Source organism: Salmo salar, chromosome 17 (assembly GCF_965601325.2).
Source record: "Salmo salar chromosome 17, fSalSal1, whole genome shotgun sequence".
Taxonomy (NCBI): Eukaryota; Metazoa; Chordata; class Actinopteri; order Salmoniformes; family Salmonidae; genus Salmo; species Salmo salar.
This window is the reverse complement of record NC_138307.1, coordinates 63,084,165-63,228,343: the sequence shown is the minus strand read 5'-3', so window position 1 is coordinate 63,228,343 and position 144,179 is coordinate 63,084,165. Positions and strand designations below refer to the sequence as shown.

Below are 144,179 nucleotides of genomic sequence, written 5' to 3'. Positions count from 1 at the left end.
GCAGGCAGAGATATATTCTGTTTTAATCATTTCTCTAACTTTCTTTCAGTTTAAATAAAAGCACAAACCCTGAACCCTGGGAGAGACTGGACCCATCTAAACCACAGAAGGTGATTGATAACATTATAAATGCTTTTTAATGTCTGTCTATTTCTTACCTATCTATGTTAGTATTGCCCTTATCTTGCTTTTTTTTGCTTAATTAGTGTGCTGTGTATGCTTTACATTATAAACACTCTTCATATGCCTAGTTATTTCCGATAGAGGACCACTCTAAGTTGATATTGATATTGGTATGGGAATTGAGACCACTCTGTGGGTAATGTTATGATTTGATGCCATGTGGGATTGATTGACTGTGGATGTAGTATGAAGCTAGCAGGGTGGGTGTCAATTCCATTTAAATTTTGTCAATTCAGGAAGTTGACTGAAACTGTAATTCTAATCAAGCAATGAGGAAAACTGGAACTTAAACTTGACTTTACTTTGTCAATTGATTAAATCTAAATGGAATTGACCCCAACGCAGGTGAGTATTTGTAGTAACATATGACCAGTAGTGTTATTGTTGTTGTTGTGTAAGTGGGTATGGTTTTCTCCCAACTGCAGCTGGTCACCATCAACCAGAAATGGAAGCCCATTGAAGAGCTGGAGCTGGTGAAGAGTATGACCAAGTGATCTCTCTATCTTTCTATTTCTCTCCATTCTCTCCACTTCCTCCCCCCTCCATCCTGAATGAGATCTGCCTCACTGCCCTTCCCTGCACCCCTTCCCAGTCTAGCAGAATCCTTTCTGCCCAGACTAGATTCTCTGATACTTAGTGTGCGGAAACGCTTCTGTTATACTGGTGGGTTATCACTGTGCTCAATACTGTCCCCAGGACTGAGGATGTCCACAGCTGTAGTGTTACTTACATCACCAGGCTGTAAAGAGTAAAAGCTTTTGTCTTCACTGTAAACCAGCTGTCTGTCTGTCCCAGTGATGTAACTGCACTGTACTGCACTATAGCTGACTCTAAATGTGACCAAAGCTGTTTGTTTGTGAAACAAACTGTATGTGTGTGTGAAATAATAATTATTGCAATAAAAATGGACCATTGCTCGTGTTATTAATGAGGAGTGTCTACATGGAGTTAAGTACGTCCATTCTGGTGGTTGTTTTCAAAAGCTTGTGTCCCCAACTATCATCAAGGTAACTTTATCACAGCTCTGTCGGGCTTCTCTCTGTCCCCAGAAGTGTGTCTGTTGGAGACATTAACCTGTGTAACGAAAGCCCTTGTGCCAAACTGTCCATAAGGTGACATCATAGTTCTGTCTGGCTTCTGTCTGTGTCCCAAAGTGTCAGTCTAGAATTAGTATTCAGAAAACATTATCGGCAATGCATTGTCTTGACTGATGGAACCGTCCTAATGCACCAGACTGGGCTGCTTGGAGCCAATCCCTCTCTTAACATGATTACTGATTACAGTAATCAGGCAGAGGGAGAGCAGGATGGGGACAGAGTTACCCTCAGGACACTGTGTGTGTCTGTTGTGTCTGTGTGCAGAGACAGTCCTCTTACTGATTGGTGGAGCAATAACACCTACATGTCCCTCTCATAAAGCGTTATTATTATATCACCACTTATTACAAGTATACACTGAGTGTACAAAACATTAGGAACACCTGCTCTTTCCATTACATAGACTGACCAGGGGAATCCAGGTAAATGATCCCTTATTGATTAACTGTTAAATCCACTTCAATCAGTGTAGATGGAGGAGACAGGTTAAAGAAGGATTTTTTTATGCCTTGAGACAATTGAGACATGGATTGTGTATGTATGCCATTTAGAGGGTGAATTGGCAAGATAAAATATTTAAGTGCCTTTGAACAGGTTATGGTAGTAGGTGCCAAGCGCACCGGTTTAGGTGTGTCAAGAGCTGCAACGCTCTTGGGTTTTTCATGCTCAACAGTTGCCCGTGTGTATCAAGAATGGTCCACCACCTAAAGGACTTCCAGCCAACGGCAGGCCAGTGGTCATTGATGAAAGAGGCTGTGAAACAAATTGTGCAGAGCAACAGACGGGCTACAGTTAGTCAACTGACCGTCCAGTACAACATTTGTGCCCAAGGACCTATAAAAGAATGCACAACTAGTCATACATGAGTGGGAAGCATTGGCATCAACATTGGGGTGCAACTCAATGTTAGGAATGTGTTCCTAATGTTTTGTACACTCAGTGTATGTGTGGGGTACAGAGATGAGGTAGTCATTCAAAAATCATGTTAAACACTATTATTGCACACAGAATGAGTCCATGCAATTTATTATGTGACTTGTTAAGCACATTTTTACTCCTGAACTTATTTAGGCTTACCATAACAAAGAGGTCGAATACTTATTGACTCAAGAAATTTCAGTTTTACATTTTGATTTAAAATGTAAACATTTCAAAAAACAATTCCACTTTGACATTATGGGGTATTGTGTGTAGGCCAGTGACACAAAATCTCAATTTAATCAATTTAAGTTCAGGCTGTAACACAACAAAATGTGGAAAAACTTAAGGGTGGGAATGCTTTCTGAAGGCACTGTAGCTGCCATGACCACAGATGAGCATGTGTCATGTAACCACTGGGTGAGCCTGGACAGGTAGACTCCCTGTGAGGCAAAGTCTGAACTCTTGTTACCTTGCTACCCATATATCAACAGACATTGCTCTATAACCATATCAATTTCAGATCTCAAGTTAAAAAGACTGTCCATATTATCACAGAAGCTAAATACTCCATCCTCCTCTCCTTGAAGTAATCAATGATCTGATATGACTGGATGGGTGAAAGCTATACAACAGAACCCTTGCTTACAGCCATTCGATTGTGTGAGATCTGCACTTACCTAGAGGAAAGAGGAAAGAAATGAAAGGTGCACATGTAAAGGGTTTGAATAGGGTCTGTGTGTGTACGTGACAACAGTCTCACATACACACATCCTGCCACTCACACCCCTGTTTTGTGATCAGGAAGTCTAGCGCATTGTGACTTAGGCGTCCACTCCACTCCATAACCAGGGCGGAACTCTCAGAACACTGACTGTGTTCCCTCTTGGTTATTGGGATAGGCAGGGTTTGTAGCCATTCTAAACTGATCACCCAGGCCAAGAGCAGAGTGCAGTACTAAAGGTTTATGGTGCTCCAGAACAAAATGTCAGGTGGAGGTTGTAAATCTCTCGTCTGAGGGAAATGTAAACAAGAAGATTGCCTAACTAACCACTAACAGACTTGCTCTGTTGCCTAGAAACCAGGCTAGCCACAGTGTGGTGGTTACTAGTATAGAAGGAAAACAGGCTAGTCAAGTGTAGTGGTTATCAGCATGAGTGTTTGCTTCACTTCTTCCTGTGACACCTAGGCTCAAGTCTGGCCAGAACACATCATACTGCTGACAACTACGCCATCTAGTGGTGTTAGTGTAATACAACAGTACAAACAGGATCTCGCCATCTAGTCTTCCATAGAAGCAGAAGAGACCACAGACAGCACTCTTGTCCTATAATATATCAGTCACTGTCAAAACCCGGATGTATGACCTCTGTTATTGCCATATTATAACTAAACATGTTAATCTGACTCACATCTCTCTGCCTCTTCCCACTGGGCACACACTGGTTGAATCAACGTTGTTTTCACATCATTTCAATAAAATCACGTTGAATAAACATGGAATTGATGTCGATTTGAAATCTGTGCCCAGTGGGGTCCTTGTATCTAATAACGTATCAACTTTTTAGGTGTTTTCAAAATACTATATTTATTATTTCAGAATGTACTAACAGGTTCTTCATTCACATGTTTCCAGTCAACATACACTGCTCAAAAAAATAAAGGGAACACTAAAATAACACATCCTAGATCTAAATGAATGAAATAATCTTATTAAATACTTTTTTCTTTATATAGTTGAATGTGCTGACAACAAAATCACACAAAAATAATCAATGGAAATCCAATTTATCAACCCATGGAGGTCTGGTTTTGGAGTCACACTCAAAATTAAAGTGGAAAACCACACTACAGGCTGATCCAACTTTGATGTAATGTCCTTAAAACAAGTCAAAATGAGGCTCAGTAGTGTGTGTGTGTGGCCTCCACGTGCCTGTATGACCTCCCTACAACGCCTAGGCATGCTCCTGATGAGGTGGCGGATGGTCTCCTGAGGGATCTCCTCCCAGACCTGGACTAAAGCATCCGCCAACTCCTGGACAGTCTGTGGTGCAACGTGGCGTTGGTGGATGGAGCGAGACATGATGTCCCAGATGTGCTCAATTGGATTCAGGTCTGGGGAACGGGCGGGCCAGTCCATAGCATCAATACCTTCCTCTTGCAGGAACTGCTAACACACTCCAGCCACCTGAGGTCTAGCATTGTCTTGCATTAGGAAGAACCCAGGGCCAACCACACGAGCATATGGTCTCACAAGGGGTCTGAGGATCTCATCTCGGTGCCTAATGGCAGTCAGGCTACCTCTGGCGAGCACATGGAGGGCTGTGCGGCCCCCCAACGAAATGCCACCCCACACCATGACTGACCCACCGCCAAACCGGTCATGCTGGAGGATGTTGCAGGCAGCAGAACGTTCTCCACGGCGTCTCCAGACTCTGTCACATCTGTCACATGTGCTCAGTGTGAACCTGCTTTCATCTGTGAAGAGCACAGGGCGCCAGTGGCGAATTTGCCACTCTTGGTGTTCTCTGGCAAATGCCAAACGTCCTGCACGGTGTTGGGCTGTAAGCACAACCCCCACCTGTGGACGTCGGGCCCTCATACCACCCTCATGGAGTCTGTTTCTGACCGTTTGAGCAGACACATGCACATTTGTGGCCTGCTGGAGGTCATTTTGCAGGGCTCTGGCAGTGCTCCTCCTGCTCCTCCTTGCACAAAGGTGGAGGTAGCGGTCCTGCTGCTGGGTTGTTGCCCTCCTACGGCCTCCTCCACGTCTCCTGATGTACTGGCCTGTCTCCTGGTAGCGCCTCCATGCTCTGGACACTACGCTGACAGACACAGCAAACCTTCTTGCCACAGCTCGCATTAATGTGCCATCCTGGATGAGCTGCACTACCTGAGCCACTTGTGTGGGTTGTAGACTCCGTCTCATGCTACCACTAGAGTGAAAGCACCGCCAGCATTCAAAAGTGACCAAAACATCAGCCAGGAAGCATAGGAACTGAGAAGTGGTCTGTGGTCACCACCTGCACAACCACGCCTTTATTGGGGGTGTCTTGCTAATTGCCTATAATTTCCACCTGTTGTCTATTCCATTTGCACAACAGCATGTGAAATTTATTGTCAATCAGTGTTGCTTCTTAAGTGGACAGTTTGATTTCACAGAAGTGTGATTGACTTGGAGTTACATTGTGTTGTTTAAGTGTTCCCTTTATTTTTTTGAGCAGTGTATATTCCAGGTGAGACTGACAGTTATGTGACTGACAGTTATGCTGCATTGTTTCGTAAAAGAATGCGTGAGTGACAGACACAAAGACAGATCTCACTCTCTCTGTCTCAGTCTAGTGATAATTTAACTCAAGACTGATAACCAAGGCTCATTCACACACAAACTAACAGCTGATCAATGACTGGCCAGTACTGCATCCTGAGGTTGTGAAGGGAATGGGGGAGCCTGGTGGGAGGAGCTATAGGAGGACAGACTCATTTTAATGGCTGGAATGGAATAAATGGAACTGAGTCAAACACGTGGCTTCCATATACTGTACAGTTCCATTTATTCCATCCCAGCCATTATAATGAGCCTGTCCTCCTCTAGTTCCTCCCGCCAACCTACTCTGGAAGGGAATATAGCAGTCTCTCTTCTAATGTCCTTACCAGTGTACCACTTAGAATGCATGCCCAATACATAGGCTGCATCCACATTTTTTAGGCTAGGCGGTGGACTCTCTGCAGTGTGTGTAGCCCTGTTCCTGTGAGTCAGGACCTGCTCGATGCAGCTGGTCAGGCTATAGGTATGGAGCAACAGGTGTCGGGCCTTGGCCTGCACTGGCACTAGAGGGCATTAGAATCACAATACACACATAGAGAGCATTAGGACATTGTCTGTCTCCTCGATTCCTCACGTCCACTCCCTCCTTCCTCCCCTTGCCTCCTTTTGAAGAAGTTCAAAGGTAATCAATGAGGCGAGGAGAGGAAACATGGAAACAAATTTGCTTGCATAAAATTAGACTCCTTCTCCACTAGCGCAAATTATGTTTACATAATTGCATGCATGCTTTTCTCCTCTGAGAAAACAAGATACAATAAACATTTATTTGATATCAACACATACACTGAGTGTACAAAACATTATGAACATGTTCTGCTCGTTTCCATGAAAGACTGACCAGGTGAATCCAGGTGAAAGCTATGATCCCTTATTAATGTCACCTGTTCAATCCACTTCAGTCAGAGTAGATGAAGGGGAGAAGACAGGTTAAAGAAGGATTTTTAAGCCTTGAGAAAATTAAGACAGGGATTGTGTGTGCCATTCAGAGGGTGAAGAGGCAAGACAAAATATTTAAGTGCCTTTGAATGGGTATGGTTGTAGGTGCCATGCGCACTGGTTTGAGTGTAAAGAACTGTAAGGCTGCTGGGTTTTTCACGCTCAACTTTTTCCTGTGGGTATCAAAAATGGTCCACCACCCAAAGGACGTCCAGCCAACTTGACACAACCTTGGGAAGCGTTGGAGTCAACATGGGCCAGCATCCCTGTGGAACGCTTTCGACACCTTGTGGAGTACATGCCTCGAAGATTTAATGTTTTGTACACTCAGTGTATAATGGTCATGGAATTAGCATAATGCATTTTAATTGACACAAAGCGTAGCCCAAAAAATGTCTGCTCACTACACAGGTAAAGTAGTGCATGAGAGCGCTTTCGGGAACACCGAACGTGAGACTTTCAAGATGGTGACACGGTAGAAATGTTACAAACTAAAAAGTGGTTTATAGACAAAACTGAGCAAGGTAATGATTGCGTCTTTAGCATGAATGTAAAAAAGCACTATTGCTAACACATACAAATGCGACCTCTCATCTGAACATGAATTAATAGAGATTTAGAAATACAAATAGACCTATTCCACTCTAAGATCACTCTGCTGAATGACAATACAAGAGGCACGAGTGTCATACTGTAGTACCTGGTGGTAGGCTATGTGCAAAAGCGTGTTCATAACCTATGGCACATAGCATTTACTTGCTACAGATAGCCTTGGAGATCTGTTTAGTGGGAATCTGTCATGCTACAGATAGCCTTGGAGATCTGTTTAGTGGGAATCTGTCATGCTACAGATGGCCTTGGAGATCTGTTTAGTGGGAATTTGTCATGCTACAGATGGCCTTGGAGATCTGTTTAGTGGGAATCATGCACCATGGCCTATTTATGCATCTACTCACTGGCATACCCCCACCCCTGCTGCCAGAGAGAGAGGGTGAGGAAGGAAGCCTCTGAGTCAGCACTCTGCACAGCCTTAGTGGAACATGCCCTCAGATTGCAGACACAGCAACCCAAATAGAAAGGCAACGATGAGTCCAACTCTCTGTCTCTCCTTAGGTAACACACAAGTTCTTGCTTGATGTGTGTGGGCTACTCCATCCTGACAGATGGCTTTCACAAGTGTTGTGTTGATGTGGCTAATACGATTCAGATTCAATTTAAACACAGTAACTACAACAAAGTTTCTTGTCAAAGTTTCCAACACAACAACTTGTACTACACATGTTCTGCAACTTGACACATTCACATGTCTTTTGTGCTGTTTGGCTGAGCTAGCCAAAGAAGCTGTGACTGCTTCGTTTTTCAGCTTCAAGGATGACGGCTTCTGGGCCTCTTTCTGTATCTAGACTATACTCTTTGGCTGCAAGGAGGCACTGTAGGCTACTTGGTGAGTGAAATGAAGACGTGCAGCTGTGTAGTGAGGCCTAACACAACTCAAGCAAACAAAAGACACTGCTGTTTATCGTGCAACTGCTTGGTGTGAAGCGACTGACATTGATTGTTTCTCACCTTGACACAAACACACATACACACACATTTAGTGTCAGGTTGCCTTTTACTGAAGTTGTACCCTGGGAAGAGGCAGGTTGCCAGATAAAAGTGACTGACTGATGTCCCTTTTTGACATAAGATGAGCCCATAGTCTTGTTTCATTCATATCAAATGACTATGATAACGTTGTAACTCATCAGAAAATATGTATTGTGTTTCACAGAAATTAGAGGTAAACTTATCCCACTCTTCATGAGTCCGATGGTGCGACAGTGCAGCTGCTAGTGACCCCAAACAGTCTCTTCAAAATGTACTTTGAAGAGGGATAACTGTTTCGTGGTGAATAATAACATTGAATGTAATTGTGTGAAATACACTCTTAGAAAAAAGGGTTCCAAAAGCGTTCTTTGACTGTCCCCATAGGGGAATCCTTTTCGGTTCCAGGTAGAACCATTTTTGGTTCCAGGCAGAACTCTTTTGGGTTCCATGTAGAACCTTCTGTGAAAAAGGGTTCTAAATGGAACTCAAAAGGGTTCTACCTGGAACCAAAAAGGGTTCTTCAAAGGCTTCTCCTATGGGGACAGCAGAAGAACCCTTTTAGGTTCTAGATAGCACCTTTTTTTTCTAAGAGCGTAGACACTGATATGTGAAGTTCTGATTGAATTCAGCATAAGAGAAGCAAAGCATATGGCAGCATAATCTGGCAAACATAAAAGGATGGTTTTCCAGCCAAAGATTTAGACTACTAGTCCTGAATTTAAAAAGTACTTTACTTGGAGATTCTCCATTGAGCACTCTTTAACTCCAGGACTAGGCTTAATCTGGGTCAGGGGAGACCATCCCTCAACCCTTAAAGGCCCAATACAGCAAGATATGTTACCTGAAAACTAGCTGTTATTGGCAGAGAGGTTTGGAACTTTGTTTGTTATTTGTCTATTAACTTATACCACCTGGAGTAAAGCCAAAACTCCACCCATGCAAAACCTGCTGAAATTTCAGGCGGCCTATTCAAACAGCTCTTACACTAAAAGGGCATTAAAATAATTTTCACAATCTCACAGTATTATTTCAACCTCATGGTGTAGAAATAACATATAAACACAAGAAAATCTGATTTTTGACTGCACTGGCCCTTTAAAACAACACAGCTCTAACTTTTCTATCTTTTTCCCCCTTTTACATTGAAAGATGTGAAGGTAAAGAGAGAGATACTTGCAGAAGTTCCCTGCAAAGGCGAAACCCTAATTTCAAGTACCCAGGTCCTTCATCTTATGTTTGTGAATGTAGAACACGGCATTGAGCATATCGGTCTTTGAGTAATGACCTGACGGATCTGGGCTATTTCCCCTGGGCCAGAGGGCCTTCCTCCACAGTGCTGTGCTTTGCTGAGGAGCTTTTCCACCCAAAGTTGATAAACACGCACACAAAAAATTATGAAACATGCTCCACATTTTACAGTATTTTCCTGTTTTAAGAAGTTGCAATGCAAACTGTGTCCTATAAATTCGTTTTTTATGCCCATCCTGAAAATCTATTTTAGATACCTCCATGTTCGTTTTATACATCGATTTAGCTGAGATTCCACTTCACAGCATCTGAGCAAGCATATAATGTATAGTGCACATACTTTTCAACCGCTGCACCGAAAAGTTTTAGCCTAGTTTTTAAAGGACTCTTTAAGTGCAAGTGGCCAACCATTTTTTTTAACAAACTTGGAGGAGTCAACATCGTGTTTTTAAGCTGTACCGGGTGGCAGAAGCTGCTATACCACATCAAACTGTCATTCTGTACTACATGAAACTGAATGGTGGAGCAGAAACATGGAAACAACATTTGTCTTCTTGACCCAAAAGACCTTGACCTTAGCCTAGATAGCCATAAGTAGATTTGCTCATTAACCTCTTATTACAAATGAAATTCACATGGACATTTTAGGATATGGCACCATGATCTTAATGGTTTGTATCATATCAAACTTACAAGCATTTCGCTACACCCGCAATAACATCTGCTAAACACGTGTATGTAACCAATACAATTTGATTTGATTTGATCACGACAGGTCTGTTGTAGACATCCTGTTGAACACCAAAGATCAGTTCCTGGTGATCCAGGATATACCATTTTGATGACATCACTCCATAGGTCGATAAACACTGGTGTTCCTCATTGGTAGAATCATCTGAGAATTTGATTGCATAAGTGTTTTGGAACAGTTGCATAATAAACAGCTCCCTCCAATGTGAAATCCTGACTAAAATATTGAGACTCAAGGTTATAGCACAATCTGACAGTGCTGAAAGATGCTGTGGACCAGCTCTGCACCTAGGTGTTTATCTGTGTTAATGATAAAAGCCATCTGTACTCACTGTACCATGCAAACCATCCACAGTTTAGAGTTTATGTGTAATGCATTAATCTACTTATATTTGACTGCTGATTCATTCATACATTTTTATGTAGACATTTTGTGCAGGATAATCCACTCTTTGAGAGAGTCCGTAATTGCATGTCACCTCAGATCTACAACAATAATAATTTGGTGGGTGCTTATAATTATTTGTCCTATTTTTTGTGCATATGCCAACTCCCCCTGAGACACCCTCGGAGTGGTATCACGGGTTACGCTATCCCTGTCCCAACCATATCATTTCGGTTGAAAACTCAAACACTGGCTTTAGAACTAGTGAAATTAAAATAGGCTACTTAATGCCGCCATATTGTTTTATAATAGCATTATACACACAATGTGCTATATGCTACATAATTTGTTATTTGATGTCAGTCAAATGTAGACTACTTTTCAATAAAAGGTTGTGTGCTTAATCAGAAAATGCCTCCATGGTTCAAATATATTTAATGGGCTTAGGCTACAGTAATATGCTACACTCATGGTTAACTTATAAAGATGCGTCTTTTGTAAGTCTCTAGCTGTAGGAACACGTCCATCTATTGATCTGCAGCCTATGAACGGTCAGGAGACTGTGGCAGGGTGCCACTTGGACGACGTGCATGAAAACCACGCCTGTCCCAAACTCTTCGCCCACTGCTAAATCCATCGACCTTATTCTCCAAGCTTTCTGGAAGGACGAAGTCAGGGTGGACGATACCAGAATGCCAAACTAAATGATCCATAATAAACCGTTATACATCCTGAGTAGTTGTAGGCTAGGTTCTGTATTTATTTATAGTCATTAAAATATTAGCTACACGTGTGCTCGAGACATGTAGGCTGGCTAACATATCCCAGGCTTTGAATTGAACTTGCTGGTGATGATGCTCGTGGATCATGACTGTTCTGGGACTGATGTTCGGTTGGTTCGTCAGCTCAACAAGGGTATGAGGATTCAACCAGGGATATGCAGCGGGGGAACCGAGCAGCAACGGGGATGTAAAACTGGAGACGTCAATGAACATATTGTTTGTCTGCAATCTCAGGATGAAACGGGACGGGTGTGTCCTGGAAGCCCAGCACTGGCGACAGACACGCGGCTATCCTCCTGTTCCACAGCAGGTAATGTCCAAAGAAAGTATTGTATATTTTTTTTCTGTAAGGTTTTCAAAGTAGTCGACAAGAGATTAATGAAAACAAACGAATAACCCCTTTACACAGGAGCGCTTATATCTGATTCTGTAGATAAGTGTTGGTGCATGGGTGGTGATACAATGTAGCAAAATGTACAGTGCGCTACAATTTACACTAACATTCCACACTAACTTTAAATTAACAATTTAAGAGCAGCCATACGCAAGCACACAGAGGCTGAATATAAATCATGTATAGTCCTGATGAAGCCTAGATGTGATTGTTTTTCTATAGGCCAACTCTGAGAGTTAATAAAACATTTACATTTTCATTTCCCTTGATGACCCAGATTTAATTGGTTATTTCTCAGCTCATCAGCCATAGGTTTCAGGGTTAATTTTTTATTTGACTGGGTGACCCTCATAATCGTAGCCAGCAAAACTGCTCCCTATTCACATTCATCCATTATGGAGAGTCATTGACATGCATGCACACCAGTATTCCAATATCACACCAAGTGTGGAAATACAAGATGTGAGTCATTTTAAACCTTTTGCATCATGTTATCTGAAGTAGGCCTAAGTCGTCATTTGTAAATGTTGGCACCCTTTCCCCGCAATATAACTAATAACGTTTCCAAAATGTTAATGCCTTTTTGGCTAATGAATGACCATTGCATCTTTTGAGCAGTCTGACTCGACATAGGTCTTGTAGTGGACGTGGAGACAGTATTGCAATTTAGGACCTATTTAGTGTGCCTTTACTTTAAATACACATTGGATAGTTAGGCAAAAATGTTTCAGTCCATTTTCAGAGTGGCGACAACTAACATCCCCCTGAATTAAATAAATCATGTATCTCTGAGTACAGTATTGATTATATTGCAGCACTTGCCCCATCCCAGACACAAAAGTCCATCCAAAAACAGACGTTATTTATTCAGTAAGTTTCAGCAGCCTCTGGCAAGATTTAGCTCCTCCATAAAAGCTAATCGAACCAGTGGGGGCGTTTTTGTCTTCTGTTCTAAAACACAAAAATGTCCTCCAAGAAACTCCAAAGCAGTAAATCGACTACTGTGTGTGACCTTGCATGGGATAAATCCAGGTTATCTGGGGTGAATAAACATGTTCTTGAAGGTTGAGTGTGATGTGAGAGTGGCTCTGATCAAGGGCAACCAATGATGATGTTGTCTTTCCAGACCGTGAACCAAGCAGTGGCAGTTACAACGTCTCCACTGGAACGGGAACCTTTTACAGCTGCGTCAGTCAGATCACCATCGGTAATTGTACTTTACAGAATGTCTTACTCTATATCCAAAAGACACGGCAAGGGAAGGCCATATTTGGTTTGGCGGGAAAAAGTCACGCTGAAACTTTCAGAAATGTTTAGAAAATAGACCCTGTGTGAAAAAGCTGACCACACCAAGAAATCAGATTTTAAAAAAAATATGTCTGTCCTTTATCAGGTAGAAGTAGACAAGATCCAATATCATGCATCTTTCACACCTGCACATTATCAATTCCTCAGGTGCTGTATGTGGAGTTCTTGACAATGAAATTGATATCGAGTAGCCTAGATAAAAAGCTAATGTTTAATGGATGCATGGATGAGTTTTTGACCAGGCACAAGTCATTCACAGATTGATCATTCTAAATGTAGCCCACATGCTTTACCTTGAGCCACCTCTAGTCTTCAGAAAATGACAAATCAATAGCCTTTCTCAATAAGCTGCCTTCAGAGGAGTCAATATACCGCCTGGATGAGCGTGATTTAAAATCTTTCCCCATTGTTTGGCCAGGATAGGGTACTCTGCATCACTATGGGTCCCCTAAAGTGCTAATGGCTGATCAGTCTCCCCTAATTCAACCCTATTGGTTTGTTTGTAGTCTTTACACTAGTAAGTGCTGTTGAATATTGGAAATGAATAAGCGTATTATAACCATGGACAATTCCTGGATTACAAGCAAAGGGTGTTCTAAAGTGATGAGCTACATCTAATCAAATTTATTGAATTGATTTATTGATGCAGAATATTCGCCTGGTCAAACATACTGACTGCTGCACTCACTATTGTTTGAATTCACTTATTGACCAGGCCAGCTGATCACAGCCCATGATGAACCCAGATACAATTCTATTTTACTGTAAACAAATTGACAAGACTTTCAGCCCGCTTATAGGGAAGGACGTTCAACAAGCACTTGCACAAATGACTGACGATTGGCTGAGAGAAATTGATAATAAAAAGATTGTGGGAGCTGTTTTGTTAGACTTCAGTGCTGCATTTGACATTATTGATCATAGTCTGCTGCTGGAAAAACGTATGTGTTATGGCTTTACACCCCCAGTATATTGTGGATAAAGAGTTACCTGTCTAACAGAACACAGAGGCTTCCTCTCCAACATCATCCCCAGGGCAGCTGTCTAGGCCCCTTCTTTTTCAATCTTTGCTAATGATATGCCACTGGCTTTGAGTAAAGCCAGTGTGTATGTATGCGGATGACTCAGCACTATACACGTCAGCTTCTACAGCGAGTGAAATCACTGCAACACTGCAATTAGTTTCAGAATGGGTGACAAGGAATAAGTTAGTCCTAAATATTTCAAAAACTTAAAGCATTGTATTTGGGACAAATCATTCACTAAACCATAAACCTTAACTAAATCTTGTAATAAATAATGTGGAAATTGATCAAGTTGAGGTGACTAAACTGCTTGGAGTAACCCTGGATTGTAAACTGTCATGGTTAAAACATATTGATACAACAGTAGCTAAGATGGGGAGAAGTCTGTCCATAATAAAGCACTACTCTGCCTTCTTAACAACACTATCAACAAGGCAGGTCCTACAGGCCCTAGTTTTGTCGCACTTGTACTACTGTTCAGTCGTGTGGTCAGTTGCCACAAAGAGGAACCTCCGAAAATTACAATTGGCTCAGAACAGGGCCCTTAAATGTACACAGAGAGCTAACATTAATAATATCCATGACATGCTGAATGCACCGAGGTGTCTGTTTAAACTACTAGCACACAGCTCAGACACCCATGCATACCCCAAAAGACATGCCACCAGAGGTCTCTTCACAGTCCCCAAGTCAAGAACAGACTATGGGAGGTGCACAGTACTATGTAGAGCCATGGCTACATGGAACTCTATTCAGACCCCTTGACTTTTTCCACATTTTGTTAAGTTACAGCCTTATTCTGAAATGGATTAAACAGTTTCCCCCCCTATCAATTTACACAAATTACACTATAATGACAAAGGAAAAACAGTTTTTTTGGGGGGGGACATTTATAAAATAAAAAACTTGTCACGTCCTGGCCAGTATATAAGGTTAATTGTTTTGTAGTTTGGTCAGGGCGTGGCAGGGGGTATTTGTTTTCTGTGGTTCGGGGTGGTGTGTTTGTGTAAAGGGTGTTTAATTTAGTAATTCCGGGTTTTGGTTTATGTTTAGTAATTCTATGGTTAGTCTAGGTTGTGTGTTTCTATGTTTGGTTGATTGGGGTTGGGACTCTCAGTTGAAGGCAGGTGTTGTCTATCTGCCTTTGATTGAGAGTTCCATATATTAGGGTGTGTTTGTATGTGTGATTTGTGGGTGATTGTTCTGTGTTTCGCCTTGTGCCTTACCAGACTGTTTTTGTTGATCGTTCGTGTTTTTGTTATTTTGTATGTTCGTTTTGAAAGATAATTAAAAAGCAAGATGAGCATTCACGTACCTGCTGCGTTTTGGTCCTCATTCACCGACAACAGCCGTGACAGAATCACCCACCACCAAAGGACCAAGCAGCAGAGGAAGGAGCAGACGGAGTTCGAGTTGGACTGGCGGGAGAAGTGGACTTGGGAGGAAGTTCTGGACGGGGCCGGACCCTGGCATCAGGCTGGGGATTATCGACGCCCGCAGTGGGAAATTGAGGCAGCCAAGGCAGAGAGGCGGTGGTACGAGGCCAAGTACGCGCAGAAGGAGAAGCACGAGAGGCACCCCCAAGAAAATTTTGGGGGGGGGCACACGGGTAGTTTGGCTAGGCGTAAGAAGAGCCGGAAGCCAGCTACTCGTGGTTATATGGAGGAGCGTATGGGGTGGAGAGCGCTATGTTTCGCTGAGGAGCGCACTATCTCACCCATACGCACGCACAGTCCGGTGCGCGTTATTCCAGCCCCTCGCAGGTGCCGTGCTAGAGCGGGCATCCAGCCTGGTAGGAGGATGCCTGCGCAGCGCATCTGGTCGCCGGTACGCCTCCGAGGACCAGGCTACCCAACTCCCGCTCTACGCACGGCTACCATCAGGCCCCTGCACAGCCCAGTCTGCCCTGTACGAGCACCCCGCTCGTACAGGGCTACTAGTTCCATCCAGCCAAGGCGGGTTGTGCAGGAGGTAAGATCTAGACCGGCTGTGCGCCTCCATAGCCCTGGGTTTCCAGCTCCTGTCTCTCGTGCGGACCCGGAAGTGCGTCAACCCAGTCCGACTCGTCCTGTTCCCGCTCCCCGCACTAGCCTGGAGGTGCGTGTACATAATCTGGTAATCCCAGTACCAGCACCACGCACCAGGCTACAAGTGCGTCAACCCTGCCTCGCCAGTCAACAGTCTTCATCAGAGCTGCCCGCCAGTCAACAGTCATCATCAGAGCTGCCCGCCAGTCAACAGTCATCATCAGAGCTGCCCGCCAGTCAACAGTCATCATCAGAGCTGCCCGCCAGTCAACAGTCATCGTCAGAGCTGCCCGCCAGTCAACAGTCATCATCAGAGCTGCCCGCCAGTCAACAGTCATCGTCAGAGCTGCCCGCCAGTCAACAGTCATCGTCAGAGCTGCCCGCCAGTCAACAGTCATCGTCAGAGCTGCCCGCCAGTCAACAGTCATCGTCAGAGCTGCCCGCCAGTCAACAGTCATCGTCAGAGCTGCCCGCCAGTCAACAGTCGTCAGAGCTGCCCGCCAGTCAACAGTCGTCAGAGCTGCCCGCCAGTCAACAGTCGTCAGAGCTGCCCGCCAGTCAACAGTCGCCAGAGAGGTCAGACTGCGCTGAACTGCCGGAGTGGCCAGACTGCGCTGAACTGCCGGAGTGGCCAGACTGCGCTGAACTGCCGGAGTGGCCAGACTGCGCTGAACTGCCGGAGTGGCCAGACTGCGCTGAACTGCCGGAGTGGCCAGACTGCGCTGAACTGCCGGAGTGGCCAGACTGCGCTGAACTGCCGGAGTGGCCAGACTGCGCTGAACTGCCGGAGTGGCCAGACTGCCCTGAACTGCCGGAGTGGCCAGACTGCCCTGAACTGCCGGAGTGGCCAGACTGCCCTGAACTGCCGGAGTGGCCAGACTGCCCTGAACTGCCGGAGTGGCCAGACTGCCCTGAACTGCCGGAGTGGCCAGACTGCCCTGAACTGCCGGAGTGGCCAGACTGCCCTGAACTGCCGGAGTGGCCAGACTGCCCTGAACTGCCGGAGTGGCCAGACTGCCCTGAACTGCCGGAGTGGCCAGACTGCCCTGAACTGCCGGAGTGGCCAGACTGCCCTGAACTGCCGGAGTGGCCAGACTGCCCTGAACTGCCGGAGTGGCCAGACTGCCCAGACTGTCCCGAATTGCCAGACTGTCCCGAATTGCCAGACTGTCCCGAATTGCCAGACTGCCCAGACTGTCCCGAATTGCCAGACTGCCCAGACTGTCCCGAATTGCCAGACTGCCCAGACTGTCCCGAATTGCCAGACTGCCCAGACTGTCCCGAATTGCCAGACTGCCCAGACTGTCCCGAATTGCCAGACTGCCCAGACTGTCCCGAATTGCCAGACTGCCCAGACTCTCCCGAATTGCCAGACTGCCCCGACTGCCCCCCGGCGAAGCCAGAGTGGCCCGACAGCCTGGAACGGCCGGAGCCAGAGCCACCTCCAGAAATAGGTGGGTTGGGGAGGGGGGGTGTAGCACAGTGCCGTCGTTGACGGCAGCCACCCTCCCTTCCCTCCCTTTAGAAAAGGGGACTTTTTGTTGGTGTTGCTTGGGGTTATTTTTTGTTAAGGTGCTTCTGGGGTAGCACCTTTAAGGGGGGGGTACTGTCACGTCCTGGCCAGTATATAAGGTTAATTGTTTTGTAGTTTGGTCAGGGCGTGGCAGGGGGTATTTGTTTTCTGTGGTTCGGGGTGGTGTGTTTGTGTAAAGGGTGTTTAATTTAGTAATTCCGGGTTTTGGTTTATGTTTAGTAATTCTATGGTTAGTCTAGGTTGTGTGTTTCTATGTTTGGTTGATTGGGGTTGGGACTCTCAGTTGAAGGCAGGTGTTGTCTATCTGCCTTTGATTGAGAGTTCCATATATTAGGGTGTGTTTGTATGTGTGATTTGTGGGTGATTGTTCTGTGTTTCGCCTTGTGCCTTACCAGACTGTTTTTGTTGATCGTTCGTGTTTTTGTTATTTTGTATGTTCGTTTTGAAAGATAATTAAAAAGCAAGATGAGCATTCACGTACCTGCTGCGTTTTGGTCCTCATTCACCGACAACAACCGTGACAAAACTGATATCACATTTACATAAGTATTCAGATCCTTTTCTCAGTACTTTGTTGAAGCACCTTTGTCAGCGATAACAGCCTTGAATCTTCTTGCGTATGACGTTACAAGCTTGGCCCACCTGTATTTGGGGAGTTTCTCCCATTCTTCTCTGCAGATCCTCTCATGCTCTGTCAGGTTGGATGGGGAGCGTCGCTGCACAGCTATTTTCAGGTTTCTCCAGAGATCGGGTTCAAATTCTGGCTGTGGTTGTGCCACTCAGGGACATTCAGAGACGTGTCCCGAAGCCACTCCTGCGTTGTCTTGGCTGTGTGCTTAGGGTCATTGTCCTGTTGGAAGGTGAACCTTCACCCCAGAGGTCCTGAGCTCTCTGGAGCAGGTTTCCATCAAGGATCTCTCTGTACTTTGCTCCGTTCATCTTTCCCTCGATCCTGACTAGTCTCCTAGTCCATGCCGCTGAAACACGTCCCCACAACATGATGCTGCTACCACCATGCTTCACCATAGGGAAGGTGCCAGGTTTCCTCCAGACGTGTTGCTTGGCAGTCAGGGCAAAGAGTTCAATCTTGGTTTCATCAGACCAGAGAATCTTGTGTCTCATGTGGTCTGAGAGTCCTTTAGGTGTCTTTTGGCAAACTCCAAGCAAGCTGTCCCGTGCCTTTTACTGAGGAGTGGCTTCCGTCTGGCAACTCTACCATAAAGGCCTGATTGGTGGAGTGCTGCAGAGATGGTTGTCCTTCTGGAAGGTTCTCCCATCTCCACAGAGGAACTCTGAAGCTCTGTCAGAGTGACCATTGGGTTCTTGGTCACCTCCCTGAATAAGGCCCTTCTCCCCCGATTGCTCAGTTTGGCTGGGCTGCCAACTCTAGGAAGAGTCTTGGTGGTAACAAACTTCTTCCATTTAAGAATTATGGAAGCCACTGTGTTCTGTTTTGCGAACATAGACTGGAATATGATTCCAGGATTCTTCCGATGGCATTGAGGAGTACACCACATCAGTCACTGGCATTATCCATAAGTGCATCGAGGACGTCGTCCCCACAGTGACTGTACATACATACCCCAACCAGAAGCCATGGATTACAGGCAACATTCACACTGAGCTAAAGGGTAGAGCTGCCGCTTTCAAGGAGCTGGACTCTAACCCGGAAGCTCATAATAAATCCCGCTATGCCCTTCGAAAAACCATCAAATAGGCAAAGCATCAATACAGGACTAAGATCGAATTGTACTACACCGTCTCGGACGCTCGTCGGATGTAGCAGGGCCTCAAACTATTACAGACTACAAAGGGAAGCACAGCCGAGAGCTGCCCAGTGACACAAGCCTACCAGACAAGCTAAATAACTTCTATGCTCGCTTCGAGGCAAGTAACACTGAAACATGCATGAGAGCATCAGCTGTTCCGGATGACTGTGTGATCACACTCTCCGCAGCCGATGTGAGTAAGACCTTTAAACAGGTCAACATTCACAAGGCCGCAGGGCCAGACGGATTACCAGGACGTATACTCCGAGCATGCGCTGACCAACTGGCAAGTGTCTTCACTGACATTTTCATCCTCTCCCTGTCTGAGTCTGTAATACCAACATGTTTCAAGCAGAACACCATAGTCCCTGTGCCCAAAAACACTAAGGTAACCTGCCTAAATGACTACCAACCCGTAGCAATCACGTCTGTAGCCATGAAATGCTTTGAAAGGCTGGTCTTTGCTCACATCAACACCATTATCCCAGAAACCCTAGACCTGGGACTAAACACCTCCCTCTGCAACTGGATCCTGGACTTCCTGACGGGCCGCCCCCACGTGGTAAGGGTAGGTAACAACAAATCCGCCACGCTGATCTTCAACACATGGGCCCCTCAGGGGTGCATGCTCAGTCCCCTCCTGTACTCCCTGTTCACTTATGACTGCACAGCCAGGAAAGAATCCAACACCATCATTAAGTTTGCTGATGACACGACAGTGGTAGGCCTGATCACCGACAACGATGAGACAGCCTATAGGGAGGAGGTCAGAGACCTGGCCATGTGGTGCAAGGACAACAACCTCTCCCTCAATGTGATCAAGACAAAGGAGATGATTGTGGACTACAGGAAAAGGAGGACCGAGCACGTCCCCATTCTCATCAACGGGGCTGTAGTGGAGCAGGTTGAGAGCTTCAAGTTCCTTGGCGTCCACATCACCAACAAACTAACATGGTCAAAGCACACCAAGACAGTCGTGAAGAGGGCATGACAAAACCTATTCCCCCTCAGGAGACTGAAAATATTTGGCATGGGTCCTCAGATCCTCAAAAGGTTATATAGCTGCACCATCGAGAGCATCCTGACAGGTTGCATCACTGCCTGGTATGGCAACTGCTCGGCCTCCGATCGCAATGCACTACAGAGGGTAGTGCGTACGGCCCAGTACATCACCGAGACCAAGCTTCCTGCCATCCAGGACCTCTATACAGGTGGTGTCAGAGGAAGGCCCTACAAATTGTCAAAGACTCCAGTCACCCTAGTCATAGACTGTCTTCTCTGCTACCTCACGGCAAGTGGTACCGGAGCGCCAAGTCTAGGTCCAAGAGGCTCCTAAATAGCTTCTACCCCCAAGCCATAAGACTCCTGAACAGCTAATCAAATAGCTTCCCAGACTATTTACACCCCCCCCCCCCCCCCCCCCCGGAGCGATGCTGCTACTCTCTGTTATTATCTATGCAAAGTCATTTTAATAACTCTACGTACATGCATATTACCTCAATTAACTCGACACCGGTGCCCCCGCACATTGACTCTGTACGGGTGCCCCCTGTATACAGCCCCGCTATTGTTATTTACTGCTGCTCTTTAATCATTTGTTATTCTTATCTCTTACTTTTTGGGGGATTTTCTTAAAACTGCATGGTTGGTTAAGGGCTTGTAAATAAGCATTTCATTGTAAGGTCTACACCTGTTGTATTCGGTGCATGTGACAAATACAATTGGATTTATTTGATTTGATTTTCTTGGGGACCTTCAATGTTTTGTTACCCTTCCCCAGATCTGTGCCTCAACAGAATCCTGTCTGGGAGCTCTACGGACAATTCCTTCAACCTCATAACTTGCTTTTTGCTCTGACACGCACTGTCAACTGTGGGACCTTATATAGACAGGTGTGTGCCTTTCCAAATGATGTCCAATCAATTCAATTGACCACAGGTGTCCACCAATTAAGTTGTAGAAACATCTCAAGGATGATCAATGGAAACATGATGCACCTGAGCTCAATTTTGAGTCATAGCAAAGGGTCTGAGTATTTCGTTTTTTGGGGGGGATATATATATATATTTTTTTTTTTAAGTTGTTAGTACTTTTTACCCCTTTTTCTCCCCAATTGGTAGTTACAGTCTTGTCCCATCGTTACTACTCCAGTACGGACTCAGGAGAGGCGAAGGTCAAGAGCCATGCGTACTCCGAAACATGACCCCGCCAAGCCGCACTGCTTCTTGACACACTGCTCACTTAACCCAGAAGCCAGCCGCACCAATGTGTCGGAGGAAACACCGTACAGCTGGTGACCAAAGTCAGCGCGCAAGCACCTGGCCGCCACAAGGAGTTGCTAGAGTGCGATGGGACAAGGACATCCCAGCCGGCCAAACGCTCCCCTAACCCGGACGACGCTGAACCAATTGTGCACCGCCTCATGGGACTCCCGGTCGCAGCCGGCTGCGACACAGCCCGGAATCGAACCTGGATCCAGCGCTGCGATGCCACGCGAGAGCCCCCTGTTTTTTTTATTTTTAATACATTTGCTAAAATGTCAACCAGTTTTCACTTTGTCATTATGGGCTACAATATTTAGATTGATGAGGAAAACATGTAATTTAATCAATTTTAGAATGTAGAAAAAGGGAAGGGGTCGGAATACTTTCCGAATGCACTGTAACTGATGATTTAAAAAACAGATAATAATACACCTTATGGAACAGTTGGGACTGTGAAGAGACACACACAGGCACAGCCACACGCCTACACATGATAATACACCCACTCTACACACAAGTACACATGGATTTTGTATTGTAGATTTGTGGTAGTAGAGTAGAGTAGAGCCTGAGCTAACATACTTAATGTGTTGTGAAAAGTGTTATGAAATGTAATGCCATGTAATATGTTGTCTTAATGCAACTTATTTTTTTACTTTTAGATGTGTATATTGTTGTGAATTGTTAGATACTACTGCACTGTTGGAGCTAGGAACACTTGCATTTCGCTACACCCGCAATAACATCTGCTAAATATGTGTATGAGACCAATAAAATTTGATTTATTTTATTGTTGCTGGACTCCAGAAAGAGTAGCTGCTGCCTAGTGGGGATCCTTAATAAATACAAAATAATACAAATCTAGCCCAATTCTAGGCACCAGCATTGTAGTGTATCTTGGTCCCTGTAAGAGGCAGGAAGTGCTGGCAGTGGTGATCTGGGCCTCACGTTCCTCAGAGAGCTAGGCAGGGCATTTATTTTTATGATGACTGCGACAGTGATGTTGCTTAGAACACACTGTATCATTCAAACAGCTCATTGCATGGATGGTTTTAGAGGGCACCCTGAAGCACACGCAGGTGTGGATTACCTTGTATACTATAGCATTTCAAGTAGCATACAGTTGCAATGGAGGTTGAGATTTCCCAGGGACCCACTACATTTGCAATGATAAGAATAAAGATTTATGTTAATGAATAAATAGTAGTAATATAGTTGCCACCCGAAGATGCGATACATTTTTTTCCTACATTCTTAATTCCATTTTAGTGCTTGCTTCAGTGTAATGTATAGCCTAATAAAAAATGCAATGCATTATGCATTACTGTCTACTGATGCTTTACACAGCATTAATAAGAAGGCTACTAGCTCTTCAGTATGGGCCATTCTACTGTCAATGTTTGTCTATGGGGATTGTCAGCAATGGTTGTGGCTGAAATAGCCAAATCCACTCATTTGAAGTGTATCTTATAATGCACTGGGGTTGTGTTTCCAGAAAAGCTGGAAAGGCCTTCCTCTCATTGCTCTTTGGTATGATGCCCGTTGAGCGTGGACAGAGACATTTGCGTTCATACAATGTCTTTAGGATTGTTGGATTTGTTGGCAACCTTTATGTGGTATGCTTCAAATGGAAAGTCAAATGCATAAAGTAAACTCTGTTAAATCAATTCAAGTTAAATGTACACTTATTTTTCCTTATTTTTCTTATTTAATTCTACAGATTTTCCATAATTTACAGACTTCCACAAAGGTGCTTGCAGGTGGAAATGTTTCACAACATACCTTTTGATATAGATTTAGTTGTCAACCGTCAAAACATACTTTTTGTCATAAGTAGCCTCTTCATACTTAGTTATGATACTTCCCAAGATGTATGTGTAAGTAGACCACTGACAAACGAGAAACGAAGATGGACTCATCAAACAAGGGAAAGGACAGTCATGGAGTTGGCAACATCAACCACTAGAGTGCACCCCCCCCCCATTTTTATTTTGAACTGGGAGAGCGAAATATGTCAGCATTTTGCTGAATTGGTTCAACTAGGGAAGCGGAACCCTGAATTTCTGACATATGGGAAATGTAATCGTAAGTGGAAACTCAATCCTCCAGAGAGCAACAACATTAGTTTCATTATGAAACAGGAAATTATTTGAATAATATCACTAGTTTCCCTTTTCAAGGAATGGGATTTTTCTGCAATGTCTGCCCTTCTGGGATCTGTTCAATATCAAGGATTTTCAAAGAACCCTGACATTGCTGTAAGAGAAATAGACTAAGTATGCAAGTTGCAAGGACAAGTGTTCACATTCACATGCTTTCCAGGGTTATGTGTTATAGGAAGGGAGTCTGTGTTTTGAGAAACTCTTTCAGTCTGAGATATTAATATTCCCTACAGGCTTTGATCTCGGGGGCCAAGTGGCCATTGGTATCTCTCATTGGAACAGTCCATTCCCTCCCAGAGGTCACCCCCTGTGTGATAGTCCTGATGGGGTTCGGTCCGAGGCCTCCGCTGCCGCAGCCCCGCAACTCCCTGATTACCAAGAGCCAGTGTCCTGTCCTGCCTCCCTGTCAATCAACCCTATATCATCCCTCTGCAGCGCCAGCCAGGAGACCATCAGCGACAGCAGCACAAGTAAGGTTTCATCTTTCAACTTTGAACCCTGACTTCATTCTAATCTCAGCTCTGTGGTTTGGTCACAAAAAAATACGGTCTAGAAATGGTTTATCCTGCCCAAGCTCAGAACCTTTGGCGGTGACCGTAATCGGGGTAGATGGCAGTAGTGCGAGCCATCAGGAGATGTATACTGAACAAAAATATAAACGCAACAATTTCAACGATTTTACTGAGTTATTCATTTGAAATAAATTCATTAGGCCCTAATCTATGGATTTCACATGACTGGGCAGGGGCGCAGCCATGGTTGGGCCTGGGAGGGCATAGGCCCACTCTCTTGGGAGCCAGGCCCACCCACTGGAGAGCGAGGCCCAGCCAGTCAGAATGAGTTTTTGACCCACAAAAGGGCTATATTACAGACAGAAATACTCCTCAGTTTCATCAGCTGTCCAGGTGGCTGGTCTGACGATCCCGCAGGTGAAGAAGCCGGATGTGGAGTTCCTGGGCTGGTGTGGTTGTGAGGCCAGTTGGACGTACTGCCATATTCTCAGCAACGTTGGAGGTGGCTTATGGTAGAGAACTGAACAGCTCTGGTGCACATTCCTGCTGTCAGCATGCAAATTGCATGCTCCCTCAAACCATCTGTGGCATTCTGTTGTGTGACAAAACTACACATTTTAGAGTGACCTTTTATTGTCCCAGCACAAGGTGTACCTGTGTAATGATCATGCTGTTTAATCAGCTTCTTGATATGCCAAACCTGTCACGTGGATGAATTATCTTGGCAAAGGAGAAATGCTCACTAATAGGGATGTGAACGAATTTGTGCACAACATTTGAGAGAAATAATATTTTTGTGTGTATGGAAAATTCCCGGGGATCTTTTATTTCAGCTCATGAAACATCAGATCAACACTTTACATGTTGTGTTTATATTTTTGTTCAGGATAGATGTGCTGATTCAAGTGATAATGAGAGTAGTGTCTGTGCTTTTTGGAGTTAGGCCAGTACAGTGTTTATCAGTGCCAATGGTGATGAGTTATATCGAGTCATTCTGTTGGTTCTGAGATTCACAGAAGAGAGTATCCTGGGATCACATTATAGTATGAACACACCTGGATCATTCCATGTCATTTCAGCAAGCCATGACACCCACTATCTCAGATTGTTCTGAAATGATTTCTGTCGTTAGAAACAGATAAAATGTCCTGCAACATTATTTTGTTGAAATATACTTTGTTGAAATATAATTTGATCTCTGAGAAATTAAGCTAATTGATTGCACCCATATAATACTGAATAAATAAATAGCTGTGGGGTGTTGGTGGTCCGTGAGTGGCTTTTGACAATTTCTCTGGATTCCTCATGTCTAACTCAATGTTAGAAAAAGGTTTGGTCCAAATTGGATGTTTGGCACTATATTTATTGAATATTATATGAATCCTATACATTTAAAATGGCCAATTTGGGTGCAATCAATTAGTTTAATATCTCAACAAAATAATGTTGCAGGAATGCTAATCTTATGTTTCTAACAACATTAATGTTTTCAGAACAATCTGAGATGGTAGGTGTAAATCCTCTTTTTTGTGCTTTTTGAGGTGGAACAACCCACCTCTGACCTTTTTAAATAATATGTGGATGCTTTCCACCTTATTGGTTGACTGTGAATCTAATATTTGAAATACCATACTGGACATCACAAAACCTAACCAAGCACACACACACACACATACACACACAGTGTATTTCTGGTTAGCACCAGTAGTGGAAAAAGTACCCAATTGTGATACTTAAGTAAAAGTATAGATACCTTAATAGGAAGTTACTCAAGTAAAAGTTAGTCACCCAGTAAAATACTACTTGAGTAAAAGTCAAAGTATTTGGTTCTAAATATACTTAAGTATCACAAGTAAATGTAATTGCTAAAATATGCTTAAGTATCAAAAGTAAAAGTATAAATCTCTTCAAATTCCTTATATTAAGCAAACCAGACAGCACCATTTTATTGTTTTAAAAATGTACGGATAGCCAAGGGCACACTAACACTCAGACATTATTTACAAATTATGCATTTTGTGTTTATTGAGTCTGCCAGATCAGAGGCAGTAAGGATGACCACGTGTTCTCTTGATAAATGCGTGAATTTGACCATTTTCCTGTCCTGCTAAGCATTCAAAATGTAACAAGTACATTTGGGGATCAGGGAAAATGTATGGAGTAAAAAGTACATTATTTTCTTTAGGAATGTAGTGAAGTAAAAGTAAAAGTTGATGAAAAAATAAATAGTAAATTGCAGATACCCCCAAAAAAGTCTTAAGTAGAACTTTAAAGTATTTTTAATTAAGTACTTTACACCACTGGTTAGCAAACTGTGTTCCAGTTGGATTCTGCCTGAAAACACATTGTTAAAATAGTGTTACTAACATGGTAAAGCATACAACAGACTTTTGAAAACACACTTTTGGAAAGCAGCCAGCTATTATATATATATATGAAGGGTTTGTTTAATTTGCAGTAGCGTGACACTCACTCACAGTGTTTCATGCAAGTAGGGTAACTAATGGTAGAATTTTTCATAGGGATTCCTCCTTTAAAATATACACACTGTACACAACAATGATGTATTTGTGTGTGCACCAATGTGTTTGTGTGCATGTGTGTGAGGTGCTGGCTTTAAAAAACACATTGACAGCCAGAGCAGCAGCAACTGTCATTCCTTTGGTCAACAACCACACTAATAGAGCCAGCCCTGCTCTGATTGGCTACCCTCAAAGCTCCTCTCCCACGGATTGGCTGACGGGGATAACTGATTAAGAATACTGATTGTCTTGCAGCTCTCTTGCTCTCCCCCTCGCTCTGCATAAACATTCTGCTTGTATTTTTCCCTGAGAGAGGATCTAAGCTGGTCTGCATCTGTTTCTTCCTGAGCTGTGCCTCGTGCCGGCTGGACAGAGGTTTATATAATCTGAGGGATGTTTTGGGGATGAGCAGAGTGTGTGTGTTTGTGTCTGTGTGTGTGGGAGCTCAGAAGCTAGAGCAGAGCACTGCGGTGCTCGGGAGTAGAGGTAAACATGGGGAATGCAGCTGATTGCCTCTGCAGAAGGTCCTTTTCCTTTTCCCCCTGCGGGCTTTAGTACGGGAGCCAAGTTTAGCTAGTTGTAGCTACTGTAGCGTTTGCGGAGCCTCCACTGGGTCGGCCCCCGGGCTGTGTCGTCCTCTCCTCCTGTTGCCCTCTGAGGGGTTGAAGTTCTCTCCCTCTCCACCTCGCATGGTGAGTGCTGCAGGCAACTTGTTTTAGACCCACAGCAGTGTTTTTTCCCCCCCTCTGTAGTGGTTTTGCTGCAGTAATCTCTCTCTCTCTCTCTGTCGCTCTCGCTCGTCCCCCCCCCCCCCCTCTGTTTCGATCTCTCTCTTTCTCTGTCCTTCACTCATATGCTATGACCCACATGTACTCTTCTTTTACTGTCTATCATCTCTGTTCTCTTTTCACACTGTTGTGTTCCTGAACTGTACAGGCATTTGACCTTCACACGCGCATACACACACACACTCTCTCCCTCGTTCTCCCATCTCTCCTTAGCTCCTGTTCACCCCTTCTCTCTCTCTTTCTCCCTCTCTCTCTCCCGTATTGCCCTCCCTCCCACACAGTTTCACTCCGGGGGTTGTAAATGAGCTGTGTGTCCTAAGTGTAACACTCCTCCATTATGCATGGTTCAGGGAAGGAGAAGTGGGTCAGGGCTCAGTGGAGACGTCGTATGTCCGAGCTCTGTTGCCCATCTGGCAGGCGTGAAACAGCCATTGTGTTGCCCCGGGGCCTGACGGAGCTGGAGGTGTGTTGTCCCCTGACTGTGCTGGTGTAGTGGTCCAGAACCCTTCTGTCTTCCTGATACCTGGTCCCCATGGCAACCCCTCCCCCCTTTTTATTTTCTGCTCACTTACCCAACCAGCTAGCCTACTGTGAGCTGTCATGCTAAGGCAAGGTTATGTCATATGAACTGAGGAGGCGCTAGCGATCTCATTGGGAAATAATTTTTTTCAAAAAAATATTTCTCTACTGACAATCATCTGTGGTTATGATTCAGGGTTACAAATCAACTAGCAATACTGTTATACTGTAGCATTTTTCATTCAATTCAAAAGTAATTTTCGCAGCATAACTAGCAGTTCATACACTTTGTTGCAAAACATCTTAATATTCGACAAAAGTTTTATTGTACCCAATAATTATTTCCGCTAACTAGCTATTTGAAAGCCAACTGAAACTAGAGGGCTTCTAACTTTGACTATTTATTTGAACCCTACTTCTGATTTTAAATATTCTCATGTAGCCTAGATTGTTGGTTAATCGGTGTGTCTGACTGGGTATCATGCAACATTTGCTGTTGTCTGTCCTGTTCAACAGTTTTAGATTGTTTGTAGATTCCATGATAAATATATTGTGTAGGTTGTCTAGTTTTTGACGAGTTCACCATTTCCAGACATTCAGATCCAAAAATGGGCATCCATCCCAAAATATCTCGGTGCTCTGTCTGTTTTCCTCTGCTGCCAAGGCTGAGGTGACCTCACCAGTAGCTTATGTTACAAACGATTGGAGATTCCATATGAAACCAGGACAAAGAAATACCATGATTTTGGGGGGATTTTCACAATTTTATTCATATCATTTGGGGGAAGCATTGTTGACATATTTGACATTTGTATCTAAAAGTGTAATTGAGAAATAATTAATAAAAGTTTGCATATTTATGACATTTTGTCCTGGTTTCGTATGGAATCACTCGATTTCGTATGGAATCAAATGCAGGTATGACAGAGAGTCTTATAATGATACAGATCTAATGCTGGTAGTTTCAGCCATAGAATTACATACAGAATCAATGTGAAATAAATATTCTGAATCAATACTAACCAATCTCTTTTTCATCATGTAAGAGGTGACATTTATGGGAACGAGGGAAAAATTATTTGACTCTTGACAGAATTATTCTTTTGTAGGAAACACTATTGTTGTGAATTGTTAGATATTACTGCACAGTTGGAGCTAGGAACACCAGCATTTCGCTACACCCACAATAACATCTGCTAAATATGTGTATGTGACCAATAAAATTTGCTGTGAATTGTGAGCCAGGCTAAATCATGTTAGCTAAACAGTGGCGATTTTAGCATGTAAATCTCGGTGGGGCAAACAAAACAAAACACTAAACAATACATTAATTGCACTGTAACAAACGGTGCCCACAAACTGTTAGGGCCTATATAAAGCTGTCCCAACAGCAGAGTCCCAACAGAGTCCCAACACCTTACCACTGCTACACCTGGCTTTTAGTGGAGCCTTGTCTGGCAGCGAAGAAAGTTAACTCAGCCTCATTTACTGCCATTTAAAAAAACATAGCTGATATGGATGACTTGTTTAAACAAATGTGGTTTCTACTGACAATTGAGATGTACAAACTATGGCATAAGAGGACAACAAGCGGATAAGAGGCAATCCGTAATTTCTATTAAGACATTAATGAGCGAGCGACGACGGACGTAGTCAATATAACTATTTGTTCAGCACTTTTGAAATGTACAGCGACAAAATTCAGAACATGGGACATTCTTACAGTGTACTCCTTGTACAACAAGTCAGAACCGTAGGATAAATAAAGGGGGCACATAAACAGACAATGAAAACTCTTACAACATTCAATTATTACATTTCTCTAAAATAGGTTATAGGCTACCTGTGCACCACCAAGTTAGAACAGTAGGCAAAATTAAGATGTGAAAATAGACCAAATTATTAGGGTGAGGCACATTGAACGGCGTTTGGGTCTTTGCGTGTCAAAAAATATACATGTCATATAACACTATTTGACGCGCTAAATAAGCTTTTAATTTGACACGTCAAATAACACAATTCTATTATAGAATGTTGTGTGTGCTGAATTTGCATGTGCAAGCCAAGCGCCACCACTACTATCAGTAGCACTGTCAAAACTGTACAAAAAGAGTTTGCAAATAACCACACACCTGCCACAAACGATGCAGTTTATAAGGTGCTTGTTTAAAAAAATACAAGTAATATGATTATTGTGGCAGATGTTAGTGTCTATAGCACATTTTATGTTTAGGTTTTCAATATATCACAAACTGTTTCTGCATATTGCCGCGTTGGTGAAAATTAACCAAATGATTAGGGTGAGGCACATGGGCTACTAACAGCTTTCTACACAACATACACTTAGTATTACGTTCTTAGCTACAGTATACATATCTCCATGGCATATTACATAATTTATTGCAGCAGCATACAAAACATTTTTGGACTCACCTTGTGAAGGTGGCACGACGGTCCTTTGTGGGCAAATTTTGTCATCAAACTTTGTCATCAAAGTCTGGCATTCGCTGGATTTATGGTGGGAACTCTGGGAAAAAACACAGCCACTCCATTGAATATCAGGCTAGGGGTTGCTTTGCAATGTTGCAGTCAGCCACTGATTTCTTACAAACCACTCATTGTTGAATTTACGATTTCCAACTTGTTGTGTAATATTTATGTCCAATGGCTGATGAGCACTGATACGTTTTATCTATAATTTCTCTTCATTATTTCTCTTCATATGACAAGGATTATAAATTATTTGCCAGTAGATTGTTGACATGATTCATGATGATGACTGCTAGCTAAGACTTTGAAAGTAAGATGTTGACATGATCAGTCCAATCAAAGCTACTCTACATATAACGTGATTTGACGTCATTTTATCTGTGGCCAATGATCTTGAGACTTGTAATATAACTCTATGGCAGGACCCTAAGGGCTGAAATTTTGGATGTCGACTCTTACTAAGGACTTAAACTTGGCGATGACATAGTGTCCCCATGAGTGATTGAACACTGAGCCAATCACGGCGAAATGCTCCTATTTTCTGCTGGCTCACCCCACCACCACAGAAAGCACTGAGCTAGGCTGAAACACCTGCATTTTGGAGCTGCCTCACTCAAGAAAACAAAAAAGAGACCATGCTTGTCGCCACTGTAGCTAAATCATGTTAGCTAAATGGTGCAGCTTTACTCACAGATTAGCAAATAATGTCACCTAAGAATCACTTTAGTCCCATGTTACATTTTCTGAGTGTAATTTCATTACATCCACTGAATGTAACTTAATACTTTGCTTTGCTGTCTGCTAACTCCATTGCATCTTGGTAATGTTCCCCATTCCTGGAGGAATAGAACCTATTTTCCCCTCCATGTGGGAGACTCGATCATTAACTTAATAACACCCATAATAACGTGCCAATAACTTTATAACTTGTCAAGTAAGACTGCTTCCTGTTCATGTGCAGAGGCCATGAGCCACTGTTGGTGCGATCTGGGATCATTGGAACTTCCCTGCCCTTACTCTAACCATTAACCGTTTAAAATTTCAACTTCAATGGGGTATCGTCAGAGTTGGGAAATCCCAAGGATCAAATTTAGACTTTTCCCATGAGCTGCTGATGTGATGCAGCACACCTGAATGTAATGTACTTCTTATTATCAATCAGAAGTTTCTGATACTACTATTCAGTGGAAAGGAGAATTATGTGTTTTGTGACTGTACCTTGGTTCTGTGTGGAAAACTACTTAAACCAACTAGCTTTGCCTGAACATCCTCCTGAGATAGCTAGCATAGCAACATGCTAGCACCAACTTGGCCTCCACTCTTATGGCATGGATTACCACATGACAATTGGCATTTTGTGTGTGTACCTTGGGTCAGGATTTTGGCTGATATGCTCATTGACTCTGCTCTGTGTGGTGTGTGTGTGTGTGTGTGTGTGTGTGTGTGTGTGTGTGGCTGGCTCACTTGGTAGAGCTTGGTGCTTGCAACGCCAGGGTTGTGGGTTGTGGGAAAGTATGAAAATGTATGCTCTAACTACTGTAAGTTTTTCTGGGTAAGAGCATCTACTAAATGACTAAAATGTGTGTGTGCTGCTGCCCAGTGGTTAAATACACTGTTGTTAATTATTGATTGGCTTTATGTTTCTCTATGGACACCTAGGCTTATATCTTATCATCCAACATAGATCAACCTAATGGTCTATTAGTAGGCCAATCATCTTGTCATGTTCAATATTTATAATTTTCCAGGGTCTAATCTACTGAGTAGTTAATATAAATCATGTAAAGTATATCTTAAATATAAAGTGGTTTTCTCAATGTTGTGACTTATGCTTAATCTTGAATTTAGAGGGTACTGTGGTAGTCGTGGTAACAACACGATATAGACCTCGTGTTTGGAAGTAGCAGGTCATTTGGATTTTGATGGGCACAGATGGAATTTTAAAGTGTGCAAATGATATGCTTTGATGTGTCAATTCAGACCGGCAGAGCTGCGTTAGACAACTCTTTCAAATGTGATGGAATCATTCGATTTCTATATTGCCCTAGCTTTTATCACTCACATCTCCATTGGGGCTGCAGTAACCTCTACTCACGCTATAAAATACCTAGCAGCTGATGGCTGAGTGAAACGTTTATTACAACTGAAGTCATTGAGGGAACCCGCCCATCGATTTCATCCAGGAAGGAGGAGTTCATGGTGGTTTTATTACCTGCTGTTATTTCAATACCTCAGCCACTGCGGGAAGGGCGCGAGCGTTGAGTGTTCTCCCTCGCACTCCTTCTCTGTATGTCTGGGGCTCAGCAGGAATATTCTGCTGAGTCGCGGAGCTGTCACAAAGGGAAATTCAGCGTTCAGACCAGCGACGACCTTCCCCAGAGCCTCGTCAGATGGAAGAGTGGGTCACAGACCTCTTCAGAGGGGTTGTTGTTAGCCTACTCACTAGGCCATGTTAGATAATGGCACCTCACAGCGGGCGCACAGAATCACTGAAGGGCACGCAATGTATTTGTCTGATCAATTGCATTAGTATCAACAACAAAAATTCGAAAACAATATAGCTCAGTGTTTGTATTATTTATTTTATAGAGGTTTTTTTGCTCATCTTTATTAGAGGTGTCAATCATTTCAGACCTGACTGTATAGAGATATATCTCTACATTTTCTTTGGGGCCTCTGTAAACCTTACTCATGATTTGCATGTCTGTATAATAGTGATGGGGGAGATGTATTATTTTGGGACAATATTATATCAATATTTGACACAAAGTATTTTTTTTTACAATTGCTTCTATAGGTAGTGTTAGCTAGCGCTATCGGCTGTGGGCCTACCTCCTATATCTTGTTCTCCATCTTCTTTTTAAATAGTAAGCCAACATGGTTTCAGCACTTTTATTTCCCTGACTGATCAAAACTATTTTTCTCATGGCTGGCTCTCGTCTCTCTGCAGCAGACATATGGTGAGCAATATGTTTGAAACATCGAATCACAATAAAATCACAGTATCGAATCGCAATAAAATCAGTATCGAATTGCATATAGAATCACAATACATACAGAATCACAATGAATATAGAATCACAGTGCATATAGAATCACAATACATATAGAATCGTGAGATTCGCCATACATTATCATGTCGGCACCAAAGTATCGAGATGATAATATCGTGAACTCCCTGGCAATTCCCAGCCCTACTATATAAGGCTCTGGATTCACCTATCTCCCATTTCCTAACCAACAGAGGATGTCTCCTGAAGGTTTGATAATGTCTCAAACGTTACAACGTCAATGTTCCAGCTCCTTTACTGTTAGGTTATTTTATTTGTATTTTTATTTTATTGAACCTTTATTTTACTATGTGGGTTTTATTTTACTTTATTTACTGAGCTCTGATAATAATACCTTTCACTCTCTTTTCTGTCATCTCTGTTTTCCACTAAATGTGGGGCCTCAGTCTTTACTGATGGTTGATTATATGATGAATTCTCTCCCTCTCCTCTCTGTCTCTCACTGTCTTTCTCCGACTCCCTCTCTCTCACTGTCTCTTTTTCTCTCTCTCTCTCTGTCTTTCTCTCTCTCTCTCTGTATCTCTCTTCCAGGTGTGAGTTTTTCTCTACATGGGGCTGAGCTCCAGTGGCAGAGCCCCCACAGACGCAGAGTTCTGCGGCCCCCGGCACCTGGGGTTGAGGCTGCAGATTTCTTCTTCCCCCCCAACAGGTCGCCAGTCAGAATGGAGGTGTCCTTGGCTGGGGCTCCTGATTCCCCCAGCACACAGGACAACGTGCCACCCCACGGTAAGCCATTTGGCACCTCCTTAAAGGGGTACCTCAACCAAATAACATTACCATAATGTAACCTTGGTGCAGCATCTTTTTAAAGAGCAACTTTTATGAGACAAAAAAACTTGAACACTGGGTTTTCTGCTGATGTTCTGTCCAGTTTTGAAGGATGTGAAGTTGTTAATGGAGAGTTTGGAGGGGCTGAGCACTCCGTCCAAAGATGGCGACTCGACCCTGCTCGACCCCGGGACCAGTAGCATCCTGGACGACAACACCAGGACTGACCCGGCACCAGAGGTGAGAGGTCAATGACAGGTGTGTCCGTAAAGCACGTATGGTCATTGTGGGTTGAAGCTGGCTGCTGTCAGTGTTATTCTCATCCTCCTTGGGGGATCTGGAAAGACATTTAGTCTTCTTAGGGTGAGCTCATTGGTTTCTTCCTACGGTAGTGTGATATATAACCCTTGGAAGGGCATATTTAGATATTATGCTTATGAGCAAAGCACTTTAGCTCAACCGCCTCTGTAAATGTTAGGCAGTGCTAATGGTAAAATATATTAAAGTCACTTTGGGTCAAAACAACCTTATAGTGGTTACTCCCTCCCTCTGTTTCTCTCCCCAGGTAGGGAGAAGTAGATCCAGTGGCTTGTGCTTCAGCGATGGCAAGTGCCACATCGACTACATCCTGGTTTACAGGAAGTCCGGTCCACAGTCAGAGAAGAGGGAAATATTTGAGCGCAACATCCGGGCCGAGGGCTTGCAGATGGAAAAGGAGGCGAGTACTACTGAGTATTACAGTATATTATAGCATTAAAGTAACATAGTATTACAGTAACACTATATTATAGTATGACAGTATTACAGTAGTCACTGAAGCTCTGCCTGTCACTCATAAACCAACGCAAATGTGCTGATGGCAAGTTTCATCCTCAATCCTGTTTAGAAGGAGCAGGGAAGCAATTGTGCTGTGTGTGCGTGTGTGTGTGTGCTTTTGCATGTGTCTGAGTGGCTGATGCCTAGTGTGCTGACGCAGTAACATCAAGGTCATCATGTGGAGCATTCAAAGAGACTATGCCTCTTCTGCCTGTTAACTGTTCTGAGATCAGTCACAGGAAATTGATGTCACAGGAAATGATGAGAGAGAAAAGAAAATCAATATTTCAGCTGTCCCTTTCCAGTTATGAAGTCCATAAACCTCTCTACTCAAGCTAGATACATGTGTGGCTACATGATTTAGAATAGAAACATTTTCATTTAAAACATTAGATTTTATATTATTCAAATGTTTTTATGTGCTAAGAAACTGTTCTAAGAAATAGAATCAACAGGACGTAATACTTCTAATGCTGGGTCTTTTCCCCTCAAACAGCTGTCTGTGTGCAACAGTGATGTGATCTTCCTGAAGCTGCATGCTCCCTGGGAGGTGCTGTGTCGCTACGCAGAGCTTATGAACATTCGGATGCCATTCAGGTGGGGAGACGAACACACAGCTTTCTGTAGTTCCAGACACACTCACACACATAAATCACATCGACAGACAGGTTCCCACCACACACACATTGCCTGTCTCTCTCTCTCTCTCTCACACTGACTCTCTCTCGATCGATCTGTCTCTCTCTCTTTATGTCTCGCTCGCTCACTCTCTCTCTCACTGACTCTCTCCCTCGATCTCTGTCTCTCTCTGTCTCTCTCTCTCTCATACTATGAATCTACAGTTATTTGCAATGCACTTTTATTAGATAGAATGGTGAAAGGGCTCTAGAGGGGTCGGATTCTAACACATACGAGCACCGGTATATGTGTTCCAGAGGCATAAGTGACCTAGACTGCTAGACCGCCCCAGGCCACTGCAATGCATTAATGCACTGAGATTTTTAAGAGTTTAATAGTTGATAATGTTGTGGGGGTTTTCAGGAGGAAAATCTATTACATGCATCGACGGTACAAGTTCATGAGTAGGTGAGTGCTAATTGATTTATTGATTGAATTTTGGGGCACAACCCTAATGTTAATGGTCTCTGGCTGCATGTGATGTGTGATTTTTGGGGGGCTTTCTGTCACCATCCAGGATGGAGAAGAGAATCAACAGATTTCGAGGATGGCTGCCTCGCAAACCCATGAAGTTTGACAACAACACCCTTCCTGACCTGGAGGAGAACGAGAGCTTTACCGCCCCCTTCAGTCGCTCCAGAATACATCAGTGAGTGTGTGTGGGTGGGTGGGGTGTGGGTGTGTGTGTGTGTGTGTGTGTGTCCACCACCAGTCTGCTATATGTTTTTTCCTTACTAACTTAAAGGTGAAGATGAATCAATGTCTTCCATCTTTAAACCACAGTTCTTAGTTTTAGGGTACCACATTTTTGCAATGTGAACAAATGAACTACATTTCCTTGTGGGTGTGGTCCAATTTTAGGGCCCTTTTTGGGGGGGCTCACAAGCGCCCGTCGAGGCAAAATGATATAGAATGCACTGAGATGACATCAGGCCAAAGTGCTGTGCTTTTCAAAAGCTCAATAAATCCAACGGACTGGAAAGATCTAGAAGAAATATGATCTAGGATCCTTTTCTGTATCTATATTATGTTACAGTTTCACCATTCACAACAAAGACACGTTCTTCAACAACGCTACCAGGAGTCGCATCGTCCATCATATCTTGCAAAGGGTCAAATATGAGGAGGGCAAAGACAAAATGGGTGAGATTGTCATCATCATCCAACACAGTTACAAATGTAGTCATTTACATTTACATTGTAGTCATTTAGCACACGCTGTTATCCAGAGAGACTTGTAGGAGCAATTAGGGTTAACTGCTTGCTCAAGGACACATTTTTCACCTAGTCGGCTCAGGGATTCGAATCAGCGACCTTTCAGTTAGTGGCCCAACACTACTAACCGGTAGGCTACCTGGCGCCTCTCCAAGTAGTACAAGTCCACTGCTAAATGTGTTCCACGTTTGAGATACAGCATGTCTCTGGTGTGTAGAGTTATTGACGGTGTCTTCATGTTCTTGTTTATGCTCCAGGGCTGAATCGTCTTTTGAGCAATAGTTCCTACGAGGCAGCTTTTCCCCTTCATGAGGTAATGCACATACACTTCACACATTGGCTTGGAAGAGAAATATCACTTGTAGGATCTTCATTTGAGCCAGTTCGCTACAGCAGGAAAATAATCCTGCGGCAACCAGGAATGTGAATTATTATGTGGTTTATAATTAATGGACATTTTTTGTAGGGATTGATACATTTTTCGTTAGGGCAAATCAAGTCTGATATTTCAAAGTGGAAATGACAAACTTTAGAATCATCTTTAAAACTGAAATTCACTACAAGTTTGCATTTCCTGTAAGCAACAAAAGAGTAATCAAATTAAGATCCTACATCTGTAGTTATGATGGTACATAACGTGTGTGTGTGTGTGTGTGTGTGTTAACAGGGGAGCTACAGAAGTAAGAACTCCATCCGGACGCATGGGGCAGAGAACCACAGACACTTGCTGTATGAATGCTGGGCCTGGTGGGGTGTGTGGTACAAGTACCAGCCACTGGACCTCATAAGGTACAACACTGTGTTAACACTCCTGCTCTATAAGGACATCACAGATCTAATACAATGTATTATCTGCACCTTGCAGGTTGTCCTCGATCCTGCAAGCAATACAACTTCACCAGCCACATGTATTAAAGCCACATGAATGAATCAATGAAGGAGTGAATTTACTAGATCATTAAAAACGTATGAAGCCACAACATCATTGCCATGGTGGTACATAATGACCTGTTTGTTGTCGTTTGTCTCCTGGCGGTGTTGTCAGGCGGTACTTCGGGGAGAAAATTGGTCTCTATTTTGCCTGGCTGGGTTGGTACACTGGGATGCTGTTCCCTGCGGCGCTGGTTGGGCTCATGGTCTTCCTCTACGGCTGGTTCACCCTAGACCACTGCCAGGTCAGGTAATGTGAGCTCACCTAATACTCATTGGTCGTCTTTAATTATGTTTTACCTTAGTATTTTATACATATTTTATCCTTCACTATGTTTGGTCTTGTGTTCTTCCACTAGAAAAAAATACCAGACGCATGCTTTACACTGGTGTAAATTTGTCCTTAGTCTGGTAGAAGTCTATTACCAATGCTATCATTGCCTTAGTCGTGTGGAAGCACTGACACAGGCTGATAAATGCAATAAGAATTGATGAGTGTATGGAACCAGGCTAAAGGTTGTCTGTGATTCTCCAGTAAAGAAATCTGCCAGGCCACTGACATCATCATGTGTCCCATATGTGACGAGTACTGCCCCTACCTGAGACTCTCAGACAGCTGCATCTATGCCAAGGTGACTTCCGTACTACCATGTAGAGTGTGTTAAACGTTTGCCCCAGACTGAGCACTGCTGACAAACATCAAGGCAGTTGTGGCTAATTCCGATCCTGGAGAGCCACTGGGTGTGATTCAAATGATTAACTAATGATGGTCATAAATTTAGACCAGAATTATTTTGTGTTAGAGCTGGGCTGAAACAAAAGCCTGCGTACACTGCAGCTCTCCAGGAACAGTGATTTTGTCATCTACTTTTTAGAAAAAATATAGAATTTTTTGACAAACATTTACTCCAGAGCTATGCCACAGTAACATAAGTATAACACATTTAGCAAGGTAATCTTTTTACTTTACATGTTTGTCATTTAGCAGACGCTCTTAGCCAGAGCGACTTACGGTAGTGAATGCATACATTTTCATACTGGTCCCTCATGGGAATCGAACCCACAATCCTGGCGTTTCAAACGTCATGCTCTACCAACTGAGCTACACGGGACTACTTTGTGAGCTTGCTCTGGAAAAATGTCTAATGAACAGCCCTCCTTTGTGATCTTTATATACAAATGTGACTACTGTATGTGTTTGTACTGTATTGATGTTTTCAGAAATCATTTCTCTAAGCAATTGCTATTGATCTGTTTCTTGGCTTTAGGTCACCCATCTTTTTGACAACGGAGCAACAGTATTCTTTGCTGTATTCATGGCTGTGTGGGGTGAGTTATCATTTAGTATAAATATTATAGTTCAATTTAAAACAAATCTCATTTTATTGTAAAATAAAGTTTAAGAAATAGTTTAATGGGTCAGCATTCCATGCACACTATATTTAAGTTTCAGTATTTACAGTGAAGTGTTACAGGGTCCTCCTCAGCATTGCACAAGATCCCAGGCAAAAGGTGTATAAGGAGAGTTAGTGCAGGGCCCAGCCTCCTCATCGTCATAGCAGCAGGGTGTAGGCAGGGAGGATTCAGCCACTTCTACGTCATAACGACAGTAAGCCATTGGTTTCACACTCTTCAAGTCCTCTGGAAGTTGAATGACGGAGGAAGGGACTGAAAGATATGGAATACATGTGTTATTAACATTGCATCCTGTTTAGTAAAATGAAAGGTCGCATTTCAACCTGCTTAACTTTTGATTTCAGAATGTAGTGAGATCGAAAGTGTTCAGTGGATTTGATAAAACAAAAACGAACGTTTTTGTCAAACTACAGATTTGCCATGGTCAGTTCATGGATCACTACACTGTGTCAAGGCAACATCCCTGGAATAGACCTACATGTTGTGAAGAGCTTCCCCGTAGAGGGCAGGTTTTTAAGAGCCTGCTTTAGCCTCGTGTCAAAACTCCAGCACTTCAGCAGGCAGAACACAGCTAGGTAGAACTGCAGGCCAAAGGCCAATAGAAGCGCTAGCCAAATGAAGACCTGGGCGGCTGTGTGAGAAGACAGGTGGGGGAAAAGAGTTAGGGAGAGAGAGGGAGTGAATTAAATAAAGGAAGAGAGCAAAGCTGATAGACTGATGTGGGGGAAGGGATGATCAAATGTCTACAGTTTATCCAAAATGTCCCTGGGGAAATGGACCCAGATTAGGCCTAGCACGTGGACAAGAGCTTCTGATGGCCAGGGCCAAGCCCTTTGCCACATATAGCAAAGTAACCATACAGAGGTTGTAGACTGTAACCAGTTTGGTGGAAAAACCACTCAAAGGCAGTCCAATCTCAATATAAAAAAGCTTTATTACGAGCATGCATGCAAGGGAAAACCAATTTCACTCGCGATTTGTTCTCCACAGACATTTTATACAGACCAAGGATGGGTGGGGTGTTTCACATGCCCTTCAAATGAGTCTGGTACTTCTGCTTATCACCACAGATAGTAGACTCTGAGAAAGACCAATCATATCAAGGACATGTCCACTCCCCCACACATCCTTGGATAACAAGAACCATGAAAGGTTGACAGGAAATTAGAACAGGGCAGTTTAAAAACAGTTCTAAAACAGACTGATTATATTACATATCAGGGAACAGAACAACCTTAAAGACAAGACGAGGAACAGGATGACCTGTGTCTTACAGGTCATGTAAGATTAAAAATCTAATTTACTCTTCCACACCAGTCGTCTTCCATCAGTGTTCCAGAAATGTACACAATTGAACAATAGGCATGAATTATGGCTTTAATACACTGTAGATACCGGACTGTAAACTGCCCAAACACTAATTCATACTACCAGTCCTCAATTTTCCAGATAGTTCAAATGAGAAATACAAGTTGTGTAATGTATCTTCTATTCTTCTCAGAGAGCTTGGTGACTTCCAAAGCTCAGGCGGTGAGTGCGCTGCCAGACTGTGACTCATATTCATATTAGACTCATTAAAATAGCTGTAGTTCTTCGTTTTTCAATTATTGATTGCACTGCAAATTCAGACATTGCCTTCAGGGCTAATGGAAACCACTCTCAGAAATGTCCCTGCCGTTCATCTTTTATGGTGAGCAATTTATGGCATAGAGGGATTTACCTTCAACATACATTGGATCAGGTATTCATTACACACTACATATAATACTGAACTGTAAGTCAACCATTTAAATTCAGTTTAACCAAGAAGAATGAATTAACCAACACAAACAATGGAGCAATACTCCAAGGTGCATTCTAGGGCTTTTTCACGTGGAAATATAGCACTTGATTTATATGAGTGTGTCACCGCAACGTATGTGATTCACTCACCCGCCATTGGCTTAGGTTCTGTGTCCCAGACCCAGACGTCTGGCTGGGAAAGGTCCAGAAAGAAGCTGTCATTCTGGGGATGGCCCATCGATCACCTCCTTTACACAGGACCAGGGCCTATCTAGACAAGACGGAAACATTAGCATGTAGTGTTAACCACAGATTGCTTAAGATAACATTTTGGACTTGACAGAGGCTGTCATAATTATTTCTTTACAATTTGTGACAGTAGGGTATGCATGTTTCTTCAGTGTAAGTTAGTAGCTATGGTTACTGATTGCATACTTCTTCATGAGTCATGATTTTGTCATTTGTCATACTGTTCACTCTTTTGAATGGTCACGTGTTGATCAGTGGTCGTTGTTTGTGATGGCTTTACGTAGGCTTCATGTGTACTTAAAGCTGGAATCCAGCGGTGAAACTGCCACATCCGTTTGCGATATTACAACAAAGACGTTACTTCAAACAACGAATTGTTTTTCCCTCGGATATCATTGCACACGCCAGAGAACTGCAGAGTACGTACTACGACGTATTTTTACCACGATGCTGGGTGCTCATTTCCTCAAAACAAAAACAATAACAAATGCGGGTGGGGTGTCCAGTGATGCTGTTTCGCGGATCACTTCCCTAATGTGTTATCTAACGTGTTATCTAATGTGTTAGCGAGACTCATGTATAGGTTAATGGGGTCAAATGCAGGTCATTGTTACACTACATCTCCACAATTCATCATTCTCTTGAGTGCAATGTCTACCAAAAATATTTGTTTTATCTAACCCTGCCTTTAATCAGTCACAAATTGGCAACGTTATCTCCTTGCTACAAAAGTACAGTACTTCAAAGGTCAAATTTATTGCGTGAACTGTGCTTCACTCAAATGCATACAACAAAGTAGATCAGCTGATAACGTTAAACAGTTAGGTAATACATGTTATTTACACTTCAATAGCACACTACTCTTTTGTAACAATCCCATAGCCTACTCACATTGAGTCTTTTCTTTTTTGTTGCTAGAGCAAATTATGGAAAATCTACAATGTTAAACAACCTAACTGCATTTGGTGCTCATTCAACTGGTAGATTACAATAATTTTCTGTAGTGCAATTACATTCACATTTAAGTCATTTATCTGACACACTATCCAGACACACTTATAATCATGTAGGTGCATACCAGTGGAACCACAGCTATAAAATTATGACAATAAAGCAAAACATTTTAAAATACATTTGAGATTAATCGAGGCTAAATAACTGCATAGGTCCTAAGATACTTAATAGACCATGGTTCCCCAACTGGCGGCCCGTGGCCCAAATTTGGCACACGGGTGGATTTATTTGGCCCCCAAAGTTTTCTGAGCAAAAAAATGTTGGGATTATTGTTGGACAGAAAAGACTAAAAAAGAACAGTTAATCAGCTATACATTTTTTTTATTTAAGGAATCTGTTCCCAAGTATTCCCACGCATAATAGAGAGACACGACATGATCATATACTAATGCAAGCAAGGTTTTAAATTATGTTTTAGTCAAACATCTGTTTGGACCGTCTTTTTGCAGTCTATCAAATTCTTTCTAATTATGTTCTGATCCCCTGACGATCCGCTCAAGAAAAAAATTGGCCCGCGGCTGAATCTAGTTGATGATCCCTGCAATACATTATCGTTGGACTGCCTGTAAATAACTATAAAACTCAACCTACCTGGGTTTGTCCAGAGAGCAGTGGATCTTGCTGTTGTCCAACACTGACTATTTCTTGGCATTCACCTACAGTAGAATACCCATTGAAATCGCTTCATTAACATTCCTCTGAAGTGTGCTCCCCTGCTGCTATCTCTGCAGAAACATGTGCCTTTCCACCAAAAGAGCCCGCTAGTCACTGGCCGACCTCATGCAACTGTCTGGAACTACTAAAACATGTGCCTTTCCATTCAGAGCTACTAGTTCAACTGATCTTAGTCCAGCCTCAGCAAAGAGATTGCTCTGATTGTCAAGTGACACACTGGTAAACAGATTTGGATGGGTTACCCATTGCCAAGGACTTTGTTCAGGAGAACCTACCCTCTCTCTCCAGTGCTTTAAAGGCAGCAGTGGCTTGTTGGTGAAATGACCTATTGCACAGTGTCTGTCCTAAATAGCTAAAATAGGGAACTATTTTAGACAACTGAAGTAACAGGATGAATCCTGGCACCCAACAACTGTGCTGCAAAATAATTGTATTATCTGTGTAATGAATACTCAGGGAGGAAAAGGTGTAGATTCACTCGCAGAGTGAGGCAGGTGTTTATTTCACCCTCGCAGAAGGCAAGAATCGTGGTCACAGGCAGGCAATGGTCATACACAGGTAGGCAAACAGGCAGGTGAATCAAAACTAGGACTGAAGGCTATAACTGGTTCTCACAAACGAGCTAGTAGACTCAAAATGAACAATACCTCACAAAGGCACAAACAGAATGAACTGAACTAAATAAGGAGCTGATGAGACCAGGTGAGTAACTAACACAGGTGAAATCAATGAACAAAAATGAAAGACAAGGCTACGTTCAAGAACACAACGAAACAACACAAGGTTGACTAAGAAAATAAATACAGAACCTTATCTGAATGTGGAGAACTACTTGAAGTGATAATTGAATCATTTTGAGTCATGCAAAACAACCTTCCTTCAACTAAGAAAGCGATGGTTGAGTTTAAATGGTTCCTGTTTTTAGCAGCAATGCAAGAGATGGTTGAATTTAAATTATTCTGTTTGTAACACATTGCCAACATTGTTTTATAGCTTGAACACAAGTGTACATATTTGTCCCACATTAAATATGACACATACTCACCAAGCCCTAACAACCCTCAAACACTAACCTAGTTGTGTATTTTAGCAACCGTGTTTCTCGAGTTCTGGAAGAGGCGGCGAGCGGTCCTTGCATATGACTGGGACCTAATTGACTGGGAGGAAGAGGAGGTAAATATACTTTCATTATGATCAGCATCATCAAATTAGAAATAATCTCCCAGGCATAACATGTGTTGCAAGAAGATCTTTTCAGATTTTAATTTTTTTTACATTTCTTAAAAGATTTTAACAATCATGCCATGAAGGTCCTAGGGACGTTCCACTTTCCTGAAATATACAAAATATTACAAAAGGGAGCATTGCCTTGAGATTCCCACTCGGGTTATGACTAGGGTTGCGTAGCAGGCACTGGGCTACTGAGATTTTGCACCCAAACCCAATCCCTTTTCTCAGGATAAATAACAGCAAGAAACCGGTAAATGAGTTCTATGAACAGCATGATGTGAAATTGAACTGTTAAATTATATGCCATGTCTAAATCTTCTCTAGGCTACAGCCTTCCCTCTGCTATCGCATATCTGCATGATCAATCATCAACGCTCATGTTGGGGACAGACAGCCCGTCTCAGTATGGAGCACAGAATTTTCTATTTTTGTAATTTTTTTTAATGTTGAGGTACATTGATGTAATATTTTTTTATAAACACCCTGTTTCCAAAATGTGGGTTTTAATTGAATAACAAAAATATCTACATTCTGCCCACTTATTTTCCTTCCAAATGTGTTTGCCAGTTTTGCACATATCTAAATCTTACCGAAGCGAGGAGATACGCTAATACACACGTCGCACAACATTAAGGGAAATATTATGAAAGGTGTGTATATATAGGTGTAAGTCTACTAATTCATGTAAAATAGGCCTTACTACATAAAAAACCCCATCAAATTCACTTGCCTTCAATTGTAACTTTGTAGGCCGCATGTCCTGCACCAGCATAACAGCTTCTCTCCCAGCTTCATGGTTTGAGCGACTTCATATAATACAGTAACACAGTCCACACTCAAAAAATTAAACACTTTAAAATGACACTTCCAGTTTGGGCGGGAAATACCGGGTTACCTGGGAGAAAAGGGATTTTATTATTGGGATGGAACATTTGTAAAATACCAGGAATATATTCAACCTTGGTTATGGACACTTTGCTGTGTTCTTGTAATACCTACAGTTATATGTTCTACAGCTGTTTCAAGAAAGCCAATGAGATATGTCATGATCACTTTCCTAGAACATTTTGCAGACGTTTGTAGAACATTCTGGGAGCGTTTGTGGCTCAGCCAGCTTTCTGTGTGCTGCAGGAGGAAATCCGTCCCCAGTTTGAGGCCAAATATTCAAAAAAGGAGAGGATGAACCCCATATCTGGAAAGCCTGAGCCGTACCAGGCCTTTACAGACAAGTACAGCCGACTCATCGTCTCAGCTTCTGGAATCTTCTTTATGGTAAGTCCCTGGAGTAGGTATAGTGAATATTTCATAATAAATTAATTTCAGTACGGACAGATTCATTAAAATGGTTTGCATGTTGCCTCATGCTTGCTGCTTGTCAAAACAGTTTCCCACTGGTTTTTGTTTGAATTCATTAAAATCTTCAGTAAGTGGCCCATGCAGGAATCAAACCCATAACTGTGATGTTGCAAGCAAGCCAACTCAAGCCAGTGAGCTATCAATCAAATTTGCCTTGTTGCTATCGGTGTGTCTGACAAGAATGTTTTATTGACCTACTCAGATCCTGGTGGTGATCGCTGCCGTCTTCGGCATCGTGATTTACCGCGTGATCACAGTCAGCACTTTTGCCGCCTTCGGCTGGGCTCTCATCAGGAATAACTCTCAGGTGGCCACCACCGGCACAGCCGTGTGCATCAACTTCTGCATCATCATGCTCCTCAATGTGGTAAGGGCTTTGTTTAGAAATGCATTTAGGATTATGAGATAAAAAAGTGGCATATATACGGTTGAGGTCGGAAGTTTACACACACCTTAGCCAAATACATTTAAACTCAGTTTTTAAAAATGCATGACATTTAATCCTAGTAAAACGTCCCTGTCTTAGGTCAGTTAGGATCACCACTTCATTTTAAGAGTGTGAAATGTCAGAATAATAGTAGAGATAATGATTTATTTCAGCTTTTATTTCTTTCATCACATTCCCAGTGGGTCAGAAGTTTACATACACTCAATTAGTATTTGGTAGCATTGCCTTTAAATTGTTTAACTTGGGACAAACGTTTCGGGTAGCCTTCCACAAGCTTCCCACAATAAGTTTGGTGAATTTTGGCCCATTCCTCTTGACAGAGCTGGTGTAACTGAGTCAGGTTTGTAGGTCTCCTTGCTCGCGCACTCTTTTTCAGTTCTGCCCACAAATTTTCTATGGGATTGCGGTCAGGGCTTTGTGATGGCCACTCCAATACCTTGACTTTGTTGTCCTTAAGCCATTTTGCCACAACTTTGGAAGTATGCTTGGGGTCATTTTCCATTTGGAAGACCCATTTGCGACCAAGCTTTAACTTTCTGACTGATGTCTTGAGAAGTTGCTTTAATATATCCACATAATTTTCCTACCTCATGATGGCATCTATTTTGTGAAATGCACCAGTCCCTCCTGCAGCAAAGCACCCCCACAATATGATGCTGCCACCCTCATGCTTCACGGTTGGGATGGTGTTCTTCGGCTTGCAAGCCTCCCCCTTTTTCCTCGAAACATAACAATGGTCATTATGGCCAAACAGTTCCATTTTTGTTTCCTCAGACCAGAGGACATTTCTCCAAAAGTACGATCTTTGTCCCCATGTGCAGTTTCAAACCGTAGTCTGGTTTTTTTATGGCGGTTTTGGAGCAGTGGCTTCTTCCTTGCTGAGCGGCCTTTCAGGTTATGTCGATATAGGACTCGTTTTACTGTGGATAGAGATACTTTTGTACCTGTTTCCTCCAGCATCTTCACAAGGTCCTTTGCTGTTCTGGGATTGATTTGCACTTTTCGCACCAAAGTACGTTCATCTCTAGGAGACAGAACACGTCTCCTTCCTGAGCGGTATGACGGCTGCGTGGTCCCATGGTGTTTATACTTGCGTACTATTGTTTGTACAGATGAACGTGGTACCTTCAGGCATTTGGAAATTGCTCCCAAGGATGAACCAGACTTGTGGAGGTCTACAATTTTTTTTCTGAGGTCTTGGCTGGTTTCTTTTGATTTTCCCATGATGCCAAGCAAAGAGGCACTGAGTGTGAAGGTAGGCCTTGAAATACATCCCCAGGTACACCTCCAATTGACTCAAATGATGTCAATTATCAGAAGCTTCTAAAGCCATGACATAATTTTCTGGAATTTTCCAAGCTGTTTAAAGGCACAGTCAACTTAGTGTGTGTAAACTTCTGACCCACTGGAATTGTGATACAGTGAATTATAAGTAAAATAATCTGTCTGTAAACAATTGTTGGAAAAATTACTTGTGTCATGCACACAGTAGATGTCCTAACTGATTTTCCAAAACTATAGTTTGTTAACAAGAAATGTGTGGAGTGGGTGAAAAACGAGTTTTAATGACTCCAACCTAAGTGTATGAAAACTTCTGACTTCAACTGTATAAATATACACACACACTGAGTGTACACAACATTAGGAACACCTAACACCTACCAAAGGACATCCAGCCACCAGCAGGCCAGTGGTTAAAAACGGGTCATTGATGAAAGAAGAGAAAGGAGGCTGACATGAATTGTGCAGAGCAACAGACGAGCTACAGTTAGTCAACTGACAGTCCAGTACAACATTGGTGCCCAAAAACCCATAAAAGAATGCACAACTCGTCGTACCTTGACACGAATAGGGTATGGCAGCCGACAACCTTACAGAGTTCCACTTCTTTCATTAAAAACAGGAAACTGTGGTTGCAGTGGGCTAAGCAACGAAGACACTGGAGAATGTGAAAAACATTGCCTGATCTGATGAATCCTGGTTCCTGCTGTTTCACACTGATGTGTAACAACATTGCAGGCTGGTGGTGGTGCGAGGGTGTGGGGTGTGTTTTCATGGCACACATTAGGCCCCTTGATAAAAGTGGAGCAGCATTTGAATGCCACAGGATATCTGAACATCATTGCCAATCAGGTGCATCCCTTCATGGCGGCTGTGTATCCGCCTGCGAATAGATTTTTTACAACCGGATATTGCCCCATGACACAAGGCTAGGATTGTCCAGAAATGGTTCCACGAACATGAATGAATTCAGCTTACTGCACTGGCCTGCCCAGTCACCAGATCCCAATCCAATTGAGCATCTGTGGGATGAGATGGAACAAGCTATTTAGAGTAGAGATCCACTACCAGCAATTCATGGGGGAATCATTGGAGTCAACATGGGCCAGCATCTCTGTGGAATGCTTTCGATGATTTGTCCATGACCCGATGAATTGAGGCTGTTCTGAGGGCATAGGGGGGTGCAAATCAATATTAGGAAGGTGTTCTTAATGTTTTGTACACTCAGTGTATATTAATGTCTATCAGTGGTGAAACCCTCATGTCGTGTGGCGCCTTTTGATATAGTTAAATACAGTTGCGCTCAAAATGTTGATAAAAATGGATCCTAACGCCCTTCAATGCCTTGACGTATCGCGTTTTAGCTACAACAGCATGAGAATCAAGAGAATCATGGAAAACAAACCCTATTAACTGGTAACCTTGTTTTTTTTCAGTTATATGAAAAAGTTGCCCTTCTGCTCACCAATTTAGGTAAGCTACAACTGTTCCTCCATCTGTAACATGCCATCCTCAGAGGTAATTACAGTCAATATAATGCAGGGGCTGTCATTTTCTACACACCCTCTCTCTTTCTGCCTCCCTGTCTCTCCCTCTGGCTCTGTATCCACAGAGCAGCCAAGGACTGAGTCAGAGTGGGAGAACAGCTTCACCCTGAAGATGTTCCTGTTTCAGTTTGTCAATCTCAACAGCTCTACCTTCTACATAGCTTTTTTCCTGGGCAGGTGAGGAAACATCTCTACTTCATGGTGTAAATCGTAATACCCGGCTGTATTTCACACTATATTTCATAGAGATTAGTTAGTAATAGAGATAGAGATTAGTTAGTAAAATGATGTGACCACCTTTGTCAGGTTCACTGGTCGGCCAGGAGCCTATATCCGCCTCATTAACCGCTGGAAATTGGAAGAGGTGAGTGAACTTTCATGAGGCTTTTCAAATGTGTTCAATGTGGAACATTTCTAGTGGAAAGTACTCTCGTGGACAGATGCACGTAACATAAATGGTAGTAGCATCTATCGACAGACTGTGGGATGCCACATCAAATTAGGAACTTTGTTCCAGTAGGTAGATTTTTTTTCACAATTTCACAGGTGCTCGCATCTTTAGAATTTAGGAAGTGGAGGGGACATTTTGTCCCGTAGACTTGCCAGAAACTGTCTCCGCCCAGAACTGAATTTAGTTTATGCTGCAAATACCCAACATTTTAGTTCTGGGTGTCCCAGATTAAGTGGAAAGTAGCTTGGAACACTGTATTCTCACTCTAACCTCTGTGTTATGAACCAGAAAATTAGGGTTAGGGTGTAGGGTTACAGGATAGTTAGTTGAAGAGTTGTTGATTGAATAAAGTGTCGGCACTGTTTCCCCTTTCTGTGTAGTGCCATCCCAGTGGTTGTTTGATAGATCTCTGCATGCAGATGGGTATCATCATGGTGCTCAAGCAGACCTGGAACAACTTCATGGAGCTGGGCTACCCGTAAGTATGGCCTGGCTTAGCCAATTAGACGCAACTAGCGCCTAGCGTGTCATCTCCACCAGTCACCCCCCATGACTCTTTATAATTGGTTGTTTGTCAGGCTGATCCAGAACTGGTGGACGCGGCGAAGGCTGAGGCAGGAGCACGGCCCCAATGCCAAGGCCAGCTTCCCGCAGTGGGAGAGGGACTACAACCTGCAGCCCATGAATGCCTACGGACTGTTTGACGAATACCTGGAGATGAGTATGTGCCCTTTGACCCTGAGCCCACGTTTAAAGCAACTGTCCAATGAAAATCTCACTTTTAAAACTTTATATTCTCTTAACTCATACCCAAATAATGTTGTTGACTCATCCTATACTCGTATTTGTGGCCAAAGCATACATTGGAGAAAAAAAAAACACTTAAAAAAAAACAACTCAAATAGGCCGTTTAAAAAAAATGCTTGCTATTTCCACATAGAGGATGATGTCATCCGCCTGAGAAGGAGGAGCTGGCGAACCAGTGGTCTACTCATATAAAACATTTTTTAATTACCAGTATACACCCACACCTTTCTGTTGTTGGGCTACACCGTTCCAATACAGAAAAGCTGCTTTTTAACATACTTAATTACCATTTTTTGGAAGGAAAAATATTTATCTCGTATTGTAATTAATTATAGGTTATATTCTATAGAAATCTGGAACACTGGACAGTTACTTTAAACCGCAAATAATTTCTATCTCACTATCAATCAATTGACCGATCAGAAGAAATCAGTGTGGCTCGAGCCATATAGACCTGTGTGAGACCTGAGTGAGCAACCAAGTAAGCCACTGCTCTGCATTGAGAGCACTGAGAATCATTGCTGTCATCATCTTGTATACAGTTAATACATAAATGCAGAAAACATAGCCAACTCCTCTGTGTAAGACAGGTGTAAAAATGGGTTGATGTTGTCATCGATAGATCCTCTTTCTGTTTGTCCCATTCCCATCAGTGGTGCTTATACTGTTCTGTTTATGTTCACACGCTTTGACTAGAAATGGCTCAATTGTAGACACTTTGGAATGATTTGGACATGAAATGCTAAACATGCTAATATTGGGGATATTGAGTTACATTGTTTTTTGGACAAAAATACTACAATGTTAGCATTTGGAAATTGTGGCCACTGGCCAGGTATATAAAACCAAAGGATGGATGGATGTCTAACCTTGTCTCTAGACTTCTTACAGCGTAAGGAATACAATGTGTAAATTGGGTGAACCATTTCCTTAAACAATTTGGGTAACACTTTACATGGGGTTCTTATTACTGTGTAATTATTCCTGTGAGTACAGTGTAATTATTCCTGTGAGTACAGTGTTATTATTCCTGTGAGTACAGTGTTATTATTCCTGTGAGTACAGTGTTATTATTCCTGTGAGTACAGTGTAATTATTCCTGTGAGTACAGTGTTATTATTCCTGTGAGTACAGTGTTATTATTCCTGTGAGTACAGTGTCATTATTCCTGTGAGTACAGTGTCATTATTCCTGTGAGTACAGTGTCATTATTCCTGTGAGTACAGTGTCATTATTCCTGTGAGTACAGTGTTATTATTCCTGTGAGTACAGTGTTATTATTCCTGTGAGTACAGTGTTACAAGTATTTTAGTTACTCATTGTTACACTCCAACTTACAGCAGCACAACTCACCCTAGCAGCACCCCTAGACGTAACCGTTAGTTACGCTAACAGTAAGTACAGTGTAGCAATGACTAATTACAATTATTTGTGCGCTGCTTACAATAATAATTCAACAGTAATAAGAGTAGTGTAATGTAAATTGTTAATAAGTTGAGAGAACCTATTGGTCAGATGTGGGACACCAACTCCGTTGTCTCCGTTGTCATTTTTCCCTGATTGCCTGATTGCTTGCAGTGAACATGAAAGGTACTGTAGAACAAAATGTTGTTTACTAGTTAGGTCATGAATGCATGTGCCAAATATGTTTATTGCGCTCCTTGCCATCATATTTTACTTTGCCAGGCAAACTGCACATGGAGAGGAGAAAGGCCATGAATATTAGCTTAGGACCTAATTACTTCTATAGAAAAAAGATTTCCACTGGGCAAAACAGTGTTCTATGAGGGGCTGCGGGCTGGTTCTGCAGTGGGCAAAGTGCTGGTGTTAGTGGCAACTTTTTCTCCAGGCTGCCAAGACAATGACACACCTGACTACAGTCTATTGATGACTATAGATCACCTCAGAGGATGTTGATTAACCTAGCTAGTTTCTGGGTGGTGGAAATTACCTTTCTGTCTGAGAGATTCCAGACTGAAATACAACCTACTTGAATAAGTGGCCAGTTCATATACTAAACGTCACAAGGCTCACATACGGCTAAAAACACCTGTCATAAGAATACAGAATTTCGAACAATTTTTACCAGTATTACAAATGACTCGAATGTAATTTACAAAGTAAACACTGGTGTAAGAATGAGTGGTTATGACCCGTGTATGATGTCATTATTGAAGTTATCGCATAGTTAACTGAAGTATAATGCTATGCAATTCTCCATGTGAAATGTCCATATCAATCTGTAAGCTCTTCACCTTTACAGGAACGACATCCTCGAAAACGGCATGCAGCCTCTGCCAACTTCACTAACTAGGAGAGATCATTATTGAAATGTAAACATTTCAATATTTCACTATTTTATAATCCTCTAATACAGTCTAATATTTAAGAACTGTTGAATAAAAACCGGAACATGTTTGAACAGTAAGGACTCTAACCTGCTGTTGTTACATTCCAGAATAAGTTCATCTACATGACTGATTTATCCTCTTTGGGGAGCTGGAGGTCAACCATAAACTAGCATTCGTACTGTGTTTGCTCATGTAAACCATTATATACATGCCATGTACTGTATATATCGTGTTTACATTTATTTACCAGCAATGTGAATCATTAATGTCTACATAGATTTTCCACGTGTATATTGAAGGAAAAGTCTGCCCCAAAACGATCTTTTGGTATTTGTTAAATTAGTCCATTGTTGACATAGTTCCAAAATGTTTTGCTTGTCAGCACTCAAGTTTTCAAGATATGTAACTTTCAAAACACAGAAATCATCACTGTATGATGCATAATGCATTATATGATGCTGCGTTTTGCATCATACGGGGATGATTTCTGTGTTTTGAAAGTTACATATCTTGAAAACTTGAGTGCTGACAAGCAAAACATTTTGGAACTATGTCAACAATGGACTAATTTAACAAATACCAAAAGATCGTTTTTGGGGTGGAGTTGTCCTTTAGGTATGATTATGTGAGGTACATAAAGCAGGCACATGTCATGTATTAATCACACAATGGTTACGTGAAGCATTTCTCCTACATGTGTTTGGTGTAGACAGATTTATGTATGACGATGCCAGATGACCGTGACATTTATGACAATGACAGATCAGTGCAATGCTTAGGCTAGGATTCCGTGGTTGCACACAGCATGCAGCTATATCCACATGCATGTGTCCCTGTTTATTTTAACCCATAATGCTATTTTAACCCATAATGCTGCATAGATCCATTATGTGGTGTCTCTGTAGGCCTTTTGAATGCTGATTTGTAATTACGTAATTACGCTCGTACTAACGTCTGTGACTTCCTTGGCGAGGCTCTTCACGAAGCACAAAATCTAATGGCTAACTTTGTCCTGTGCAATGCCCACACACACTGACATACAGTAACAATTGGGACATCGAATGGTATAACCTCAAATCATATTGGCCTTTCTGAGTGAATATGGCTTTGGGGTGGCCATCTGTACAATATGTAATGGGGTTTTGAATAGGACTACTGGTGACGCTTTACTCTCTGTGTCTGTGTGTTTCAGTCTTACAGTTTGGCTTCACCACCATATTTGTGGCAGCTTTCCCCCTGGCCCCGCTCCTGGCCCTCCTCAACAACATCATCGAGATCCGCCTGGACGCCTACAAGTTTGTCACCCAGTGGCGGAGACCCCTGCCCTCTCAAGCCAAAGACATAGGTTAGGCTCATCTTCCGCTCTGACAATCCCCTACTGTAGGGCCATTTTCAAAGGAACGCAAAACATGCCATATAGACAAAATTGTTTTACGCCAACAACCATGCCTCAGCTATTTTCACTCAATGGAACCCTATTTCATTAGTTTCAGCACAGACAGACGATTTTAGCCGACCAGTCTGTTATGCTTTATACTTTTGGAATCATTTTCATACCCCTTTATAAGTATTCTTTGAAGACGTCCTGACAGGCTGCTTGCTGGTGAACTGTAATAAATCGTTTGCATCGGAGCCAGAACATTGTTATTTTCTCTCCAGGGATCTGGTACGGCATCCTGGAGGGCATCGGTATCTTGTCCGTCATCACCAACGCCTTTGTCATTGCCGTCACCTCCGATTTCATCCCACGCCTTGTCTACGCATACAAGTACGGCCCGTGTGCCGGGCAGGGCCGGGCCGGGGAGAGGTGAGCGAGCCTGACCACGGTGACCACACAGACAAAGTGTCTGCCTTTTGACATGTATTCTGGCTAGTAATAGAGGGCAGCGGCATTGTCCTGCATCACAACGTCAAACCACTGACATTTTATTGTTTCCTGTCCAGGTGCATGATGGGATATGTAAACGCCAGTCTATCGATGTTCAGAGTGTCTGATTTTGAGAACACGTCGGTGCCCAGGACAGATGGATCGGATATGTTTGGAGAAGCAGTGAAGTACTGCAGGTAGGTTTGGTGACCAAAGAGAGTCTTGGTATGGTTGTGCTTGTTTGAACACAAAAGTCATAACCTTTGACCTTTCGACCCTGTGTTTGACCCCCCAGGTACCGTGACTACAGAGAGCCCCCGGACTCGCCCGGTGAACCATACTCCTACACGCTGCAGTTCTGGCATGTCCTGGCCGCACGGCTGGCCTTCATCATAGTCTTCGAGGTTAGTTTGTACAATTCATTCCATTCAACAAAACCGTAACACAATATTCAGCCGAGATGATTCTGTAATTACTGTACTATTGGCGTTGTGTTCTTTTGTAGCACATGGTTTTCACCATCAAGAACCTGATCGCCTACCTGATCCCAGACCTGCCCAAGGACCTGCGTGACCGCATGAGGCGGGAGAAGTACCTAATCCAGGAGATGATGTACGAGGCCGAGCTAGAGAGACTGCAGAAGGAGAAGAACGAGAAGAAGAAGAATTACAGGGCCCATCATAACGCATTGCCCTGAATGCACAAGCAGGTGATAAATAACTACACTGCACTGAAGGGACCAGCACGGAATAGTGACAGGCAATCTATAACAGTTTGCAGGCTGCAGAGTGTGGCGTATAGGAATTACATTTATATATTGGAAGGATAACTCACCTGCATGACCAATGTGTAGCACCACTCATCTAGGTGAAGCACAGCTGCCATTTTATGCCTGAACGCTCAACACACATCAGCTATCGAAGTAAGATTTGCCAATTGAAGCACCGGACGACAAGGGACCAGGTTGTGCAAGGAAGTGAAATAAGTCATGTCCCTTTTGTTCCTGTTGTCTAGAGGTTCCACTACTGTTGTGATTATCTACTGACACTCTCTATGACTCCACAGGTCATACTGGTGTCCATTTTTGCTCGGTGGTGTTGTGTGGGAATGACAGAGAACTGGCTGCATGCACGCCAGGGACTGTCCTGCCTGTCTGCGTCTCCCACTGGACCAGGTGAGCGCCCCCAAGAGGACCGTCAGCATGCTCCTCGCCATGGTGTTCAAACGTACTGTACGTCATTCTGAATCCGAGAGACCAGTGGGTGAGGGGAAAAAAGAGGACATACATTGGAACATTTGAAAATGGGTTTACTACTTTTTTCCAGATTGCTCCTTCCACTTTGGACTCACAACTATACATTTCTTCAAAACCTGAATGTAGATTTCAAAGAAACACACAAAAAAAAACTTTTGCAGTTCTATTGTTACAACTTCAAAAAAGATTCTGTCATCCGTGCGGTTGAATGACAAACCCTGTTTACAATCCTAGCCTTTTTATTTTGAGGACAAACTCATGAGAAATCATGATCAATTGCTTTCACAAGGTTGTGAACCTTCAGCCATGTTCTCTGCTTACATTGTGTGCTGCAATAAGATGTTATTTTGAAACGATGTTCCATCAGATCTGTGTTAGTGGACGCAGACTGCTCAAACATCCAATGCCTTCCTTTACAATGGATACTAATAACAAGACTAATAAAAATGCATATTTATTACAAACCGGTTTTGTAATTGTCCCATGTGCACTTTGATGTCATTTTAAAACCGTCTCAACATGTTTCCATCTGACAGAATGTGCCACTATGAGAATCTCCATGGAGGTTAGCACGTCCTTAGCGGGTAGGTCAGGTTGTCAGAACACAGTATGCATCACTAACACTGATGTCTCCCCCAGCTCGTTTAGAGGCTGCCCACCAAGTAACTGTAACTGCAGCTACTGTCTGCCTCTAGTGTCTAGTGTGGTAACACCTGATTCCCCTCTGCAGTTTCCTACTTGGTCACCAAGGGGCGCCAATACACCTATCTTCTGATGCAGCCACAGGCCTCAGAACAGTGAGAGAGAGAAGCAAATAGGTGTACAGTTAGTTCTCACATTTTTTTGTCAGGTGTCCAAAGATAAACACAGTCATGTTCTGATGAGAAGTATCTTCATTTATGTTTATTTTAGGGGAAATACAACGATGACCGGTGACATTGTAGAGTGTTTTTGTGCTCCTGGAGAAATTCTTGTTTGGTTTACACCTTTATTGGTATAACATTTCTGTCATATACTTAAAGCTTGGCAGCTTTCTCCTGTACGTTTTATATAATTCTTAGTGTCTACATGTCTATATAATATTAAAACACATTTTGCCAAGGGCAACAATTGGTTCCCCAAGCACCGCCTCAATATCGACCACTTTTTAAAATATCCGTAGGAATTGTCAGGCTTGTTTCACACATCTGGCGCTACAACAGCCTATCAAGGTGAACTAGCTTGTTATCCCTTTCTGTGATAGGTAACAGTTACATTGAGGATAAGATGTAATTTAAAACTGTTACAGCTCCTATTCATGACTGAGGTTCAAGGGTCTAATAAGACAAAACAAGAATATGGCTGAAGTGGCCAGTCAAGGTCATGTTGGCACACAGAGCACACTGAAAGGGCTTTTTCAGCAGCAACCACAGGGCTGGATTCAAGCAGAAATTGGATGTTCCTGTTTGAGCACAAAATGCATGATACATGTTGGGGGGAAATGTCTTGGCTGAATGTCATTGAAGAGAGACAGAATTTTGGTTGGAAGTTGATTGTCTTGACAACGGAATCACAACCATCTTGCAGCTGTCTTGACCCTGGAAGCCTGAGAAAATGGCTTTGTAATGCCACTGGGAAGTTCCAAACCATTCTGTATGTTATATGAAAACCACTTTTACAGTATGTTGTCTATGGTCATATTGTGTTAGCATTATAAAGCCATTCTGAGGTTACATAGAGTATCCCTTCTTAGTCTAACTGTCTGACCTTGACTGGAACTGTTACATGTGGAGCTGGAAGCTATTGGAGATCACATTAGCATCTGAGTCGTTGAGATGTAGCTTACGTAATAATACATGGATGTACTAATCATCTAATAACCACCGTATCCATAAGGGTGTCTTTCTATATTGTTTTTAGCTTCATAACTTTTCCATATTGTTCCATTTTATATATTCAAAATGCTTAATCCTCCTGACCATTGCAAAATGCTTGTTATCTGCTGTGCAGATGTAAAAAAAAATTATGCTTGTACATGATGCACATCACTACAAATTGGAGGCTGCAAGTTCTATGTAGTCCAGTGCCATGTCCTTCAGGGTGGATTACTGTGGTGTGGTGGAAGAGTTAGTGTAGGGTGCCCATCCACACGTAAACTCTCCATTTTGATGATTAAAAACAGGAGAGGAGAAACATGGCATGTTTGTTTTCTATTAAGGCAAATTTTCTCCTCTAAGAGGATTATCCCTGACGGCTTTGAGTTGCGTAAGACTATCCTGGGAATCTGCGATCATATCAGCCATGGCCTCGTATCCTGTATTTTGGCAGCTATGTCAAATAGAATGAATGAATAGATTATATTTCTATGTCCAGGCTACTGTCTGATGGGATGTAAAACTTCATTTTAATTTTCATCCATTTCATTCAGACCGGTGACCAGTGTTCCTTGGCCCGTCTGGGGTTTTTTTTCTTCAAATTTGTATCCCTCTCTAGTCTTTTTAATTAATCCATTCTAACTCATTTTCGAATACTTTTTCATGCAGGACTACTCAGTCTGCCTCTCCAGTCTGTCTCAGACACGATTCAGACATCAAACACAATGTCTCATAATGTTATACCCAGACTTATTCGAGTTCAATCACATTTAATAGGAGTTCTCAAATATAGACTTTCAGATTTGAATTGAAGAGACCCCCTGCTTTGTGTGGTTCCTTGAATGTTGCTTGCCTAACGATTAACCATGCCTGATACTTGAAAACCCATGTCAGCTCCTAGAGCTAATTCTAAGGCTTTAGCTCGGTGGGCTACCACAGACAACTTAGGTTTGATACTGGTCAAATTTGTATACTCCAAGATCAAGGCTCTCGGATAAAAGCTATTTTGTCAGGATCCAGAACTTCAATGTGAGGGTGAAAAAGCTCTAGCACACCTGAATCACACAGTGATGGTCCCTCAAGCATTTCCCAACCCCAGTGAGAGCTTTGCCAGAAAAAGGCATAGGCCCTTTGAGCAACAGAAATCACCAACACACAACTGTGTCTTGTATTTACAAGTCATGGTCTTGTATTTTTATCATATGTCATAAATGATTTCAGCACTCCCATGGCGACAGTGCCATGGTGCATGTCCTTGACTGTCAGGCCCCCAGCTGTCGGCCCTAATGTTGCTGATAAAGAGCCCTCCTTGCAGGCTGTTTGCACAAACAGATTAGATGTATGACTGTCTTCCTCTGTCCCTGCTACAGAGAGAGAAAGAACCACTCACTGGTTGCCTGGAGCGACACAGCAGCCTGTTCCATCTCACACACACACACACACACACACACTTAAGTGTGTCTACAACCCTTGTAACAGCGGATAGATAATAATGTAGTCTAATAGCACAGTTGATGATGTGGAAAGCTACTCTCATCCTGTCCAAACCGTGACCTGCTGTGTGCACCCAATACGTTGAAAGGGACCATTTTTTAAGGGTGAATCTGTCTGCGCTTGTCCCGGTGAAAGTGGCAATTATGTCAACAGTGCACCACTCTTCACCTTCCCCACACAAGAAATTGGGTCAAAGGTACCACCTTCTATTTATTGACTTGTCCATGGAACCCATTTCTGTTTATATGAAATATTATGGCACCGTTTACCAGTCCTGTTCTAGGAAATAGTGCCACAACACAAGAGTCTTATTCCCCTCACTTTAATAGGTCCACCGACCGTACAAATTAATTCATTCTGAAAGAACACATGGTACTGTTATAAATTGATGCATAAAACGAATTATGAAATTAGTTGCATTTTTAATACATCAACAATAATTTAGTGTGTGCTGCGTCTCTAAGTCAAACATTTTGAAATGCTGCTTAATAGTTTCATAGCCAATCATGTTTGACCTTTCTCGCACATGTAACTGAATATCATTTAGAGATTATGGTCAAATGTCAAACGTGAAAGCTTTCAGAGGAGGCATGTAGGAAATCTAAGTGAATAAATATAAAATTATAGATCTGGCTAAATTTGCTAATGCAGACCCATCATAACAACTCGATAATGTATTTGTCTACACCGGTTTCACAATCTCTTCTAAACTAACCTGTTAATTTACTTGTTTACTTTCCAAATGTACATCTCCTCGCTGAATGTTTTTTTTAAACTATTATTTGTACCTTTATTTTAACAGGGAAGATGTCCCCTGTATAATACAACATAGATATATACACATTATACACACACATTAAAATACAAAAAAACGGTAATGGGAAGCACCAATAAAACATCACAAATCACCCAGAAAAACAGTTACATTCCTCCACAAATAAGTCCTGTCCCATGTCAGGTGCATTGTACATATGTCACAGGTCTCCCCTCGCACTGTCACCCCATAGGTCGTCAACAAAGTTAGGTGGGAACTTTGAAGGGTGGGCTAAAGTTACACCTCTAATGGCATTGCCTTGGTGACCCCTGACCTGCAGGGGATGAGGGGATGTATGAGATACCAATGACCCAGTAGCACATCCCTTTACAGCCGTGACCTGCAGAAGACATTACTTACAAGACCCAATGTATTACGAACACTAACACATATAAATACACACGCACAGACGTGCACTCACACAGGCACTTAGCCCAGCATCTACCTTAGGGGTTTGTACACGTGCAGTCAGCTGTTTATCATAATCTGCCAGTATTTCTCTGTCTGTGTTTTCAAAACACTATGATAATTTACCCATGTAAAGTTTATTTTTGTATTTTATTTAACTAGGTAAGTCAGTTAAGAACAAATTCTTATTTACAATGACAGCCCGGCCAAACCCTAACGACGCTGGGCCAATTGTGTGCTGCCCTATGGGACTCCCAATCACAGCCGGTTGTGATACAGCCTGGAAACGAACCAGGGTCTGTAGTGACGCCTCTTGCACTGAGATGCAGTGCCTTAGACTGCTGTGCCACTCGGGAGCCCAAAGGTGCAGTATGCAGCATTATATGAAAAAAGTTGACAGTGTTGCAATTCATAACAGTAACCGCGTTTCCAATCAATGCTTGACTGCCATTTGACAAATACAAATATTCTCGCTCTTATCCATAGTTATCTCATCATGTATTGCAGACTAACATACCCGCAGATCCTACCCGCACAGAATCTGCAAGCTGTTGGCTAGAGCACACGTGCCAAGACCAGAGTAGGCTCATTGTCTATTTAACTCAACACTTTTTGTGACAAAACCATTGGTAAAGTTGAAAATGTGATGAATACATTGAACATTAGATTTTTATTTGGTACATGAAAACTTAAGAGAAAAAGTACATTTTGTGTGTACTACATCATCACGCACTGATTTTTATCCATAACAATTCAGTTTGGTGGGAAATGCTCAGATTTTTTGAATAATCACATGAAAATCTGTAGCCAATTGGATGGAAACCTAGCTCCTTACTAACTTTAATCAGTCTGTACCAGGAATGAACAGCAGGTGCAATCAATCAGGCTTGATTGACGTTTGGTTTCTTTGGCATGGACGATAAAAAGTGTTACACAGGAAGAGGAAGAGGAAAAAGATAAGGTGTGAAAGATGGTGGGCAGTTTGATTTAGGGAAGGAATATTTGGCCACTTTGATGTATGGACGGAGTATTTGGTTACAAGTGTTTAAAGAGGGACAACTTGGGAGACCATAAGCATCAGAAGGGTTAGCAGCATAAACCAAATATATTTTTATTCATCACATCCTTTGTAATATAACAGTGAAATTCATACTTACAGGCCCTTCGCAACAATGCAGAGATAAAGAAAATTTGAGAAATAATAGTAAAGTAAAACACTTAATAATAAATACACAGTGAGTAACAATAACATGGGCTATATACACAGGGCACCAGTACCAAGTCAATGTAATTTGAGGTAGATATGTACATATAGTATAACTAGGAATAAGTGACAGATAATAAACATTAGCAGCAGCTTATGTAATGAGTCAAAGTTATTGCAAAAAGGGTCAATGCAGAAAGATAGCTATTTGGCTAACTATTTAACTAACTATTTAACAGTCTTATGGCTTGGGGGTGCAGCTGTAGAACATTTTGAGGATCTGCGGACCCATGCCAAATCTTTTCAGCCTCTTGAGAGGGAAGAGGCGTTGTCGTGCCCTCTTCATGAATCTGTTGGTGTGTGGACCATGATCGATCCTTAGTGATGTGGACACCAAGGAATTTGAAGCTCTCGACCCGCTCCACTACAGCCCGTCAATGTGAACAGGGTGTGCTGGGCCCTCCGTGTCCTGTAGTCCACGATCATCTTCTTTGTCTTGCTGACGTTGAGAGAGAGGTTGTTGTCCTGGCACCACACTGCCAGGTCTCTGACCTCCTCCCTATAGGCTGTCTCATCAAAGTTGGTGACCAGGCCTTCCACCGTTGTGTCATCTGCAAACTTAATGATGGTGTTGGAGTCGTGTGCGGCCATGAAGTCGTGGGTGAACAGAGTACAGGAGGGAACTAAGAACAACCCTAAGTCCCAGGGTCCTTAGCTTAGTGATGAGCTTGGAGGGCACTATGGTGTTGAACAATGAGCTGTAGTCAATGAACAGCATTCTCACATAGGTGTTCCTCTTGTCCAGATGGGAAAGGGCAGTGTGAAGTGCAATAAAGATTGTGTCATCTGTAGATCTGTTGGGGCAGTATGCTATTTGGAGTTGGTCCAGGGTGTCTGGGATGATGGTGTTGATGTGAGCCATGATGGAAAACCCATGTTTTACTGTAGCTAGTATGGTTCCTTTGGAGGAACTCCTCACAACTAATTCCACTTCATTGACTTTTCCATGTGCATGAACGTACTCTGTGGATTTGCTGAAGGAAGAACATTTCATATGCCATTGTTGCTTGTTTTTAAAGGCCCACTACTGCAACCACAGAGCTCACCCAGCCTGAGGATTCATCCATAAGAGTCTAGTCATCAGAGTTGGTGAGTCCATGTGCCAAGACTTCTGTTTAGTTTGTTTACATTTGTAATAACAGGTATATGAACCCAAGTACTCATTGTTGTCAAGATAGTGAGTGTGGCGGAAACCAATGCTGAATGCCTCTTGGCAGCAATAATTATTTTTCTTTGGGCAACTGAGAAACAGATTTCTTGAATCAGGTCCTGTCCAGTCAAAATTTAGGATTTCCCTGAAATTCTATCATATTTGTACAGTCAGCATCACCAAAGTTTTGAAGTTCTGAAAAAACAAAAGATAAAACTTCATCTGAAATAACAAGGCTTCCAAAAAGCTGTTATATCTGACAAAAGATAAGTTATACGGGTTCAGATCAGTGAGACGCCCCTCGGCGTGACCAGACTGTAAATGCAGCAGGTGTCTGGGGTAAATCATCCCATTTCTGTCATTCAAACCTCGATGTGTCGTGGTGGTTGGACATTTTGCAGAGCTCTCGAGACCATCCCCTTTGATGATGATTGCCATGGCAACCGTCCCTAAGGCAGAGTGTGTCTGTCACGGTGTCCGGGATGGGAAGCTCATAATTACAAGTGCATAGTGATTATAGAGGAAGTCTGGATTACCCTGTAGGCCTCCCGTTCAATTCCCGTATGGCTAATGGAATTGACTTCACTTTGGGTGCAGGAATTAAATGGGCTCAAGCTGCTCTGTAGTTTCATCAGGTACTATTGTCACTGCTTCCTAAAGCATCACTTGTGACGCTACAACGGTGTCAGGTGCGCCGGTGCACATGCAATGTGTGTCGTGACTAAACTTGTCTTTATCCAAAACGGAGGCCTGCTATCAAAAATGTTGTTTCCCAGTTTACTTATATAGTAGGACCTGTTTTGCTATTGATCTAAATTAATATCTGATCTGATTGCCTGGCAAGCTAGCAGCGATTTGGATGTTGGCTGCATTCAAGTTTACAGCGGGCAAGGAGTTCACCCTTAACTCTTTGTAACATTGTCCAAAACCTCTGAAAAGTTAAGACAATCATTATGGAAAGCAATGAAAGCTACAAAGTTAATTGTACATTTAAAGGCTATGTGATGGATTAAACAAAGCTATATGATATAACTTCACACAGGGAGATTTTGTCTTGGCTGTTACAGTAAATAAACCTACAGTCAGTGGTGTAGTGGAGGGTATACGCAGGTATACCCACTTATTTTTCAGTGGGCATTACGTATACTCACTTTTGAATCCCCACGATGCATATCAAAGTAGGACTAGTGTAGGTACAGTATATGCCGTATAAATTAATAAGGCTGATGGAACAGACCATTTTATCTTAAAATGTTGATAAATTATTATTTCTTCACATTTTAAGCGCACCAATGTGAACACGGAGTTAACCTAATGTAACAGGCGTAAAAGAAATGCCTGAAACTAGATCCCCTAGATACTGGTCTTGACGAGAAGGAAAAAATCTGTCGGCAGAGGTTCTCTTCTGCACTGTTCAACCAATCCAGTTCATGCGGAGGAGGAGTTAAGCTGGAGCGTCACCTTGTTAACATCCAAAAGTCCCAGGCTCTATTTCCCTCAAAACTGAACATCCGGTTGCTGGGGACTCCGCAGAGGCTACATGGTGGTAGGCCTACTCGCAAATGTTCCAAAATGCAATTTGCGGGAAAATGTTGTTCTGAAATGCCCACTGCACATGCGAGCAATTTTATGGACAGAGATCTAAATATCCATTAGACATTTTAAAAGAGGGGAGATCTAAAGATGCTAATATGACTAGGATAATGCCTTTGGTTGCAAGACAATGAAAGAAAGTTTAAAGAAAACCAATAGAACAGGAAACTTGGAAAGACAGTACCGTGCAGTATCGAAGAGCCCTCACTGCTGCTCGATCATCCTATTTTTCCAACTTAATTGAGGAAAATAAGAACAATACAACATTTATTTTTGATACTGTCGCAAAGCTATCTAAAAAGCAGCATTCCCCAAGAGAGGATGGCTTTCACTTCAGCAGTAATAAATTCATGAACTTCTTTGAGGAAAAGATCATGATCATTAGAAAGCAAATTACGGACTCCTCTTTAAATCTGCGTATTCCTCCAAAGCTCAGTTGTCCTGAGTCTGCACAACTCTGCCAGGACCTAGGATCAAGGGAGACACTCAAGTGTTTTAGTACTATATCTCTTGACAAAATGATGAAACTAATCATGGCCTCTAAACCTTCAAGCTGCATGCTGGACCCTATTCCAAGCTTCCTGTGCTTGGCCCTCCTATGTTGAACATAATAAACGTCTCTCTATCCACTGGATGTGTACCAAACTCACTAAAAGTGGCAGTAATAAAGCCTCTCTTGAAAAAGCCAAACCTTGACCCAGAAAATATAAAAAAACTATCAGCCTATATCGAATCTTCCATTCCTCTCAAAAAATGTTTGAAAAAGCTGTTGCGCAGCAACTCACTGCCTTCCTGAAGACAAACAATGTATAAGAAATGCTTCAGTCTGGTTTTAGACCCCATCATAGCACTGAGACTGCACTTGTGAAGGTGGTAAATTACCTTTTAATGGCGTCAGACCAAGGCTCTGCATCTGTCCTCGTGCTCCTAGACCTTAGTGCTGCTTTTGATACCATCGATCACCACATTCTTTTGGAGAGATTGGAAACCAAAATTGGTCTACACGGACAAGTTCTGGCCTGGTTTAGATCTTATCTGTCGGAAAGATATCAGTTTGTCTCTGTGAATGGTTTGTCCTCTGACAAATCAACTGTAAATTTCGGTGTTCCTCAAGGTTCCGTTTTAGGACCACTATTGTTTTCACTATATATTTTACCTCTTGGGGATGTCATTCGAAAACATAATGTTAACTTTCACTGCTATGGGGATGACTCACAGCTGTACATTTCAATGAAACATGGTGAAGCCACAAAATTGCCCTCGCTAGAAGCCTGTGTTTCAGACATAAGGAAGTGGATGGCTGCAAACGTTCTACTTTTAAACTCGGACAAAACAGAAATGCTTGTTCTAGGTCCCAAGAAACAAAGAGATCTTCTGTTGAATCTGACAATTAATCTTGATGGTTGTACAGTCGTCTCAAATAAAACTGTGAAGGACATCGACGTTACTCTTGTCCCTGATCTCTCTTTTGACGAACATATCAAGACTGTGTCAAGGACAGCTTTTTCCATCTACGTAACATTGCAAAAATCAGAAACTTTCTGTCCAAAAATGATGCTGAAAAATGAATCCATGCTTTTGTTACTTCTAGGTTAGACTACTGCAATGCTCTACTTTTTGGCTACCCGGATAAAGCACTAAATAAACTTCAGTTAGTGCTAAATACGGCTGCTAGAATCCTGACTAGAACCAAACAATTGTATCATATTACTCCAGTGCTAGCCTCCCTACACTGGCTTCCTGTTAAGGCAAGGGCTGATTTCAAGGTTTTACTGCTAACCTACAAAGCATTACATGGGCTTGCTCCTACCTATCTTTACGATTTGGTCCTACATTTTTATTTATTTATTTTATTTCACCTTTATTTAACCAGGTAGGCAAATTGAGAACAAGTTCTCATTTACAATTGCGACCTGGCCAAGATAAAGCAAAGCAGTTTGACACATACAACAACACAGAGTTACACATGGAGTAAAACAAACATACAGTCAATAATACAGTAGAAAAATAAGTCTATATACAACGTGAGCAAATGAGGTGAGATAAGGGAGGTAAAGGCAAAAAGGCCATGGTGGCGAGGTACATACAATATAGCAAGTAAAACACTGGAATGGTAGATTTGCAGTGGAAGAAAGTGCAAAGTAGAAATATAAATAATGGGGTGCAAAGTAGCAAAATAAATAAATACAGTAGGGGAGAGGTAGTTGTTTGGGATAAATTATAGATGGGCTATGTACAGGTGCAGTAATCTGTGAGCTGCTCTGACAGCTGGTGCTTAAAGCTAGTGAGGGAGATATGTGTTTCCAGTTTCAGAGATTTTTGTAGTTCGTTCCAGTCATTGGCAGCAGAGAACTGGAAGGAGAGGCGGCCGAAGGAGGAATTGGTTTTGGGGGTGACAAGTGAGATATACCTGCTGGAGTGTGTGCTACAGGTGGGTGCAGGTGGGTCTTGTAGATGACCTGGAGCCAGTGGGTTTGGCTACTAGTATGAAGCGAGGGCCAACCAATGAGAGCGTACAGTGGTGGGTAGTATATGGGGCTTTGGTGACAAAACGGATGGCACTGTGATAGACTGCATCCAATTTGTTGAGCAGGGTATTGGAGGCTATTTTGTAAATGACATCGCTGAAGTTGAGGATACCTACACGTACGCTATGGTCACAAGATGCAGGCCTCCTAATTGTCCCTAGAATTTCTAAGCAAACAGCTGGAGGCAGGGCTTTCTCCTATAGAGCTCCATTTTTATGGAATGGTCTGCCTACCCATGTGAGAGACGTAGACTCGGTCTCAACCTTTAAGTCTTTACTGAAGACTCATCTCTTCAGTAGGTCATATGATTGAGTGTAGTCTGGCCCAGGAATGTGAAGGTGAACGGAAAGGCTCTGGAGCAACGAGCCGCCCTTGCTGTCTCTGCCTGGCCGGTTCCCCTCTCTCCACTGGGATTCTCTGCCTCTAACCCTATTACAGGGGCTGAGTCACTGGCTTACTGGTGCTCTTCCATGCCGTCCCTAGGAGGGGTGCGTCACTTGAGTGGGTTGAATCACTGACGTGGTCTTCCTGTCTGGGTTGACGCCCCCCCGTGGGTTGTGCCGTGGCCGAGATCTTTGTGGGCTATACTCGGCCTTGTCTCAGGATGGTAAGTTGGTGGTTGAAGATATCCCTCTAGTGGTGTGGGGGCTGTGCTTTGGCAAAGTGAGTGGGGTTATATCCTGCCTGTTTGGCCCTGTCCGGGGGTATCATCGGATGGGGCCACAGTGTCTCCTGACCCCTCCTGTCTCAGCCTCCAGTATTTATGCTGCAGTAGTTTATGTGTCGGGGGGCTAGGGTCAGTCTGTTATATCTGGAGTATTTATCCTGTCTTATCCGGTGTCCTGTGTGAATTTAAGTATGCTCTCTCTAATTCTCTCTTTCTCTCTCTCAGAGGACCTGAGCCCTAGGACCATGCCTCAGGACTACCTGGCATGATGACTCCTTGCTGTCCCCAGTCCACCTGGCCGTGCTGCTGCTTCAGTTTCAACTGTTCTACCTGCGGCTATGGAACCCTGACCTGTTCACCGGACGTGCTACCTGTCCCAGACCTGCTGTTTTCAACTCTCTAGAGACAGCAGGAGTGGTAGAGATACTCTCAATGATCGGCAATGAAAAGCCAACTGACATTTACTCTTGAGGTGCTGACTTGTTGCACCCTCGACAACTACTGTGATTATTATTATTTGACCATGCTGATAATATATGAACATTTGAACATCTTGGCCATGTTCTGTTATAATCTCCACCCGACACAGCCAGAAGAGGACAGGCCACCCCTCATAGCCTGGTTCGTCTCTAGGTTTGTTCCTAGGTTTTGGCCTTTCTAGGGAGTTTTTCCTAGCCACCGTGCTTCTACACCTGCATTGCTTGCTGTTTGGGGTTTTAGGCTGGGTTTCTGTACAGCACTTTGATATATCAGCTGATGTAAGAAGGGCTATATAAATTGATTTGATTTTGATTTGAACAGGAGTATGCATATGAGGAAGTCTTTTATAAAGTAATTGCTTCCAATTGATGGGACTAACCGCCTTCTGGTATATGGAAAGGCTTTCCCAAAACCTTCTCAATGAAATGTTAACCAGCTACAAAGTAACCTACCTGGCTGAATGATATCATGATTATTTGCATCAATCCAGTGGCCATTTGTTTTGAAAACTCCATCTCATGTGCTATCGAAACACCGCTAACCAAACAACAGTGTTATATGCTTGCACACTTGAATAAAAGGGTAACTACAATCAAAAAACAATTTCTTAGATTTTTCCCAGACCTCAAAAGGGGTCTCCTGATGTGGTTTAAGCATTGTTATTGTGGACTTAGAAGAGGAGGTTCAAACTCATTCCAAGGAGGGCCAAGTGTCTGCAGGTTTTAGTTTTTCCTTTCATTTAAGACTTTGACCACCAGGTGAGGGGAGTTCCTTACTATTGTAATTAGTGACCTTAATTAATCAATCAAGTACAAGGGTGGAGCGAAAACCCACGGACACTCAGCCCTCCAGGGAATGAGTTTGACAAGTCTGACTTAGAACATCCACATTTTTTTTATATAAAAAAACAACAATTTAGGTCATTCAGAGTGTATGTCACTGTTTCTCATAGAAGTTTTCACACAGGGCGCATTTCCGTTGCCGGGTGGTCCATTTTTATTATTTTTTATTTCACAGTTAGAGTATATCTACTTCTCCAGGCACCACTACACCACTGCCTGCAACGATTCACAGCATGTCCTATTTAGGGAGGGAATATGTGTAGGATGGGTTGTATCATTCAAGCTAATCAGATATTTTATATTCAATGCTAAAAGCTGTTAGGTGGGTGAGAAGTGTTTCATATTGGTTATGCTGATCAAACCCTTCAAAGTTAGATTTATACCATGCACTGAATTTGTTAATATAATGTTATTCCTAATAGGATATGTGGATAACACTACCCTTTGGGAGGCATATAACATCAATATAACACCACCAGTCATTGGTCATGTCAGCAGGACCTTTTCGAAGCACACAGTCACAGGAGATGAGGTACATGAGTCAGGGGTATGGGCTGAATTTAAAGCTCCATGGTCTTTAGATTGTCCTAAAAGACTTGAAACGTTGCCAGATAGGCCTAATCACTGCTGTTCAATAGACATGGCATACAGTATGTCCTTTGTTGTGACAATAAGAGTACCTCATATTCAATTATGAAATATATTATGTTTTATCCAAAGTAGACAAGTGATGATTATTTTGTATTAATATATACTATAGGCCTGTCATTATCTTCTTATACAATCAATCTATTGTTCCATTTTCCAGGTGCTAAATACAGTTCAATGCACCAGTTTGTTACAGTGGATGTCTGTTGAAATTCTTCTCCACTAAAGACTGTGGTAGAAGACATATGCTGATTTCCATAAGCATGCTACTCTCTATTCCGATTTAAATAGGCCACTGTCTTCGTATGACTTAAAGGGAAAGGGGGATGCCTAGTCAGTTGTACAACGGAATGCATTCAACTGAAATGTGTCTTCCGCGTTTAACCCAACCCCTGAATCAGAGAGATGCGGGGGGCTGCCTTAATCGACATCCACGTCATCGTCGCCCGGGAACACTGGGTTAACTGCCTTGCTCAGGGGTAGAACGAGGGGCAAACTGCAGTTGTTGTATCCATTTTATGACTCATAAATTAATTATATATACCCATACATGAAGAATATAACTTAATGCTCATGAACTTAGTTCAACTGTCACACCCCATCTGAACCCAAAATATAAGCTGGTTTTACTACAATGATTGTAAACATTGTAAATGTATCGCCTCAACACTGTATAGCCTCAAAACATAGTTAAAACATGGTATTAATGGTTAAAACAACACCTTTGATGTAACATATGGTCAGTCCTCTGTCTATGAATTTGAATGGTTACATTTCTCCAGGCTCAACCCTCAGCTTTTTACCAAAACAGAGGCAAAGTTGTCGTTTTGTTATTGTTTCAACAGCGGATTGGCCCTATAAGTGGGGTGGCAGGTAGCCTAGTGGTTAGAGCATTGGGCAAGTAACCAAAAGGTTGCTAGATCGAGTCCCCGAGCTGACAAGGTAAAAATCTGTCCTTCTGCCCCTGAACAAGGTAGGTAACCCACTATTCCTAGGCCGTCATTGAAAATAAGAATTTGTTCTTAACTGACTTGCCTAGTTAAACAAAGGTTAAACATGTTTGAGCTTGGAGAAATTTAACCATTCAGATACATAGACAGAGGACTGACCATACATTACATCAAAGGTGTTGTATTAATACCATGTTTTGAGGCGATACATTTACAATGTTTTCAATGAACAACATGCAATAACATGTTTGGCCAAAGAAACATGCCACTGGGCAAAAACTGGTTGAGTTGATTCAAACTGATTGGTGACTTTTTGAAAATCCAATCAGTTTTCCAAATTGATTCAACGTCATCAACGTTGAATCAACTCAACCAGTTTTTGCCCACGGGGATGTTTCTTTGGCCAAACATGTTATTGCATGTTGTTCATTGAAAGGATCCTGTGTTGACACAATTAGGTGACCTATCCCATATCTCTCAAGTCCAATTCACATAAAGACCACAAGAGGTCACCAAATTATTTTCCCTGGCTGTCACTGTTCTTGCTGAACAAAAAAATGTCCTCTGTGTCATTACAACTTTTGGAGATATTTCAACAAAACGATTTTGTGGTAATTTTTGGACATTTCAAAAAAGTTGTAGATATATTCCAATGAAGTTAGATCTATATATTTTTGTTAAATATACAAGTAGGAAAGCCTTAAGATAAATAACCAACTTGTTTAGAGAGAAGCATGTTGATCATTTTTGAGTATGTAAGATGATTGTGTTGGGGCAACTCTGGGGGGTAACTGACCCCTGGGGGCTAGTTACCCCTTTGTGGTTATGAATGTGTTTCTACCTGTCATTTAGACAATGACTAGCCCAGTTAGTGCTAGTTTATGTTAACTTGCTAGCTAGCAACTTCACTAGCATTAAATGCTAGTCAGCTCGCTAATTAGCATAAGCTGCTAGGGGTTCTAGCTAGCAACCTTACTACCAGATCGTCTGAGGTAAAATACATAAAAAAAGAGAACAACTTAATGTCAGTTCTAAATGTTTCCTCTGGTGACTGATAATGCAACCTTATAGTTAATGCTACTTTTTAGCCTTTTAGCTATTTTACACAGCATTTTATGTCATATAGCTAGATAGCTATCTACGTTTTTAAGAGAGAGATATTCAATTGGCATCTCTCCCCTTGTTTTCAGTCACAGGTGGGGACTGGATTAGGTGCGAGCAGTGCAGGAGGTGGGCTCATGAGTTGTGCTCCAATTTTACTAGGGATAGCTTTATTTGTGACCTACATGTACTAATTAGAATTGTGCAAAATCAGAACATAAGAGAGTTGCTACATAGTTACACTGAGTTAATTAGTTAAGTTAGTTATTAAATGTTATATTCCAATGTTATTTAATGTTATTATTTATATTCCATTCCAATATTATATTCCAATTAATGTTTTTTTTATGAATTAAAAACAGCTTTTGAAACCTTTTGATCCTGAATGTCATTTTAAAGACTGCTGGGATTTAAGATCTTGCATTATTCAAATCATATTTAGTGCATATTTAGTCCCCCCCCCCCCCCCCCCCACAATCCTACTGGTGAAGAAGCCGGATGTGTAAGTGGCGTGGTTACACGAGGTCTGCGGTTGTGAGGCCGGTTGGATGTACTGCCAAATTCTCTAAAATGACGGCGGCGTCTTATGGTAGAGAAATGAACATCCAATTCTCTGGCAACAGCTCTGTTGGACATTCCTACAGTCAGCATGCCAATTGCATGCTCCCTCAACTTGAGACATCTGTGGCATTGTGTTGTGTGACAAAACATTTTAGTGGCCTTTTACTGGCCCCAGCACAAGGTGCACCTGTTTAATGATCATGCTGTTTAATCAACTTCTTGATATGCCACACCTGTCAGGTGGATGGATTATTTTGGCAAATGAGAAAGGCTCACTTTCAAGGATGTAAAGAAATTGGTGCACAAAATTTGAAATAAATAAGCTTTTTGTACATTATGGAACATTTTTGGTGATCTTTTATCTCAGCTCATGAAAAATGTAACCAACACTTTACATGTGGCGTTTCTATTTTTATACATTTCAGTCAATAACGCCAATGCCAATATTACTATGCAATTGTTGCAGCCTGATTATCAATAATAGCTTAATCTATCAGCCTACAGTATCAATTGTTTTATTTGTAAATGAAACATGTTTATTTGCAAATTCTGTGTTTACACACGTTGTATATATATATATATATATATATATAAAATCAATTGAGGGTTGTAGACCAACTGATGCTGCGCAATAGCGTAACCTACCCAGACACACCGTGGCATCCAAGCAACGGTTTCATTTGTCGGGGACGCGAGGAAACAAGTCGCCTAATTGGTTTAATAGCCTAAGCCTACTATCGATGTGCCATATTTATTTTGTGCGCCACCGCTCCCACAAAAGGTGAACTGAACAACACGCTTCCTGAGTCCTGAAAGCTCTGCTTTAATTTGGACGCTTTTGGAGTCTGTGTGGAGATGACAATACACTAGAAAGTGTATTTTATTGCATGAAGTATTGGTTCCATTTTTTTCTTATAACGGAATATAGCCTACGCATCTTGTGTGAGATGAAAACAGTTCCAGAGGTGAGCGAAATACGTTCATTGGTTATGGTCACAATACGAAAAAACGATGTCGCATTATTGTGAGGATCTTCATCGTTTGGAAATGTAAGTGGTTATGTTAAACTTTCTATTGCTTGGACCTTTTCTTTTAATTTGGCAGCCCCCTGGGAGTATTTTCTATGAGACTCAATCTATTCCCTTATAGCCTAATTTTCAGCTGGTAAAATAACAGTTTCACTAGTAGTTCTAAACTACATGATGGTTCGAGCTATTCCACTGTAAATTGTCTTCTTAAACGAGCATAATCCAGATGGTTATCAAATGTAATAGCTAATGCCTCATGAGTTTAGTTCAACTGTCTAACCCCATCAGAACCCAAAATGTAAACATATTTTACTCCAATGTTTATAAACACTGTAAACAAACACTGTAAAGCCTCAAAACATGGTTAAAACTCGAATTCTGATATAATGGATCCTCAGTCCTTTCATCCACATCTCTGTCTATGAATTTGAGAGTGGTTACATTTCTCCATGTCCATCCCTCAGTTTTTTTACCAAAACAGAGGTGGGATGGCCACTTTTTATTGTTTTAATTAAGGACTCTAGCATTAAGGTTATTTTGCAGAGAAAACAAGTTAATCACTGTCATATGACATTATCGATGCCAATACCCATCTCTCCCTCTCTGTGTGTCTCTCTCTCTCTCTCTCGCTCTCTCTCAGCTCTTTTTGAATGGGATGCTTAAGAGTGGCTCATAAGATGTTTGCAACTTTTTCACCAACAAGCTGAGACTCAGCCATCAAACAGTAGAATGTGTCCCATTGTGCCACAACCGCTGTGTGTGTCCATTGACGGGCACTTACATGGCTTTAGGGTTACCTTGGCATTCCTCCTGTCCGTGTGTCTGTCCCGTATGACATTCACGGCCGCCTGCCCACCACCCTGCCTGTGTGCCAGCGACATCGTCTCCTGCAGTGGTCGCAATCTGTCAACCGTTCCCCCTGACCTCCCTGGCTATGTCACCCGATTGGACCTCAGCCACAATGTCCTCTCTGCTCTGCTTTTGGATTGGCCAGACCGGTGTCTGGACAGGCTGACCGCGCTGGTCCTCAGTCAAAACGCCATTACCCATCTGGCACCGGACGCCTTCGCCCCCACCCCTCACCTTCGCCACCTGGACCTCTCGTCCAATGGGCTGTCTCGGCTCAACGCATCTGCCTTTCATGGGCTCGGGGAACTGGAAGTGCTGCTTCTGTTTGGAAACCGCATCAGTCAGACCATGGCGGGAGCCTTCCAGGGGCTGAGCAGCCTGGAAAGGCTGTATCTGGGCGGGAACAGACTGGCTGCCTTCCCCCTGGAGCTCTACCAGCGAGATGGGGCTCTGCCACGTCTGCGTTTCCTGGATTTGTCGATGAACATGGTGAGGCAGGTGCCCGTGCAAAGCCTACTCTCTCTGGCCACCTGGCAGCAGGGTGGCATCTATTTGCAGGGGAACCCGTTGGTGTGCGACTGTGCCCTGCGCGCCATGCTGGAGTACTGGGAGAGGAGGCAGTACCGTCCCCTACTAGACTTCAGGGAGGAGTATCCATGCAGCCTGGGTCAGGAGGAGTGGCTGAATTGTTCTGCTAGCCCTCAGGGTGGGTTTAATGGACCTGTAGAAGTGTCTTACCAGGCAGAGCCTGGAGATTGGCTCATGGTGCCGTGCCCTGGCATTTCTCTCCCCCTCCGGGAAGGGTTGATGGTGTTCTGGGTGACCCCGGGCGATGGATCCCCGGCACTGGGCGTAACAGACGATCAGAGCAGCCGCCTCACGGTCCTCACCAACGGTACCCTGGAGATCCGAGGGGCTCTCCGGGAGGATTCAGGGACTTACTCATGCGTGGCAGTCCGCGGGCGACGCCGGAGCTCCAACGAGACTTTGGAGGTCACCGTCTCCGTAGGTAACTCCAGCGGACCGGGCAAGAGCGGGGAGGAACGTAGCAGCGGCGGGGAGCATTTTAACACGGCCTTTACCACGCTGGCGTCCTGTGTGGTCAGCATCGTCCTGGTGCTCCTCTACCTGTACCTCACTCCCTGCCGTTGCCATGGTGGAAAGGCCGGGGGCGTTGGTGGGTGCGGCGGGCGAGCCATGCTCCTCTGTGCAGATCCCAGGGAGGCGGAGCTCGCAGACAGAAGGGTCACCGGTGGAAAGAGGGTGGCCTTCCTCGAAACGGGGGGCGAACACCCCCACAAATGCAGCGCCAAGCACCCAGTAATGGACGCTGCAGCCACAGAGGGCATTTTGAAGAATGGAAGCAGGGCCTTGGAGCAGGTCCTCGAAGAACACATTGCGTAGCATTCAGGGTGTGTCCTTCAAGCCCCACCAGGCTTTCACTGGACTAGACTACACCATGCAAAATGGACTGTTTGTAACATGGTTCTCAAAATGTCAAATATTGAAACCTCGCATTGAGAATCCATACATGAAAGTAGTTTTAACACCTGTTATTTCACAACAGTGATCAGACTGCTTTTTAATGTTATACCTACTGTGTGGATAGATATGGAAACAGTAGTTGGTTTCTTTATGTCAAAGTTTTATACATATGAACTTGCAGATAAAGAAATAGTTCAAAACAAAATACATTCTGTGAAACACCTGTGTGAAATGCTTTATGTAGGCATTCATGGATCTATAACTTAATGTTATTACAGGATACACATGGTATACACTGTCCATCCAAATGCTTACTTGCAGGTTCCTAGTCTGTCATAAGGTGCCATGCGCTATTATGAATGATCATAACAGGGCGAACACTGTAAATGTATTCTTAATGTATTATATGCAGGTTGAATGGATGCATTCAGACAAAGATGCCAAAGTCGACCCTGATCAGTGTCTGGGAACTAGCCAGCTCTAGCCCCAAGCCTCCCATGACCTATATACTATTGTTGTTCTCGGTTATTTTTGCAGGTATGACTGTGAATAGAGAGTTTTTCAAGGTGAGGAAGGGACTGATATGTTACTGCTGGTATTAATATATTGAACTAACCTGGATATTGACATTCATTTAGAAGACCTACATTTCATTGTCTTGATGTTGTATCTTCATTTAAGTATATATGCATTTCAGATGAGTAGGCTTTTTTATCCATCAATGATCTCGAAACAGTGCAAGAGACCTGCTATATCTTGCAGACACCATTTTTAGTAAGAAAACACTTAATTTTATCTTAGCGTTAGGCTGTAATGGAATAAAGCTTTAAAAAGCGTGTTCACGTCCTTTGAGGTGATGGAGTGGACAGGAATTGATTGCCGAGATCCCCCCCCCCCCCACTGACAGTTCTCTAGGGGACATATTTAACTACAGTAGGTTCCCATTCCCACCGATGACAAGGTAACTGGCATCCAGATGTGACTTAGCACGTCAAATTGAATGGTCTCTGTACCAAACTACATGTTTATAGACAAAGCCCACAGTTCCATGTTTTTATGGTTGTTGTTTGTTTTATTTACAAACTGTGTTGTGAATATTACGTGATCACAGTATAATGTTATACCACAGCTAAATGTGACTTGTACAGACATGTAGTATCAGGATGGAACCTAGTGATTTGAAGTATCTGAAGAAGGAATCTGATGGACTAAAATCTGTGACCGTTTTTAAGGCTGTGTTGTCTAGTGCAGAGAACTCTAACTCAGCTGTGTAATCAGGCCCTCATAAAAGTTGTATGTATGGGACATACGTTTGACCTGAACCCCTAGCCCCCATCCCTTCTGTGTTTACAGATCTGAAGGAGCCGTATATATGTAAGCAATAATGGTGATGGCACCATCTAGCCTTTTCAATGGGCTTTGGGGAGCTTCTGCCATATTGTTTACACCTATCCGGTTTCATGGGATCTGCAAACAACGAGGGACTTGGAGCTGCTTTCATTCTAGTCATTGTATTTCATTTGGTATAGAATGTTTGTAAAATTGAACGTAAAACTACAATTTCCCAAGACTCAGTCCTCCCCTTTAGTCATGTCCTGGGCATTTTGTCACCTCCAGCTAGTAGCTACAGTATCAGATCCCTAGTTTTTACAACCATGACCTTTGCCCTTTCTCCAATGGTCTTGTCCTTGACTCCTCTGGTAGGAATATTGTTAGTTGTATCTGCTGTATTTCCTGTGTGCTAAGTATGTTTTGCCATTGCCAAGCTCGTTCCCATGCAAGCAATGCTGCCAGTCTTGCATTATACAGAAAGGTTTTGAATCAAACTTGTCATGAAAATTGTTTATTTACCTGAAGGATTTTTGTTTACTTTATCTGGGTAACGCTGTTCTCATTTGTCACAGAATGTATGCAAAAGTTGTCATTCTCCTAACATAACCTTTTGCTATCAAATGTATTGCAATATTTAGAGGTATGAATTAATTAAATATATTAAATCATGGAATAGAACAACATTTGAGAGAGATGCAAGGCTTTCTTACTCACTAAATGCAAAGTGTTTGTTTGGTCATTGACATTGCCGTGTTAACTAAACCTCAGCTCATTTGCCATCCATGTGAAAGGGGAATGGTCAGCAATAAGCTACGCCACAAACCACCCATAAAGTAGATGAAAAGAAAAGTTATTCCTTTCAGGGTTATTATATGGAAATATGGTCCCATAAAAAGTGAGGCTACATCCAATTTATCTTTTAGCAAAGCTTTCAAAAGGCCACTCAGCCAACAAAGGAAAAGAGGATCATTACAAAAAACGAAGTTTCATGCTTTTGTGTGTTGTAGTCTGTACTGTAGGAACAGAACAAACGATTCTTGATTTGATGCTTGAAGCCACAGGGATGCCGGCGGTGTAACTGATTTTAGATTGTGCTGTCTCGCTAACTGTAACAGAAAAGCCATGTCAACAACAGATCTCTTTTCTGTCATCACCATAACTGTAGGGGAGTTAGAGGAACATGTAGGATGAAACTCCGCCTCCATGACAGTTATATCATTGATGAAGGGGCAAGACAGCAACTCACAAATGATTTCCTCATGCAATTACATAGTTTACATTAGAGTACAGTATGGCCATAGTGTACTATATTCTGAACTGTGTCTTTTTTGGTTTTGAAGTTCTCCCTAAAACACACATTGTCCGCAAACTGATGTGAAAACAACAATTCACATTTTGGCCTTTCTTCTCCTAAGAAGAAAAGGGAACATTTTCCTAGCAATGGCAGGGAGCTAGCGACACACGGACTTTAGGCCTGGCTTCTGTAATAATGACAACTCAGAGATGTTTAGTATGTGTGCCTATTGGTCAATGACTCGATGCTATGATGAGCCTGTGAGATCTGTTAGCATATTTGTATGATGTACTACAATCACACAACAACAAAAAACATTAGGCCATTTTTGTTAAATACATACACATGTTACAACACGTACGTGTGTGTTAAATTGGCATGTTGACAGGTGATTGTAAATGTTAATATGTAATATTAATATTAAGCCAACTTTTCCCTCAGTCAGTCCAATGTTAAGGTTCTCAACATTAGCAGTGTAGCAGCACATTAACTATGTAACCATAAGTAAGTGAACAGAAAATTGAAAACTGACGCATTGAGTCACTGACACTTCATGTGCTTGGTGTAAATAAATGTCCTTGATAGAAAACAGAAATATTCAGTTGTGAGAGGAGGATATATTTCTGAAGGAAACATATGAATGGCCTCCCGTGTGGCTCAGCAGCCTAAGGCACTGCATCGCAGTGCTAGAGGCGTCACTACAGACCCGGGTTTGATCACTGCGCCATTCGGGAGCCATCATTGTAAATACGAATTTGTTCTTAACTGACTTGCCTAGTGAGGTAAAGGTTAAAAAAAAAATATTGAATCATTGAAATAGTTGTTGGAAGCCCATTTGATGCAATCTTCCTGGGAAAACATCTAAATATATTAGTGGTGCATTTCTGAGAATTACAAGTGATGTAATTTCCATTCACATAAACTGAAAATAACTTCATAGTGCTGTTTCTGCATAAAGCTTACTTGAGTCTTGGTGGATCTGGAGCCCAAACGCATCAGGATCCTTATAACAGAGAAGGTAGTTATTCCAGAATACCTACGTTTCATTTCAAGGCAATTAAATGTTTTATCATTCAAAATATCCAGGGGCGCAACTTTCACTGGGGACAGGAGGGGGGGGACATGTTTCCCCCACATTCTGAAATTTCATTTTTGTCCCCCCCAGTTTTATCATTGGAATGTGATACAAAACGAGGCAACGGTGTGCTTTAGGAAGATGCGGACACCTGCGAGCGGTCGGGTAGGCTGTTTGGAGTGTTTGTCCGACTGGATTAAAGAAAGTATGTCCCCCCCACTTCTAAAAGCAAAGTTGCGCCCCTGAAAATAGCTACTATTGAATTTCCATTCTATTAAAGCACAACAATAGAGTGAATCGACAACACTTCCATATATCCAGTGCATTCCATATCATAGAACACTCCCCCTTTCTCTCTTTTCAGCTAATGCATGTCTGTGATGTGACCTACCTGAGCTCCCCTTGACAGAACTGGGTTTTCTTGATGTCTACTACATGAAGGTTTGCCCTTTACAATGCCCACTGGGCACAGACATCAATTCAATGTCTATTCCACGTTGGTTCAACCAAATTTCATTGAAATGACGTGGAAACAACGTTGATTCAACCAGTGTATGCCCTGTGGGTGGTTTGCTCTCTCTGTCTCTGTTTTGTTCATACTGGGAAGGTTTTACACTCCTGTGTAACTCTGTCATGTCACACTGTTTAGTGTACTATTCAATCCCAACTTGAGATATGCAAATCTGAAATGACACATTTCCTGTTAATATCAATGAATTATTAGCGCTTGAGTAATTAGTGCATCATATCTCAATGATTCTACCTTCTGTATGTGTAGAGTAGGCATATTTTCTCTGTAGCACAAAAAAATGTGCAGTACTGTTTTGCAGTGGTGTAAAGTTCTACTTTAGTAGTTTTTATCTGTACTTTACTATTTATATTTTTGACTACTTTAACTTTTTACTCGATACATTTTCCCCGAAACCCAAAAGTACTTGTTACATTTTGAATGTTTAGCAGAACAGGAAAATGGTCCAATTCACGCACTTATCAAGAGAACATCCCTGGTCATCCTTCTGCCTCTGGCGGACTCACTAAACACACATGCTTTGTTTGTAAATGTCTGAGTGTTGAAGTGTGCCCCTGGCTATCAGTAAGTACATTTAAAAAACACAAAAATGGTGCAGTCTGGTTTGCTTAATATAATGATTTTGAAATGATTAATACTTTTACTTTTGATAATTAAGTATATTTTAACAATTACATTTGCTTTTGATACTTAAGTATATTTAAAACCAAATACTTTTAGACTTTTACTCAAGTAATATTGTACTGGGTAACTTTCACTTTTACGTGAGTCATTTCAATTAAGTTATCTTAATTAAGTATGACAATTGGGTACTTTATCCACCACAGGTATTTACCTGACATTTGATAGGAAATAATGTAGTAACATTGGGTATTTGCTGGTACTTTAAACCTATTAGGTGGCATCCGTAGAGAAGTGGCGCCCTCGTGCTTTGACTGAGGGTGCCACATGTTCTGACAGAGATGTGCCGTTAGGCTTATTCCTTAGAACATATAAACGCTACAAGCACACTAAATAGTAGACTACAAACCACAACAACATTAGGGTTTGAGTTACAGCTATTATTGGGTAATAATGAATAGCAATTGGGTAATGGCAATACTATACCATATGTACTGTAAATATATTTTGTATACAAACTTTATGAAAGTGCTCATACAAAATTGAAGAGTATTCTATTTCAAGTCCATTCAGTCCAAGCCAGAAGGTAAAATCAAATAGATTCCAGGACAAGTTATAATTCCTAATTTAAATGGATGAGATGGTAATGGTTTGTCATCCTACCACCGTTCTTCAGGACCAGGGTGAAAGCCCTATTTGATCACAATTGGTATTTTGAAGTTTACTGTGTGCACTTAAACCACATTCTGTGCAGAAAGAGAATGTGTTTAAAAAACATTTTTTTTAAATCATCAGTGTTATTTCAACATCAAAACACTGTTTTATTTATTTGATACTAAATGACCATTATCAAAATGCAAGATTGGCAGCAGCAGCTTCATTAGAATAGGGCCCTCTGGGTAACGGTTATGAGTAGCCACTGGATGGAGCTAGTAAACGTCATGGACCTACTATCTCACTCTGCACATTGTAGAAATCAGGGGTTTGCCACGGTAGATCTCAGTGTTGTATGGGCAGTTCAAGCGCAGGCTGTGACAGTGACATAGTTCCCATACGTCAGTGATCATTTAATATTCATTGATTTAGTTTTCATTAGGCATATAAATCATTAGGATGACAAATTCGTGTTGAGTTGGAGAACATGAGCGTTCTTAGAAAATGGCTCACGTGTCAACACAGCAAGTGATTTTCATGGCGTTCTGCCTTTTGACCTTTCTTAACTGGTTCCCTGTCTCTCTCAGAAGGTTGTTTGCTTAGCAAGGCCTAAGAAGCCATTTTTGTCTTCTCCAGAAGTAGCTTTCTAATTCTTACCGCCTAAACGTCAAGCATATTTTCCACGGTCTTGTTTTGTAATCTGAGCCTGTGTAACTGGTTGGATGTGTGTACACTACTTTGAATGGGACCAAGCTTTTATACTCTATACTGTACAATCAAGAATGACTGACAAGCTGTCTGACCTGCAACTTCACTCACCTGTGACATGCAATCTTCCAGTAAATGGTCCAGCCTAGCACAGTTAATCAGGTTAAAACAGGGTTATTTGAGTCACCATTCCAAATATTAATGTAGCCGACAAGCATTTACAAGAAGTCAGATGCCTTACCAATTCAGTGCCACATTAGTAACACTATTACAGATTGCTATTTTGTGGCCAAGAAGAGGTTGTACATATTGAGATGCAAGCCAGTTGCAGCATCACAAGACATAGTCTGTAACTGTGATCATCTCTGTTCATGGTTGCTAATGATTGCCATCAAAGAAACCAAATCATTCACCATGACCGAAGGAAAATAGTCGTTAGTCTCAAATTGTTGATCGTAAACTTTACCACCAAACACCAAATCAGGAAACATCCAAAGTCCTGCTACTTGTCACATGTTCTCTCAATTTTTTGTTCTGGTTTCTCCATGTACTTCCATGCGATGTAACGTTTTACTCATGTAGTCTGTTGCTATCTACATGACAAACACAGAAAATACTGAGAAATGAACACGGATCAAATGATAAGAGCTGGAAAAAGTTGTTAAAGGAAACATAAAGGATGTCCATAACACTAGTATACTCATACAATGTTTTCACAGTCTGAGTATTGAGACAGATACACAATGAGTCCATTCTGTATACCAACTCTGTGGCATTGTGGTTAGTGTCAGCCCTGAGATTGACATTTTATCAGACACTCTTATCCAGAGCGACTTGCAGGAGCAATTAGGGTTAAGTGACTTGCTCAAGGGCACATCGCAGAGATTTCTCACTTAGTCAGGACTTGAACCAGCGGCCTTTCAGTTACTGGCCTAACACTCTTAACCGCTAGGCAACCTGCTGCCCTGGAAGGTAATTAAGGACGGTTGGGAGTTTGATCCCCGGCCGAGTTATACTAAAGACTAAAAATGGGACCTGCTTGGCACTAAGCATTAAGGAGATAGATTGAGGGTAAGGCCCTGCAATAGATTAGCGTCCTTTCCAGGGGTGTACCTCTACATCAAGCTGCCTCACGCTACAGAAACAGGAGATAGGCTCCTGCCTCTATTAGCTGTTCTGGCTCACACAAGCCAAGGTTCATGCAAGGCCACTTACTTAAGTACCATTTGCAGTATGGATCTTTGCGAGGGAGAAGATCCACCATTATATCAAAGCCAGTCACTATTCAGGGGCGGAAATCGCGGGGGGGACGGGGGGGACACGACCCCCCCATCCTGGGAAAAATATGATTTGTCCCCCCCAATATATCACTGAAACATAACTATGTAATTTAAATAATATTAATAATACGCAATGAAAGCAATTGTGCTGATTATAGACACTTAATAGCGCGTTTTTAAGTTTCAAAAGATTGCGACCCCCCCACCCTTTTCCTCACAATGGTTTGATCCACTGCCAGTTCCTTAGCTTGCTAGGTAACAGAGGTCGTATCTACTGTCTGAAAGGCACTCAATGAACGTAACTGACGTGAGGTTAATCCAGTCAATCGCGCACACACACTAGCTGAATATGCAGAGCTAGCGCGCAAATATGAACTATTAAGCTAGCTAGTACCTATTCCATTTATGTGGCCTCGTCAAAGATGGAATCTTTGCTATCGTCAATTTATTCCGAGATCAGCATGCAGATGATGTAAGTTAGTGCTTCAAAGTCCCTGTGATAAGGTTAGCGATAAACTGAAGTCCAAACTGAACAGAACTACACTCTCTTCTACCATTGTCTTAAATATATTTAATGGTCTCGTTGCAAAAGCTAAATTGTCGCAAGGGAACTTTTATTTATTTATTTTATTTAACCCGGGTAGCAAAGATTATAGCAAACACCACTGAAACTGAATTGGTGCTCGCTAGCTTTGCAAATTCAGCTATTGTTGGAAGCCAGCCAATATGAAACAAACTATTACAATTACAAAAGGTTGCAGCATATGTTGTGTAAATGGTGAACTCATACAGCTGTCAACTCTTGTCATTTTAATCCGTTTCACATTTGCTAGCTACCTTTTAGATCGAAGCCCAAATAGAATGATAAAAGATAAGATGATAGAAGCCCATCTCCTACTGTAAATAGCCTACACACTGTGTGTGTGTGTAGCCAGCCAGCCAGGTAGAAAAATGGCAGAAAAATAAAAGACGGACATCAGAGTATTTTTCAGTACACCAAAACGCAAAGTAAGAACCCTAGTAGCCTAATATCTCAAAGACTGGTTGATAAAATGTTCATAAGAAAGAAAATAAATTCTAATGGAAGTGTTTCACAATGATGTCATTAGGCAGAGCAGGCAACAGATGGCACACAGACAGCAGAGTTGGGGACAGATATGCAGGGACAGACTGGCAGAGACAGGGAGTCTCAGGTAAGTTTGTTGAGTCTTTGTTTGGCAACGTTATGAAAGGTTCTCCATTTTTTAACTTGTAAAATAGGAACATAATTGGAAAATGCCATGGATACCCCCACTCTCAACTTAAACTGGTGACTGAACTAAGATTTGTTAAAGGCAATGGTATTGCTGTTGTGAGTAGTTGTGTAGTTTTGGGTACCGGTAGTTAGGAGTACGGCAAACACCTTATTTCTTTGGTTCCTCAATATACATTTACCATATTACAATGTAGGCTATGTGTTACAGCACTACTTTTGGTGTCCCCCTCAGGAATTGCTCTTGAGAAAATTTCATGTAATTGTACCCCCCAAAGTTGATATCAGATTTTCGCCCCTGTCACTATTGAACTATAGGCAAATTCAAAGTATTTGATAGTTCTTCATTTTAATAACAATCTCACTGTTAATGGAACTGGTTTCTAGTACTTGTATGTATTTCTGAGTGTCTGTGTGTGCATGTGTGTGCGTGCGCACTTGTGCGTTCCTGTGGGCCGTGTCAATTTAGTGTTATTACTGTATGTAGAGGTGTGTGTGATTCCTATAGTTTAAAAGTGGACAAACAGGCAACTGCCTAAATTTTTGTCCACAGCCGACATCATGACTTTGAACCCATTGGGACAGAAAATAACCGTCCTGTATCCTGTATTTACACAGAGGTAAATAATACGACCTGTTCGTCAGAGGGAAGGAAAGGTGAACCCAGGAGGAGGTCACTGGGTTTGCATTCCAGGTAGAACATACTGCTGGGGTCCTTGAATTAGACTCTGACGTTAAATAGCTTGAGTGAGTGGAAAGTATGTTTGCCACCAGAGACAGTTTGAAAACTAGAATTGAATGTATTGCTAAGATTCTGGCTTCGTTTTTTAAAATTATTATTATTAAACCCAGACATGTTGGTGGCTTGCTTTTTGAACCAAAGGCGCAGGGGCTTGGGGAATGGCTCCTACTGTGATCTGCTTGGGGGTCACAGGGTCAATTCCAAAAATATAATGTTGACGGGAAGCTAATGGACATGGAGGGTACAGGTGGTCGCCCATCCTTACAATGAGCTGAACACAGATGCAGCTAAAAGCATGTAATCTGCAGTCCATGGCTCCACGCAGTCCAACACACAGAAAACAATAACAACCTCACACTGAGGTTGTCACACTGAGTCGCTCACACTGAGTCGCCTCCCTTGCCCCCTCACTTGGAAGAGTGGGATGAAAGAGCAGAATACAGCTCTCAAAAAGAGCATGATAGTGCTATGAAGCTAGACAGACGTCCGCTTTTTCAACAGCTTCATGGAAGTACAGTGAGGGAAAAAAGTATTTGATCCCCAAACGATTTTGTACGTTTGCCCACTGTCAAAGAAATGATCAGTCTATGATTTTAATGGTAGGTTTATTTGAACAGTGAGAGACAGAATAGCAACAAACAAATCCAGAAAAATGCATGTCAAAAATGTTATAAATTGATTTGCATTTTAATGAGGGAAATAAGTATTTGACCCCCTCTCAATCAGAAAGATTTCTGGCTCCCAGGTGTCTTTTATACAGGTAAGGAGCTGAGATTAGGAGCACACTCTTAAAGGGAGTGCTCCTAATCTCAGTTTGTTACCTGTATAAAAGACACCTATCCACAGAAGCAATCAATCAATCAGATTCCAAACTCTCCACCATGGCCAAGACCAAAGAGCTCTCCAAGGATGTCAGGGACAAGATTGTAGACCTACACAAGGCTGGAATGGGCTACAAGACCATCGCCAAGCAGCTTGGTGAGAAGGTGACAACAGTTGGTGCGATTATTCGCAAATGGAAGAAACACAAAAGAACTGTCAATCTCCCTCGGGCCTGGGGCTCCATGCAAGATCTCACCTCGTGGAGTTGCAATGATCATGAGAACAGTGAGGAATCAGCCCAGAACTACAGCTGGGACCATAGTCACCAAGAAAACAATTGGTAACACACTACGCCGTGAAGGACTGAAATCCTGCAACGCCCGCAAGGTCCCCCTGCTCAAGAAAGCACATATTCATGCCCGTCTGAAGTTTGCCAATGAACATCTGAATGTTTCAGAGGACAACTGGGTGAAAGTGTTGTGGTCAGATGAGACCAAAATGGAGCTCTTTGGCATCAACTCAACTCGCCGTGTTTGGAGGAGGAGGAATGCTGCCCATGAACCCAAGAACACCATCCCCACCGTCAAACATGGAGGTGGAAACATTATGCTTTGGGGGTGTTTTTCTGCTAAGGGGACAGGACAACTTCACCGCATCAAAGGGACGATGGACGGGGCCATGTACCGTCAAATCCTAGGTGAGAACCTCCTTCCCTCAGTCAGGGCATTGAAAATGGGTCGTGGATGGGAATTCCAGCATGACAATGACCCAAAACACACAGCCAAGGCAACAAAGGAGTGGCTCAAGAAGAAGCACATTAAGGTCCTGGAGTGGCCTAGCCAGTCTCCAGACCTTAATCCCATAGAAAATCTGTGGAGGGAGCTGAAGGATCAAGTTGCCAAACGTCAGCCTCAAAACTTTAATGACTTGGAGAAGATCTGCAAAGAGGAGTGGGACAAAATCCCTCCTGAGATGTGTGCAAACCTGGTGGCCAACTACAAGAAACGTCTGACCTCTGTGATTGCCAACAAGAGTTTTGTCACCAAGTACTAAGTCATGTTTTGCAGAGGGGTCAAATACTTAATTACCTCATTAAAATGCAAATCATTTTATAACATTTGACATGGATTTTTATGGATTTTTTGGTTGTTATTCTGTCTCTCACTGTTCAAATAAACCTACCATTAAAATTATAGACTGATCATTTCTATGTCAGTGGGCAAACATACAAAATCAGCAGGGGATCAAATACTTTTTTCCCTCACTGTATAGAGCTACGTTCACCCAGTGCCAACCCACTACAACCACCACTGAAGCCTTCCAATCTCCAGTGATGTTTGTTAAATTAGCGCAATTGAATTTATGAAAACAACAGGCGCATGATGCTCATTACACAAAGTTCTTGTTTGTGCGAGCGCCTCACGAGGGGCAGCCTTGAATTGCTCAGTGACACAGCATAAAAACTCCCAGAACGGGATACCTCTTATCTCACTGAGGAACTCTCTCCAAATCTGCCCACAATATCCACTTTGGGCACGTCAGTCAGGCGGAAATTCCGGAAACTAGACCCTATCCCTAACAAGTTTTAAGTTAGGCAGGGAAGTGTTGTTCATTCAGTTTTGTGAAAGCCATTTAGTGCCTGCACGCTCACACAGCCACTGTAGCCCATGCCAAAGGCCTCTTCTAGGAGTAAGATTTAGCAGTCTTTCCCAAACCTCTTCTCAAGTACCCCTGGCTAATGTCACTGTTTTGATCTATTCCTGATCTAGTACACCTGATTAAAGTAACACGCCATTGGTCAGTTCAATCAGGTGTGCTAGTTCATGAAGTAGTGACTATTTTGCTGCAGATCAAGAAGGGTGCAAGTGCATCAAATCCTCCCCTCTACACTGGTGGTACATAATAACACACTTGTAACAGTCACATGATTGTGTCAGTAGCATTTCTGTGAGACACTCACATGCCAGTAAGTAGTGTGAAGCCAATAGGCCAGTAAGTAGTGTGAAGCCAATAGGCCAGTAAGTAGTGTGAAGCCAATAGGCCAGTAAGTAGTGTGAAGCCAATAGGCCAATAAGTAGTGTGAAGCCGGTAGGCCACTAAGTAGTGTGAAGCCGGTAGGCCAGTAGGTTGTGTGAAGCCGGTAGACCTACACATTCATCTCATTTTGGGGATTGTCACCTTCGCGCTTGTTTTTGTAGTAGTTTGTCATTTTTTGAATGGTGACCATTTGTTAGACCATCAATCAATCCCATGAGATGAAGTGCTTAACAAAATGACAGTGACAATGAAAAATGAACACTGGAGGGGGAGTTCATCCTCTCCTGTCTGGCCAGACAGAAGTTCAGAGTATATACACTGAGTATACCAAACATTAAGAGCACCTTACTAATATTGAGTCGCCCCTCCCCCCTTCCCTCCCTTTTGCCCTCAGATCAGCCTCAATTCGTCAGGGCATGGACTCTACAAGGTGTCGAAAGCGTTCCCACAGGGATGCTGGCCCATGTTGACTCCAATGCTTCCCAGAGTTGTGTCAAGTGGGCTGGATGTTCTTTGGGTGGTGAACCATTCTTGACACACATGGGAAACTGTTGAGCATGAAAAACCTAGCAGCGTTGCAGTTCTTGACACAAACCGGTGCGCTTGGCACTTACATTTTGCCCATTCACCCTTTGAATGGCAGACAAAATCCATGTCTCAATTGTCACAAAGCTTAAAAATCCTTCTTTAACCTGTCTCCTCCCCTTCATCTACACTGATTGAAGTGGATTTAACAAGTGGCATCAATAAGGGATCATAGCATTCACCTGGATTCACCTGGTCATTCTATGTCATGGAAAGAGCAGGTGTTCTTAGTATTTTCTATACTCACTGTATGACCATGTGGGAAGGCCAATTGGCTGTCCTCAGATCCCATCACGTGCTAGTAGTTTTGTCCGTCACGTTCTAGTCCATGAGCTGTGTATTGACTGTGATCCAGCAGTGTAGTGAACTTCACCTCTGAGTGGTGATAATGTAGCATTCATAAAGCCTTTATGAGCATGACATAGAGGGTCATAATGCTCTACATAATATTAGACTCTTTAATATACGTTTATAAAGCCTCAAAACAAATGTAGCCTCTTATGGTATGATGAGACACCTGTTATGTCCTTCATAACAACAAATAAATAGTAAGAAAGTGAGCCGGGTCCTGTTTCAGCAGACACATCAACAGTTTCATGCGTCGGTTGGTTGCACTGCGGATCGCCACGTTACTGGCGGTCATGATGTGGAGAGTGGACTGGCACGTGTTGCTGCATGTTGTGGACAGTTCCGTTGGACACGTGTGTATTTTTGCAGTGCTCCTCCAATCTGACCTGACCATTCGTTTGTGTGTTTGGGTGCCTTGTGAATGAAGCCCAACAGCAGGAGATGAGCTGGGCTCTTATCATGGCTATGTGAATGTCAACAGAGGGATGCGACCCCCTAACCTCTTCCCCATTAGAGAACAGGAACGTCTGAAAAATAGATTACATAATGCCTTTTACATAACGACCTCAACAATTAAAGAGAGGGTAGAGGAGCGGAAGAATTTGGAAATTATGCAGTTGACCTTGGCATTGAGCGCCCAGACTGGTCTTTGAGGCACAGCAGGGGCCTCCAAAGGGTTAGTCTCTAATGAGGATGGTACAGTGTGCCTAAATGCAGTCATAACAACAGCTATATATGCCTTGTCTAATTGGATAATGGGGATTATGATTTTCACTCTCAACACAACTCTGTATTAACAGTTAGGCCTATTCCACCTGAACGGCCATTTTGATGAGGTACAAAGTGTTGTGAATAGTGACATTGTGAAAACTAGTTTCTATGGTGCACTTGTGTTGTGACAAGATTTGCCACTTCTGCAAAACAGTAAACATACACCTGTGGTATTTTGAGAATACATTACCCCAAACTAGTCATGACCTCCAGACTACTGACACTTACTGTTGCCCCCGTCCCGTCCCGTCCCGTCACCGTAAACATACAAGACATCCTCAATGGACTTAGATACAGCTAGAGGACAGACATGTATGTGACCTAATTCTGACCCAGAGACAGCTAGCTGTTGAATTTAATATTCATTACACCACAGTACAGACGTGTGATGTTTTAAAGTGTCATCATGGCTCAATGGACGTAGAACAGATAGCATTTTTCCCTCCATGAAAGATAATTATTACCCAGAAATAGAGAAGAGGGAGGATATTGTTGGGGTTTCCCTTCATCCTATCTTACGTCAGTGCAAAAATATTCGGCTGATTGTCTACCGTCCAAGGTGAATTAGCTGAGGACGACTATTGGAGAAATATCCATACCCAGCAGATACTCTTAGCCCATCGTTTTGATGAGAAAAGAAATGTACAAATACTGACCTGTAGCCTCACAGCTGAACTTATAGGGTTAGCTGAAGAGACTATTTGTTTCCTTTTGTCCAGATGCTGACCTAAACCACAACCTGCTCTAACCATAGAGGGCATATCAACATACAACAAGCATTTATTCAATCCCGTTGCCAAAAGAGTAAAACACAAAAATTCTGGCTTTATACCTCTGGTAGGTTTTGTGTTGCTTGATCTTAAAAATTAACACGTTTCGAAACTTCCAGAACCATTAACATTTTAATGACTACGGTACAAAAACAATGGGCCGTGATACATACTTTTTATGTCAACAACCAATCGCATGAGGCAACCCAGTTCAAGAAGTCAGAGGTCATTCTAGGGTCAGATGATGTACACAACAGCATGTACACCAGAATAAGCAGAAAGTTATCTGTTAGTCAGTCACAACTGTGTTGATGACAGATGTGACACACACACAACTTGGAAGGATAATACACAACACTTCAAAGACTGAGAGGACATGGCTAAATGGTAACCCTAATGGTGGCTAAATTCCCGAATGGTGACTAAATGGTAACCCTAATGGTGGCTAAATGGTAACCCTAATGGTGGCTAAATGGTAACCCTAATGGTGGCTAAATGGTAACCCTAATGGTGGCTAAATGGTAACCCAAATGGTGGCTAAATGGTAACCCTAATGGTGGCTAAATGCCCTAATGGTGGCTAAATGCCCTAATGGTGGCTAAATGGTAACCCTAATGTTGGCTAAATGGTAACCCTAATGGTGGGTCAATGGTTACCCTAATGGTGGCTAAATGGTAACCCTAATGGTGACTAAATGGTAACTCTAATGGTAACTAAATGGTAACCCTAATGGTGGCTAAATGGTAAGCCTAATGGTGGCTAAATGCCCTAATGGGGCCTAAATGGAAACCCTAATGGTGGCAAATGGTAACTCTAATGGTGGCTAAATGTCCTAATTGTGTCAATTTCCTCCATGCTGGATACAATGCTGTATGAATCAAACACACTTCTGAAAGTGTAATGCAGAAACCCCTTAGGCAACTTTTGAATTAAGGTCAGAGCAACGAACTGTGCAATTGGAAATGGATTGGGTAGATGTCATAAGACTGACAGGAATCATAGCGCTGTGTGTTATTCTTATTTTTACTTATTTGAACTAATTTGTCTTATCTGTAATCAATTTCGGATGGAAATCAACAATTCTATAATTATTCAGATAAAATGTATAAATAAATACAACTTCCTATGGTTTATGGAGTAGCTCATTAGTAGTTTTCGTAGTTAATAAAAAGGTGAATTAATTTACTAATTGAAAACAGGAGACTGGAATTTGATAGTTGGTCTGATGTCAAGCCAGAGTCCCCAAAATAAAAATATGGTCACGAAGAGGAACTGAGGCACCTATTACTGTATAATTTCATTTATGACCAAGACTGTGGAGCCATTACCATACCATTGATCAAAACCTGGTGTGCATGAATGAGCTTGCATGCATGGATGAAGAATACAAATATTACCCAGACATAATGACAAGAAGTACACCCAAATCTGAGTTGAGGAGACAGTAATCAAGGTTCTGATCAAGAGTCTAATCGTAATTTAGGCAAGTACTTTGCAAAAGACGTTTGCTGAAGTGCGACATGATGTAATGGAAATGATACCTCTCAGATGTGTTGATGTCCGTGTTATTAGGGATGTTCTAACCATTCATAACGATGGCTTGTTTGTCAGTGCCCCTGTTATGCATGTTTGGATCTAAAGGGGCCATCATAAGTGGCAATGCCTGTGAACAAATTGCTCTGCTGAGCCCTGTCTTAAACACTGATCCCAGAGCTGCGACTGAGTGGCCCCTACCCACCTGAGTAAACAGCTAGGAACAGGGACAAGGAGCTGTAGGGGGCCTTCTATTTTTCAGTTGGTTGGGGAACTTCCTCTGTGTCTGTCTGTGAGATGAACTGAGTACCACGATGTTCTCTCATGCAAAAATAGACACATTTTCACATTCACTCTTGAGTGCTGTTTGTCCCTCCAACAATTCAAGTCCAGGTCATGTTGAGAGCCAATAAAATACAGTTGTTTATTATTCTACAAGAACAGCTGTTGTCTGCTGTTCAAAAACGTTTGGTCTTCCTATATTTGACTCAACACATCCATCTGAAGCCTGACGTTACATAATGCATGTTCATTTTTCATCCTGATTATTGACCATATTGAATACAGCCTAATTTACATTTACATTTAAGTCATTTAGCAGACGCTCTTATCCAGAGCGACTTACAAATTGGTGCATTCACCTTATGATATCCAGTGGAACAACCACTTTACAATAGTGCATCTAAATCTTTTAGGGGGGGGGGGGGGGGGGGTTAGAAGGATTACTTTATCCTATCCTAGGTATTCCTTAAAGAGGTGGGGTTTCAGGTGTCTCCGGAAGGTGGTGATTGACTCCGCTGTCCTGGCGTCGTGAGGGAGCTTGTTCCACCATAGGGGTGCCAGATCAGCGAACAGTTTTCACTGGGCTGAGCGGGAACTGTGCTTCCTCAGAGGTAGGGGGGCCAGCAGGCCAGAGGTGGATGAGCGCAGTGCCCTCGTTTGGGTGTAGGGACTGATCAGAGCCTGAAGGTACGGAGGTGCCGTTCCCCTCACGGCTCCGTATGGCAAGCACCATGGTCTTGTAGCGGATGCGAGCTTCAACTGGAAGCCAGTGGAGAGAGCGGAGGAGCGGGGTGACGTGAGAGAACTTGGGAAGGTTGAACACCAGACGGGCTACGGCGTTCTGGATGAGTTGTATTCTACACAACAGAGTCGTAGGCTTGACTCAAAGTAGAAAAAAATATGACATGACACTCCACCCAGACTTACCAAGTGTTTCATGACTTAAGACTCTGAGTTTTTTTTTAATGACTGAGCAAATTACGGCAAACCTTACACTAAGACCGAAAGGGACTTGAGTAAGACTAAAACTGATGACTGTACAGATGACAGCTATGCCATTTCAACACTTTTTTGATACAAATACCCCTCCCGCTTTCACTATGTTCACAGGACGACTTCTTGAGACTTGACCCTCTTAACTTGGAACCTTCTTGAGACTTGAAGGTCAAGACTAACTGTGATTAACTACAGCAGAGGTATTGGGTTAGCATGCGGTGAGTATTCTATCAAGTTCAGTTTTACACAAACTTCTACAACCTCAGGCAATCTCAGAGACATAACTTGTCTGAGTCTGAAGTGTAAGACACTGTGCATTTATGCTCCATAGAAAATAGACTTGATACGGAGGAACACACAACAGGGATGTAAGTCTGCTTGCATGTGTTGCTGCTGCACTAACATGCAGCTTACAGAACTGATGCAGCAGGCAACATTGACATCTGTGGAGTTGTACCAGTTGCGTCTCACAGCCGTCCAAAAAACATGGCTGATTTGATGTTACTCTGAACTGGAAAATACATTGAAAATCTGGATATATACTTTGACTTTTTGTCAGTTGCTACTGGCTCAACCCTATTTGGCTCAGTGACCCCATTTCCTGTCTGCTTTCTATTTGACTGACAGGTATTGGAGGTGAGCAAAAATCACTCTACTGAAATGGACACCATACCTACCCACTATTTAAAGCTGCAATATGCAACTTTTTGGGCGACCCAAACAAATTCACATAGAAAGGTATAGATCTGTCATTCTCATTGTAAGCAAGTGGTAGATCTGTTCTGTGTGTAGTATTTCTATGCTTCTCGTTCTTAAGTTTAGTTTTTGTGTCTTTTAGTTTTGGTTTTGTACACCAGCTAAAAGAGCTGAAAGTACAATATTTTTGGTTATTGAAAATATATTTCACAGCGGTTTAGATGGTATAACGATTCTCTACACCAGGGGTATTCAACTCTTACCCTACGAGGTCCGGAGCCTGCTGATTTTCTTTTCTACTTGATAATTAACTGCACCCACCTGGTGTCCCAGGTCTAAATCAGACCCTTATTAGAGGGGAACAATAAAAAAATGAAGTGGAACTGGCTTTGAGGTCCAGAGTTCAGTTTGAAGGCTCTATACTTTCTTGTTTGTTTTGTCACATAAACTGAAATTAGGCGAACTATTAGAATTTTAGCAACCAGGAAATGGCAAAGACATTTCTGCATATTGCACCTTTAAACCTCAGGAGGCTGAATAAATTTGGCTTGGCCCCTAAGACCCTAAGAAACTTTTACAGATGCACAATTGGGAGCATCCTGTCGAGATGTATCACCGCTTGGTACGGCAACTGCACCGCCCACAACCGCAGGGCTCTCCAGAGGGTGGTACGGTCTGCCCAACGCATCACCGGTGGCACACTGCCTGCCCTCGAGGACACCTACAGCACCCGATGTCACAGGAAGGCCCTAAAGATCATCAAGGACATCAACCACCCGAGCCATGGCATGTTCCCCTCACTATCAACCAGAAGGCGAAGTCAGTAGAGGTGCATCAAAGCTGGGACAGAGAGACTGTAAAACAGCTTCTATCTCAAGGCCACCAGACTTTTAAATAGCCATCACTAGCCGGCTACCACCTTAGAGGCTGCTGCCCTATATACATAGACTTGGAATCACTGGCCACTTTAATAATGGAACACGAGTCATTTTAATAATGTTTACATACTGCATTAATCATCTCATATGTATATACTGTATTATAAACTGGGTGGTTTGAACCCTGAATGCTGATTGTCTGACAGCAGTGGTATATCAGACCGTATACCACAGGTATGACAAAACATTTGTTTTTCCTGCTCTAATTACATTGGTAACCAGTTTATAATAGCAATAAGGCATCTTGGGGGTTTGTGGTATATGGCCAATATACCACGGCTAAGGGCTGTGTCCAGGCACTCCGCAATGCGTCGTGCCTAAGAACAGCCCATAGCCGTGATATATTAGTCATATACCACACCCCCTTGGGCCTTATTGCTTAATTCTATTCTACTGTATTTAGTCAATGCCACTCCGACATTGCTCGTGCTAATATTTATAAATGTTTTAATTAAATTATTTTACTTTTAGATTTGTGTATTGTTGGGAATTGTTAGATACTACTGCACTGTTGGAGCTAGGAACACAAGCCTTTCGCTACACCCACAATAACATTTTATTTTGTTTATTTTAAAGACAGATGGGCACAGTCATGGCTAAAATAACATCAGAACTTGTGTAAACATTAGACCTGTTTCAATGGAGTGACTCCCATTTGGCTAACAGATCAAAACATACAGTATTTGTTGCATAAACTCTCTTGGTATTTATAGATCTATACCTGTAAGCTAAAGACGCACCCATATCTGATCAATACATGCTATGTTGAAAACCATTCAGCTTTCACAGAGAAAGACCAGGATAAGCTTTTATTTTACTATAAATTGGTTGCTTTATCCCCAAGAGCAAATTAGGGATTTGTTGGTATAAAAAGGTGATATAATCTTTCCATAATACAGATGGTTTCCTATTGTTTATCTGGCAAAATGTCTGGCTATAAGTAGATTAAACAATGTAGCAACAAAATGGCATTCTCCTAAAATGCTAGCCAGGAGATTTTGTACATTGCTAAATAACAAGCTAACGAATTTAAAAACGTGTTGGAGGAAATGATAACGCCTCAGGGAAGTCAAAAGGAAGCTAAAACGTAAAAAGGGAGAACTATCACTTTAAGGTGTTGTTAGAGCTTACTAAATCAGACATCTTACAATAGTCCAAATTACCATTCTACTATTACAGGTTGCACTAATTCTGGGCTGGGTGGTAGCCTAGTGGTTAAGAGGTTGGGCCAGTAACCAAAATGTTGCTGGTTTTGAATCCCCGAGCTGATAAGGTGAAATCTGTCAATGTGCCCTTGAGCAAGGCACTTAACCCTAATTGCCTCTGTAAGTCTCTCTGGATTAGAGCGTCTGCTAAATGACTAAAATGTAAAAAATGGTCACACTGCACAGATCGTTGTACCTTTATGGACCATACCAGTTTTTATTCCAAGTCTTTACTAAGTCCCCCCCCCCCCAAAGGTTTTTGAACACCTGCTAAAATAGTATTTAAATCCAATTCACCATTATTACAAGGGAAATTCAATGGCAATTTCCGATACATCATGAGAAACAATTATTAAGAGGTTTTTGGGGGGTGGCATAGGGAGTGGGGAGGGTCTCGTTTTGAAAGCTTTGTTTTGAGTAGGAGAATTGAGTATGGGAAGGTGGCGTGAGCATTATACCATGCAATGCCATGTATGAGGTTACTCTGGGGACTGTGACCCCAGTCACACCTGTCACTCCTGGCTGTTCCCCCGCACCCACCCAAACCCCTATCTGTGCCCCCTCCCCAAATCTGAAGCCAGTCTATTTCAGCAAACTCGGTCAGCCACCTCTGCAAGCCAAGTTTCCCACATCTGTGACATACCCACCGCCTCAGCCACTCTGACGCAGGAACCTGAGGAGTGTGTGCACAATGTGTGCCCTTGATTTTACCATCAGGTATCTTTACTCAATCCCACATAGAAGTCATCATTCTGCTATATCACCCTCCCCTTTTAAACAGGCTGTTTCTTGTAATATCATACACACACCAAATACTGTTTATACCTCCTTTATCATAAAGCAGAACTTGTAAAAACATGGTGAATTATTGATGTAGCACACTGTTACTGGCAATACATATTTATCTAGTATGTTTATCAGAAATTCTTGGTATCATGGCTAAATATACAAAAGGGAAAATACTTATTTCAAAGGGAATAGAGGCACCCATGCTGTGTCTGCTCTGGCGTCACCTGACTCCTATCCTCAAATGGTTCCCTAGATCAAACCTACATGTCTTAATTGCAAACTTCATTACAGTGTAGGAGTCTTTAATGACTGTCAGCTGGTAGGCACTGGTCCTCCTCCTGTGAGTACTTTAGTAGGCATCACTCTCTAAACCAGCGCGTGAGACAGCTGATCTCAGATAATACACGACAGAAGCCTGCCTCTCCATGGACTTCAGTGAAATTGTTTAGAAATAATGTATCCATTAATCATAGCAGATCCAGAATCAGAGTCCTGATAGGGAAACATTAGAGTAACATACTCACCATCTGCTGATGTACTGTAGTGTGGCAGGTAGCCTAGAGGTAGCCTAGTGGTTAGAGTGTTGGGCCAGTAACCGAAAGGTTGCTGGATCGAATCCCAGAGCCGACAAGGTAAAAGTCTGTGGTTCTGCCCTTGAGCAAGAAAACTGTATCAACCCCTACAAAAATGTCCATTAATTAAAATCTGCATAATAATCAACATTTCCTGTTGCTGCAGGATTAGAGTTATACCAAGCTAATAAGTCACTCGTAAGAGTGTGCTTAACTGTATTTTCATTTACTTTATAGTTCTCACGGAAGGTGATAATTTTGACTAAAACTACAGAATAAAGCCGCCAGTTAAAATCAAGGAACGGTTGTGCTCGTGGTTACTGGAGGGGGCTGCAGTTTTTAGTATGCTTAGCAGGCTTGCTCTATCGGTTGTTTGCTGACTCATAGCTTTGAGAATGTTAAAGCTGATTTTATGAGCTGCTGAGACAAGCAAAGTATTGTAACGGCTGTCGTAGAGGGGACCAAAGCGAAGCGTGTTGATTGCTCATGATGATATTTAATTTTAACTCAAACACTAAAGACAAAATAACAAACAGTTCTGTCAGGTACATAGACTAAACAGAAAATACAACTACCCACAAACACAGGTGGGAAAAAAACTACTTAAATATGATCTCCAATTAGAGACAACGAGGACCAGCTGCCTCTAATTGGAGATCATCCCAAAAAATAACAACATAGAAATAGAAAAATGACCAACTCTACCATAGAAAATAACATCTTACTATGGTCAGGACGTGACAGTACCCCCCCCAAAGGTGCAGACTCCGAATGCTACTACTAAACAAAAACAAAAAAGGGAGGGTAGGGTGGGTAACTACTGTTCATGGCGACTCTAGTGCAGTCCACATAACCTTATCCTCCAGCAGAGGAGGCGGCTCCGGTTCGGGGCGTAACCCCCGCTCCACCCGCTGATCCCTCTGCTTTAGTACCACCGGACCATGGATCGTCGTTGAAGGAACCGGGCTGCAGGCCGCCGCTGAATACTCCGGGCTGCGGGTCACCGCTGAAGACTCCGGGCTGCGGGCCGCCGCTGAAGACTCCGGGCTGCCGCTGAAGACTCCGGGCTGCGGGCCGTCTCTGGAGGCTCCGGGCTGCGGGCCGTCTCTGGAGGCTACAGGTTCCGCGCCATGGATCATCACTGGAGGCTTTGTGCCATGGATCATGACTGGAGGTTCCGGGCCATGGATTATCACTGGAGGCTTCGTGCCATGGATCATCCCTACAGGCTCCGGGCCATGGATTATCCCTACAGGCTCCGGGCCATGGATTATCCCTACAGGCTCCGGGCCATGGATTATCTCTGGAGGCTTCGTGCCATGGATCATTCCTACAGGCTCCGGGCCATGGATCATCACTGGAGGCTTCGTGCCACGGATCATCTTTACAGGCTTTGGACCATAGATCATCACTGGAGGCTTCTTTCGTGGAGCTGGAATAGGTCTCACCGGACTAGGGAACGTCACTGGGAGTTCTGGACTAGGGAACGTCGCTGAAGGCCGGGTGCGCAGAGCAGGCACAGGGTATACTGGGCCGTGGAGGTGCACTGGAGGTGTGGAGCTTATGGCTGGCACAACCCGTCCTGGCTGGATAACCCCCGTAGCCCGGCAAGCGCGGGGCATTGTAACAGGTCACACAGGATTACCTGGGCCAAAGAAACACACCGGAGACCAGGAACGCTGAGCAGGCACACTCCTTCCTGGCTGAATGCCAACTCTAGCACGGCAACTGTGGGAAACTTGCACCGAGCGCACCGTGCTGTAGCTGCGCACTGGCGACACAGTGTGCATCCCCGCATAACATGGTGCTTGCTCAATCACTCGCCCCCCACGGTAAGCACGGGGAGTTGGCTCAGGTCTCCAACCTGACTCTGCTAATCTCCCCGTGTGTCCCCCCCCAAAAAAATTGGGGGGGCTGTCTCTCACACTTGCCTCGTGGTTGGTACAGCGTCTCATAATAACGCCGCTCCTCTTTTGCTGCCTCAATCTCCTCCCTCGGGCGGCAATACTCCCCAGCCTGACTCCAGGGTCCTTTTCCGTCCAGAATTTCTTCCCAGGTCCATTCCTTTCCACGCTGCTTGGTCCTTTTGTGGTGGGTAGTTCTGTAACGGCTGTCGTAGAGAGGGGACCAAAGCGCAGCGTGTTGATTGCTCATGATGATATTTAATTTTAACTCAAACCACTAAAGACAAAATAACAAACAGAGAACGAACACGCACAGTTCTGTCAGGTACATAGACTAAACAGAAAATACAACTACCCACAAACACAGGTGGAAAAAAACCCTACTTAAATATGATCTCCAATTAAAGACAACGAGGACCTGCTGCCTCTAATTGGAGATCATCCCAAAAAAACAACAACATAGAAATAAAAAACTAGAACTAATCATAGATATAGAAAACATAGAAAAACACAAAACACCCCCTGTCACGCCCTGACCAACTCTACCATAGAAAATAACATCTTACTATGGTCAGGACGTGACAAGTATAGCCAGTTGAGCTGGTTATTTTATGTATCCAATTTATACAGCTCACTCAGTTCTTTGATTACATTGGCTCTATTGACGTCCTCGCATCTGACATGCTACTGTATAGAACATTTTCTATTCAACTCACTAACTCACTATGAGGTCACTATATGGGGTGTTATTACCTTGTAACAATAATAAAAAAAATACAGACAATTGCATACAGATGTAGGATCTTAATTTGAGCCAGTTTGCTACAGCAGGAACATAATCCTGCAGCAACAGGAAATTAGAATTATGTGGATTATAATTCATATAAATCTTTGTAGAGGTTGATACATTTTTTGTAAGGGAAAATCAAGTCTGAAATTTGAAAGTGGAAATTGCAAACTTCAGAAGCGTTTTTAAACCTCAAATACACTACAAGAAAAGTTATCCCACAACCGGGTGATCAAATTATGATCCTACATCTGTAGTAGTTTGTTAGGCAATTTATGTAACTAAAAAATATAAAAAGTTAGCACCATGTCTTTATGAGATCTTTGTGGCTGTATATATTACACATATTAAACCATTCAGAAACTGTTGTAAAGTGGAGCGAGCATATTTATTTAAAAAAAATATATATTTAACCTTTATTTTAACTAGGCAAGTCAGTTAGCAACACATTCTTATTTACAATTACGGCCTACAAAAATGCAAATGGACAACATAATTAAGATACTTGTCCTATATCAATATTTTACCTGAAATGATGGTGACTGACTAGATGCCAATTGTTTTTAATGCATTATTACGATACCTGGGTTATGAAAATGTAATCTATAATAAACTCATTGTCTTCATTTTCAGGATAGCCTGCCCTACAGTGATAAACTGCAAAACACTTTCCCTTATGCTCTGAATTCTAGGATTACGAAGACAAGACATCTTTAGAAAAACACTGTTGGTTGTTGCAATGTTAAATTATTTCATATAAATAATTACTTTCTTAAAATCAGTTATCCAACTGAAATGAATTTGGAAGTTAACGTGTTGAATGGAAATGCATCCACAATTGAAGGTTTTTGGAAACTTTATGCAGCGCGCGCAAACAATTGTAACCGTGCCCACTCCTTGAGTGCGTCTACTCTACAAACAGAATGTGTAATGTCAATGAATCACACCAACGTGAAGGCGCTCCAAAATCAATTGGGCTCTTCATATTGCCTACGTTGTACATATTTTAGTCGACCACAGTCACTGTCCATCATACAACATACAACTTCCATGTTCTGCCATTGCCTAAAGACGACTGCGAGATACAAAAGGCAATTGGTTGCTTTCAGTCCGAGGGTGTCTTGGTAGTGAAACATGATGCTTGAAGAGTTGCCATCACATGGTGGAAATTTCCACTGTGTCCCTCGGTTGTTAAATGGGAAGGGTCTCCCTTACTGGTGTTCACTACGCTTACTTGTCCTCCACCTCTGAAGCCCCGAACAATTAAAATTTAGGTAGGTAGGTCCCCATTTAAGCTTTTTTCCAATGTTTAGCCTGTATATGTTCTCCCGTAGTTGTGTAGGTATTGCATACTTGTTTGTCAACGTCGGCATTTTGAAACACTGTATCTCATTTCAATTCGCACCGGAATGCTAATGGTTAATGTTGACATTATTTACAAAACATCTACAAGAGTAATTAACCAAAGCTGAAAATTGTGGTTTAATCTCTCAGGTAATCTGTTTAGCCAATAAATGTGTCGTTTAAAGGAAGTATGGGATATTTAAAACACGTTCTTAGGTATTAGCCATGATATTTGATCAAATGTCATCATCCCTGGAGTATATTTGCTGTGTTTGGTGTAGCCTGAATGTTAAATAATGTTTTTCGCGAAAATAACACGTGTCGAATGTGTCGTGTAGCCTACATGAAGGGTCAATCTTCTATTGTAGACCGATAATTATTATTATAACGCCAGTAAGTGAAATTCACTTCAAATTCATGTGTAATTCACTTACTAGCCAAAGGCATTAAATATTTTGATGTGTTTTGGAGAAGAAACAATTCAGTTTCTTCCAATGTTTGGAACTGCCCCGCGTGTGCATTTCGCATACTACAAAGGAACGTGGAAATTATTATTTTTACCATTCAATAACCTTCACATCGACACTGTCGGAGTTATACATTTTACATAGGTTTAATAGTTATTTTTGAATACAATTTCTGTATGTGTGTGTTTTAATAGTCTTACAATTATAAATATAGTGGAAAAATCTGGACATGTAGAAATAAACGAGAAATGTATTTTGGAGTGTATGGTTTAGCATACAAACTGATTCCGCCTTCATTCGTTGATTGGGGTGGAGCGTATATCTGGAAGATTCCTAAAGGGTTAAGTCATTTTAACCCTTTAGACTTTTTCTCTATCTTTATGTCGTTGATGGTGATAGGCTCAGAGAATATTCTGATTTAATTTCACTTCTCTATTTGCAACATTATAATTTGAAGATGTAAACCTAGATATATTGTAAAAGTACATAGGGTTCTCAAATCCATGTTGTTCAAAAACACTCCTCTCTGTACCAGCATCGAGTTTAGGTTGTAGCATACATTATTAGCCCAGTGAGCCTACCATAACAGAAGCTCAGACATATATCTTAAATAGAAATAAAGTAAGTTATTCAGGTAAAGAGTTATATATATTGTCTGGTGAACTCCCACTGACACCGCATGCATTATTAGGTTACCTTTGCCACCAATAACATACTTTTTAGACTACTGTGAGATGGGATTATTTTAAGTAATATTGGTTTTGAGTTGGGCAACCAAATTCAGATGACCTGACCGCAAGTGTGTCCCTAAATTGTAATGTTTCGCACATATGTAGACAAATGCTGATGTTTACAAGTGCAGCACACGTATAGGTTAGTATTGGAGCATAATTTCACAGTTTAGTGAAATGTTTTTATGGCGTGAAGGTTCAGGAAGTTAGACATGAAGCTAAAACAAAATGTCCAACTTCTGAATGTATCACGGTGATAATACAGGTCTGTTGTATAGAGCATGCCAAAAGGGTTCGTACAGTTCCCATTGTTTTGAACTTTACAATGCAATTACTAAATTGGTGCTTGGTAAAATCCAACCCACATCTTGGGTTGCTGACTGTGTCCACAGACTATTTTCTAGGTATCCATAAAATAAGGTCAATTTGTAATATGGGTAAACTATCTCTATCTCTGTGAAGCCTCTTTTGACACCTGTCAAAAGGACTATTATTAATAAAGTGTACAAATGTGTGGTGTTTTTTATTTATTCTCACAAATGGTGACACAAATTATAGAGACAAAGATCGGAAATGACTTGCAGATGTGAGAAATACTTTTCACATTTGATAATATCTTGATTTCATAGCTAATCTACAGATGTAACCATTTGGTGACAGACAGAAGCCTAGGCTATTACAGAGAACACTGTACACCTTTGATTGTTTACGGTCTAATAGAAAATGGGTTCATTCTATGTCAAAGACTTTCATGTCAGCAGTGTGCAGGTGTGTTCAAATGCAGGGGCAGGCCCTGGCACCTTTTCTCTGCACACACCTGTCAGTGGGGATAGAGAAATGGGCATGCTCTTTTCATTGGTCAGTATGAGGTGTGTGATGTAGGGTCTTGAGTGACCGAACAGATGTAGGTCAAAAATCCCAGAGCTGTTCATGTTCGAGCAATGACGGTTGATGCAATTGGGACTGTGGAACAGAGCAAACTTACCCTTAAGCCGGTCGCAAAGTCGTGTTTGAGGTGTGTGGTGCATGGCAGCTACTATTAACACTAATTCACTATTATTCCACAAAGGAATCAAAGGATTTCGGGGTGATTTTCCAAAACACTGTCACTATGTCCTTTTGAAATCTGAGAAGGGCATACAATGTGAGGGCTGGCTATTCTTACCAATACTATTGCATAATGCAATGACTAAAAAATTTGAACAATAAGAATATGGAACTTAAATACGCCCTGCACTAGCAATGGTAAGAAATATTTCTTAGACTAGCTTTCATTTTTGTGAAATGGCTTTGAACCAGGTCTCTTAATAATTGATCTTATCTCTATTGGACTAACCTGCATTGATTAATGGAATACCACGTCCTATTGCATAATTGCAACCAGAGTGATGGCTCTAACTATGATCTTTCTCTTGCATTTCAAAGATGGTGGTAGAAAAAGACCAGTTGTTTTTTTTCTTTGTATTTTCTTCTTCCAGATCTATTGTGTTATATTCTCCTACATTCAATTCACATTTCCAAAAACTTCAAAGTGTTTCCTTTCAAATGGTACCAAGAATATGCATATCCTTGCTTCAGGGCCTGAGCTATAGGCAGTTAAATTTGGGTCTGTCATTTAGGCTAAAATTGAAAAAAAGGCAGCTATCCCTAAGAAATTAAATAAAGGTAATATAAATTATTTTTAAAAATGAGACTCGGTTTAAAATGTCTCAGGTGCCAGCACGTACTGGCTCGAAAATTGCGCAATTATGAGCAAACGGCTAATGACATGCAGGGCCTTACCTGGCCCCGGAAGCAACCTCCTCCCCTAGCAAATTCAAGGCCACTCAGATGTGGTCCTACGTCAAGCAGTGCAACTTCGTCATCAGCCAACAAAAGCCATGGACAGATCAATAGGGACTGATAAGACCATCGGAACATGGGGGACCTGGGGAGAGTGTTCACAAACAAAGTTAGGATGGACCATGTACAGTACCAGGAAGCAACAACGACTACAGCCTGAATCACAGCAGGCCAACAAAATAGATCTTAATGCGGAGGTCCAGCTCAAACACGCATGGACCATGCTTTGGGTGGTCCCCTTCACCACAAACCTGGTCACACATTGTTGTATTTGATTATACCTTAGTAATAGCAGGGCCTCATACATCAGGCCCTTGTGCTGACCACACCAATACATATCACCGCACCCTTCACAAGATCGTCTTGAGGATGTACATTCATTATGTTTTGACAAGAGTATGTACAGCATGAGAAATGCCTATATTGATGCTAAGGCTTGAGCAAAGAAGTATGTACAACAAGGTCACTGAGTCATACGTATGTACATAGTTGCATGGAGACCGTGTGTATTTAATACCATTCCACTTATTCTGCTCCAGCCATTAACATGAGCCCGTCCTCCCCAATTAAGGTGCAACCTACCTCCTATGAATAGTACAGTACATGCTTGTGACTGTAACTCATACCATACCTTTGTACATTGATGGCCTATATTTTCTTTTACGAAGCCCAACTACAATTCTGAAGTACAATGGCTCAGACACACCGGTAGGATTGTCAAACGTTTGCCTGCCGACAGTACTTAGCACTTCTGAACAGTGTTGGCAGCCAATCTCTTCTGTGTTCAGACAGCAAATACCTTGAAGTCGTCAGCCACTCAGCCTTGTTAAAATACACCATACCAGAAGGTGGCAGTAGAGTTTTTGGCAATGCATGTCTGTGTGTGTTGCTTTGTTTAGTCAATGTTAGCGAGCTAGATGCGCTACTGTTGCTATTGTTGTAAAAGGCCCTTGTTGATACTAGCCAGATGGCCACAGCTAGCTAGCAATATGACATTCTTTTTTAAATGTACTCTCCATAATCACATACAGTCCATATATACAGTTTTAGCTAGCTGGCTAACGTTAGCTAAATGGTTAGCATGATTCGCTAGCTAGGGCTCTGATGTGCTAGCTAGGTAAAGTAAAGAGACTGCATTGACTCTCAACAGCTACAGGCAGCTGCTTCATGGAAACAAATCCCTTGTGATTTAATTATAATGTTACTAGCTACAGTGGCTAGGTAGCATGCTTGGTTAGTGAGCTAGCTAGCTAACTAATAAGCTAGTACACATTATCAAACCTACCAAAAAAGCACAAAACTCCTTACCTAGATGTAAAAGATGTAAACACTTGCTATACATTTTTTATGCAGCTTTATTGTTTTAGGTAGAACAGTTCTGATTAAAAGGGTGGATTGGCGCTCTTTTTTTTTCCTTTTTATTGTCACTCCTGTCGGCTTCACCACGTGGAGGTTTGTGCTCTCTGATTGGCTTAAAGTGAAGTTGTTAACCATTGTGATTCTACAAGTACACAGTAGGTACGCCATTTGTTCTAGCAAGAGAAGGATCGGCCTCCTACTTTTATATGTACCTATCAGCAGTCAGATTCTCGTGTGTTTCATGCTTAGCAGATTTCACTGAGAGATTGAACTTGAACAATATTGATACTTTCACATTTGTTGCCAAGATCTTTTAGACTAAACCAGATGTTCTCTTGAACAGTTTGCCTTGTGCACTTCTACAGCACTGTATTGGTTTGATAGATTCAGGAGTAAGTGTTGCATGAAGTGGTAAAAGCATGGCAGTCATGTCACAGCTAGTGTAGAGATGTGAGGTTCTGAGGAATGGCTTATATTTAGCTCTGTTGCTATGTGGACTTTGGCCTGATGGGAGTCTCTCAGCCTCTATCAAATAATTTCTCCCACTCCAGCCCAGCTATGCTTTAAATCAAATCCCATAGATTAATCCAACCCTGTGTTATCAATGATAACCTGTGTTCTCAGTACTAACCTGTGTTCTCAATGCTAACTTGTGTTCTTGAGGCAATCTTGCTCTCTCAATGCTAACTTGTGTTCTTTGGGCTAACTGGTGCTTAATGCTAACATGAGTTCTTTAAGATAGCTTGTGCTCTCAATGATAACTTGGTTCTTAACAAATGCACTATTTGGCTGTATTCAATCTGTATGGAGATCCTCATGGAAATATTTGCATGTTTTGGAGCTTACCCTCACAACCCACATGTTCATCTCCATAGAAGCCAGCTCACATGCTCTGACCTGTGGGAATGCTAGCGAACACACCTACTTGTTAGATGATATTGGCAAAGGCCTAACCAAACACCTTGCAAGTTTTTGGATGGATACCTTTGGGTATTTACTGATACCAGACAGGTGAATAGCAGCAGTGTTATGAAGCAACCTTTTCTATGTCAATAGCTAAATGCTGCATTTGCAAATTTGAGTTCCCGACATTCTGAAACCATTCTCGCGAGTTGAATGGAGAGAAGGGACACCTAAATTCAACATTGGGTTTAAAACTGATCAGTGGTCGACATTCAAAGCTTTTCTAGTTGTACAGATGGATTACAAGGGCTCACACAGCCAACAATAGTAACTAGCTAGTGTCGATAAGCAGTGGATCGGATGCATCTCCATGTAGGCTACACGAGTCAACCCCATCTTGAACTGGGCTCCCATAACACCCAAGCATTTATGGTGGAGCTGAAATTGTGGCAGGGAGCCTCGGAGAGTGGACATGTAGAATGTGTCACGTCTGTGAGAGAGAAAGAGAGGCACATGCCACTCATAATTAACTTGCATGTGCAGACAACATCTAAATAGTTAATTTGTGGGTATCAGCTTGACTGACAGGGTGGTTAGGACACATTAATACCACCAACCTTGTGGGGATATTAATGTAATCCCCGGCCGAGTCATACTGTAAAAAAGGGAACTGATGCGTCTGCTTGGTGTTGCTTGATAGATAGGCCATGCGATAGACTAGCGTCCTGTCCAGGAGGTGTACTTGTACATCAAAATGTGCTTTGACTGGTTGTAACCCTTTCGACAATGCCTTTAAAGAATCTTCACGGATGTAACTCCACTCTGTGAATTTCGGAGTAGTTCCACATGCAGGATGGATACCTTTGACTTTCTCCTAAACTACCCTGAGGTGGTCAGCTGATCACTGTAACCTGAGTCTTTTTCGACATCATGTTGTACCCGGACTATTGGTATTGAACCCCCTTTTTTCCCGCTGCTGCTACTCACTGTTACCTGCTATGCATTGTCACTTTACCCCTACCTACATGTGCATATTACCTCAATTACCTTGACTAACCTGTTTCCCCCCACATTGACTCGGTACCGGTACCTCCTGTATGTAGCCTCGTTATTGTTATTTAAAAAATATATAATTCTTAACTCCTGTTTTTCTTAAAACTACATTGTTGGGGTAAGGGCTTGTAAGTAAGCATTTCATGGTAAGGTCTAGACTTGTTGTATATGTAACAAGTGTGTGGAAGGGCTGGTGTATCTCTTGCACTGTATTCATTCCTTATTGACCTTTCAGCATTTGAGGGATTACCAGAAGGAGCATTGTGTTATATCCTCTTTGCTTTTGAATGCCAGTGTTACACACCTGATTGTACACAGGCTAATGGCTTCTAATGGTTCACCAGATGTAAGCATAGCTACATAGCAAAGATCATAATGTGTCTCTCAACACTTTCTAAACTGTTATGACGTAAGGGCCCAGACATTCTTCCAGCAATGTTGATGTTGGACGGAAAGAGATGTTGGTTTGTTTGATGCAACAAAAGCGGCACGTTCCATTACCGTCCTGGTGATATGTCATCTGGCCAATCATTCACCACCTACCGGAGCTATTTGCAGCAAGTCACATGGAGTCTGGGGTACCGACTTATTTTGGTTGCCTTAAAATTCCTGCTTTCTATAATTGGTTAGAGAGCTGTGGAGGCTGCTGGAATGAGGCTAGTTGGACGACTGCGCTGGCAAGAGTCTGGTGACTGGAGTGCTGTGTACAGTTTGTGGGTGTGCATGCGTCTTTCTTGGGACAGGACCCTGTATTCACCCTATTAGAAATGCCTGTAGTATTGCTGTGACATGGTGTTTCAGCTGTTCCAGTTACCTGCTGGTGCCAGTGGACTGGTTTGGTGTTTTTGTTTTGGAAGATAAGAGAGGTCAGGAGGCCACTTGACCTGTAATTGACCACTGCTGTTTACCAGCTGCTGTTCACCCAACATGTGGGTCTCCTGCGGCAGAAATAACCCAACTATAGGGCATCTACAGGCCAGATCCTACTCTGTCGACGTCAGAGACCCCTCGTAAAAAGTGAATAAGTTGGAGGGGGAATATTTGCCTCCAGCCCAGTGGGTTTTTGGGGGACCACAGTTGAAGTACTTCCAGTAATGCAGTTAATGCAGGGATCTGGCTCTTGGTCTTCACAGAGACACAGAGGGAGAGGTAGTTCAAATTACTGTAAAAAATACCATAGAAAGTTCAGCCCATGTAGCTGAAACTTCTGATATACAGCAGGAAAACATTGGCTGTTATTTATAGCCCGTTATCCACAATGCTAGGTACTGTATATTCCTCCAGGTAGATGCTTGAGATTTTCAGAATAGGACATCTGTTACTGTATGCGTATTGATTTGATTGAAGATGGCCTCTAATATACAGATGAGCCCAATGCAAAGTGTTCCGTAAGTTCCTCAATGTCAATAAGAAATGTTTACTAGAACAATAATTACAGGAAGGTTATATTTATATCCACATTTGAAAGGAGTGTTTGAAGATGGGAATGTCTTGACATGGGGAAATAGCTGGGGTAAGGAGTGCAACTGGTCAGAGGGCTAAGCTGTTGTTATTTCCATGCTCAATCCATGTGAGGTCGAGTAAATATGCATCTTCTTGTGTGTGAGAGATGTAATATGACATGAAAAATGCCATGATAACACTAGAGGTCGACCGATTAATTGGAATGGCCGATTAATTAGGGCCGATTTCAAGTCTTCATAACAATTGGTAATCGGCATTTTTGGACACCGATCATGGCCAATTACATTGCACTCCACGAGGAGACTGCGTGGCAGGCTGACTACCTGTTATCCGAGTGCAGCAAGGAGCCAAGGTAAGGTAAGGTGCTAGTTGGCTAGCATTAAACGTATCTTATAAAAAACAATCAATCTTAACATAATCACTAGTTAACTACACATGGTTGATGATTTTACTAGTTTATCTAGCGTGTCCTGCGTTGCATAGTTTATCTAGTGTGGTTCTGTGTGGCTCAGTTGGTAGAGCATGGTGTTTGCAACGCCAGGGTTGTGGGTTCGATTCCCACGGGGGACCAGTACGAAGGGGAGAAAAAAAAATTGTATGAAATGTATTCACTACTGTAAGTTGCTCTGGATAAGAGCGTCTGCTAAATGACTAAAATGTAAATGATATAATTGATGCGGTGCCTGTTAATTTATCATTGAATCATAGCCTACTTTGCCAAATTGGTGATTTAACAAGCAAATTTGTGAAAAAAGCACTGTTGTTGCACCAATGTGTACCTAAACATCAATACCTTTCTTAAAATCAATACACAAGTATATATTTTTAAACCTGCATATTTAGTTAATATTGCCTGCTAACATGAATTTCTTTTAACTAGAGAAATTGTGTCACTTCTCTTGCGTTCTGTGCAACAGAGTCAGGCTATATGCAGCAGTTGGGGCCGCCTGGCTCATTGCGAACTGTGTGAAGACTATTTCTTCCTAACAAAGACAGCCAACTTCGCCAAACGGGGGATGATTTAACAAAAGCGCATTTGCGAAAAAAGCACAATCGTTGCACGAATGTACCTAACCATAAACATCAATGCCTTTCTTAAAATCAATACACAGAAGTATATTTTTTTAATCCTGCATATTTAGTTAAAAGAAATCCAGGTAAGCATTCATTCAAACAGCACTTTTGTGCGTTTGCCAGCAGCTCTTCGCTGTGCTTCAAGCATTGAGCTGTTTATGACTTCAAGCCTATCAACTCCCGAGATTAGGCTGGTGTAACCGATGTGAAATTGCTAGGTAGTTAGCGGGGTGCGCGCTAATAGCGTTTCAATCGGTGATGTCACTCGCTCTGAGACCTTGAAGTAGTTGTTCCCCTTGCTCTGCAAGGGCCGCGGCTTTTGTGGAGCGATGGGTAACGATGCTTCGAGGGTGGCTGTTGTCGATGTATTCCTGGATCGAGCCCAGGTAGGGGCGAGGAGAGGGACGGAAGCTATACTGTTACACTGGCAATACTAAAGTGCCTATAAGTACATCCAATAGTCAAAGGTATATGAAATACAAATGGTATAGAGAGAAATAGTCCTATAATTCCTATAATAACTACAACCTAAAACATCTTACCTGAGAATATTGAAGACTCATGTTAAAAGGAACCACCAGCTTTCATATGTTCTCATGTTCTGAGCAAAGAACTTAAACGTTAGCTTTTTTACATGGCACATATTGCACTTTTACTTTCTTCTCCAACACTTTGTTTTTGCATTATTTAAACCAAATTGAACATGTTTCATTATTTATTTGAGGCTAAATTGATTTTATTGATGTATTATATGAAGTTAAAATAAAAGTGTTCATTCAGTATTGTTGTAATTGTCATTATTACAAATAAATAAATGGGGGAAAAAAACAATCGGCCGATTAATCGGTATCGGGTTTTTGGGTCCTCCAATAATCGGTATCGGCGTTGAAAAATCCTAATCAGTCGACCTCTAGATAAAACAATGTTTGGTTAGAATGTTTCACTGGCTTCTATAATGTTGAGCCTTGCTTCAGCCAATGTATTAGTTATTGTCTTAATAACGTTGATGGCAAGGATTTTTGTGTTGTAGTTTAGAATTTGTGTTGTAATGACTAAGCACGTCTCTGTGCGTTTGAGTAGTGGCTGGAGCAGGCTTGTTCCAGTCAGTCGCTTCTCCTGTCTGACCTGGGCTGGTCTAGAACCGCTAATGATTGACTCAGAGACATTACACTGTTTGGTGTGAACCCCTTGCACTTCAGAAGTGTGACACCTTTTAAGGAATGCTCCCATAGCCAGAAGAAAGTCTGTGAAGATCTGTGAAGATATCAGGCATGGTCAGTAGGACTGTCACTAGAATTAACCTTTTAATTTAATTCTCCCTGTATTCATTTCTCTTACCTTCTTGTTAAAATTTCACTCTGATTGAGCTCTGAGCTTCTTTTTATAAATTGCACTCAACTCTGAATAGGCTGGATATTTTCCATGTAATTTGCCATAGTGGTGATGCATTGCCAATGGTAGCATAGAAGAGTATTTTTGTTTGTGTTTTCGGGCTATTGGTGCTTAGTAGCAGATCATTTTCCGTGAATGATGGTTGAGGTATAAATGGAGTTGACATATATTCCAGCTTTGGATCGTCCTGACTGACTCAGTCTTTGAATGGTTGAGATAACATACTTGCAAATTGGTTTGTTTTGTCTCTTAACTTGTAACTAATTACAAATACTACATGTGAATATACGACATGCTATTTAGGTTATTCTGTGGAGATTTTAGATCTTTATGTGTGAGTGATGTTATGTGACTGTACTGCTCTGCTTCTGCAGATGTCTTGTGTGGACCAGACAATACTCTCTGCTGTAACAGGTGTAGACCAGACAATACTCTCTGCTGTAACAGGTGTGGACTAGACAATACTCTCTGCTGTAACAGGTGTGGACCAGACAATACTCTGCTGTAACAGGTGTGGACCAGACAATACTCTCTGCTGTAACAGGTGTAGACCAGACAATACTCTCTGCTGTAACAGGTGTAGACCAGACAATACTCTCTGCTGTAACAGGTGTGGACCAGACAATACTCTGCTGTAACAGGTGTGGACCAGACAATACTCTGCTGTAACAGGTGTGGACTAGACAATACTCTCTGCTGTAACAGGTGTGGACTAGACAATACTCTGCTGTAACAGGTGTAGACTAGACAATACTCTCTGCTGTAACAGGTGTGGACCAGACAATACTCTGCTGTAACAGGTGTGGACCAGACAATACTCTCTGCTGTAACAGGTGTAGACCAGACAATACTCTCTGCTGTAACAGGTGTAGACCAGACAATACTCTCTGCTGTAACAGGTGTGGACCAGACAATACTCTGCTGTAACAGGTGTAGACCAGACAATACTCTGCTGTAACAGGTGTGGACTAGACAATACTCTCTGCTGTAACAGGTGTGGACTAGACAATACTCTCTGCTGTAACAGGTGTGGACCAGACAATACTCTGCTGTAACAGGTGTAGACCAGACAATACTCTCTGCTGTAACAGGTGTGGACCAGACAATACTCTGCTGTAACAGGTGTGGACCAGACAATACTCTGCTGTAACAGGTGTGGACTAGACAATACTCTCTGCTGTAACAGGTGTGGACTAGACAATACTCTGCTGTAACAGGTGTAGACTAGACAATACTCTCTGCTGTAACAGGTGTGGACCAGACAATACTCTGCTGTAACAGGTGTGGACTAGACAATACTCTCTGCTGTAACAGGTGTGGACTAGATAATACTCTCTGCTGTAACAGGTGTGGACTAGATAATACTCTCTGCTGTAACAGGTGTGGACTAGACAATACTCTCTGCTGTAACAGGTGTGGACTAGACAATACTCTCTGCTGTAACAGGTGTGGACTAGACAATACTCTCTGCTGTAACAGGTGTAGACTAGACAATACTCTCTGCTGTAACGGGTGTGGACTAGACAATACTCTCTGCTGTAACAGGTGTGGACTAGACAATACTCTCTGCTGTAACGGGTGTGGACTAGACAATACTTTCAGTAATATTTATTTTATTTCAGAAAATGTGGTGGGTTGTGGACTCAAAAGAAGCATTTCATGTGTCTGATTTGAAGTTTCTCTGTGTATAATGTGTGTGTGTGTGTGTGTGTGTGTACGTGTGTGTGAGGGGGGTTACAAAGTTGGACTGTTAAGACCCCATCCTTCAGCGGAGTGTGACCTTGCGCTCAGCGGCACACTCAGCTGTGGCCCCTGATTGGCGGGCAGTGTCACAGCCTCCCCAGTGGATGCCAGTTGTCTTTGGCAGGCTCTGAATGCTTAACGGTACGCTGAGTCAACCCATGGTAGTAGGGGGTAGGGGTAGTGGGAAGGGAGGGATGTGTGGTTGAGGGCAGGACAGGGTAGGACAGTGACCGCAGCATGAGGACGGTACCATTTGCACCCAGGGATGACCACCCGGGGTGTGTGCTCGGCGGGCCATCACAGAACAAACAGCAGTTGATGCAACAACGCTCACTGTGCAATCTTGGCCGAGCTTTCAGGATGTCTGTGTGCTGTCCCTCTCTCTCTCTCTAACCCCTCCCTCTCTTCTTCTCCTGATTAACTCCTCTCTCTGCCTTTCTCTCTCTTGCTCCTTTTTCATTGACGTAGGGGAAAGGGGGGGGGGGGGGGGGGGGGTTGTTGGCTTCAGGCTCCTGACGTGATTGGCCAGGGTGGGTCCTTCCCCTGCTCTTTAAAAGCCTTCCTCTCACCTGGGTTACAAAAAAACAGCAGCTCTTGCCTCTCCCGGCTGCTCACTAGCACTGTCCTCATTCTCCCCCCACAAACAAGCAACAACAAAAAACTTCGGAACCCCTCTCTGTCATCTCTGAATGAGTGAGTATGTCTCCTTTTCCACATGATTTATCTGCTTCTCGTGACAGGGGAACTTTAGTTACCTTGGTCTAAGTTTGTTATTCAAATAGGCACTAAGTTGTAACTGCTGAGAAAATAAAAAATCTTGTAGAGAAGTTTTCTTGACAAACTGTAGACGCACCTAGCGGAATTAGTTTGTTTTGTGCTTTTGAGATTGTGGGAGGTATTTCATTGGTTGAAGTATTCAGTTGGTTTCCTTTGAGCATTTGTTTGTGGGTTTATTAGATGTTTTGTTGGGTTGTTGAGAAAACCAAGCCACTGCTGAAGTGGGACTTGCATAATTTGAGTGGTAGTTAGACAGAGCTAATCTTTGAGCTAATGATGTGTTGTGTACCTCCAGTAAGAATGGGATCCTCTGGTACTGTACTTTTGTTGTGCCCTTAAACTTAGAGTTGAGTGTTATGTAAGTTGCACAGCCTCCTTTTCTGCTACTTCTGGACAGATAAAACGAATTAAGTTCATGTTTTTCCCAATCAGATGATTGATGTCACGCTGTTGGCAAATTGGATTAGAAGAATCTCAAGTTTTGATCAGTGTTTGTTGTGTCACAGAACTGACTTTTCTATTAAAAGTGTTGTAGCCTTGTTATATGCAAGCACACTATATTAGATTTAGGCATTAGGAATTTTCAAGAAGGTTCTTTATTTGCACAGTGTACAAGACTTGGTATCAAATATTGTGTTTGATAATGCAATAAACGATTTGGCATACAGATGCCGTATCTTAATTTGATCATCCTGTTGTTGCAGGAATTTTCCTTAACAGCAGGACATGCAAACTTGTAGTGTATTTGAAGTTTAAAAAAGCTTCTAAAGTTTGTGATTTTCACTTTAAAATGTCAGACTTGACTTGCCCTAACAAAAAATGTATCAACCCCTACACAAAATGTCCATTAATTATAATCCGCGTAATAATTCACATTTCCTGTTGCTGCAGGATTTATTTCTTACTGTAACAAAAACTGGCTCAAATAAAAATCTGTACTTGCGTGCATTTATCACATTGGTTTTATCAAACAGCAAATGCACACACAGACACATTGATTAACACACTGTGACAACTTTAAATCACATTCACTCAGTCGTTGTTATCCGATATAAAACGTGTTTCTAACAGTCGTATGCAAAAGTAGCAGTGGTTTTAACTACAGTGGGTAAAGCATACATTTCAGATGTGCATGAAAGGCAAAGGTTCAAGGATTTTGCTGGGGCTGGGTCTATGGCTATAGGTAGCTTAGTCATAGCATAACTCAAGGTATATGCATGGGGAGCAGTGGAGTGCTTAGCTGCATGGGTGGAGGGTGAAGTCTGGTTGAGCAGGTTCCTTCTTGTTTGCTCGAGGGTAGCACACTGGGGAGGTGTACAGTTGGGACCATGATTGATTGTATTTGTATGCAATGCACACTTTCGATCACAAAGATACAGATATCTACCAATACGAAGATATAGGCCTACCAGTCAATCTGTTTATCTAGAGGAGACATAGGACATGTATTAGGACACACAGCAGTTACAGGAACGCAGCTGGTACAGGCACAGCAGGAACTAGAATACGATCAAACCAGAACTGTGTAGAGTAGACAAGCTAGGCAAAACTAAGGATGTAGAAACATGCTTCACAAACAGCTAATGATTGGCTTGGCTATGCATTTCCATACAGGGTAGGTGACAGCAGTCACCACAAAAGTGGTGTGTGGTAAGATACAGGTTCAGTCTGTCTATGACTTCTCCACAGCATGGAGTTAAAGGGAAACATGGAACCCCTTACATGACCTGTTTCAGTCCTGAAGGCCATGGATCTCTGTCCTGACTGGGTACAACATGGAGGACCTACTGTGCATAGACTCACTTACGTAATGCCTTATTGACTGTAAACGTGGCGTGCTTTGACCATCATGTGAGGATGATGGATTTTATACTTGGCCCAGTTTCATTAATGCCTTTCAATGTCTGAGGCAAGAGTGTAAATAGCCAGAGTGTAAATAGCCAGAGTTGAAATAGCCAGAGTTGAAATAGCAAGTGACTGAAATGTATTTTCTAGCACTAAACCTTCCTTTCAAAGAGTTTGACAATGCTTGTTTTTTGATGGGCAGCACTGAAATGTTAATTCATGAACTTGGATTGGTGGATGAGGTTATGTTCCATAGCTGTTTGTTTATGGCTTTGTCACAGCGTTGGACATCCATGTTTGTTACTAGGGTTTAGATGTGTTTCCCCATTGTGTTTTTCCTGGGGTGTTGGTCGGTAGGACAGGGGAGGGAGCAGGGTGCCACTTTTGGGAACCTGGATGGACAAGGGCCCTGGCTGCTCGGCTGTTTTTACCCATTCCTGTCAAAGAAGCCTTTGTATGGGAAGAACAGCACTGTGGGTAATTGGCTGTTAAAACCATTTAGCAGAGCTCTGCGTGCACTGCCTAGTGCCTCATCTTGTTGTTACGTAATAGCAGCAATCAAATGTTCAATAGAATGGAAATATGAACACATGCCTCCTGCTGGCCCGCTACTTCAGTGCTCTCGGTGCGTTCAATTGAATTGGCTTTACCGTGGACAGCAGTACAGACAGGCCTTTGTAGCTTGCTCTCCCAGAGGTTAGGAACATTTGGTTGGAAACTTGCCTGCCTCATAAGCCGACCTCTTTGACCTGAATTTAGGATTCAGGCGTGTTTTTGTCATAATGTTGAGACTTGCTTTCACCCGCCTGAAATGAATGTGGTTATAGCATCATAAAGGAAACTGCACAGCAGCAAAAGAACATGGACGTGTGTCTGAAAGGGTTACTTAGAGGTTCTTTTAGGGAAAATAATGTGTGCTATTCTCTAAAAATAGATATGTCAAATTTGAGGTCACAATTGATATGGGATTTTACGGTCTGTTAAGCGAAAAAAAGACTACAATTACTTATCTACATTGACTACAAAATCCTTTTGAACTTGATACAGTTAGAGGCCATTTTGTTAACTCTCAGTGTATAGCAGAGTACAAAAGGTATCCAAAACCAGTCTGCACGGAACGCCAAGATTCCAATGTGTGACAGGAACAGTGATATTGTTTATGAAAGACGCCATAGTTAAAGCACACTGAAGTGCATGAGCTACCAACATGTATAGAATGGGGAGATAAAATGGTGCTGCGGGTTCTGGGGAATGTGACACAGAAGGGTGTGTGTAGAATGACACCTTTTCTTCCCCTTGAAGTGTCCTTTGTCAAGGCCCTAGAGTTCTGGCCAGTCAGATAAGACTCATTGAATGTATCTTCATAACATTAACAGTAACTAGCTCATTGTTGACAGATTACACAGTCAAATCAGAAAATACTTGTGGCCATGACCTTTTTTGACTGGACATGTACAACTTTGTGTCTTATTAGGGATATTGTCACTTCATAGAGGTCTAGTCAAAGTGTAATTACAAAGAAATGATGGCTAGTTGAGGCCCACAACTTTTAGTCAACGTTTAGACAACATTGAATGATTGGTTGTATATTTGCTGGTGATAAGGGCTTCCCGCCACATCAGCAGCTCTCTTAATATTCTTAGAACATTTACTATCTCTCCCTTTGCCGTTTTCTGCAGGTATTTGCCCTATAGTGTAAGGCTGAGGTAAAGCACGCCAACCTACCGAGTACGTCTGCTCTGCTTTGGACCGTGACCCCTTCCCCAGCCCCGCACCACTATAGCCGTAACCATGAACCGCATGGAGCTGAAGAAAGTCTGCACGGAGGCAGACGATGACAGCACAGCCAGTTTGGACGACCGCTTCACAGAGCCCATCGACTCAGAGAAGGCCACCATCAACAGGTGTGCTTCAATACTGTATCAATTATTTTATCTGAGACTTTCGACAGAAAAAAAAATGGAAAGAAAGCGCATTGCCTTAGTTGTTGCAACAAGAATGTGTTCTTTGCCAAACTGTACAGGAATTATGTTCTTTATCATACATTTCTTGTCTCCTACCTATCATTGTCTAATGTACACAATGCTTTTCAATACACTGGTTAGGAGAATCTCTCAGCTCATAGCTTCACTGTAAACCGCCAACAGATTAGCTACACTGTAATCTAATTTCTTATCACCAAAAAAATGTAAATAAACATATAGAAGCTGGAACTAGCCTAACTAACCACTCATAAAGTCCAAACATAGCTGTCATAAACTAGTCAAAAATAAGTATTTTAAACTAGAGATTGATTCAATGATTGTACGTCTGCAGTCACTTCCTGGATGAGGATGGAGACGCAGAGAGCCACAAGTTTCTCACTAATGGGATTATGAAGAAGAAGAAGTATGAGGAGTATCAAGAAGAATACGTAAGAAGACTGATGATGAACTATCGATGACAACACGTGCATGTTTGCTCTTGCTTATGGACACTGTATCTCTTAGCAACAACCTTGACCATTTCCTCAAAAGCTGTCTGCTTTTATTCAAACTTTCATTCCGAGGAACCCTTTCGTAGGAAATGATAGTTACGTGTGTGTGACGGGTGGTGCATGCACGTGTGTGTGTGAAATGTTATTGTTTACGATCTGTTGAACTCATAGTAATCTCTCTCTTACCCTCTCTCTCTAACGTTTTCTCTCTCAGCACCCAGGACATACCTCCTTTGGTATGTCGGTCTTCAACCTGAGTAATGCGATCATGGGCAGCGGCATCCTGGGTCTCTCCTACGCCATGGCCAACACTGGCATTGTGCTTTTTGTGTAAGTGTGTGTCAACTTCTGCCATAGAGACAATGTGGAACGGGTCAATGTTTGGTTTCTGCAACACTCAAGTGATTAAAGCACCAGCTAATAAAGTAAAGTATTCTGTCTGCATCGTATAGTGTTACTGATAGGACTGTAATAACTTCAGAGTCCTTGGTATAGCAAGTGGGGTTTGACAACAGGGTGAGTGGTGGGGTATGTATTCGAGAATAGGCAGACACAGACACTAACTCTGGCTCGAAGTCAGGACGTTTTTGTGACATGCCATGAACAACCATGTCACAGCCCCACCTCTGAACCCATCACCCAATCCATTCCCAGCTTCCTGGATTGTGTTTAAGGTCCGTAAGAGTCTGTTCAATCAATCTCTATAACCAGGTTTCTCAAATGTCCAACACAGGATGGTGAGGCTTTATTTCAGTCCTGTTTCCACTGTATATGGCTGGGCTTTACCAAGAAAGTATTTGGTGACTGAGTACTTTCACTAAGCAAAAACATATCCCTGAAAGTGATTGAAGGACAGGAGACAAGGAAGTAGATTAGGAACCCACTTGATGATTATATTAGTTTGTTCCGGTTTGTTCCGGTCCTAAGGAGTTTACAGGGAGTCCCCTAGCGTCAGTCGCTCTCATCAGTTGCGACATCTTACTTCCGTACCATCTATTCTGGGCTTCCCTGACATTCTGGAAGGTGGTATCACATAACACCCATTTGATACACTCATTCACCTGCTTTCCTGTCTCTGGCCAACAAGATTACAGTGAGGGGTAGAGGGGCAACTCTCAATTCAAAAACAACATATTTAATTCAGTTAGTTTAATACATTGGAGCCTGGATGATTGGGTTAGAGGCTCCTTGGTGACCAAGGCCCCTTGTGACCTCTTTAAGTGTAAGGATTTAGGGCTGATCATGTTCAGCCGAAGCGGGAAACCCATACATCCCCTCCCGGAATAACTCACGTTACTTTATTGACTTATATAATAGCTCAGAGTTTAGTCTGGTCTCTAAGCACTGGCACGCATTGGTCTACCACTATTTTGTCTGAGCTGACACATATATTGACATGGCATGATAGTGTCTTTGACATGTGCTTCAGGAATTGGAACATGGTCTTCTCAAATAGGCAGTAAATGCATGCCAGAGAAAGCATCCGGACCCCTCCCCCCCTCAAGTTAAATACGACTGCGGTTCTAAAGCTAAGTTTACCTCCCTAAATAGGTAATGGGGAAAGCAGAGTGAGAGTGACTAGGGGGTGAAACTAGGGAAAGTTATTATTTAGGGTGTTTAGTAACCCAGTTGATTCCCCTCCAAGTGTTGTTCATTGTAATTTGTGTAAGATTTCCATATGGTATAGCCCAATGCTAATGTCTGACTGGTTTCTATCCCAACGTAGAGTCCTTCTCTTGGGTGTGGCCATCTTGTCGTTGTACTCTGTTCACTTGCTGCTAATGACTGCAAAAGAAGGAGGTAGGTGTCTTTTTTTAACTCATGGGCATGTCTGTCTTTCGTCAGCCTCTGTGTCTGTCTATCTGTCCTCGCCTTTCTGCTTTTTTCCCCTCTGTATCTTTGAATATCACTCATCAGCACATTGTCGTTGTTCTAACAGGCTCTCTCATCTATGAAAAGTTGGGAGAGCGAGCTTTTGGCTGGCCGGGGAAAATGGCTGCGTTTGGATCGATAACCCTTCAAAATATTGGTGGTAAGTGAACAGCTAATGTTGCATTCATCGTAGTGTTATGATCCTATTTTGAAATGTACATGTGTTTCAGTGTGGGAATATATCTTTTGTTTTTTTGTATTTGTTTGCACACAGCCATGTCCAGCTACCTCTTCATTGTAAAGTATGAGCTGCCAGAAGTGATCCGGGCCTTCATGGGACTGGAACAGAACTCTGGGTAAGTGTCTGTCTGTCTGTCTGTCTGTCTGTCTGTCTGTCTGTCGCATTGGTTAACTCTTTCATAAAATCCATTATTTGTAGTTAATTTGGCACAGGTGACACAACACATGACACAGTTTGGTTGGTGTAGATAGATGGATGGATGGATTGATGCTCTGCGTGTGAGACCTGTTCTCTCTGCGTTGTTTACAGTGAATGGTACATGAACGGAAACTACCTGGTTGTGTTTGTGTCCATCGGTATCATCCTGCCTCTCTGCATACTCAAAAACCTGGGTAAGTGGTGTGTGTGTGTGTGTGTGTGTGTGTGTGTGTGTGTGTGTGTGTGTGTGTGTGTGTGTGTGGTTGCGAGTGTGTTTCAGAGTTAAGTCTTTGTATGCTTTGTTTCCATAATGTGTGTGAGTGTTTGCTTGATAGTACATGAGTTTCTCTGTAATTCTCTCTCTCGTCTCTAGGCTACCTTGGCTACACCAGTGGATTCTCTCTATCCTGCATGGTGTTTTTCCTGGGAGTGGTAAGTTTAACCTGCCTCTTGCTCCGCTACTTTAGCATTTCTAGCCCTCTGAATGACTGAACAATGACGGATGATGGTGTTGATATTATATAAAGTACCATCAGATGTGAGATAAGACGGCTACATTTCACCTTCAGTCAATATGCCAACAACTACAGCTTTTTATAAACTCTGACATTCTTTTTCTGTCCAGTCATGTTTCAATGCAGACAGAAAATACTTATTGCCAAAATAGTACATTTCGCCTACATTGCTTTTGTATTCTTGGCACACGGCGTCTTGATCGTACCTACTTTATCCTCCTTAAATGTCATCCTGACAGTTTGTAGGGTATTATGCCAATGTTGGCTTTGCTCTCACAGGCAATGTGGGCGATTTGCATGCCATGGTAGTTCCTAGTAACATTTAGAATATGCCTGGTGTGGCGCTCAGCTGGTTAGTTACCGTACATGAGATTAGAGATGAGTTTATCAATAGCCTTCTTTTGATATCTTAAACTCCACTTTGGCCCTCTTGCTCTCTAGTGCTGTATCATATTAAACACTGATACAGTCTGTATCATCATTAATGAAATAGAGCTGTGCTTGTGGCCACAGTCAGCTTTACAAAGGGTTTATACCATAGTAGCTATCAGAGAGACATCCTATGTAGTTAGTAACCCTGAAAGTACATCGTTTAGTGTTCAGCGTCTGTTTCTTTGAAGACAGAATGAAAGATTACAGGATGGAAGGAACTCATTGCTCTGCAATATAATGGAATGCTGCCTATGTAATATAATGCATTTCTATGTTTGCTAATCGTCCCCATCTCACCCCTCTGTCCCCATCTCACTCCTCTCCCCCCTCTTTACCCCTCTGTCCCCATCTCACCCCCCTCTTTACCCCTTTGTCCCCATCTCACCCCCCTCTTTACCCCTCTGTCCCCATCTCACCCCCCTCTTTACCCCTCTGTCCCCATCTCACCCCCCCCCTCTTTACCCCTCTGTCCCCATCTCACCCCCCTCTTTACCCCTCTGTCCCCATCTCTCCCCTCTGTCCCCATCTCACCCCCCTCTTTACCCCTCTGTCCCCATCTCACCCCTCTGTCCCCATCTCACCCCTCTGTCCCCATCTCTCCCCCCTCTTTACCCCTCTGTCCCCATCTCTCCCCCCTCTTTACCCCTCTGTCCCCATCTCACCCCTCTGTCCCCATCTCACCCCTCTGTCCCCATCTCTCCCCCCTCTTTACCCCTCTGTCCCCATCTCACCCCTCTGTCCCCATCTCTCCCCCCTCTTTACCCCTCTGTCCCCATCTCTCCCCCCTCTTTACCCCTCTGTCCCCATCTCACCCCTCTGTCCCCATCTCACCCCCCTCTTTACCCCTCTGTCCCCATCTCTCCCCCCTCTTTACCCCTCTGTCCCCATCTCACCCCTCTGTCCCCATCTCACCCCTCTGTCCCCATCTCACGCCTCTGTCCCCATCTCACCCCTCTGTCCCCATCTCTCCCCCCTCTTTACCCCTCTGTCCCCATCTCTCCCCCCTCTTTACCCCTCTGTCCCCATCTCACCCCTCTGTCCCCATCTCTCCCCCCTCTTTACCCCTCTGTCCCCATCTCACCCCTCTGTCCCCATCTCACCCCTCTGTCCCCATCTCTCCCCCCTCTTTACCCCTCTGTCCCCATCTCTCCCCCCTCTTTACCCCTCTGTCCCCATCTCACCCCTCTGTCCCCATCTCACCCCTCTGTCCCCATCTCACTCCTCTCCCCCCTCTTTACCCCTCTGTCCCCATCTCACCCCTCTGTCCCCATCTCACCCCTCTGTCCCCATCTCACCCCTCTGTCCCCATCTCACCCCCCTCTTTACCCCTCTGTCCCCATCCTACCCCTCTGTCCCCATCTCACCCCTCTGTCCCCATCTCTCCCCCCTCTTTACCCCTCTGTCCCCATCTCTCCCCCCTCTTTACCCCTCTGTCCCCATCTCACCCCTCTGTCCCTATCTCACCCCTTTGTCCCCATCTCACCCCTCTGTCCCCATCTCACCCCCCTCTTTACCCCTCTGTCCCCATCTCTCCCCCCTCTTTACCCCTCTGTCCCCATCTCACCCCTCTGTCCCCATCTCACCCCTCTGTCTCCATCTCACCTCTCTGTCCCCATCTCACCCCCCTCTTTACCCCTCTGTCCCCATCTCACCCCTCTGTCCCCATCTCACCCCTCTGTCCCCATCTCTCCCCCCTCTTTACCCCTCTGTCCCCATCTCACCCCTCTGTCTCCATCTCACCCCTCTGTCCCCATCTCACCCCCCTCTTTACCCCTCTGTCCCCCTCTCACCCCTCTGTCCCCATCTCACCCCTCTGTCCCCATCTCTCCCCCCTCTTTACCCCTCTGTCCCCATCTCTCCCCCCTCTTTACCCCTCTGTCCCCATCTCCCCCCTCTCCCCCCTCTGTCCCCATCGCACCCCTCTGTCCCCATCTCACCCCTCTCCCCCCTCTGTCCCCATCCCACCCCTCTGTCCCCATCTCACCCCTCTCCCCCCTCTTTACCCCTCTGTCCCCATCTCACCCCTCTGTCCCCATCTCACTCCTCTCCCCCCTCTTTACCCCTCTGTCCCCATCTCACTCCTCTGTCCCCATCTCACCCCTCTGTCCCCATCTCACCCCTCTGTCCCCATCTCACCCCTCTGTCCCTATCTCACCCCTCTGTCCCCATCTCACCCCTCTGTCCCCATCTCACCCCTCTGTCCCCATCTCACCCCTCTGTCGCCTCTTTACCTCTCAGCTGATCTATAAGAAGTACAACCTCCCCTGCCCGATGCTCTTCATGTACCATCATACCAACCACAGTATGAACGGAACAGCCCTGGGGCCCCACGCCCTGCACAACGGCACCGTCCTCATGGACATGTCCCCCGCCTCCTACCTGGACGGCCACCACACCTCAGGGGTCCACTTCGAACCACACCCCGACGACGTGGAGGAGATGTGCACGCCCAAGTACTTTGTGTTTAACTCTCAGGTGAGTTAGTGAGTTGTGGAGCTACTGTATGTGGGTGGGGGGGTGGAGGTATGTGGGTGGTGTGTGTGCATACGTGTGTGTGTGTGTATATGTGGTGAGTCGGGATGCTTCATGTCATAATTCTGTGTTTTGGAAACAATATCCTCTGTAAAACATTCCCAAAAACGGGATTCATCAAGGTTTAGAAGAACGCAATTCTTAATGTACATGAAATCAAACCAAACATAGTTAGCTGCTGTGAGTGTGTATCTGGGCCTGTGTTTCATTCCACGATCTCTTCTCCTGTCATTTCAGACTGCTTACACTATTCCCATCCTGGCCTTCTCCTTTGTGTGCCACCCTGAAATTCTACCCATCTACAGTGAACTCAAAGAGTAAGTGCATCCAAGTGAATTACAAAAGACACGTTTGCATAGACGCTCATAGAAATTGCTGCGGTACATTTTCTCCACACAACTCACATCTCAACTTGCGTCTTCCCCAGTCGTTCCCGGAGAAAGATGCAGAACGTGTCCAACCTGTCCATCCTGGCCATGCTGGTCATGTACATGTTCTCAGCGCTGTTCGGCTACCTCACTTTCTACGGTAAGATACACACACACACACACACACACACACACACACACACACACACACACACACACACACACACACACACACACAATAAGATACATTTACAGCAATTGTATTACATTGTTTCTGCTTTTATTGGCGTTATATGTTCATTTTATGAGTGAAATGTTTGAAAAAGAGACAGTAGTATGTATTAAAACACTAGTAAGCTACCATAACCATTGCGTGTTTGTTTACCATATCTCTCTCTCACCCAGTTCAGGCGTTTGTATTGGTATGTCTCTGACAGCTTGTATTCCTTCTTTCTCCCGAACACAGAAAACGTGGAGGCGGAGTTGCTCCACACCTTCACCAGGGTGTATACGTTTGACACCATGCTCCTGCTGGTCCGTCTGGCTGTCCTGACCGCTGTCACCCTGACGGTCCCCATTGTCCTGTTCCCTGTAAGTACAACGAGGCATCTGCTCAAACGCACGCAGGCACACAGGCACACGCACATCCACACCACACACACACAAGCAGAGACTCACACACGCATGCATGCACACAGACACACACACACCCACCCACCCACATGCACAAAACATATGCACACATTCTCACGCCGGCAATTTATGCAGACACATTCACACGCTGCTCAACACCTGGGTCACTGTATCCAAATGAGCTAAACATCCATGATTTATTTTAATACCAACAAGAGGGTCTCTTTCTGTATTGAGTGAGTGGGTGTGTTGACACGGCTGGTTTTCTTGCTGAACTTGGTAAAGCACATACTGTTCTGCTGTGACATTAGCTGACTCATTATTGGACTTTGAGCAATCCCGTCAATCCAACTCCCCAGGTCCCAAATGAGAACCAGCCCAGGTTTTCAAAGCTCTGTTTGTCTGTCGTAAGCTTCCTTACAAGAGCACTCTGTCCCTCCTCCAATCATACTTTCAATCATACTTTAGGCACACAAATACAAGCATAAACACAAATTAACACGCACACACATACACAGCTTTGAAACAATTACACCCCTACACTGCTCCCCACATGATGCCAGACATATTCAGTCTCTTCCTTCTGGGAGACACATAGATGGACACACATCAATAGACACAGCATGTGAAAGCACAGAAATGGATGCACTCACTACTGTATGTCTCTCTGGATAACAGCGTCTGCTAAATGACTAAATGTCAATGTGAAAAGCGGTGGTAAAATAGACGTCTTGTTCGTCACAAGGTCTTCAGCCTGGCTGCCAAGGAACACAGTGTAATGTTCACAACTCCCCTGTCTCCCATTTCCCACTCTGCTCTAAGTTGCACATTGTCACCACATGCTGTCCTAGCAAATACATACCGTAAAGTCATTTGCTACCGTCCTTATTTTGTTAAAGTGTAAGCTGCAGTTTAGCCTTGGTTTGTACAGTTTAGCCTTGGTTTGTACAGTTTAGCCTTGGTTTGTACAGTTTAGCCTTGGTTTGTACAGTTTAGCCTTGGTTTGTACAGTTTAGCCTTGGTTTGTACAGTTTAGCCTTGGTTTGTAGTGTCAGTTCAGGTCTGATACTGTGTTTCTGTTCCACTGGTTATTATGTAATATCCTGTTCATGCGGCCTGCCTGTCTGCCTGTGTGCCTTTCTGCCTGTCTGCCTGTGTGGTGTGAGTCACTGAATGAGAGCGTTGGCCTTGCATGGCCGTACCTGACCCCCCTATATGGCTGTGGGCTATATTTGTCTTGGCCCTAGCCTGGCACAGGAGCCCATAAAGGGCTGAGGGTCTCAGAAGTGTCATGGACCTCCTTTGTAGCCTACAATGAACCATGCATTCGTACTTAGCAGTGCCCATTAGAATGGATCCTCTCAAAGTACTTAGTTGACCCAAGGAACATTAAGATGGTAATAATAGATTCGATTTATGGAATGTTTTTTTTCTCCAAGCGATCAAAGTGCTATACAGGGGAACTGCACCACAATTCCACTGTTTACCTACAGTCACTGTAGCTTGCAGGAGTTGGGAGATGGGTTCTTGTGATGGGAAAGACAGTTTTAGGGTGGAAGGGTTAATGGAGTGTGTTGGTGGTGTTGTTACACTGAGCCACCAGCAGAGGGTATGGGAGAACTGTCAGCCCCATGGCTCTAGTCAGCCCTGCTTGGAGAGAGAAAGAGAGGTGGGTGGAGTATCCGTTTTCTCTGTGGGCTGCAGTGGTACACACACACACACACACACACACACACACACACACTCACAGAGAAACTCACACACTCACCAGCTCTCTCACTGTGGGAGTGAACGCTTCTTTGGTCATGGGAATGTGCGAGTGAATCTCACAGTCCCAGTGGAAGTTTACAGGAGATAAGCCCTGAGCAGACAGTGGAAAAACCCTTACTGTGACCTCCACCTTAGAGAGAGGGAGGGAGAGAGAAAGACAGAGGGAGGGAGGGAGGGAGAGAGAGAGAGAGAAAGACAGAGGGAGGGAGGGAGAGAGAGAGAGAGAAAGACGGAGGGAGGGGAGGGAGGGAGGGAGGGAGGGAGGGAGGGAGGGAGGGAGGGAGGGAGGGAGGGAGGGAGGGAGGGAGGGAGGGAGAGACAATGCACTCACTGACTACTGCAGCTGACACCAAAATGCAGTGTCAGAAGGGAGGCTGTACGGACACGCCTAGTGCCCAAATTAATTAAGTTTCTTGCGCACTGAGAGTCGAGTAGAGACAAACGGATTGGGTTCAGTCAGTCCCGATGAGCCCTTCCCAGCTACCTAGTTTATGCTTGTGGCTAGAAACTTCAGCGAGAATTTGAAACTTGTCTGCCAAAGTTGAAATCATTTTGTTTTTATCTGAGTGTATATATATGTTATTTAATGTAACGTTATACGTTAATGCAGGAGTTGTACATTTTTGGTGAAAACTACAATAAATGTGCTTCAGCTGTCACCATGGTCTGTTATTGGCTACGCTATCTAGCTACCCTTTCCTTACTGTGGCAAGCGGGAGCGAAGGACACTGTTCCCTGTGTTGTTGTGTTGCTTGCAGCGCAAACTCTCCCCATTGAGCAGTAGATTGTATCCAGATGGTTACTACAAACATTACAAGTTATTTCTTGTCTAGGCTACTATCCTACTCGGAATAAAATCATGTTGGATGGAACAAATTGGAGATGGTGACCAATAAGACAAGTTATTTCTCCCTCGCCCATCGACATAATCATCACGTTCTTTAACAGGTTTTAACTAGTGCCATGCTGCTGCTGTTGCCAGGTAGCCAGCATTACCTATCTGGGAGAGGCTTATCAGGATGACTAACTGAACCAAACCCCTTTGTCTCGACATGACTCTCAGCTGCGTCACATACACTTCATGACCAAAAGTATGTCGACACCTTCTCGTCGAACATCTCATTCCAAAATCATGGGCGTTAATAATGTGTTGGTCCCTCCTTTACAGCTGTAACATCCTCTGCTCTGCTGGGAAGGCTTTCCACTAGATGTTGGAACATTGCTGCGGGGACTTGCTTCAATTCAGCCACGAGAGCATTAGTGATGTTGGGCACTGATGTTGGGCGATTAGGCCTGACTTGCAGTCGGCGTTCCAATTCATCCCAAAGGTGTTTGATGGGGTTGAGGTCAGGGCTGTCTGCAGGCCAGTCAAGTTCTTCCACACTGATCTCAACAAACCATTTCTGTATGGACCTCGCTTTGTGCATGGGGGCATTGTCATGCTGAAACAGGAAAGAGCCTTCCCCAAACTGTTGCCTCAAAGTTGGAAGCACAGAATCGTCTAGAATGTCATTGTATGCTGTAGCGTTAAGATTTCCCAGATTCGTCCATCGGACTGCCAGATGGTAAAGCCTGATTCATCAATGGCGGCAAGCTTTACACCATTCCAGTTAACGCTTGGCATTGCGCATGGTGGTCTTAGGCTTGTGTGCAGCTGCTCGGCCATGGAAAGCCATTTCATGAAGCTCCCAACGTTCAGTTCTTTTGCTGAAGTGGCTTCCAGAGGCAGTTTGGAACTCGATTTTTACGCGCTTCAGCATTCGGTGGTCACATTTTGTGAGCTTGTGTGGCCTACCACTTCTCGGCTGATCTGTTGTTGCTCCTAGACGTTTCCACTTTACAATAACAGCACTTAGAATTGACCGGGGCAGCTCTAGCAGGGCAGACATTTGACGAACTGACTTGTTGGAAAGGTGGCATCCTTTGAAGGTGCCACGTTGAAAGTCACTGAGCTCTTCAGTACGGGCCATTCTACTGCCAATGTTTGTCTATGGAGATTGCATGCCGTGTGCTCGATTTTATACACCTATCAGCAACGTATGTGGCTGAATTACCTCAATCCACTCATTTGAAGGGGTGTCCACATACTTTTGGCCATGTAGTGTACATCATCCATTAGGGAAAGGGGGATACCTAGTCAGTTGTTCAACTGAATGCATTCAACTGAAATGTGTCTAACGCATTTAACCCAAATCCTCTGAATCAGAGAGCACCAGGCGTGTCTGTACAGTCTCCCATAGCCGAAAGGCTCCTTGAGCAAGCCGTAGTCAAGCACAGAAATGAAGGGAGGCGATGTGAACATAAAGTAAGTACCGTAATTTCCGGACTATTAAGCGCACCTGAATATAAGCCGCACCCACTGAATTAAAAAAATGTTTTTATTTTGAACATAAATAAGCCGCACATGTCTATAAGCCGCAGGTGCCTACCGGTACATTGAAACAAATTAACTTTACACAGGCTTTAACGAAACACGGCTTGTAACAAAAATAAATAGGCTTTAACGAAACACGGCTTGTAACAAAAATAAATAGGCTTTAACGAAACACGGCTTGTAACAAAAAATAAAAAATTAGCAGTAAGCTTTAGTTGTCTTTTTCCTCACGCTGCTGTTTCCAACGTCTTATCATCGACTCATTAAGACCAAGCTCCCGTGCAGCAGCTCTATTTCCTTTTCCAACAGCCAGATCAATCGCCTTCAACTTGAAAGCTGCATCATATGCATTTCTCCGTGTCTTTTGCCATGATGAGGGTGACAAAATGACTACCGTAATCAGAATGATGGGAAGTTTGAGAGCGCTCGATTTAATCTAAACAGTAAACAAAAAAGTTGTTTGACCTTAACCCGTTCGGCAATTTCATTGGTCTAATGAAAGCTTCATGCCTCCAAAAAACTGAGCACGTCACAGAATGTGTTTTTTTGGAGAACATTTTTTTTGAAAGCGGGAAAAATCCATATATTAGCCACGTCATTGTTTAAGCCGCGAGGTTCAAAGCCTGGGAAAAAAGTTGCGGCTTATAGTCCGGAATTTACGGTACAGCATGTCGAATACATGTTTGGACACAATCATGTCGATGTGTCTGCTGCCGTGTGCTCTGTAGCCATTGGCTACTGGTCTGTTACACCTGGAAAACTGTGGGGCATAGCATATGCATGACATATTTTTCAAACACATTAGTCCAGGTCTAGATAACCCAGCAGCAGCATCAAACCATTGATTCCCCCCCCCCCCCCCCCTGACTGCTGCTCAGGCTTCAACAAAGCATCACGTGCACCTCAGCATTTACAGTGCAGTGAGTTCAGTTCACAGCACAAGCTTGAGGATATAGTTGTGGAGACATAGGAGAGGTGAGATGAAAGTAACCAGTCATGCTGGCATCACGTTGCCAGGTGTCCAGCCCTCTGAATCACGAGACGTGACATTTGAGATCTTCCCTTGAGAGTCCTTTGCCCTTCATTTGGCAGAGAGGCCTTCAGCACTCAGATTAACGTTTGCTTTGTCTCTCAAGCACTATGTCCTTTATTACAGGCAGGAGGGCTGGGGTTGTGTAGGAGGGGAGCGGGGAGTGGAGGTGAAAGGGTGGGCTCAAACAGTAAAGAACTTAAAGGCAACAGTAAAGATACTTGGTCACGAACCAGCAGGTTTTAATGAAACAGTGTTTAGATGTAGTAGGCAGACTTGTCTAGTTCCCATGCTCTCTTTGTTTCATGGCTCCTCAATAACTGGAACACAAAGAATTAAATTACCTCAAGTAAACTGTTCATTTTGATGCTTAAAAAGTCACTTAGTGTTCTTAAGTGTAATGATTCCTGTTTTCATGAGTTATTTTAATTTACCTACAACATTGTTTTTTAATGTTGGTGTGTGATATGATCTGTTATATTGTGATATTCTATGCCCTCATCTCAAGGCGGTTGACCTTTTTCTTTCTTTCTAAATGAAGTAAATAAAGCAGTGGGACCACTTGTCTGAGAAATATAAACGCATGAAATAGGGCCTTCTAACTATTAACGTATTTTCTGCTGCTTATGGCTCTGTAATAAGAAGTGATTCTGTTTGTGTTGCAGTCAGTTATGATGGTAACGTTGGCCTAGTAGTGATGGTACTCTTGTGATGAGGTTGTTAGGCTGCTGCTGAGTTTTCCACTAGAGGGCAGGTCAGAGAAGGCAAATGCTGTGGTGCACAAGCACAATGCCCAGTTGGCTGTGACCAAAAGTAGCCTGCCATGCATGCTGTCTTTTCACAATGACTTCACGGAAAATAAGCTTATAGTTAGTGAGTTAATTATATATCTGCCCTTGTTATTGCTGTGATACAATATTTTCAGGATCATTTGACTGGCTTTACAAAGTGAACCCTGTCACCTGTCTTTGACAGTGGTTGAATAGGCTTGTTAAATGTGGTGGAAAAGGGATTAAAATGGGTTTTATTTCTGATGGTCAGTCAAATGAGGATTTCAAAAATCTCAAGTTAAAACCTGTCTATCTTATTCCTGACTTTATGGTGTGATTGTTTCTCTTAATCTTGGATTGACCTTTTTGCTCTTCCCTTTTTAATGTCTTTCTCCCTATGAAAAAAGCAGGGGCAAACCAAGGTGTAGTAATACTATGCCATATATCTAGCTGTAGCTGAAAAGGTTGCAGAATCTTTCACTTGGTTGGAGCCCAGTTGGCTCCCTGGTTTTGGGCCATGTTGCTAGCTTTTGGCTGGCCTGGTAGACCCAGGTACCTAAGCAGCGGTGGCGCTTTGCCACATATCTCACCCCAGTGGGAGCTGTCATAGCAGGTGGAGGGAGATGCAGGCAAATATTGCATGGTGCACTCCAAAGGCGCTGCGCAGGATCTCTGTTGGGCGCTGAATAGTTCAGAGCCTTGGCATCCAGGTGGGTAGAAATGTCACCCCCAGGCGCCAGGTTTTCACCGGCCCAATTATGCCATGGCTGCTGGAAGAGGGGATTGTTTATTATCAATAGGGGGGGGTAATTTTGCCATGCAGAGTTACTGCCACTCCCTTAAAATAATAAGGTTGTAAATCTCTGCCACTCCTTCATTCTTTCAGCAAGGTGTCAGTGTGGCCATTTTGGCATTAGATCCACAACTCAAGAGAGCAGCGCGCCATCAACCCTCACCAAACAAGTATTTAGATTGAAACATGAACCTCTCGTCTTTCTGCTCTCTAAATGTGTACGTAGGAAAGGTATCATTAGTGAAAAGAACAAATGAGAGGATTTCAGTAAAGGGAAATTGTTAAGTGACAAGGATTGCCTGGTGGCAGAACACTCCTATCCTGCTGCCTTCAGTCCCGCCTTCTCTGGCCCTCGGCTGATGCAATCCCAGGGTGCCGTTGCAGGAGGCTCTCCCGGAGTTAATCCTCTGCCTTTTGAATGGCGCGTTAAGCCCCGCCTCCTCAACCTTTCCCCATGTGGCCGGCTGGCCCATAGCAGTTCCTTTTCACCTGATACCCATGACCTCTCACCCAGTGAAGTCTTTAACTCAATGCCTTGAGCTGTGCAGCTCTCAGCCTCTTAGCTGGTGGCCTCCTTCCCTGCCTCTGCCTGGCTGCCTACTTAAACTCTCACCTGCTGCAGTTGACACACTTCAGTCAGCAGCCAACTGTGGGAATTGGCCTGTGGGCTTAGACTGGTTTGCAGACGTGACTGACGATATTGTTACCTACTCTCCCTTGAATTTGACTGTGTGTGTGTGTAATTGTGTGTGTGTGTGTGTGTGTGTGTGTGTGTGTGTGTGTGTGTGTGTGTGTGTGTGTGTGTGTGTGTGTGTGTGTGTGTGGGAAGAGAAATAAAGACAAAAAAGTGCTGTATTAATCAATACATAAAAAAACACTTTACAAGTGGTATCGTAATTGTCAACTGATCGTCAGTATGTAGCGATTGATCAGACGTTATAAAGAGGTTTGTGTTGCAGATCCGTTCCTCAATCAATACAATGCTGTTCAGCCAACGGGAGTTCAGCTGGGTGCGTCACATGCTCATCGCTGCCTTCATCCTCCTGTTCAACAACCTGCTGGTCATCTTCGTCCCCACCATCAGAGACATCTTCGGCTTCATCGGTGAGTCCTCAACCACAGCAGTGGTCCCCAATCCATTCCTGGAGAGCTACAGGGTGTGCAGGCTTTTGTTCCCACCAAGCACTAACACTGATTGATGTCTTGATGTGGAGGTATTTCGTTGAATGAGGTGTGTTAGTGCTGGGCTGGCTCAAACGCCCGCACCTCCTGAGGCTAGTTCTGTCTAAGTGAGGACATTTGTTTAGACAGAAAAGACTAAATGACTGATGGTGGTCTTCTTCCTGTTTCCCCTCTGACAGGCTCCTCTGCAGCCACCATGCTCATCTTCATCCTCCCTGCTGCCTTCTATCTACGCCTGGTCAAGTCCGTGCCGATGCGCTCCGTGCAGAAGATCTCGGTAAGTGTGCAGGAAACGATGGTGCACGTACACACGCACACAAACACTCAACTCAAAATAACATACGGTGACTCACACACATAACAGCCACTCTGACACACGCAACATATGACACACACATGACATAGCCTGACGAAATTAGCACCCATCAACATGCCCACACAGACACACCATAGCTGTCATTAGAACAGACCCCCATCCACAACAACCCTGATTTACAGATTTACAGCAGTCCCCCAAAACAGGGTTTCCCAGAGGCCCACTGAGATTCTTGGCAAAAAATGATTGCACTGAATGTACAGACATGAAGACTTCACGCATCCTCCTCTCACAGTGTCGTTATTCTTTTTCCTGATGTCTTTTAGGCGGCCATTTTCCTGGTGGTGGGCATCATCTTCATGTTCAGCAGCCTGTCGCTCATCGTGATGGACTGGATCCACAACCCTCCCGGCTCCGGTGGTGGTCACTAAGAGGTCCCCCCTTACCTCCACCCCCTCTCACCTCAAACCCCCTCCCCTGACTGTGCCTTGGGGGTAAGGTCACCGGGCCCGAGGGGTGCCCCCACACATCACCCACAGACTGAGTACATCAGCGTACTGTAAAGGGGCGGTTCGCTTTTCTCAACCCCCACCCCTTTCCACAAAGTATTACTGGAGGGGACTACGTTCTACGACTGAAACAGACTCTTTTAAGTTCGTTATTCTTTTTCTTTCTTGTTGTTGTTGGATGGTTTAGTTCTAAAGAATCCTCCACAACAGGGACTCGCCGAAAGGACACAAAGTAATCAAGGAGGCCGGTCAGAAACGGGAGAAAAGACAGCAGACGCTTGGCTGTTGCTGCGCGCCCTGCCGTAGTTGTCTAGATAGCCCATCATCCCTACTCTGTGATATTACCTGAGCAAAAGACAAATACGAGCAGAGACCTCAACCATTAAACTGTCAAGAGAACCCAAAGAGAATGAGAGCTGATCTGAGAGCTGATCTGAGAGCTGATCTGAGAGCAGATCTCCACTATTGGAGCTGGTTGTGACTGCAGGCGTGGCTTCAGGGCCATGGGCTCTGCACACTTGAAGATTAGAGAGAGAGAGAGAGAGAGAGAGAGAGAGGTGGGACAAGGGTTCAAAAACAAAGAGCACTTTTAGCATATGTTTCAAGTTTTAATGTATTTTTAACACATCCAGACACACACACAAAAAGCACACACACACACAGCACGCCATCTACACTAATTGGAGCTATGTTGCTTACTGTCAAAATATATTTTTGTACACCTAGGGGGAGTAAGCAAAGTCGATGTAATGGTACATATGACAGGTGTAGTATCTTTTTCAGAGGAAAAAGTTGTTCTGAGTGATATTTGTAAACTAGGTTTGGTAAAGTAGTTTATATTGTATTTTATACTTTTACAATCAATCAAATCACCGCAGTTTATGTGCACACACATATTTCTCAGTGGCCAGTGTGTTGCTCTCAAACATCCCTTCACAGCAATCATCAGATCAGACGTTAGCAATCATACACATCGACAGACACATACACCAAGTCAACATTTTCAGCCATGTCCATTCTCCCAATCAACACTTAACGCGATGATCAACACACACTGTCAGCCATTTTGAAACAGCCGTGTAGACTGAGCTTCAAACAAGAGACTACATTCAGTGTTATTGTCGCAGAGATTTGAATGTTGCCGAGTTTTGAATGTACCGGTACTTGGCCAATGGTCTACTGATCTACTGAATGACAGTTTACGTGTTTCTTTCTTTGCCTTCTTGTTCACGCTTGTCCAATGTGTCACGCTACAGACCCCTTGGGTCAATTGCAGCGAACATTACCAGGAGCTGAGCTCATGTTGTTGGCTTGAGATCATTTTCAACTTGTAACTCCATCTCTTCCTAAACTTCATGTGAAGTGAACTGTGCTATGAAATACAACTAGTGAAAGCTAGTTTCAGTGAAGAGGAACAACAACAGAGCTCTATGAGAGTTAAAGAAGGTCTACTGGCAGTATACCATACAGGTTATTTAGCTATTTGACTTGGCACAGCGATCCTATAACCCATGAGAATATTTTTATTCTATCCCAGTGTGTAAAACGATATCTTGTGACAAAATTCAATTGTGGGAAAAAAAGATTCTGGGTAAAATAAGCAATGGATTGGACCTCCAGACTGTGCTGTTTCTGAGACACCAGATAAGTTGTTTTATCACCTTAAAGGGGAAATCTGCAGTTGCTACATTTTTGGACTTATAAATTAATAATTTGTTCCCATTGATTCTTGAAAAATATAACTTATAAATGCCTCGAGCTTAGTTTAACCGTCGTACCCTATCAGAACCCAGAATATATGATTAGTTTACTCCAATGTTTGTAAACAACATAAATGTAAACAATATATAGCCTCAAAACATGGTTAAAGCCATCATTTTGATATCATGGAAGGTCAGTCCTTGCATCCGTATATCTCATCCTTCACCTTTTCCGGAACAGCGGGGGCTACACTTTGTTATTGCTTCAACTGCTGATTGCCCCTTTAAGTTCAATATGGGTCATAATGTCAAAGGTGGAGAAGATTAGAGAAATGAAATGCATCCACTGTTACTTCGCAGGCTTGTCATTTGGTGACGTTGTTACCAGCGATTTGTTTATGGCAGATTGCTGCTGATAGTAGAGTTTACATAAACAGTATGCGTTTATTACTGTAATTGTGACTATTGTTACTGTAATTTACCTAATTTTAACAGACCATCATTTCTTAAAATTCCCTAATTCATTCATTAACACCACGATAAAGGAATTTCAAAATGTTGTGCAAATTGTGCCGTGCTGAAAAAACATTTGTCAGAAGCTGGCTACATTAGCAGTTTGCATTCAAAGCAGAGAATACCTGTTTTCTAAGGTATTAAAGCAGATACTTGTTCCAAATGGATCCAGCCAGAACGGACAACATTTACAGATCCTTTGTGGATCTACATATGCATGAAACAAATTGATATTTCAAATGAAATGGTATGTTATGTGTATGTTTTGGGTCACAAACATGGTATTTTCTGACAACTTGTATATGCTTTGTAAATAATCGTATTATATGGTGCACTCACAGAATTATGTGTGTGGGGGGTTGTAAGGATTTTACCAGAAGTCTTCTACAATCAGACTGTTATTTTAGTATTCAATGTTTCCGATTTTTGCTCTATGATGATATTTCGGTCTTTTATGGAAGCTTGTACATTTGTAGAAAATCTCTGTCCCTTTTCATTTCTTTATAGTTACATATCTGGAGTACCTAGACCTTGAATTAATGAATGGTTTGTCGGTAATGTTGTCTGATGCCTCAGTCCTACAGTGGCTGCAGGGTCCAAGTAGAATCTCAGTGTTGATGTCTTGTGAGACTTAGGTAGATATTGCCTATGTTGAGCTGAAGTACTTGATTCATGCCATGCAGGTGGGTGCGCTATCAAAAGATCAATGACGTTCAGATCACATGCTTTTAGTAAGAACCACCCAACAGTCACATTTTAGATGCGGTCCGCATCGATAGGGGCTGCTGGGTCTTTGCTGAAATTCCTCCTGAGCCTCAGTTACTGTATGTGAAGATGCATTTCATGAAGTGTATTGACAAAAACCTTACTATTGTGTGAGAATGCAGAAACCAACCTTTGCCTTAATAATTGCAAACTTCAGTTTATCTAGGGAGCAAACCTTAGGGTCAGGCATGGCACCAGATGTAAGACCGTCATACAGTGATTTTCTCATTCGTTTTTTAACGTTCAAAAGGGGCTCATTTTTTTTCTCTCCCAATGAAGGACCAGAGCAGAGAGCACAGATGTTGGGGTGTCAGACACTCAAGAATGGGGTTGGGGAGGGGATCTTTCAGCGCTATGCCCTCAATATCACTCAGGTACAATGTACTCTGTTATGAAGCATACTTAGACTGTCGTAGCATGACATGCTGTCGTCACGACAGCTGACTTTAATATACGTTAAATGACCAAGCATTCTGGCATGCAAACTGCGTGTCATGCGTTTGACAACGTAAAGTAGGCTTCATGCCGGAGGGTTTAAGTAATGTGTTACCCCAAAACCATCTGCCTTATCTGTAACCTGGCCTGAAAGAAGCACTGGGTCAGCACCGGTGTCCTGCCGTTCAGTGTCTGCTTCCTGTGGATCAACTAACATTCAAATTGTATATTTGCCTGAACAAAGGGGATTTTTGTATCAGTGAAGCTGTTTCAATGTCATGTAACATGAAAAATAAAAATGTGAAATAAACTTGGCTGGATCTCTCTGCTGTTGAAATTAGTTAAAAACAAGGAGTTGTGCCTAGAGTCCGCCAGATCAGAGGCAGTAGGGATGACCAGAGATGTTCTCTTGATAAGTGTGCAAATTGGACCACTTTCTGTCCTGCTAAACATTCTAAATGTAACGAGTACTTTTGGATTTCAGGGAAAATGTATGGAGTAAAATTTTCATAATTTTCTTTAGGAATGTAGTGGAAGTAAAAGTTGTCAAAAATATAAGTAGTAAAGTACAGATACCCCAAAAAACTACTTAAGTAGTACTTTAAAGTATTTTTACTTAAGTACTTTATACCACTGAATAAGGCTCCTCGGGGATTTGTGATATATGGCCAATATACCACTGCTAAGGGCTCAATCACCACCTTCCGGAGACACCTGAAACCCCACCTCTTTAAGGAATACCTGGGATAGGATAAAGTAATCCTTCTAACCCCCCCCTTAAAAGATTTAGATGCACTATTGTAAAGTGGTTGTTCCACTGGATATTATAAGGTGAATGCACCAATTTGTAAGTCGCTCTGGATAAGAGCGTCTGCTAAATGACTTAAATGTAAATGTAAATGTATCCAGGCACTCCGTGTTGCGTCGTGCGTAAGAACAGTCATTAGCCGTGGTATATTGGCCATATACCACATCCCCTCGGGCCTTATTGCTTAAGTAGTACCCAGAATAAACTAAAAATGCAAAAATATTTTTTCTCTGATTATTAGCTACTGAAAAATATGACTAGATTTTTTTAGTAATGCATCTTATAAATGCCTTGACCAGTTTAGTATAATCATTTAAGTACCATACCATAACTCTTTGTAAGTATGTGAAATATTATTGTTATTTTTTTTACATTGGACAACGAGGTCTAATTAAATGACATTTGATTGAACCTCAACTTATGATAACATTTTAATTTAATTTCATTCCTTCTCTTCTACAGCTATAGTGTTAATTCATCATTATCTTTCAAGCTCCGCAACAAATATGCAGTATAGCTAATGGACGTGTGCATGTGCGTGTGCACTTGCTTGGGGTTGTTTCTACTCACCAAATCCCCTCTCTCCCTGCCCACGGCTGGTGTTACGACGCCTGTGACCGACTGACAGGGCATAATAACTCTTCATTTGGGAGCAATTTTACTGGTGTAATGACACAGTGCACTCTGGCCTGTCCAGAAATATACCTTTGTCCTGTCTATTTAACATCCAGCCCGGACATCTAGCACCCGCTTGTCATGTTCCAGGACAGGTCACACGCTGGTGGTCAGGTGGGTGCTAGGAGGTGTTGTTCTCTACCCTCCACCTTACCAAAAACATCTAACATCAGGAATCAGCCTTCAAGTTCTGTGGAACAGGTTGTGAGTTTCATTTGAATTAAGACAGTATACCAACTGTACTGGCTGTACAGTAGCTCAAGTGCATTCAGTTCATGTTTTTTATTTTTTATTTAACTAGGTAAGTCAATTAAGAACAAATTCTTATTTACAATGACGGCCTAGGAACAGTGGGTTAACTGCCTTGTTCAGGGGCTGAACAACAGATTTTGACCTTGTCAGCTCGGGGATTTTATCTAGCAACCTTTTAGTTACTGGCCCAATACTCTAACCACTAGGCTACCTGCCGCACCATCAGTTCATGGTTAATTATGAATGCTTTAAATGTTATTTTATTTATGTTATGACATTTTGGGAAATACCATCAGTAAATTCCAAGAAATTGGGCTATTAAGACATACCACTACATTTTGTTGTAAAATATAACAGTAAAAAATAGAATACTACTTTCTTGTATTATTAAATTTGTTGGGTGTGTGTCTGTGTCTGAGTGTGAGCACCAGCTCATAGCCTCACTCAGGATGCAGGTCACACTCCTCTGCATGGTTCCCTGAGGATCTGGTTACATAACGCCTCTGCCTCTGGATCATCCCCTGCCTCTATCGCCCCCCTCTCTCTTTCTCCCTCTATCTCTTTATCCTCACCCTGTCCCACCAAGGACACATACTCACCTCATTTCTAGTGATGCGCTGACCTTCCTTCTTTGTGTCCTTCTATGACACTGTGATACAGTAATTCATCCAATGAGACGTCTCAGAGATTTCATTTCAAAACAGAAAGGTCTAGGCCAATGCCATTTCTGTTATATAGTGCTCTGGTCTAGAGAATTCCATATACAGTAAATATGCTGTACCACAATAGTGTGTTTGTTGAAGAGGTAAGTACAGAATCCTCTGTAGTAATGCTTGTGTAGCACTGTCATAGCAGTGACATAATATGCATTATATGCAGTCATTAACTCTTATGACGGGTCTCCGTTTTTTGTGTACTACGTCATCCAGTTATGTATGATATGTTACGTCCTGCAAATTCACATGATATGTTACATTCGTACAATATGTTATGAATTTGTTGTGCTTAAGATGCCGGACTGCATCTTTAACACTATGGCAGATGTCAGCTAATTAACTATCTGTAAGTTTAACCAACTAGCTTAGCAAAATAACGGTTTGTGTCACAACTGAGTTAAGTTAGTTGCCATGAGCTGACATCAGCTGTCATGACTGCTTAGAGCATCTGTTATGTCATAGTTTATTTAACTAGGCAAGTCAGTTAAGAACAAATTCTTATTTACAATGACAGCCTACCAATTTCAGGCCTTACCAAGAAGTGATGAGGTGAAGTGTTACCGTTGAGGATAAATGCCTCTATGCCTGCTGATTCCATTTCCCATTAACCAACAGCACATACATCAATATCTCCTGGCACAGAATCAATAGGAATTGATTGTAGCCAGCAAACTGACATATTCCCCGGAAACTCAGCCATGGTGTGTTGGAATTCAAATGCTGTATACAGCTAAGTCACATGCTGAAGCAGATGCTATTTGAGGTTGTGTACATATGAGTCACTTACAGTGAGCTCCAAAAGTATTTTTGGACAGTGACACACTTTTTGTTGTTATGGCTCTGTACTCCAGCACTTTGGATTTGAAATGATACAATGATGATTGTGGACTACAGGAAAAGGAGGACCGAGCACGCCCCCATTCTCATCGACGGGGCTGTAGTGGAGCAGGTTGAGAGCTTCAAGTTCCTTGGTGTCCACATCACCAACAAACTAACATGGTCCAAGCACACCAAGACAGTCGTGAAGAGGGCACAACAAAACCTATTCCCCCTCATGAGACTGAGAAGATTTAGCATGGGACCTCAGATCCTCAAAAGGTTCTACAGCAGCACCATCGAGAGCATGGACTAATTATTTGGATTACTTCATACAGACTCCACTGACTTGGTTGGATAAAACATTTTGGTTGCATCACTGCTTGGTATGGCAACTGCTCGGCCTCTGACCGCAAGGCACTACAGAGGGTAGTGCGACCAACCAAGTACGTAACTGGGGCCAAGGTTCCTGCCATCCAGGACCTCTATGCCAGGCGATGTCAGATGAAGGCCCATAGACAGTTCTCTCTGCTACCGCATGGCAAGCGGTACCAGAGTGCCAAGTCTAGGTCCAAGAGGCTTCTAAATAGCTTCTACCCCCAAGCCATAAGACTCCTGAACATCTAATCAAATGGCTACCCAGACTATTTGCATTGCCCCCCCCCCCCCCCCCCTCTTTTACGCTGCTGCTACTCTCTGTTTATTATCTATGCATAGTCACTTTAAGAACTCTACCTACATGTACATATTACCTCAATTACCTCGACTAACCAGCGCACATTGACTCTGTACCGGTACCCCCTGTATATAGCCTCGCTATTGTTATTTTACTGCGGCTCTTTAATTATTTGTTACATTTATCTCTTTCTTTTTTTAGGTATTTTTTCTTAAAACGGCATTGTTGGTTAAGGGCTTGTAAGTAAGCATTTCACTGTAACATCTACATCTGTTCGGCGCATGTGACAAATACAATTTGATTTGATTTGAACTACAGTGCAGACTGTCAGCTTTAATTTGAGGGTATTTTCATTCATATCGAGTGAACCCGTTTAGAAATTACAGCACTTTTTGTACCATAGTCCCCCCCATTTTAGGGGACCAAAAGTATTGGGATAAATGCAGTTTTATGTATATTAAAGTATTCAAAAGTTTCGTATTTGGTCCCATATTCCTAACACTCAATTATTATGTCAGGCTTTTGACTATACCAAATTGTTGGATGCATTTGCTGTTTGTTTTGGTTGTGTTTCATATTATTTTGTGCCCAATAGAAATTAATGGTAAATAATGTATTGTGTCATTTTGGAGTCACTTTTATTGTAAATAAGAATAGAATGTTTCTAAACACTTCTACATTCATGTGGATGCTACCATGATTATGGATAATCCAGAATTAATCCTGAATAATGATGAGTGCGAAGGTTACAGAAGCACAAATATCATACCCCCAAGACATGCTAACCTTTCATCATCACAATAACAGGGGAGGTTAGCATTTTATATCATACCCCCAAGACATGCTAACCTTTCCACATTACAATAACAGGGGAGGTTAGCATTTTATATCATACCCCCAAGACATGCTAACCTTTCCACATTACAATAACAGGGGAGGTTAGCATTTTATATCATACCCCCAAGACATGCTAACCTTTCATCATCACAATAACAGGGGAGGTTAGCATTTTATATCATACCCCCAAGACATGCTAACCTTTCATCATCACAATAACAGGGGAGGTTAGCATTTTATATCATACCCCCAAGACATGCTAACCTTTCCACATTACAATAACAGGGGAGGTTAGCATTTTATATCATACCCCCAAGACATGCTAACCTTTCCACATTACAATAACAGGGGAGGTTAGCATTTTATATCATACCCCCAAGACATGCTAACCTTTCATCATCACAATAACAGGGGAGGTTAGCATTTTATATCATACCCCCAAGACATGCTAACCTTTCCACATTACAATAACAGGGGAGGTTAGCATTTTATATCATACCCCCAAGACATGCTAACCTTTCCACATTACAATAACAGGGAAGGTTGGCATTTTGGGGGGTATGATATTTGTAACGTTCTCTTTCATCATTACTCACGATTCATTCAATACCTTTGGAGCTCAGTGTAGTTGCATTGTCTTTTCACCATAGACAACATGACATTAAAACTAGTCATCTCAAACAGTACAGTGCCCATTACAGGACTGGCCTTTTACTTCATATACCAGGCAATTTAGACAGTCTCCCCTGTAGTTATATTGCATGGCTGTTATGGTCCCATACAATCCATGTAACTACAAGGTTCCATAATTACTTAGCGTGTGTGTATGTAGGCTTAACTGGGCCCCGCCCGGCCACTGACCACACCCATATTTACTTAAATAGTAGTCTTGTTTATTGTTCATCAATGTTCTCGTGGACTAATTATTTGGATGACTTCATACAGACTCCACTGACTTGGTTGGATAAAACATTTTGACATTCAACGCTGCTGGATTGAATTGTGCCTATTTTGGGGGATTTCTTCTTTCTAGACATTGGATTTTGGGTGTCGTCCTCATCCCCATATCCTTATCCCTGCAACGTTGAAGATCTTTGGCTGTTGCCAAGGCTGTGCTTACTTAATAGCTACTGCGTTCACAGGCAACTCTATACCTTGTGCGCACTCTTAATAACTTAACCTGGATCCGTTTGTCATGTTACACAGTGGTGTGACTGCCATGACTAGGTAAATAAAGGCTTGGCTACCCCCTCCCTTTCTCTTCACATCCTCCACATCTTCCGCCTCTCTTTAACCCCTTCCCTTCTCTATTTAACACCTCAATTCCTCACTGTAACCCCTCCCTTCCTCTCTTTAACCCCTCCCTCCTCTCTTTAACCCCTCCCCTCCTCTCTCTCTTTCTTCCACTCCCTCTTTCACCCACTCTGCTCTCCACTACTCTCTCACGCCCTTCATCAATCACTTTATGTGTTACAGCTGCGGTCAAATATATTGGCATCCTTGCACTTCACAATGATGTGCAATGGAGTAGAATGTTCCGTTTTGTCTTTTAGAAAGTGGTTGAATGGCTATTTTTACCCTGTAGGCATCTGAAATTTACCACTGGTGAGACAAGTTACACATAGATGAGAATCACTTGCGTCCAACCAAATTCATTTGAATTTTTAATAGTTTAGTCCAGGCCATTTTATGACTCTTTTTTTTTCTTGGCCCTGTGCAGTTGTATATCAAACAAATACATACAGTATGTGAAATAAATAAAAATCAACTTGTTTTAAAATAAATAGTGAATTGTGCAAGGGTGCAAGGGTGCCCATATATTTAACCACAGCTATATTTCTTATACCTTATCCCTCCATATTCCTCTCATCCAATTTCTCTATCGTCTTTCCCAATGTCCCTCTCCATCCCTCTCTTCCTCCTCTTCCACTTTAACTTTAGACATTCTTACCCTATGTGCCTATTTATTTTCCCCCTAAAGTTTCTCTCCCTCTCTCTACCTTCAT

At 42.8% G+C, this 144,179-nt stretch overlaps 5 protein-coding genes across 8 annotated transcripts in view; 4 read left to right on the top strand and 1 right to left on the bottom strand.

The window, feature by feature from the left end:
* The window catches only part of cssa17h15orf48 (chromosome ssa17 C15orf48 homolog), a 2,230-nt gene extending 1,123 nt beyond the window's left edge, over positions 1 to 1,107 (top strand). The window contains exons 4-5 of the mRNA XM_014153617.2: positions 50 to 110; positions 609 to 1,107. Coding sequence (XP_014009092.2) covers positions 50 to 110; positions 609 to 677 — 130 coding nt within the window. The 3' untranslated portion in view covers positions 678 to 1,107. The remainder of the gene's footprint in view (positions 1 to 49; positions 111 to 608) is intronic.
* A 33,353-nt stretch (positions 1,108 to 34,460) lies between these two features.
* On the top strand, positions 34,461 to 56,206 carry LOC106576405 (anoctamin-4). The gene is made up of 25 exons (XM_014153556.3): positions 34,461 to 34,610; positions 34,936 to 35,088; positions 35,683 to 35,783; positions 36,228 to 36,272; positions 36,382 to 36,513; positions 36,901 to 37,007; positions 37,337 to 37,392; positions 37,747 to 37,868; positions 38,125 to 38,259; positions 38,545 to 38,641; positions 39,278 to 39,338; positions 44,236 to 44,318; positions 45,507 to 45,647; positions 45,934 to 46,098; positions 48,897 to 48,933; positions 49,073 to 49,184; positions 49,314 to 49,371; positions 49,839 to 49,936; positions 50,037 to 50,179; positions 53,809 to 53,961; positions 54,276 to 54,423; positions 54,561 to 54,680; positions 54,779 to 54,887; positions 54,989 to 55,192; positions 55,549 to 56,206. The coding sequence occupies exons 1-24, from the start codon at positions 34,461 to 34,463 to the stop codon at positions 55,178 to 55,180; spliced, it is 2,718 nt and encodes a 905-aa protein (XP_014009031.2). The 3' UTR covers positions 55,181 to 55,192; positions 55,549 to 56,206.
* On the bottom strand, positions 39,403 to 43,361 carry LOC106576406 (uncharacterized). Of its 2 annotated transcripts, none has more exons than XM_014153557.2 (4): positions 43,062 to 43,361; positions 41,358 to 41,478; positions 39,904 to 40,056; positions 39,403 to 39,677 (listed from the first exon to the last, which is right to left on the bottom strand). In XM_014153557.2, exons 2-4 carry the CDS (start codon positions 41,443 to 41,445, stop codon positions 39,493 to 39,495), a joined length of 426 nt encoding a protein of 141 aa, XP_014009032.2. In that variant the 5' UTR covers positions 41,446 to 41,478; positions 43,062 to 43,361; the 3' UTR covers positions 39,403 to 39,492. The 2 variants fall into 2 exon arrangements, with proteins under 2 accessions (XP_014009032.2, XP_014009033.2); XM_014153558.3 differs by having other exon boundaries at positions 41,358 to 41,474; positions 43,062 to 43,347.
* Positions 56,207 to 73,950: 17,744 nt separating the features above from the next.
* LOC106576407 (amphoterin-induced protein 2) lies at positions 73,951 to 75,372 on the top strand. The gene has a single exon (XM_082963337.1). The coding sequence runs from the start codon at positions 73,951 to 73,953 to the stop codon at positions 75,370 to 75,372; it is 1,422 nt and encodes a 473-aa protein (XP_082819463.1).
* A 25,728-nt stretch (positions 75,373 to 101,100) lies between these two features.
* On the top strand, positions 101,101 to 137,703 carry LOC106576408 (sodium-coupled neutral amino acid transporter 4). Of its 3 annotated transcripts, none has more exons than XM_014153561.3 (16): positions 101,101 to 101,249; positions 117,649 to 117,873; positions 118,286 to 118,382; positions 118,660 to 118,775; positions 120,172 to 120,245; positions 120,385 to 120,477; positions 120,592 to 120,673; positions 120,868 to 120,950; positions 121,130 to 121,188; positions 123,942 to 124,178; positions 124,473 to 124,552; positions 124,663 to 124,763; positions 125,070 to 125,194; positions 132,933 to 133,077; positions 133,335 to 133,432; positions 133,798 to 137,703. In XM_014153561.3, the coding sequence occupies exons 2-16, from the start codon at positions 117,761 to 117,763 to the stop codon at positions 133,900 to 133,902; spliced, it is 1,608 nt and encodes a 535-aa protein (XP_014009036.1). In that variant the 5' UTR covers positions 101,101 to 101,249; positions 117,649 to 117,760; the 3' UTR covers positions 133,903 to 137,703. The 3 variants fall into 3 exon arrangements, with proteins under 3 accessions (XP_014009036.1, XP_014009038.1, XP_014009037.1); XM_014153563.3 differs by having other exon boundaries at positions 101,146 to 101,253; XM_014153562.3 differs by lacking the exon at positions 101,101 to 101,249 and adding an exon at positions 113,907 to 114,040.
* The last annotated feature ends 6,476 nt before the right edge of the window (positions 137,704 to 144,179 follow it).

Coding starts and splice junctions, on each gene's coding strand:
- LOC106576405 (XM_014153556.3), top strand. CDS start 34,461: ATGTTCTGTCCAGTTTTGAAGGATGTGAAGTTGTTAATGGAGAGTTTG. Junction 49,372..49,838: donor ACCGCTGGAAATTGGAAGAG/GTGAGTGAACTT, acceptor CTTTCTGTGTAG/TGCCATCCCAGTGGTTGTTT. Junction 54,888..54,988: donor CCTTCATCATAGTCTTCGAG/GTTAGTTTGTAC, acceptor GTTCTTTTGTAG/CACATGGTTTTCACCATCAA.
- LOC106576406 (XM_014153557.2), bottom strand. CDS start 41,445: ATGGGCCATCCCCAGAATGACAGCTTCTTTCTGGACCTTTCCCAGCCA. Junction 40,057..41,357: donor AGAACCTAAGCCAATGGCGG/GTGAGTGAATCA, acceptor CTTCTCACACAG/CCGCCCAGGTCTTCATTTGG. Junction 39,678..39,903: donor GGGGAAGCTCTTCACAACAT/GTAGGTCTATTC, acceptor CATATCTTTCAG/TCCCTTCCTCCGTCATTCAA.
- LOC106576407 (XM_082963337.1), top strand. CDS start 73,951: ATGACATTCACGGCCGCCTGCCCACCACCCTGCCTGTGTGCCAGCGAC.
- LOC106576408 (XM_014153561.3), top strand. CDS start 117,761: ATGAACCGCATGGAGCTGAAGAAAGTCTGCACGGAGGCAGACGATGAC. Junction 120,246..120,384: donor AATGACTGCAAAAGAAGGAG/GTAGGTGTCTTT, acceptor TTGTTCTAACAG/GCTCTCTCATCTATGAAAAG. Junction 133,433..133,797: donor GCTCCGTGCAGAAGATCTCG/GTAAGTGTGCAG, acceptor GATGTCTTTTAG/GCGGCCATTTTCCTGGTGGT.